The sequence below is a fragment of the Grampus griseus genome, assembly GCF_964374135.1.
Source record: "Grampus griseus genome assembly, chromosome: 20".
In the NCBI taxonomy this organism is placed as follows: Eukaryota; Metazoa; Chordata; class Mammalia; order Artiodactyla; family Delphinidae; genus Grampus; species Grampus griseus.
In genome coordinates, this window is record NC_139014.1 from 49,450,499 (window position 1) to 49,582,402 (window position 131,904).

General features: G+C 45.5%; 4 protein-coding genes across 5 annotated transcripts; 3 read left to right on the top strand and 1 right to left on the bottom strand.

The window, feature by feature from the left end:
* Positions 1 to 4,315: 4,315 nt before the first annotated feature.
* TRPV1 (transient receptor potential cation channel subfamily V member 1) lies at positions 4,316 to 27,948 on the top strand (the record flags this gene model as incomplete). The annotated part of the gene is made up of 15 exons (XM_082678922.1): positions 4,316 to 4,683; positions 5,441 to 5,595; positions 5,670 to 5,822; positions 6,200 to 6,340; positions 6,486 to 6,784; positions 7,650 to 7,829; positions 10,389 to 10,547; positions 11,814 to 11,909; positions 13,303 to 13,373; positions 15,920 to 16,085; positions 16,505 to 16,571; positions 19,566 to 19,888; positions 20,794 to 20,921; positions 21,532 to 21,647; positions 27,776 to 27,948. 15 exons carry the CDS (start codon positions 4,316 to 4,318, stop codon positions 27,946 to 27,948), a joined length of 2,595 nt encoding a protein of 864 aa, XP_082535048.1.
* A 6,198-nt stretch (positions 27,949 to 34,146) lies between these two features.
* TRPV3 (transient receptor potential cation channel subfamily V member 3) lies at positions 34,147 to 60,515 on the top strand (the record flags this gene model as incomplete). 2 transcript variants are annotated; one of them, XM_082678858.1, is made up of 17 exons in its annotated part: positions 34,147 to 34,262; positions 38,868 to 38,972; positions 39,173 to 39,259; positions 40,184 to 40,338; positions 41,106 to 41,282; positions 43,802 to 43,942; positions 46,366 to 46,646; positions 48,751 to 48,927; positions 49,865 to 50,023; positions 50,739 to 50,834; positions 51,877 to 51,950; positions 54,118 to 54,283; positions 55,677 to 55,743; positions 57,472 to 57,746; positions 58,796 to 58,908; positions 60,095 to 60,174; positions 60,418 to 60,515. In XM_082678858.1, 17 exons carry the CDS (start codon positions 34,147 to 34,149, stop codon positions 60,513 to 60,515), a joined length of 2,367 nt encoding a protein of 788 aa, XP_082534984.1. The 2 variants fall into 2 exon arrangements, with proteins under 2 accessions (XP_082534984.1, XP_082534985.1); XM_082678859.1 differs by having other exon boundaries at positions 60,421 to 60,515.
* Positions 60,516 to 67,889: 7,374 nt separating this feature from the next.
* Positions 67,890 to 87,057, bottom strand: ASPA (aspartoacylase). The gene is made up of 6 exons (XM_082679333.1): positions 86,677 to 87,057; positions 83,358 to 83,553; positions 81,799 to 81,892; positions 79,170 to 79,277; positions 72,428 to 72,537; positions 67,890 to 68,634 (listed from the first exon to the last, which is right to left on the bottom strand). Exons 1-6 carry the CDS (start codon positions 86,910 to 86,912, stop codon positions 68,437 to 68,439), a joined length of 942 nt encoding a protein of 313 aa, XP_082535459.1. The 5' UTR covers positions 86,913 to 87,057; the 3' UTR covers positions 67,890 to 68,436.
* A 4,211-nt stretch (positions 87,058 to 91,268) lies between these two features.
* Positions 91,269 to 109,405, top strand: SPATA22 (spermatogenesis associated 22; the record flags this gene model as incomplete). The annotated part of the gene is made up of 8 exons (XM_082679410.1): positions 91,269 to 91,384; positions 92,748 to 92,863; positions 96,583 to 96,643; positions 96,783 to 96,878; positions 101,210 to 101,546; positions 104,248 to 104,377; positions 106,285 to 106,382; positions 109,214 to 109,405. Exons 2-8 carry the CDS (start codon positions 92,821 to 92,823, stop codon positions 109,403 to 109,405), a joined length of 957 nt encoding a protein of 318 aa, XP_082535536.1. The 5' UTR covers positions 91,269 to 91,384; positions 92,748 to 92,820.
* Positions 109,406 to 131,904: the final 22,499 nt, after the last annotated feature.

Below are 131,904 nucleotides of genomic sequence, written 5' to 3' on the forward strand. Positions count from 1 at the left end.
AAAACCAGGAGGTCCCTAATTGCCAGGCCAGGATTGCATGATGGGTGACACGACCCTTTCCATTCCTTCTGCATTTTGAAAATGGAGCGGTGCTCCATTTACATCTCTGGCTGTGAAAGTGCATTTGCTGAGCTGTTTCCCCAGAGCACCCTGTCTGCAAGAGTGGTGGGTTTGGGAGGCCTGAGCAGCGCCCTTCTTCCTTGAGAGCTGAGGTCACCAGCTCTGGCTGGTTCTGGGCTGCGTGTGGCTAATTGCATTGTGGCCCCAGCACTAAGTGGTTTCTGAAAAAAAGGGCAAAAATGATGGGAAAGACTTTGGGGTCCTCTGGGAATCGGAGCCTCAGCAACAGCGGCTGCTACCATTGCTGGAAACGTTTTCCTTGAGTGCCAGAGGGCGCCCACAGCCCATCCCTGTCAGTGCGGAGCAGCTGCAGCCCGGGGAGGGGCCGTGGACCCTCACGGAGGGAGGCAGGGGAGGCACCTCTTCTCCCCACAGCAGCTCAACCCTCCCTTCGAGTGGAACGGCCTTCGGGCTCTCCGCGCCTGCTGGGTCTGGGGTGTGCCTGCGTCTAGCTGGTGAGTCCCTTTTGTAGTTGGATGTTCGCTTTCAGAAACATCTAAAAGCGTTGGACAGCATAGTGAGCTGTCCAAAGCTGGGGTATGCCTCTTCCCAGCTGTGTGACTACGGGCTGTTCAACTAGCCTCTCGGCGCCTCACTCACCGCATCGGAAACCTGGGGATAATGACAGTGGCTTCCTCAAAGCCACTGTCTTAAGTGGTACCGGAGTCGCAGGGCACTTATCCTAGCTAATCGCGAGCACTGGGTAAGGGATCGTGAAGGTTGCTATTATCACTGTGTCTCATCTGCACCAGAGGCATCCTGGGGTGAAGAAGCTCTGGCTGCTGCAGAGGCCAGCGGTTCGTGGCTGGAGGATTCAGTGCGTAGTCCCCTCTGGAGTGAAGGAGCGCTGGGCCGGCAGGCGGGAGCCCTGGGTCCTCGTCTAGCCTCCACTCTCTGTTTGGGGTAGTGTTCCTCTGGCTCTTCATCCACGGGCTGCAAACCCAGCTCTCCATCCCTCTTTAGGAGATGCTCAGTAGGAGACGAGAATGATCAAGGCTGGGTGCTAGACCAGCTCCCAAAAGCCCGAACGGAAGCCAGACGCAGATGGATGCTTTGGGCAGAGAGGGGAGGAGGAGAGCTGTACCCCAGGATGTCTCACCTGGACTGGGGAGAGGGGAAGGGAGGCCTCTCCCAGGTGATGGGCAGTGTCCTTCCTGGCTCTAGAGTTGAGAAAGACCCAGAGGCCAAACCAGGCCTTTGCTGGGCAGAGTCTTTTCTCGAGACCATCCTTTAGTCCAGATGGGTGAATTTGTGAATCTTATGTAAAACAGAAGCACCATCTCCATCAGACACCCCAAATCGCGGTTGGAAATTCCCCCAACTCTGTAGAATGTTTGGCTCTGACAGGTGCATTGCCATGGGGCGCACGTGCTGGGCACACCTCAGGCCTGGCAGTGCAGACTATCTTGTCCCTGTTCATCCCCTGCAGCCTAGAGCAAATGGCCTCTTAGTCCTTGTCCCTCCCTCTGTCCTGGGAGAAGCTTGGTTTCCAGTAGGGAATCAGGTGCAGGGCCTGCAGGGCAGATCCAGGGTTTGTTGACTGACTGACTGATAGCACTGTGTGGGCTGCTTCATGTTTACTGAGTTTGGTTAGATTTGGACCAGTCAGAGAATGAGGCAAAGCTGCAAGAAAGAACAGCACTGAAAGGTTTGTTGAGGCTCCTGGCTAATAGGTGCTCTCTTGTTGGACTGTTAAGAGCTGCTAGTTGGGAAGCAGGTTTATTTTTGGTTTTGCAGCCAGCCTTATCCAGAGGGAGACATTCCTGGGAGAGCCAGGCCTGGCGTATGGCCTGGACCTGATTTGTGTCTGTTGTGGGGTTCTGAGCTTCCTGGGATGCTTGTTTTGAGCAGGAGGGTGCTACAGGTTTGGGGCTTCTGAATGAAAGGGCATTGTCCCCACCTGCCTGGCCCCACGGCTGGGAGGGCCTGGTCTGATTGGCCCCCAGCTCTTGGTGTGAGGTCTGGGGCTGATTTTCATGACTGAGAAAGAGCCCTGAGCCTTCCGGTGGGGGTGGTAGAGTGCTAGAGAGGCTCAGGGGCCAGGCTGCCTGGGATCAAATCCAGGTTCCACCTTTTACTAACTGTGTGACCTCGGGTAAGTAATATAATTGCTCTGTGCCTCAGTTTCCTCATCCGTAAAATATTTCCCTCTTAGAGATGTGAGAATAAAGCGAGTGAATGCCTGTAAAGTGTTAGAACAGTGTTTTCCTTTGCACAGCATGGGCTCAAACACATCAATTCCTCTCATTCTCATTAGCCTCCCATGCCTTTTAATCGCCAATACGATCCCCATCCTACGAACAGGCCTCGATGGGAAGCTTCTCATGGCTTCCTACCATCTGAGCAGTAATGTCCACATCTTGTTCCTTGGCGTTCAGGGCTGACAGCCATCTGGTTCTGACCCCACTGACTTCCTCTTCATCAGCTGCTCTGGGGGTCTCCATCCTCTTCCCTAGTCCCAGCCCAGCCTTGTTCCATTTCCAGGCCCAGCTCATCTGTCACCTCCTCCACGAAGACTTCTTCAGCACTCTGGGCCCTGTTGTGGTTCCCCTGCCCCAGCCAGCACCTGGTTTCTGTCTCCGATGGGGTCTCAGTCCTCTCCGTGCCCCCAGCACAGGGCTGGGCACCCAGTAGTGTCAGTGGATGGGTGTTGAATGATGGGATGCACACATGGGTGTTGGTTGGAAGTGGGGCTTTCTGTGGCCGGGCATACTTCCTGCAGCAGGGTTTCCACCTAGTGGATGAATCAGAGAAAGACTCAGGCCCTCCTGAATGCAGAACAACAGGCAGGAGTGGAAACGAGCCTGTAGTCATCGTCTGTCCTATTCACAGGATGCGAAATGGTAAGGCTGCCTCTTTTTCCGTGTGGATCTGGGCATCAGATCATAGCCAAGTTATTGTCACAGCCCAGCCACATGCTCTGAGTTTTCACTGCCTGAACTTTCACTTGAACATGTAGGCTTGAGAAGCCTGGAATCCGGCCACTGCCGGAACATGAATCTCTCTAACTTCCTATGGAAATGGGAGCCAGAAGGGTCTGTATCTGATCTCACTCCTTTCCCAGCACAGCTTTTTTTTTCGTAAAGACATGGATCTGGTAAGTGCCCTGCCCAGGTGGAGTTCACGGGGCAGGGTGCGGAGATATCGGTGAAGCATAGAAATTGCTAGACTGCATGGTGGACGGTGCTAAGAGGGCTGTGAGGAGGGATGAAATGAGCTGGGCCCCTCTGGAGGGGGAGGGGAGCAGCACGATGAGTGCAGGGATTAGGGGACGTGGAGGAAGTGGCATCAGTGGGGAGGTGGCATCTGAGCGGTGGTGCGGTTTGGACAAGAGGAGAAGGAGGAAAAAGCACCCCCTGTGGAGGCACTGTGGAGGCCAAGGTCCCTGAGATGTGGGACAGCGCTGGGTATCAGGGAGTGATGGTGCCCAGTCGGGAGGGGAAGAGTAGGAAAGGAGGTTAAGAAAGAGTGGAAGACAGTATCAACAGCAGTTTACAGCCATAGGTGCTGGCACCAGCTGCCAGTGTAAGTCCAGGTGTTCAGGCCTAGAAGACCCACCGGCGCTGAATCACTTAAAGTCTAAAAGTTCAGGGCCAGGATGCTTGAAATATACTAATTTCACAAAGATGACAAAACGTGCAAAAAATCCCCTGCAAACTCAACAGCTGCAGCAGCCAGGTCGAAGAGCAAAGGTAGGAGAGTGCGTGGCTGATGGGGGTGGGGGGGGCGACACACAGCACCCAAGGGCCCACGCAGTGTGGAGTGTGAGTGCTGGTCTCTGCCAGCAGCCACCTTGCTCCTGGGGACGCACACTGCTCGGCTCTTTGGGGCTGAGCCGTCCTGAGCTCCTCCCCAGATGCACAGCCAGAGATTAGCCTCTCCTCCTGTTTCCCGTATTCTGATCTTGGAGGGAGGCAGAGCAGTGGTTATCATTCCTACTCTGCAGACAAGGCAACTGAGGCCCAGAGAAGAGGAGGAACCATCCATCCTGATGGTTCCAAGCTGGGGGCTCATTCATCCCTGGAGGCTGCTGGCCATGGGGCTGCTAGGCCTGCTCCCCCTGAGGCCTCTGGGGTGGGAGGTACAACACCCCTGAAAGCTTCCTTTCTGGAAGGCTGGGGGCAGGAGCTGTCGGACTTCTGGGCTGTCCTGCTTCACAGGGGCCTTTGCAACAAGGGCAGTGGGGGCTAGGGTCATGCAGCCCTCCAGCTGGGAGCAAACTCGATCTTGGTGGCTGCCCGCAGGCCGCCTCTCGGGCCACAGAGGATCTGGCAGGATGAAGAAATGGGGGAGCTCAGACTTACGGGAATCTCAGGACCTGCGTCAAGAGGACTCCTGCCCAGAACCCCTAGATGGAGACCCTAACTCCAGGCCAGCTCCAGCCAAGCCCCACAGCTTCCCTGTGGCCAAGAACCGCAGCCGGCTCTTTGGAAAGGGTGATTCGGAGGACACATCCCTCATGGACTGCTCATATGAGGAAGGTCAGCTGGCATCCTGCCCGGCCATCACAGTCAGCCCTGTTGTCACCGTCCAGAGGCCTGGGGATGGTCCCACCTGTGCCAGGTAAGCTGCATCTGGAGCTCAGCCTCCCGCTCCACCAGGAGCCTAACTGGCCCAGCTGGCTGAGGCCCCAGCCGTGGAGACACCATGTGATACTCGAGTTTATGGGCTGAAGGTCATAGAGCCAGGGAGCTGGGGGTCTCCAGAGGTCGCCTGGTCCAGCGTCTGTACTCATAGGACCTTCGGGACATGTGGCCACACATGTTGGCATATATGCTGATCCTAGCTGCTGGCTGATCTCTGGGTCCAGGCTTAGAATGCTCACCAGCCCTAATCATGAGGACTCTAAGTTGGAAGGCTCAGGCGCAGGATGCTTTTAGACAGAGTACAAAACAGTTCCAGAGAGAGCGCACCAGGCCTCCCACCTCCTCCGAAGCAGGACAGGGACTGCACAGGGCTGGATGACTTCTGTGGCCCTGTGAGCATGCTTTTTCACTTAGCAGAGGCCAGCCAAACCCCTGCCCTCCATCCCCTCCAGGCTCCCCCAGCCTCTGAGCAGGCAGAGAAGTGAGTGGCCTGGGTATTGGAGGAAGTGGAGGCTGCAAAGACTTTCTAGATGATGCCTACACACAGGGTGGGGACACAACAGGGGTACACGCGCCCCACTGTTCCCTGTTACAGCCTGGACTGAGCGGTGGGTTTTGTATCGTGTTTTTTCCCCTTTTGGTTTGCCTCGGGGTTTAGTTGTGCCCCCTGACAGGCTCTGAAGGCCTCAGGGCTGAGACCAGAGTATGAGACGAAGGTGTTTTCTGGCCCTCAGGCAGCCATCCCAGGACTCTGCTGCCGAGAACCTCAAGCTCTATGATCGCAGGAAGATCTTCGAAGCAGTGGCTCAGAATAACTGTGAAGAGCTGGAGAGCCTGCTGCTCTTTCTGAAGAATAGCAAGAAACATCTCACGGACAGCGAATTCAAAGGTGGCCTGGAAGCCGCCGGGTCCCGGGAGCGGCCCCGCCGTGCTGCCTGCTCTGACCCCCATTTTGTCTTGCAGACCCGGACACAGGGAAGACCTGCCTGCTGAAAGCCATGCTCAACCTGCACGACGGGCAGAACGACACCATCCCCCTTCTCCTGGAGATCGCCCGGCAGACGGACAGCCTGAAGGAGCTGGTCAATGCCAGCTACACGGACGGCTACTACAAGGGTGAGGGAGGCCCGGGCCAGCATGGCTTTGCCCACAAGTTTGCCTGGATCCAGGAGGGCACCGTCATGCCCGGGAAAGGCTCTGAGCTCCTTACTCCCTGTCCAGCCACTGAGTTGGGATCTCCTGGTCCTGGGGGTCCCTGCACCCCCCACCCCCCCAATGGCTCGGTGCTCCTTACACTTGGGCCATTTTGATTCCTTCAGATCCCAGTCTGGTGTTCCCTGTTCTGGGGGTCTCTACTCCTGCCTCAGGGCCTCCTTGGGCCTCCTTTGGTGGGGGGTCATGCTGCATGTTCTGCCCACGCCCACCGCCGGCACCTGTCTGGGCAGCCCCCGCAGGACGACGAGCACAAAGCCAACAGCACGCGTCCTCCACAGGCCAGACGGCACTGCACATTGCCATCGAGAGACGGAACATGGCACTGGTGACCCTCCTGGTGGAGAACGGGGCCGACGTCCAGGCCGCGGCCAATGGGGACTTCTTTAAGAAAACCAAAGGGCGGCCTGGCTTCTATTTTGGTGGGGAGACCACGTGGTAGACACTTGGCTTTTTGATGATTGCTAAGGGGAGGTTTGAGGTGGAGACGGGGGGAGTTGGAGGCTGGGTGGTGCAAGGGCCAGTCTCTTCCTGGGGAAGCCCATCGCTTGCCTGTGTTGGCTGCAGGTGAGCTGCCCCTCTCCCTGGCTGCGTGCACCAACCAGCTGGGCACCGTGAAGTTCCTGCTGCAGAACTCCTGGCAGTCGGCCGACATCAGCGCCAGGGACTCGGTGGGCAACACTGTGCTGCATGCGCTGGTGGAGGTGGCTGACAACACAGCCGACAACACCAAGTTTGTGACGAGCATGTACAATGAGATTCTGATCCTGGGGGCCAGACTGCACCCTGCGCTGAAGCTGGAAGAGCTCACCAACAAGAAGGGGCTGACGCCGTTGGCTCTGGCTGCCAGCAGTGGGAAGATCGGGGTAGGGAGGGGGCATCATGCCTGAGCAGGGGGTGCTGTGGGAGGGGCCTGCCTACCTTCCTAAGCTTCTGACATCGCCACCGCGCAGAGCCCTGGTGCTGCCCCACCAGCCTGTAGAGGGAGGGCAGGGGGCATTAGAGTCAGCCAGGGGAATTGTGAGATGCCGAGCAGAATTCATCAGCTCACACGTGGCCGTTTCTGATTTCCAACTCTGAGCATCACCGACAAGACACAGAATGGGGGTGGGGCGTTGGGGTCTGGGGATGGGGGTGGGTTGAGCTGAGGGTGAAATGGAAAGAGAAACTGTTGGTGTTTTTTCATGGAAGATAGGACTTTTGGGTGATATGGGGTCCTAATGGGGTGGGGCAGGCCCAAGCCTGTGGACGATGTCAGGCCATGGAAGGCTGAAGGTGGGGCTGGGCAATTGGGAACTGGAGGGGAAGGGGCTTCTCAGTACCAGAGGATTCTGGGAGCTTGACTCTGTTCATACTGAGTCTCTTAGGATGAGAACATTGGTTTTATAACCTTTATAACCTTGGTTTTATTTCTTGGATTTTATTTCCTTCTGGCTTGAGGTTTTCTAGAGTGGACCACTGCAGTCCTTCACTGCGAGATGGGAGAAATGGGGGGCCAGGTGTGATCAGGTGATGGGTCCGATGTGGCTGCAGTTGGGGTCTGAGGCAGTGGGAAGTTGATCTTGATGGTGGTCAGGAGGCTGCTAGATGGGGGTGGGGCTCTCCTGGGGCTTGGGTGGGGTCTCCAATGGGCTGGGAAGCAGAATTAATCTTGGAGCAGAGCTGGTAGGGAATGCAGCCTGTGCAGGGCCCCAGGCTGGCCTCTAACAGGCTCTTGTATCCCTGCGGCAGGTCCTGGCCTATATTCTCCAGAGGGAGATCCAGGAGCCCGAGTGCAGGCACCTGTCCAGGAAGTTCACCGAGTGGGCCTACGGGCCTGTGCACTCCTCACTGTACGACCTGTCCTGCATCGACACCTGTGAGAAGAACTCAGTGCTGGAGGTGATTGCCTACAGCAGCAGTGAGACACCTGTGAGTGGGCTGAGGCTGGGACCCAGCCAGGAAGGGCTTCGGGTCTCACTGCACCCCAGCCCCTACTCCCACTCCCTAATCTGGCTCTGGCCCCTCCCATCAATGGAAACCTGCTACCCGGGGCCTACACCCTGCGGTCTCATCTCCCCATTCATTCCCACCGAATGTCTTCCTGCATCATACAGTCAATATATGATAATATTCCCATAAAACTTAAATATTTCAAAAATACATAGACAAGAAAAGAATCCTCCTTTTCTACCATATAAAAACATGTAGCTTCATTTTGTTTATATAAATGGGATTATACTATATATAGTACAGAACAACCATGTTTTTCACTTAGTGGCATGTTTTCTTTCTTAAATTTTAAATTTTTTTATTTTGGCTGCGCTGCTCGGCTTGTGAGATCTTCCCCGACCGGGGATCGGACCCGGGCCCCCTTCAGTGGAAGCACAGAGTTCTAACCACTGGACCGCCAGAGAAGTCCCTGTAGATAGTTTTATAACAGCACATAAGAGTCTGCTTCATTAAAAAAAAATTACTGCAAGTATTCCATAGAAGGAATGGGGTGTAAATATCCAAAGAATGACATTTGAGTTATTTCGTTGTGTTTTTTTTTTTCTACTACAATGCTACCGGCCACTTGGCATGGGTTTGAGAATTTTTCTGTGAAGGACACCTGGAACTGGAATTGCTAAGTCAGAAAGTATGGCCTCCAAAAAGATTTCATGAATGTACTTGCCCACCACCCCTGGGTACACATCTACTTATGTCCTTGCCAACCTGGGTATTACCAATCTTTCTTTTTTAACCTAGTTTAAGCCCATGGAGCCCAAAATGCTATCTCACTGATGTCTTAATTCTTGTTTTCTTGCTTACCGTGAGGCTGAGGATTTTTTCATGTGTTTTCAACCATTCATATTTCTTTGGTAGATTTCCTGTTCCTTGTGCTTTGCCATCTCTTCTACTGGACTGTTTGCCTTACTCTTTTAGTGTGTAGATGCTCTTGTTATGAAATGAATTGATCCTTTCTCTATTGCACATGTTTCAGATATTTTATTTTCTCCTAGTCTCCTAGTCTCTTGCAAACTTCATTTGCATCATTTGCTTATACAGAGTTTTCATTTTGAGAGTCGAATTGGTTAGACTTTTTCTTTCATAGCTTTTGTGACTTGTGTCTTGCTTTGGAAAGCCTTTTCCACTTCAAGATTGCACGTACATCTTCCAATACTTATATTTAGTTCCTTTGTAGGTATTTTATGTTTGGCTTTTAAATTTATCAAGAATTGATTTTTGTGTATGTGTGAGGTAGGTGTCTTACTTATTTTGTTTACAAATGAGGGTCCCAATGCCACTTAATGAAAAGTTTATCCTGCCACCACTGCTGTCCCATCTTTCTAAGGTGACAGGTGCTCCAGGCCCTGAGGCTGACTTTGGGGGCTGTAGTCTGTGCTGTTGGTGATGATGGGCTGCCATGATGTCTCACAGGGCAGAGGCTGCACTTACAGGGGCAGAATCCAGAGGAGGGAGAGGCCTGGCTTGCTTTGTTCTGTCCTGTCAGCTCCCACCTGGGCTGCCATGCTGAATCTGGGCCTCTGACTCAGAATCCCTGATGTAAGTGTTCCCAGAGGGCTGGCCCAGGTAGGAAACAACCTCAAGAAGGACTGGGGTGTTTGGGCTAGAGAGAAGGCTCTGGGGCCACGGCTGCCATCTGCACATCTCTGGAGGCTTTCAAGGGCTGGAATGCAGTACTGGGGTCCCGAGTGCAGAGCGGGGACCACTGGTGGGAAGCAGAGAAGACCAACTTTACTCCAGAGAGCAGAATTTCCCGACAAGCTTCTTGGGGCAGCAGAGAGCTTCCCATTCCCAAAGGTATTCAAGAAGACACTGAACATGGTCCTTATTTGGGGAGCTCCAGCTTGGGTCAGCGTTGCACTCAATAGCCCAAAAAGGCTAGGATGACCTGATTTTGGCTCATCCACATCCTAGGAATACTTGAACTTTACAGAGAGCTCGTTGATGTGAGACTTTTGCCCCAAAGCAATACTTGTAATGGTGGTATCCCAGGCACTGGGCCCACTCACGGCAGGAAAGACTTCCCCGTTCCCTTCAGTCTCATGCATAGGTGATTGCCACTCCCACCTGGATAGCCTGTCTGACTCAGGGCCGGAAATGGGAGAATTAAGGAATTCAAAGGCCTCTCCCTCAGCAGCCTCATGCTAAGCTCTGCCTGTGCCAGCCTCTTCCCGATACTGTGGGAACAGCAAGGATGTAGGCTCTTGGGAGAGCGTTATTACAGAAAGTGGGCGTAGAATGTCGGGTGACACTGGTACGGTCTTGAGTGTCAGGGGCTCTTAGGGTCACGTGTCCAATGTCACCCCTTGTTCACTGCACAACAGAGACACTGAGGCCCACGGGGGGGCCACGTGGGGAGCCGGCTGTGACCCTCCGCTGCCGCCCAAGCTGAGGGCGTGGTCCTGCAGAGACGTGGGTGTGATGCGGTCCTGTGAGACGGGTCCGGGACGGGTGAGCCTCACTCCTCTTTGCTCCCCTTAGAATCGCCATGACATGCTCTTAGTGGAGCCGCTCAACCGCCTTCTGCAGGACAAGTGGGACAGATTCGTCAAGCGCATCTTCTACTTCAACTTCTTCATCTACTGTCTGTATATGATCATCTTCACCACGGCCGCCTACTACAGGCCTGTGGAAGGCCGGGTGCGCCTGAGGCTCGGGCCTCTGCGGGGGACGAGGGGAGGGGGCGGGCGTTCCTATAAGACCCCAAGACCACGGGCCCAGGCCAGACCCTGGAGACATGGAAGAGTCACCTGGAGATCTTATGTCCCTGGGCTCCGTCCTCCCTCTCCTGGTCGTCTCACCTCCCTCTCCTGTTCTCAGCCCCTCCTTTAGCCTCCGGGTTCTGAGAGGCCGAGCCTGTGGTCGCTGAGGTCCCTGATCGCAGGGGGGCAGTACTAGGTTAGAAAGGATGCAGGAACTGGGGCTCCAGAAGCACCTCTCCGCTCGTCTGGGTGTCTTCAGGGTCCCAGGTGGCGTCAGCCCTGAGCACATTGCCAGCCCTCTCACCTGCCTGCTTTTGTTCACTCACTTGCACATTATTCATTCCCTGGACATATACTTCGAGGGCTTCCTCTAAGCCAGGCCCTGGGTTATGCATCAGATTAACTTAAGACCAGACTTTTTCCGCTACCAGGAGCCATAGACTCCCTCAAGTTTCTGAACTGAGTCCTTTCCATTCAGTATCCAAGCACTTAACTTGCTGCCTTTATCTCCAGGTTGCCTTGCTTGTAAATTTGGTTGAAAAACTCAACTTCCTAGTTAGGTGAAACCCAATTTCTATACAACTGTTAAGGCCATCTAATGACTTTAAGAGAAACGAAATGTGTGCTAATGAGACAAGCTAGTGAACTAGTGCTTATGAAACATGGATGATAGGCTGGAAGGAAACCCACTCTGGAAAACTGTGGCTGAAACACAAGGACGACACACACACGTGCGTGGGCGCACACGCGCGTGCGTGTGTGTGTGTGACGGTGACGTCTCTCCCTCCACCATCCGTGGGGAACCTTGACAGTTCTGGGAGACCAGGCGTTCGCCATAGGCTGTGGGAACAGCAGGAAGCACATGACATTGGATCTGTAAGGGTGCCTCCACCTAATGCCACCACCGTCCTCCCAGCCAAGCAGAGCTCCAGGTTAGGACATCATCCAGGAGACAGCACAGTACAGTAAGGACACTCCTCTTAGCAGCTGGAAGCTGCCACTTTGGAAATCAGGTCCCACAGAGGGGCCTCCTTGCAGGTGTCCCCATAATTATGCATTGTCTTTATTTGTGTCTCTCTCTCCTGATGGAGGCTGAGCCTTTCCAGAAGGGGCTGGGTCTTAATCGCAGGGCTCTGTACCAGGTAAATGTTTGTGGAATGAATGAATGAGTGAATGGAATCACTAATTTCTCTGCCCTTTGCAGCCTCCCTTTAAGCTGAAACACACCGTTGGGGGCTATTTCCGAGTCACTGGAGAGATTCTTTCTGTAGCAGGGGGAGTCTACTTTTTTTTCCGAGGGGTAAGCATTCCTTCCAACTCCGTGAGTTTCCACTATCACCAAAACAAAAAGTCAAGAGACTCACTCAGTGCTCACCCACTTTTTAATTCATCAGCCACATAATGGCCCTGATAGAGGAGCTTAGAGACGCACAGGTGAAGATGAGATCCCTCAGGCATTCACAGCTGTGGGAGGGTGCAGGTTTGCCCAGTGGGTCCCTGCAGACCCAGGGCAGTCATGCTTGAAGACAGGCAGTCAGGGCTCCCCACTGAATGTAATATTTAATTACAGAGATAGAGTGGAAGCCTATTAAGAGACAGGATCATGACTAGTAGTTGTTTAATTAATTGAAACAGCCCATTATAGCTCTGAATAATGAAAGAAGTCTATATGTAAACTGGAACCATTTTAACTAAAAACTCAAACATGCATATTCCTTGGCCATTCTTCTAATATATGTGGAACCACTGTTGCATGTACAAAGGGACCTGAATGCAGAATTTGAGATTATTGTGATTTTTTCCTTTAATCTTTTTTTTTTTTTTTTTTGCGGTACGCGGGCCTCTCACCGCTGTGGCCTCTCCCGCTGCGGAGCACAGGCTCCGGATGCACAGGCTCAGCGGCCACGGCTCACGGGCCCAGCCGCTCCGCGGCATGTGGGATCCTCCCGGACCGGGGCACGAACCCGCGGCAGGTGGACTCTCAACCACTGCGCCACCAGGGAAGCCGCCCCTTAATCTTTTTGATCTAAGCTACACCTCTTTTTTTTTTTTTTTTCAGTAACTCACCTTTAAGGAGTCTTTCCAAATCACTGGACTCTGTCTTCACAGAAACAACAGTTTCTGTTTATTTTCACCCTCCTAGTTTATATTTTAGTAAAGTACAAAGCTGCAGTAGCAAGTGCAGTGGGCAAAAAGCATTATTGGCAAACAGGATTAACCAGTGGGAGGGCAAGGCGGGTGTGGGTGTCCTGGAGGGGAGCATGCACCGTGGGCATCAGTCAGAATGTTTTCAGGGGGTGGAGAGCACTGGTTTATCCTGGAGAGTTAGTTTGGTGGAGGATGGTTAAAGAATTGTTACTGTAATTCAAACTTCTTTAAGAAAATTAGGAAGAAAAAGTACAAATTAAAAAGAAGGAAAAAGAATCACGCAATTCAAGCACAGCAATTAATAACATTTTGGTGGTTTTCCTTCCCATCTTTGCTTCTAGGTATAGCTGTAATTCCACTCTATTTAAAAAAAATCTTCCTGACCGAGTACATAACATTACCCCATTAGCCTGACCCATCCTGTTTCACTGTCTTCGTTATCTTTGCTTTGATGCACTCCCATGGTCCATCGTGGCTCCATTTAGGAAGCATTCTGGGCGCTCACCATTTAACCTTTCCTGGGATCTTACTCTGTTTACCTGCAGATTCAATATTTCCTGCAGAGACGGCCATCACTGAAGACCTTATTTGTGGACAGCTACAGTGAGATGCTTTTGTAAGTGATACTGACTCTTATGCCTCTGTAGCAGATAGCATCTTTTGGGCATGAGACCTGGGGTTACAGCAATCAGCTCATTCTCACTCATTCTCTCACATCTGCTGGGCCTGGCACATAGTAGGGCTTCATAAACATGTTGAATGAATGATGGAAGGCACCCAATAAACGTTTGTCGGGTGAGGAATACTGAGGGTCCACTCTGTGCCAGGTATGTTCCAGGTGCTAGGGAATTTCTTTTAAATCTGGCACATCTGAAAATATTTCTACTATACCTTCACGTTTGATTGATAGCGAGGTTGGTTATAAAATTCTTCTAAAATTGTGAAGATATTTCTCCATTTTTTCTTTGCTTTCAATATGAAAGGCGACAAGTCCAAAGCCATTCTGATTCTGAATCCTCTTTTAAGACCTCTTTTGGTTTTTCTCTTCGTAAACCTATAGTATCTTCTGTTTATTCCTAGTGTTTGGAAACTTGATGTTTCTTGATGCAGATTTGTTTTTATCCAATATTCTGGGTACTTAGTGGGCTCTTTCAATCTCTAAATTTATGTCCTTTATTTTTTTGTATATTTTCTTGAATTATTTCTTGATCTCTCTTCTGGAACTCCTGTGATTTGTATATTGAACCTCCTGACTTCGTCCTGAACTAGTTCTTACATTTTTTCACTTGTGTTCTCTTTATTTTTGGCTCTTCTTTCTGGGAGGTTCAAATCAATTTTAATTTCCGTTCTTTCTAGTGAGTTTATTATTTTTGATATCATGTTTTTAATTCCTAAGTGCTCTTTTAAAAAAATTCTATTTGTTCCCCCCCCCTTTTTTTTTATAAGTTTATTTATTTATTTATTTTTGGCTGCGTTGGGTCTTTGTTGCTGCACACGAGCTTTCTCTAGTTGTGGCGAGCCGGGGCTTCTCTTTGTTGCAGTGCACGGGCTTCTCATTGTGGTTGCTTCTCTTGTTGCGGAGCACAGGCTCTAGGCATGCAGGCTTCAACAGTTGTGACTCGCAGGCTCAGTAGTTGTGGTGCACAGGCCTAGTTGCTCTGTGGCATGTGGGATCCTCCTGGACCAGGGCTTGAACCTGTGTCCCCTGCACTGGCAGGTGGATTCTTAACCACTGCGCCACCAGGGAAGCCCGGTGCTTATCAATTTTTAGCTGCATTATAGTCTGGTCTAGATAAACAATTTGTTGGAGAATGTCCAAAGTCAATCTGTTGCATCTTTTCAATCTCCTATCCGGAGGGAAGAAGTCTAGCTGCCAGCTTCCTGAGAGCTGAGTGGAGAAGAGGGCTTTACGTAATGTCTTGTATAGAAATCACACAATCTCCTGTTTTGGGTAAAATACCAATGCTTTCTTGGGTGTCTGATGAAACCGGGTCCAAAGACCCTCTGCTTTATCTTCTTCAGAGACAACACCTCCACTCTTACTCACGTCAGGTCTCTTCACCTCCCCTCGAAAGCCTTTTGAGTTTCCTTGATGAAACGAGTTGGTTCTCAGGTTTCCGCACTATGGATTTGAATTTGGCTTTCTTGGGTCTGCTAGGTCAGTTTCCATTTGTTCACTACGTCCCAGCTTCCAGAATTCCTAGGTGGGGACTCCATTTGCCTATGTCAGCTGGCGTCAGTTCTTATTTTGGCCAAGGGTCTGCAGATGCCGAGGAATAGTTTTTCTTTGCAGCAGAACTCCAAATGACGAGCCAGTTTAAGGACACTAGTTTTCAGTACACTCACATCAGCACAGCGGTGACTTTTTGCTGGGTTCTCACACACAAATGGGAGGTTGGGTGGTCAGTGCAGGCTTCTGTGTTAATGCAGCTGTTGGGCGGGCACTTCCGGGAGGAGGCCATGATGAACAAGGAGACCTGGGACGAATAAGTAAAGAAGGGACAACTGAGCAGACCCTGTCATAGGATCGTCGTAGGATAATGATCATAGGATCGTCCAGATGTCCTCCAGCCTCTCCAAGGCTCCGACTAGGGCAGCCCTCACCAGACTAAAGAGTGAGAGGACATCTTCCCTGGCTCCTCACCTGAGTTTGAGGGTGTGACCAGCAGACTCTACCTGTGGTTCTTTCAAGAGAGCACAGCCTAGACCTCCTCAGAGGCCTAGGCCTCCTAGGTTCTCTGTTGTCCGTGAGGTTATTGTTCCCAGGGACTGGGCAGGGAGGCTATTGGAGCTACAGCCCTTTTTCTCAGCCTTTTTAGAAAATTTTTTTCCTAATTGCCCCTCCCATGAAATCTCCTACTGCAAATGTACTATATATGCATTTATGTACTGTATTTGTATCTGTGTTTTGTGTGTAAAAAGGATAAGATTTTGCACATGCAACACCCCCTCCCCCTGCCCCCCGAACCGATTTTTGCCTCTTGGGAGCGATACTCCTCCCACTGAGACTCATGGGCTGAAGGAGGGAGGACAGCCATCCCCAGCTCACCCGTGGCCTGGGGCTGTGCCTCTGAGGAGAGGTCCAGGCATCTGGGGTCTTGTCTGTGAGGGTGCAGGCCCCCCGGTGCCCATGGACAGGGCTTGCTGTCCCTCCCCCGTCAGCTTCGTGCAGTCGCTGTTCATGCTGGGGACCGTCGTGCTATACTTCTGCCACTGCAAGGAGTACGTGGCCTCCATGGTTTTCTCCCTGGCCATGGGCTGGACCAACATGCTCTACTACACCCGCGGCTTCCAGCAGATGGGCATCTATGCTGTCATGATTGAGAAGGTGGGTGCCGGTGCCGGAGCGGTTCTCTGCAGAGCCCGTTTACCTCCTGAGTGTGTGGGACCCGGTCTGGGGAGTTGTTGTCTGGGGAGGTGCTGCTTTAAGACCCAGTTTTGCAGAGAATTCCCCAACAATGAGGCAATCTGGCCTTGACCCAGGTTTGGGGGGCTCCCCTGAAACTTGACCTGCCACATGCCAGGCCCCCCTCTCCCACCAGAAAAAGGCCCATGGGCGGGGGGCGGGGGGAGCTGTGGTGACTCCCTCATGACACCTGAGCTGAAAACCACCAAACCAAACCTACCTGTCTGTCCTCTGATTCCACTTGCGCTCAAGATGAGCCCCCAGGCCGACACAGTCCTGGCCCTTCCCTTGGCCCCTCCCAGGCCTTGATTTGCTTCTGACAAGCCTGCTTTCTCCCGCAGATGATCCTGAGAGACCTGTGTCGCTTCATGTTTGTTTATCTCGTTTTCTTATTTGGGTTTTCCACAGGTAACGGGCTTGGTCAGGGCTGGTGGGGCGCAGGGGGTCCCGCTGACCTCAGCTTCCTGAGGACCCTGCCAGGCTGGGTGGGGAGAGGCCCACCGGGGTGTGTGTCTGCAGGTGACAGAGCAGATGGACAGTGAATACACTGAAATAGTAGGAGAACTTAGAAATTGATTCATAAAAGATTTTAAGTCATTTTAGAGGTATGAAATGCTGCTTACCTATAGTATAGCTGCATTTTGGCTCAATTAAACTTTTAAAAAATTTTGATGTTATTTCAGAAAAGCCACAAGAATAGTACAAATAACTTCTCTATAGTCTTTACTCAGATTCCCCAAATTTTACCACATTTAAAAAATCACTTTCTCTCCCAGCTACACACACACACACACACACGCACGCACACACACGCACGCACACACACACACACGCACGCACACACACACACGCACACACACACGCGCACGCACACACACGCACGCACACACACACGCGCACACACACGCGCGCACGCACACACACGCACGCACACACACGCACACACACACACACGCGCGCACACACACGCACGCACACACACGCACACACACACACTACACCATACTTAAAAGAACAGAGTGAGTTGCAGACATGATCCGTCCTTTACCGCTGAATACTTCAGTGTGTATTTCCTAAAAACAAGAACATTCTCTTCCATAAACACAGCATAATGATCAAAAGCAGGAAATCAATATCAATACAGGACTATTAGCTCATTTCCAGCCTTATTCAAATTTCACCAATTGTCCTAAAAATATCTTTTACAGAAATGAAAATCCCAGATCACACATTACATTCACTTGTCAAGTCTGTTTGGTCTCCTTCAGTTCCTCAATCTTTCCTTCTCTTTTGTGATCTTAGCATTTTTATTGAGTAAAGACCAGGTTTTACAATGTCTGTCAGTTTGTGTCTATCTGATGTTTCCTCACAATTAGATTTCGGTATACATGTTTGGTCAGAATATCAGTGAAGTAATGTGTGTCTTCCTTATATCAGGAGTCCCGTGATGTCTGTCTGTCCCATTTCTGATGATAACTTTGTGGTTCTTTTTTTAGAATTGAAGTATAATTGATTTACAATATTGCATTAGTTTCAGGTGTATAGCAAAGTGATTCAGTTACACACATATATGTATGTTTTTTCAGGTTATTTTCCATTATAGTTTATTACAAAATATTGAATATAGTTCCTTATGCTATACAGTATATCCTCATTGCTTATCTATTTTATGTATAGCAGTTTGTATTTATTAATCCCATACTCCTAATTTATCCCTCCCCTCTTCCCTTTCCCCTTTGATAATGGTAAGTTTTGTTTTCTATGTCTGTGAGTCTGTTTCTGTTTTGCTTATAGATTCATTAATATTATTTTTTAGATTACACATATTAGTGGTACCATATAGTATTTGTCTTTCTCTGTCTGACTTACTTCACTTAGTATGATATTCTCTAGGTATATCCATGTTGCTGAAAATGGCAATATTTCATTCTTTTTTATGGCTGAGTAATATTCCATTGTATATATATATACCACATCTTCTTCATCCATTCATCTGTCAATGGGCACTTAGGTTGCTTCCATGTCTTGGTTATTGTAAATAGTGATGCTATGAACATTGGAGTACATGTATCTTTTTGAGTTAGAACTTTTGTTTTTTCCAGATATATGCGCAGGAGTAGGATTCCTGGATCATATGGTAGCTCTATTTTTAGTTTTTTAAGGAAACTCAATACTGTTTTCCATAGTAGCTGCACCAATTTACATTCCCTCTGGTGATGTTAACTTTGGTTACCTGGTTTTGGTAGGTCTACCAGATTTATCCACTGTCAAGTTATTATCTTTCCCTTTGTAATTGATAAGTAATTTGTGAGGTGATGCTTTGAGACTGTAAATATCCTGTTTCTCATCAAACTTTCACCCAGTGGTTTTAGCATCCACTGATGGTTCCCACCTGAATCACCTGATCCTGTGATGGTTGCCAAATGATAATTTTCTAATTTATTCTTTCTACGTTTGTTAGCTGGCATGCTATTGTCTGGAAGAGCTTTCCCTACAGTAACGTAATGGAAGGGGTTTCCATTCTCCTACATTGATTTATTTATTTACATCAGTAGGGCCTCTTTGATTCTTTTGTGTGTGTGGATTCTCACTTTGTTAAGTGGGTTATAACTCCTTACTATTATCATTTCTTTTCATGCTCAAATTCTCTGAGAAATAGTCATTAGGAGTCCCTTGCAGCTGGCTCCTGTGCCCTTTTGACACACCACATCCTTTTCTTAGCAACTGAGTCCTGCTTTGATCCCCATCTGAGTCCTACTGTTACGTGGTTCACGTGGTATCCTGTCTGGGAGTGATGGGCAGCTTTGACTGGAAGGGATCTCATAGGGATTAGTGTGGGCTCTGGCGCTTGATCTGAGCCACAGGAGGGGATAAGGCCAAGGGGGTTATGCAGTAACCATGGGGCACAACTGCTACAGAAGCTCTCAGGCTCTGGAGTATCTCTCCCAAAGAAGAGTACAGAATGCAGCAAGAAGCCATTCTGATCTGAGCTGCTTAGCCCCCATGGTTCTGGAATGGGCTGGCTCTGGGCTACCCTCTAAGGGGCACAGGCAGACAAAGGTGTGACTGAGAAAGTAGATGCGGACCCAGGGCTGACATGTAAGGCTAGGCAGCTTGTGTACTGCACACATGTGACTGTATCACATTGTGCATATATATTTATTTTAGCATTTTTTTCCCCTAGCAGATGATGATAAAACTTTTCTATTAATAAAACAGTATATTATGACAAACTGATAGTTTTGAAGAAGGGAGTGCTTTTAAAAACAAAAATCACACAAAGGTTTCTCACAGCCAGGCCAGAGTTCCTGCCGCAGACCCATCCTGGGGGTAGTGGGTGTGCATATTGGGGAACCTGGGGTCTTGGCTTCCATCCAGCCACATGTTCCCCATGCCCTACAGCGGTGGTGACACTGATTGAGGATGGGAAGAATGGCTCCGTGTCGGCTGAGTTGACGTCGCACAGGTGGCGAGGTCCTGGCTGCCGGCCGTCCGACAGCTCCTACAACAGCCTGTACTCCACGTGTCTGGAGCTGTTCAAGTTCACCATCGGCATGGGTGACCTGGAGTTCACGGAGAACTATGACTTCAAGGCTGTCTTTGTCATCCTGTTACTGGCCTATGTGATTCTCACGTACATCCTCCTGCTCAACATGCTCATTGCCCTCATGGGCGAGACGGTCAACAAGATCGCACAGGAGAGCAAGAACATCTGGAAGCTGCAGGTGGGTGCTTGGCGGGGTGTGTGCAGCACGAGGGGATCCCCTGCACGCTTTGGGGAGGGTGCAGAGAGCCTAGCCAGGCCACGGGCTCAGGCAGCAGCCTCTCCCTCAGTTGGCTCCCCTTGGCTCCTCCCACAGGGGTCCCTGCCCAGGGTCACCAGCAGGTGTTTGCAGACTCTGTGTCTACTGTGGGCTGGGCAGTCCCTGCGGGGAGGAGATGGAGGGTTCAGCCCCACGGGGGTGCCTGTCGCAGAGGAACTCCATCTAGAGTGGGCACCAGAGACCAGACTCGGGAAGCAGCTAATATGGGATGGGCCCTGAGAGCTGCATCTTTGAGACACCTGGTCTACATCTGCCTTTCCAACTAATGATAAAAGCATCATTGTTATTAAGTAGCACTGGCTCTACACCAGGTACTGTTCTAAGTGTCTTACGTACATGCTCTCTTTAATCCTACAGTAATGCTACCAAGAGGGCACTCTCACTCTCCCCGTTTTTGGGTGAAGGCACGAGGCATAGAGAAGTTAGGTATCTGTGTCCAAGGTAGCCAGGACTCGGCACAGGCAGTCTCACCCCCGAGCCTCTGCTCTTAGCCACTATACCACGTTGCCCCTTTGTGAGCTCCTCAGGGGAGGAACTGGGGCTGGCACACTCCATCTAACTCATGGTTGCCCTGCCCAGACCTGGAAGGCACCAGCAGTGCCTGTGCAGGTCTGAGCTCCATCCATGGAATGTGCACCCGCCTGGCTGTGGGAACCAGCCTGGTGCAGAGGGTTCTGGAGGTCCGGCTCGGAGGCGCAGGGACGGGGAGAGACCCTGCAGACGCTGATCTTGGCAGGTGACACTGGCAGCCAGGGGCGGCTCCTGGATGAACCCTCTGCCCCTCTGCCCTTTGTGTCGTCCTGCAGAGAGCCATCACCATCCTGGACACGGAGAAGAGCTTCCTTAAGTGTATGAGGAAGGCCTTTCGCTCAGGCAAGCTGCTGCAGGTGGGGTACACAGCTGACGGCAAGGACGACTACAGGTGGTGTTTCAGGTAATTCCCAGGCAAGAATCAAAGCTTGGGGAACTTGGGGGCTAAGCTATGGATATTGGGACCCAACAGAATCAGCTGTGGGTACAGAGGCCTAACTCAGGGCTCACCTGTGGGCCTGGGGATTCACCCAGAGCCAGCTGTGGGTACAGGGGCCATTCCAGGGCTTAGCATGGGTATGCAGGACCCACCTGGAACCAACTGTGGGAACATAAGCCTTTCTCAGGGTCTCTTGGGCCCAGTCATGAACATAAAGGACTCTCCCAAGGCAACTGTAGGTTCAGGGGCTGCCCTAGGGGTTGACTGTGAGCATAGGGGCCCCACCATAGATCCCAGATGGTGGGATCCAGACATGAAATACTGGTAAATGAGGTGTCCAGAAGGGGTCACCTAGCGATCAGGGTCGGAACCAGGAATCCAATCTTTAAAGTTCCTGGGTCCCACAGTGTGGTCAGAGAACTCATCTTCAGGGGTGGTGTCCAAAAGGCAGGCCCCTCTGCGCCTCCTCTCGCCAGCTGTGTCTCCCCATCCTGGTCTACGGGCGTGGCCTGCGGGGTGGGGAAGCTGGCCGTGGACCACCAGCTCCCTGCTCCCTCACCTCCTCCCCTTGCAGGGTGGACGAGGTGAACTGGACCACCTGGAACACCAACGTGGGCATCATCAATGAAGACCCGGGCAACTGTGAGGGCATCAAACGCACACTGAGCTTCTCCCTGCGGTCGGGCCGAGGTGAGGGGAAGGTGGGCAGTTGAAGCCTTGGGGTCCCCCACTCCTGGAGCAGCCCCAGGTGTCAGCCACCCACATAGTCATGGGCGCTCCCGTGCTCTCTCGCACACCTGCGCGGCCCGCTGCTCCGTGTGCCCGTGCCCGCTAGCTCTGCACGCCCCCCTGGTTGTCAGTGCCCCAGAGGAAGCCGTCAGCCCACGTCCAGCCTCTCCGTGGGTGCCCTGTCTCCTCCTGCCCAGTCCTCACACCCAGCATCTGCCTTCAGCTCCGTGAGGCTTACGGACACCAACAGGGACTCTCACCCGACCCAACACATCCAGGCAGGCAGAGGAGGGAAGAGTGGGAGGAGACAATGTACACCTTGAACAGAGAAGCCCCGTGGAAAATCACTACCAGAAAAAGTCCTTTCATCATTAATAGTAAACATTTTAACAGTGGGCATGAAATGAAAGGTCCAATGGAAGATATTTACCTAAAAATGAGGCAAGCCTAGTCTTATATTGAAGTCTTATTTTGAGTTATAATTACAACCCTGCACTAAGTCTGTTTTTCTTTTTCTTTTAAGTTGTGGTAAAATATATATAACATGAAATTTGCCTTTTCCATCATTTTTTTCAAAGTGTTCAATTTGGTGGCATTAATTATATCCACAGTGTTGTGTAAGCATCACCCTTATCTATTTCCAAAATGTTTTCATTCTTCCAAACAGAAACTCTGTACCCATTCAGCAGTTATCTCCATTTCGCCCTCCTCCCAGCCCCTCTATTCTACTTTCTGTCTCTATGAATTTCCCTATTCTAGGTACTTCGTATAAGAGGAATCACACAATATTTGTCCTTTTGTGTCTGACTCGATACTGCTCCATTGAATGTATATACCATATTTTATTTATCCATTCATCTGTTCCCTGACATTAGTATTGTTTTCACCTTTTAGTCTAGTGTGAATAATCCTGTGAACACTAGTGTACAAGATTCTTTTTGATTTCCAAATATCCAGTCTTCTGGGTGGTAGTAGAACTGCTGGATCATGTGGTAATTCTAGGTTTAACTTTTTTGAGGAGCTGCCAAATTGTTTTCCAAAGCAGCTGAGTCATTTTACATTCCCACGAGCAACGTACCAGGGTTTCATTTCCTCACCTACACTTGTTATTTCCTGTTTTCGTTTTGATTATAGCCATCCTAATAGATGTGAAGTAGTATCTCATTGATTTACATTTCCATAATGACTAATGATTTTGAACATCTTTTCATGTGCTTATTTGCCATCTATAGATATTCTTTGGAGAAATGCCTATTCAAGCCCTTTGCCCATTAAAAAAAATTTTTTTTATAGGCGTTCTTTGTAACTTTCGGATATTAATTCTTTATCAGATATATGATTTGTCAATATTTTCTCCTATTCTGTGAGTTGCCCTTTGATGTACAAAACGTTTATTCTGATGAAGCCCAATTTATCCATTATTTTCCATTGTTGCCTATTCTTTTGGGGTAATATCCAATAAATCATTGTCAAATCCAATGTCAGGAAGATTGTCCCCTGTGTTGTTTTTGTTAGTTTTTTTTTTTAAGAGTTTTGTAGTTTTAGCTCCCTAACATTTTTAAGTTGCTATAAACCTTGGACTGTTTCACAGAGTTCTGACTGCATTGGTTCTAAAGTTTCTGCCTTTTTAAAAAATGTTTTTGTGGAGGCATGGGTGTTTAGAGCTGCCTACTTTGCCAATTTGCTGATGTTGCTAGTTCTTTTCTTTAATTTTTAAAAACAAATTTATTTATTTTATTCATTTATTTTTGGCTGCGTTGGGTCTCGGTTGCTGTGTACAGGCTTTCTCTGGTTGCGGCGAGCGGGGCCTACTCTTCGTTGCGGCGCACAGGCTTCCCATTGTGGTGGCTTCTCTTGTTGCAGAGCACGGGCTCTAGGCACGCAGGCTCAGTAGTTGTGGCTCACAGGCTCTAGAGCACAGGCTCAGTAGTTGTGACGCACGGGCTTAGTTGCTCCTCGGCATGTGGGATCTTCCCGGGCCAGGGCTCGAAACTGTGTTCCCTGCATTGGCAGGCGGATTCTTAATCACTGTGCCACCAGGGAGCCCAGTGTTGCTAATTCTTAGATGAACAAATGAATCAAGTGCTGATAGTTTTTTTTTTTTTTTTTTTGGCTTGCTCAGGGAAAGGGCATGATTTTTCAGGCAAACTTGCCTGTTAGCATGACACTGCGTGTTTGATATTGCTTCATAGAGAAGCTCGTTTTTTTATATTTCACAAACTTTAAAAAGTATACTTTATTGAGATGTAATTTACATACAATAAAATGCACACATTTTAAATGCACAGTTTGATAAGTTTTGACAAATGTACACACTCAGGCAACCACTACCCCACTCAAGATACAGAACATTTCCATCATCCCAGAAAGACCCTCATGCCCCTTTGTAGTCAATTCCACCCTCCCCATCCCAGGTAACTATCTAATTTCGATCAGTATAGATTAGTTTTATATCAGCTTTTGTTTACCTGAAAATGTTGATTTCATCTTCATGTTTGAAGGATATTTTCATTGGATATAGAATTCTAGGTTAACAGGGGTTTTTTTTTGTTGTTGTTGTTGTTGTTTTTTTTTTTTTAAAGAAGATGTTGGGTGTAGGAGTTTATTAATTAATTAAATAATTTTTGTTGTGTTGGGTCTTCGTTTCTGTGCGAGGGCTTTCTCTAGTTGTGGCGAGCAGGGGCGACTCTTCATCGCGGTGTGCGGGCCTCTCACTGTCGTGGCCTCTCTTGTTGCGGAGCACAGGCTCCAGACGCGCAGGCTCAGTAGTTGTGGCTCACGGGCCTAGTTGCTCCGCGGCATGTGGGATCCTCCCAGACCAGGGCTCGAACCCGTGTCCCCTGCATTAGCAGGCAGATTCTCAACCACTGCGCCACCAGGGAAGCCCTGTTGTCATTGTTTTTAATTTTAACACTTAAACTGTGATTCTCTGCTGTCCTCTGGCCTCCATTGTTTCTGATGAAAATTTACCCATAATTTGCACTGCTGTTCTCCTGTCTGTAGTGTGTCTCCCCACCCTCCCCCCGCCCCCGCCCCCAACCCCAGCCCCGGCTGCTTTCAAAACATTCTCTTCATCTTTGCTTTTCAGCAGTTTGACTAAGATATGCTTAGGTTTGATTTTCTTTGGTTTTATTCTGCTTGGGGTTTGCTGAGCTTCTTGGATCTGTACATCAATATGTTTGGAAACTATATACACTTTGTTTTAGTCTCCCTATCTGCTCCTTTTACATGCATGTTAGACCATTTGATATTGTCCTGTGGGTTTCATTTGTTCATTCCTCCTCAATTTTTTTCTATTTCTCAAATTTGATAATTTCTATTGATCTGTCTCCAAATTCATTGACACTTTCCTCAGTCATCTCTAAACTGCTATTAAGCCCATCCAGTGAATATTACACTTCAAGTGTTAGGCTCTTGGTTATGGAATTTCTATTGGGGTCAGTTTCTACTGACTGTTTTTTTCCTGGCTGTGAGTTACATTTCTTTGTTTCTTGTGTGTCTAGTAACTTTAAATTGTATACTGGGCATCGTAATAATATGTTGTAGAGACAGTTGATTGAATTTTTATCCTAGTTGGCAGTTCAGTTACTGATGAATCACCTTGAACTTGTGTAGGCTTAGTTTTAAGCTTTATTGCGGGAGGCCTGTGGAAATTCCAAGGTATTTGCCAATCCCATCAAACTTGTAGGACTCAACCTCCAAACTGTTTCCACTGTGGATCTTGTCGGGGCTTGGTTAGAGGCTGTTTAGGGTGGGTCTCGAGTAGATCTTACTTTAGTGTGTGTACAGTAAGTAGGGTATTTCTGGTATTTTAGCTTGATCCTCAGAGTAGAAAAAGGGTGGTGAGGAAGTCTCTCCACTGGCGGGGCTGGATCTCCAATATCCCTCAGTACGGCTCAACTTCTGGTGTCTCTGTCCCACTTTCAACCCCATAGCATCCGCTGTCTGAGAAGCCTGTGCAAGTACAGCCCAACTGTGAGCCAAGGACTTGGGGGGACCCCACCCCAAAGACTTCTGGACCTCTACCCCTACAGCTCCCTTCTTCCTCGTCTCCTGCACCCTGTCCCACAGATTCTAGCTGCTTCGGCTGCTCAGAGGCACGGCCACTTTGGCTACTCCCTTCTTCCTTAGCTCAGAGGCACTGCTACACTCTGCTTAGACTCCAGCTTGCTGCACTGTAGTCTGAGAACTTGTCCCTAAGCAATACGTTAGGGCGATCACAGGGCTCACCCTGTGAATCTCACTTCTCTCAGCAATTGCAGCTTCTCAGTCTGTTGTCTTATGCCTGAAGACATTTGCTGCATGTATTTTGTCCAGTTTTATGATTGCTTATAGCAGGATGGCTAGCCCAGTACTAGATACTCCATCAGAGCTGGAAGTGGAAATCTATTTTATTAAGAGGCTTACTTTTGGAAGACTACTCAAGGGCTTCATCAGTGTTCCCAAGGGCCTTCTGCAGTCCTATACTTTCCCCACAAGTTTCATTAGAAGCACTCCCCGTGTCATGTCATAACACTTATTATCTCTTTTTCGGTTGTTAACTGGTCCAGCTTCACCACAGAGCCGTTCAAAGATGGCTTTGCAAGTGATTTGAGTAGTTTTCCAACGTTGCCCTCATTGATTTCATGAAACCACACACCTTTTTACAAGATTTGCTGTTTCACTTTGCAGTTGATTTGCACTGTGTTTGCATGACATTGTTGGCTGTTTGAGGCATCGCACATTCACTGTGCTATTAATAAAGACATTGATCCAGTGACAGGGATACACACACACTCATGTTACTTGGGGAGGGGCTAGGAGATGGTTAGAGGATCCCTGGTTTCACACCTATGCTTAAGTAGGGAGTATTTCCTGAGGATTTTGCTTTCCTATACAACCTCGTAACAGTGGAAACTCCCATAATGAATAATCAGATTATTCAGGTAACAGGGAACTCTCCCCACCCACATAGCACTAGTGATTGGGAAGGCATGAGGGAGCGCAAGAGAGAAAGGGCAGGGAGGAAAGTGGTCAGTAGCTGAGCTAGGAAGAGCACGTGAGGGGGTCTTCGTATCAGGACTGTGGGAAGCAGGCACTGGGAGCCCCATGCCTGCTTTGAGGGCCCAGGGACTGGAGCTGGGCCAAGCGGTCTCTGAGGAGGGGTATCCCCACCATCCATCCAGCCAGAAGATGGTATCTTCAGTGAGCACCTGGCCTGTCTCCCCGTGGAGGCTTCCTGCTTCTATGCCTTCCCTGAAACATCCTCCTGGTGCTTGTATCAGGCTGTGGTGAACGGGGGCAGGCCAGTGTCAGCCTACGGGCCCAGGGGAAACCAGAGGCCTGGAGAATTCAGCTGGGAGGTCACAATGGGCCCAGCCTCCCACATTCCTGATGCCTTTGGGATGTGACCAGTGCAGGACACCAACAGAGGAGCCTGAATTGTGGCCTGAGGGCGAAAGGTGTGAATTTAGGCTGGTTTTCTAGAAAGATCAGACCCAAGATGGCCAGCCAGAGGCAAGCAGAAGGAGAGCACGTACAGCTGTTCCTCTTGGCTGTCACTTCTCTGAGGTTGCTGGGGGGAGGGAGGGGCTGGAGATCGCTCTGGGGGGTGACAGTGGGTCCTCCTCAGGGGCTTCCTTGGATTTCAGGCCACACATGAGAGCCCACTTCAAGGCCCAGTGTCACCATGGTTCCCTTGGCATTGTTCCCAATCTGCTATTCCCTGGTGGGGCCTGAACCCCAAATCCTCATTCTTTGGCTGGGGTTCATCACCCTGCAGCTGACCTGGTGTGGAGCTGCTCCCAGGGCAGCCCCAGCATTGCTCTCCCTCCCACATGGGCAGGGAGGAAACTGAGGCTGAAAGCAGCACCGGAAAATCCTGAGGCCACAAGCAAGTCAGGGTGGGGTCGAGGAGGAGAATTTAGGAGCTGCCAGAGCAGATGAGCCTCCTCGATCAGGTGAGGAAAGAGGAAATGGCACTGATCCCTGTGTTCCGGAAGCACTGATGTGCTTGTGCCCCCTTTTATCTGGAGGGTGGTAAGGCCAGCAAACGACTGTTTGGTATCGTTTTGCTGCTTCCAAAGCAGTAATAGTGTTTCATCTTTCAGCTGCAGGGAGGAACTGGAAGAACTTTGCCCTGGTTCCCCTCTTAAGAGATGCAAGTACTCGAGAAAGACACCCTGCCCAGCCTGAGGAAGTTCATCTGAAGCACTTTGCAGGGTCCCTCAAGCCAGAAGATGCCGATATCATCAAGGATTCTGCTGCTTTAGGGGAGAAGTGAGGGACCACACAGGGTGCTCTCAACCCTGTGGGCCTTAGGAAAGCCCACTGTCTCCGGTAAGAGGGTGTGTAGGGGCCACCAGTGATGCCTCAGCAGCCTGGCCCTACCAGCACCCTCCTCGCAGGCCCTTTCCTAGACCGCACGGAACAAGCTGCACGAGGCATTGCTGGATGCCTGGGTAGAGCTAGTCACGCCACCCTCACTGTTCCCAGCTGACTCTCCTAACACAAAAGGATATCGCTTTCCAGTTTTTACTGACTTTATCAAACATGGCGAATGAGAAATCGCCACGTGCATGTACGCGATGCCCAGGGAAACACCTTTTAGAACAAAACACTTCTTTGAGATAGAATGCCGAAGCCCTTGTCTATTTTGTCCTTAATATCTCCCCTGTCCAGAGTGGTCTGGGGGTGACGATGTTTGCTCCTCCGAGAAGGTGGGGGAACCTGGCCCCATTCCCAGCTCTGTCAGAATCAGGTGTTTCCGGAGTGACTCCCTCCTTCTGTGTGATCCATCCCAGTTCCAAAAATATTAGCTCTATCGCTGTTCAAATGAAAGTACAGAACCATGTCCCAAAGCCACGTGGCAAGAATTTTTTTAATGATCTTCCCTCTGTAGTGGCCATAATCCTGCTCGCCTACAGGGATACCTACTTCCACCTCTACCCATCCTGCCGTCCATCAGATAAGTACAGAAATAAATACATCTGTCATATCAAGTGTGAACTCCATGTCAGTCATTGAGCCTGCGTAGCTCATTGGCTCCGTGTGTTCTGTGTGTGCACATGCGTGTGTGTGTGCGTGTGTGTACTACCTTGTATGGCTAGGAGCCTCTGGTCATGCTTTAGTTGTTACCCGTGTGTGAGGGCACTCCTGCATGCATACACCTACAATAGTTAGCAAACTGTGGGCCAGGGACCAAGTCTGGCCCGCCACCTGTTTTGGTTAACAAACTTTTATTAGAACACAAGGCAACCTTTCATTTCTGTACCGTCTCTGGCAGCTTTCATGCTACAACACAGAGCTGAGCAGTTGCAAGAGACTGAATAGCTTGCAAAGCCTAAAATATTTCCTTTCTGGCCCTTTATGGAAAAGTTTGAGGATCCCTGCTTTACGGACTAGAATGTAAGAAAGAATGATTTAGAAAAGCCCTCTGTCCCAAACACTGGCGGGTTTTGTTATGTCTGTGGCGTGTGGAATGAGCTGCCTAGTCGTGAAATTGTTGGATGTTGATTCCCAAGATGAAGGATGACATTAGCTGCGGCCGGGCTTCAGCCCTTTTGTGAGAAGTCTATCCGGAGGGAACACTGGGACCCCCTCCTCCAAGTTCTCCAGCAGCACGTCTACCTCCACACACAAGCCCAGCAGAGGATCCTGAGTCTGGTTGATGAAGCGGCCAGGCGTGTAGTGAGCCATGGCCAGACCATGGCAAATGAGCATAGCAGAAGAACACCGACGGCTAGAACGAAGGGAGTGTTTATGTGATGTGCTCCATGTTCATTATCCTGTAAGCCTCCTAATCGCCCATGAAGAGCTATTATTAGCTCCATTTTATAGATGAGAAAACTGAGACTGGAACAGTTAGTAAGTTTACACAGCGAGGAAACAGCAATGCCTGGGTCCGACCCCAGGCAAATGTGACTCCAAAGCCAGAACTTGACTGTGGTGCCAGGTTGCATGGCAGAGAACGGGCTGGGGCATGACAGCCTAGCCCAGGGTTGGAAGGGAGATGTGCGGGCTTCTGCTTCCTGTTTGGGTTTGGGACTCCTTACTTTACCCGTAGGCCTTCCTCAGAAAATGTGCAGACATTAGATATTTTCAAATGACTGCAAATTGGATCAAACCTCCAAACTCAGCGCTGGAAGGAATCCTGTGGGTGTTCTTTTGTAAAATGAATGATTACAACCTTTGTGTAAACCCGGGTTGTTTAAAGGAGGACACACCTGCAACAGCTTGGTCTTTTTTATCTGTCGCTGTCTCTTGATCTCTCTCAGTTCCCATGTCCTCCACTCTCCATCACTCGGAGGCAGCATGAGTCACCATCCAGAATCCCTGATGGGCGGGCTGCTCAGCTCTGCTAAACCAGGGACAGCTGTGGCCACTGGGATGCAGACGGACCCACTGCTGACCATTGGGTGGGTCTGCTCAGGCCTGAGGCTGCTGATGGAGCTCTGCCTGGCTCCTGGTCCCCCCTCCTTGCTCACTGCACCAAGTGGGGCATTTTCTAGAGCAGGTCAAGAGATCGGCCCCTCCCTGGCTGCACCCCCTCCCCCGAGACCCCTCCTCTCCCTTCTCCCTTCTCCTTCCTGGAGGAGGGGGTACCTGTGGGCCTGCATCTCGGGCCTGATGTCTGCAGGGCTTGGGAGGTGTGTGTGTTGGGGGGGGTCTTCTCAACACTTGCCTGGTGTGTCCCCCCTAAGGGGTCAGGGCTGACTCAGTGGCCTGGGGCCACTCAGTTGGCTGCAGCCGGACTTGAGTTTAGATGTTGCCCAAGATCGTCACCACAGCTTGAACGTGCCTGTGTCTCTTGCCTCTGAGTGCCTGCTCCGTGGCTCTCCCCGTGTAGACTGTCCTCCCTCCTCCCAAGTCCAACCCAAATGCCCTTCTCTGAACCCCTCCCCCACCTCCCATTAGAAGCACTTCCTCCTCCTGGGCGGCTTGAGTCCTCTCTGTCCTTGTAACCTGTCCCGTGGGGTTACAGTTCCTGCCCGAGCCTGGCTGCCGCGTGGCTCACAGCTCCTTGAGGGTAGAGACCACTTTCCCCAGTTCGGAACCTCACGCTGGCCCCTGGCTTCCCTGCCTGGCCTCCCACTGTAGGCTCTCATGATGTGTTGGATTCAATAGGACTGAATGCAGACCAGCCCCTGCTCCACACACAGCAGAGGGGGCTCCCTTTTCTCCTTGCTGGGCACACTGTGTACCTTTGGGTGGGAAACAGAGGCCTTCTTAGCCAGCCTGGCTATTGAGAAAATGTGCTAACACAACGCAAAATACAGATGCCAAGATTGGGCAAGAGCCTCACCCTTAGGGCTCAGAGGCAGTCAGCCCAAAGCAAGCAGGGAGGGGTGAGGGGCTGAGTCAGGAGGGGCAATTAATGGAGCAATAGAGGGCGGACTGTGTTTGGTCCAACACCTGGCTTTAATGGAGTTTCAGGCAGTGATGGGATTGCGATGTGCGCTTAGGAACTTTGAGGCTCCTTTGACTTAAACTGCAAAAGCAGCCCCCTACTTCACCCACATCTGAAGCCTGTTGGCCCCAGAGCCTGGTTTTCTGCCCCTTACTGGCCACAGGTGGGAAGCCTTGAATGGGGACTTCTGTCTCTGAGCGGACTTGATCCCAGACTTTGAAGGACGGAAAACAAGTCTTGGGGATGGCCATTGTGAGGTCAACCAGGCCAGCCCTGGGCTGTGGCGTTGCCTCCCAGGGGTCGGGGCTGAGCACTCGACCGTTCATTTGTCCCGCCTACCAGCAGGATCTCTGACTTCTCACAGCATCCTTGGGAAGCAGTTATTATGAGGCCCATGATGGGAAGCATCAAATACAGGAAAGGGAAGCGTTGGGACCAAAACTTCAGGCTCAGCACCTGCTGCCTCCCCTGCCTTCTCCTGGGCCGGGGTGAGGCTGCCCTGGGGGTGTGGGGCTGACTCAGGCAGGGCAGGTGGGCGGTGGGCGGGCGTGGCAGCTGTGGCTGGTGGGCGTGGCCTGCCTGACATCAAGGGCAGGTGACCCAGCAAGTTCTGCCTCTGACGCCTCATTCCAGCCATCCCTCTGTCTCTGATGAGAGCCTCTCACCACCTCAGCTACAATCCTACTGGGGGGCCTTGGGCCCCTACACATGCGGTGATCTGAGAACAACCACTGCCACCTGGACCTCACCAGGTGAGTCTTGCCGAAGAGGTAGCCAGTGCCCTCCAAGGCCACAGGGTGCCCAGAGCGAGGACCTCAGGTGTCCCTCTGCCAATTGGCCTCAGGGGAGGGCTGGGGGGGAGCTTGGGTCTCTAGCAGGGAAAACAAAGCTGAACGTGAGCTCTTGGCCACAGGGAGTGTGTGAGAGCACAGGATATGATGGATGTGGGAAGCTTTCCCCTCCCCGAGGTTTGGGGATATTGGGGTGCGAGGACAGTCGTAGCTGCCCAGGGCAGAGGTGAGGCTCCTGTCACCCCCACAGGCCCCAGGGACGTGACTCTCCAGGGCAGCAGTGTGATGGGAGCTCAGGATGGGATGAGATGGCCCCAGAGCTGGAGACGGACAGGGCCCAGGCGGCTCATAGGAGCTGAGTCAGCAAGCCCTGGACGGAGCGTGGGCCCTGTGGCCCCCCGGCCTGGTCAGTCTCCCAGGAAAGGCCACTCCAGTCAGTACCAGGTCTTGGGAGGCACTTCCCAGGTGAGGACGCCCAATCCCAGATAGAGTGAGGGCCAGGCCTGCAAGAGAGTCCAGCAGGTGGGAACGCAGGTTTATGGGGTGACTCAGGGAGCTAATTAGAGCTGCTGCAGTCCCCGACCAGAGTTCTCTGACCCCCTCCTGCTCCAGCAGCCCAGGACTGTCCCGTACTCACCAGGCAGGGCAGAGAAAATGGAGCAGCCAGTGGTCATGGATGAGAGATGTAGGGGACCATTCAGCCCATTTTTCAGAAGGGAAAACAGAGGCCCAGGGAGCGGTAAGGGACAGGCCCTCCATCCCTCTCTTCCAGTGTTGGCCCAGCCCAGCCTCTAGCCCCACGGGTCATTTTGGGCTGAGGCAGGTGGTAAAGGCAGCCCACCCTTATCAGGCTGTGACTGTGGATACGGCCTGGGGCCTGTGTGCTGAGGATCCTCTCCCAATAGGATGCTTAAGGCCTCCTCAGAGCTCCCTAACTCTAGGTGCCTAACGCCGGGGCACCCCCGGGATGACTCTCCTCTCCCAAGATTGCTCACGTTTAGTGGGGTGGGGCACGCGGGCAGAGGGAGGAGGCTCTCCCATTTCCAAGTCTCACTGCAGTCTGCAGACAGCCAGGTCCAGACACTGCCTCCGGGGGGCTCTCCTATTTGGGTCAGGATCACCAATGGCCCAAGCTCCACCCAGAAGAAGAGGTGGGCTCTTCTTATGGAAATCACCGCCCCGCACCCCTGCCCCGGCTCCCTGTGACTCTGAGGGAGTTCTCTGAGGGTGGCTTAAGCTGAGAATGGCCCCCGCTCACTGCAGAGTCACCTCCTGTCCCCACAGCCCTTTCCCCTGCCCACCTCTTCCTCTATGGCCAGCCCACCTCCCCGCTGGCCCCCACGGCAGCCTCGTCCTGGCCTCTGGTCTCCTCCATCCCCCTTGTGCCGTCTCCGGTAGGACCTGGGTCCCTCTCACGCCCCCGCTGTCCCCAGGTTCAGCCACAGCTCCTACTACAGGCCCAACCTCTTCCCAAGCCTCTTACCACCCACGGGTCCAGCCACACCAGCTCCTTGCCACTCGCCAAACTTTCTTGAGCCCTGGTCTTTGCTCAGGCTGTCGCCTCTGCCTGGACAGCCCTGCCTCCAACAGAAAGCTCGAAGTTCCCCTCAGTCTCCTTGGAAGACATATCAGTTCCTCTCCCCAGTACCTCCCTCCAAGCCCCGCGTGGGGTCCAGCCCTTACCGAGCATCAGTAAAGCAGGTCTGGACAGAGGGGGCTGGGGCTCAGCTGCTCCCTCCAGGTGGACAGATAGCCACATAGCTTGTTACACTCAGCTTTGCGGGGGAGAAAGATGATCAGCGTGTTAGTGGCAGAGAGCACCAGGGGGTGAGAAATTAAAAAGCCGGAGCGGCCTGAGGCTGTGTTACTAGGAGCATAGTGTCTAGAGGAAAGGAGGTGACAGTCCTGCTCTATCGAGGAGAATTCTAAGCACAAAACCTGAGAGGGATGTTGAAAAAGCAGAGCTGATTCTCAGGAATCCACCTGGAGATTGGTGGGGCTGGAGAGGATGTCTGGAGAGAGGTCAAGGGCATGGTGACCTCTACCTGGAAGGTCTGCTGGGCTCTCCTAGGACCCAGAGGAGCAGGGGTGCTGAAGCGGGGAGCAGGGGAAGCTGCGGGGACAGTCTCCCTGTCCCTGAGAAGGGGTGGTGGCCTGGGAAGGCAGAGTGAGCTCCCCGTCCCGGGGGGTATGAGCAGGGGCCATATGGTGCTCCAGGGGGGTCTGAAGCTCCTTTCTGTCCCTTCAGCCTGAGCATCTGTGCTGTGGTTGTGTTCCAGCCATGGATGCCCATCCGAAAGAGATGGTGCCTCTCATGGGCAGAATAGCCACTATGCCCAGTGGGAACGCTGCCATCCTGCAGGAGAAGAGGCTGGCAGAGATCACCCCCACCAAGAGGTAGGACCAGCAGGTTCAGGACTGGGTGCTCTGCTGTGAGGGGCACAGGAGGAGCCTGGCACCCACCTTCAGGGACTCCTCGCCTGGGGTGGACCTGAGAATCTCAGTCTCATCTGGGGTGGCCTGGTGCCCAGCCAGGTATAATGGGGGGTGTAGGGGGGACAGCACTGCATTCTCTGGGGTTGAGCTCGGGAGGTTAGTATGACTGGAATAATCAAGGGAGGCCTCCCTGGGGGCCCAGGGGCACCAAGGCAGAAACATTCAGAAAGGCTCCTGGGGGAGGTGGGGAGTTGCTGGAGCCCGAGATAAGGAGCAGAAAGATGGGTGGAAATTCCAGGTAGCAGGGACCCCCTACAGCATACATTTTTCAAGTCCACTGGGGGCTTTCATATCCACTGGGTGCGTAGCCAGGTAATTCAGGCTCTCCAACCCCGCCTGTGTAAGAGGGACACCAGCCACGGCACCAGCCCACAGAGTAACAGTTAATTGCAATTGTGCCGACAACGTGCTCGGCACGGCGCATGTTGGCGCTGATAATGTTTTGTTACCTTGAACTTTGTCTCCATTGTTGTCGTTGTCACTGTCATGCCCCAGGGCCCCTGGAAACTGCACAGGGCTGGGACAGTTATGACCACTTCCCAGTTGAGGACACGGAGGTGGCGGGAGCAGAGAAAGTCCTTCTCCGGGGTCACAGCTGGCCCCTGAGCTGTCTCCACCGCAGTCCCCGCCTGAGCCGGTTCGGTGTCCCTCAAGCCTGAATGCCCCTACTCCAACCCCGCGGCACTTCCCTTGGACCCGGGTGGGCCCCCGGGGTCTAGGTTGGCCCATTTGCCCTGCCTCTTCGGCCCCTGTCCCAGGCCCCTTCTTGGGCCGAGGTGAGCCGGGTGCTTTCCCTTCTCTTGATTTGAGTAGAAATTGCTGAGGCCTTCTGTGCATGAGGCGGGGGCTGGGCCCAGGCTGGGCAAGAACACCTGCCCCTGTTCACAGTCTGGATGGTGAGGGGCCCCCAGGGAGAAAGTGGGGCGTGGTCTGGAGAGAGGGTGAACTAGGCGGGGTCGGGCCTGAGGAGGGGCAGGTCGTTCTGATCCTGTGGGCATGTCGTTGAGGAGCTGCTGTTACAGTGGATGGTGGCAGGTGGACAGGAAGGGAGAAGGCAGAGTCTTGGGGCAGGAACCAGTGAGGAATCCCATGGGACTAAAGTGCCGGGTGGGTGAGGGTGTCTTTGGGGGGATAAGTCCCACCGGGGCTGGGTCTTGGCAGTCAGTTAAGGACATTGGACAATTGGGGGTAGTGGGGAGCCATGGAGGGATTTTGTATGAGAGGGAGGGCATGGCAAGATTGCATTTTAGAAAGGATACTCTGGGTGATCTGTGTGGGTGATGGATTAGAGGGGAGTCTGTTGTGACTATTGCCCAGGTGATAGGTGGTGAGCCTGGCGGTGAGAAGCAGGCACAGATCAGAGAAGTAGTAGGATAGTGGAGTCTGCCGGATCAACTCTGGGAGGGGAGGGAGGAGGACTGAGAGACATCCCCTCCTCCGGTGGGGGGACCTGGAGGGGTGATGGGGCCACCTCTGACATGAGTACTTCAGAGGAGCAGGAACAAGGGCAGGAGGAAGGAGCCAAGTTCAGGTGTGAAATGTTGGCTGAGAGGTTCCAGAGGCTCATTCAGGTGGAGGCTCCATCCTGGAGCGCAGGAGAGAAAACTGGGTGGATGTGGAGACCAGACAGGTGTCGGGGGCCCATGTGGGAAGCCCGGGTCTGGGAGGGCTTGTCTGGGCAGCAGCAGAGATATCTTGGATCTAAGCCACCAGCACTGCCCTCCTGCCTCCTTTCCCCCTTCCCTCCCCTCTCACTTTCCCAGGGGAGGTTTGGACCTCAGAGAAGGACTGAGGACAGAGTTTCAGGAAAATCCCAGATTCTTCCTGCAGTCGGGCTGCCCTTCTGAGCCCATCCTGGCTCATGAACTTAGTTCCAGGGTCAGCTCTGCCAACGGCCCCCGCCCAGCTAAGGGCCTGGTGTGAGGTGTGACCTTTGTCTCATGAATTGGTGGTCCCTTCTCCTTCCCAAGGCTCTTTGAGAGACCTCATGTGCCTACTTCTCCCCAGACCCCAAAGGTTTGGGCAACTCCCTCAGAACGGAGTATAGGACTCAGGTTTAGAAAGAAAAAGAAAAGAAAATATTATATGTCAGAAGGCAGTTCTGACCACTGAGGAAATATGTACTAATGGGGGAATTGAAGGCACCAAGAAATCTAGATTGGGGAGAAATTTCTGGACCTGGAGCTTTTTCTGAAGCATCATGCCCCTCCCTGTGAGTGGCTGCTATGGTTACCTCCCCCTGGGCGTCACCTTGCCCAGGGACACAGACACAGGCCATGAAGGCTGCAGAGGCACTGGCCTTGAAGCTCAGAGCACTCGGGCTTTTCTTTGGACAAAGTAGGAGAGATAAGCTCCTCCCCAGGACTGAGTCCGCCTGGGGATTGTTCTCTGCCTTCAAAGGAACAGAAATGCAGGAGGAATTGTACAGAGCTGTCTGTCTGCGCATCTGAGTTAACAACACCTAGGTGGTGGTGCCTTTCTGGCTGGGTCAAAGTAGGAATAAACAAACAGCACCTGCTGCAAGTTAGGAGCCGGGATGTCACCTGGCCAAGACCTTGCTGTCTGCTCATGCTGGTGGATGAGATGTGGCACATGCAGTGGCAAGTAGGGCAGGCAGGGGACAGGCCCTCGTGGTCTAGCAGCTCCCTGTCCCAGGAGTTAGGTCCTTACATACAGCTGGGTCCTTTCCAGCTCAGCTCTCACCATCCACCTTCCCAGCCACTGAAGTCCTCCTTCCTCAGTCACAGCCCTCAACTTCCTGTTGAGGGATGCAACCTCACAACTTTTACAGTTTAAGGGTGTGTTGGTCTGTCTGATTATTGGTCTCTCCATCTATCACCTATCTACCCACCCAAGTATTCATTCCTCAGACAGTCATCCATCCATCCATTCATCCTTCCAACCATCCATCATCTACCCATCTATTCATCCGTCCACTCATGTGTCCAACCAGCCATTCTTTTTTCCACTCATTTGTCTTTCACCTATCCATCCTTACACTCAGCCATTGTTAGGTCTTCTGAGCGTCACGACAAATGTTGGGTTCTAGAGAATTAGGACGATGCAATTGTAGTTTCTGCTGTTGAAGAACTTACAGCCAAGGGACAGTGTGTTATTGCCTAGAGCAGCAATCCCCAACATTTTTGGCAGCAGGGGCTGTTTTTGTGGAAGACGGTTTTTCCAAGGACCTGGGGGAGGATGGTTTCGGGATGATTCAAGTGCATTACATTTATTGTGCACTTTATTTCTATTATTATTTCATCAGCTCCACCTCAGATCATCAGGCATTAGAGCCCAGGGGTTTGGGACCCCTGGTCTAGAGCAAGAAAAGCAATGGCCTTACTGTGCTATAATCTGGTCTGATCCTTGGGGCCAGTTCTTACCAACCCACTGAAACAAGAGCTTTGTGAGGGGAGGAATTTTGTCTACTTGTTTACCACTGTATCCGCAGCTTCTAGAATAGTACTTGGCACATTGTACATGCTCAGTAAATATTTGTTGAGTAAATGCACTACTGAACCCAGATAAGTAGGGTGGGATGGAGGTCAGGGCAGGAGCTGGACCTATTGTCCTGGGGAAACACCTGCAGGTGTGGGAGTTGGGCTCTGCCTGGAGATAGTCAGCAAATCTCAACCAGGATGTTTTGCTAGTAGATGTGTTTGTTAGTCGCTGGGTCAGAGCTGCCATAGTGGTGTGGTGATGACTTTGGGGTGGCAGTTCTGGGGTACTGCCGGGGTGCAGGGAAAGGTGATCTCACAGGATGACCTCTGATGCCCATTTCAGCTGGACGGTCCCTAAGTAGACAGTCCTAGAGCAGCACTGGCTCCAGAGTCCAGGTCTTTTTTATTTGTTTTGTTTTTTGTTTTTTGCGGTACGCGGGCCTCTCACTGTTGTGACCTCTCCCATTGCGGAGCACAGGCTCCGGACGCGCAGGCTCAGCGGCCATGGCTCACAGGCCCAGCCGCTCCGCGGCATGTGGGATCTTCCCGGACCGGGGCACGAACCCGTGTCCCCTGCATCGGCAGGCGGACTCTCAACCACTGCGCCACCAGGGAAGCCCCAGAGTCCAGGTCTTAAGGATCATGTAGCCCAACCATTTTCATATCCGGTGAGGACACTTGGTCCAGAGAAGGCCAGTGACCTCCTGGGGTCACACAAGAGGAGAGGCAGAGGCAGAGCCAGACCAGAACCCAGGCCTCGGGTTACCAGCTAGGGGTTTGTTCCTCCCTTTGTCTTCTCTTTTGGAAGAATGATTTGATTTTAGGTCAAATCAGAAGGTTCCTCTTGGTAGGCAGGAGACAGGCAGGTGGGGGGGGGGGGCCAATGTATCAGGGAGCCCTGCCCTCACGCCATTTATGCCGCATTTCTGGACTAGCTCTGAGCCTTCCAGGCTTCCCTGGGAGTGAGCACTCCGTGAGATGGGCACCCTCGACAGTGGGGTTGCAGGACACACAGGTGGACAGGCCCTGTCCCAGCTCTAATGGCCTTGCTTGGGTGTCCCCCCAGTGCACACTTTTTCCTGGAGATAGAAGGGTTCGAGCCCAGCACCACTGTCACCAAGACCTCTCCCCTCATCTTCTCCAAGCCCATGGACTCCAACATCCGGCAATGGTGAGTACTGCGACCCCAGCATCCGGCAGTGGTGAGTACTGCGGCCCGCCAGCCCGCCACCCCTGCCCTGGCCCAGCCCTCAGCTCTCGCGGGCGGGCAGTGACTCGCCCTGGGCCACACAGCCAGGCCTGCTTGGGGCATACTACCATTGTCCATTTAAAAACTTGTCCCTCTCTCTGTCCTCCCCATTCCCCCAGCAGCCTCCCCGACAGCTGTGATGACATGGACTCCCCACATTCTCCTCAGGATGACGTGACAGAGACCCCATTTAATCCCAACAGTCCCAGGTGAGCCTGGCCCTTCCCCTCCTCCCACCGTGCCCACCAGGCAGGCGCCAGAGGGACAGGAACCAGGACCCTGCAGGAAAGAGAAAGAGGCCAATCCTGGGGTGCAAATGTCTGGGCCCATAGCTATGGCATGTAGGTCATTTTTGGGGGGAAGGGAGTATTACATTTTATGAAAGTAATACCCGTTCATTATAAAACATCCGGACAACAGTATGCAGCAGAATGAGAACTTAACGCAATGCCATATACGTAAATTAAAAATATATGCATGTAGGGGACTTCCCTGGCGGTCCAGTGGTTAAGACTTCGCCTCCCAATGCAGGGGTGCCAGTTCCATCCCTGGTAGGGAGCTAAGATCCCACAGCCTCGCAGCCAAAAACCCAAAACATAAAGCAGAAGGAATGTTGTAACAAATTCAACCAAGACTTAAAGAAAAACATACATGCATGTAGCCATCAAACATCAATGTGCCTTTTGCAAGAACACACACAAACAAAAGGAAACACATCACGCATTCCCGTGGCTGCCTATTTGGAGTGTAGAGGTGGGGAGAGAGATATGAAAAGTATTCAAACAACACAAAATATGAAAGCGAAATTCCCCTTCCTCTGACCTCATTCTTTCGAGGTAATCAGGATGAACAGTTCGGCACGTATCTTTCCTGATCATTACTATGTGGATCCAAAGATACAGTTTGATAAAATGTGCTTGCATTTGGGTTAGAAGCGGAGCAGCACAGGGCAACATGAATCCCAGCACCTCCGCCCACCCCCCAGCACTAAAGGAGGGGATTTCAAGCACTGTGACAGGCACGTACAGATGGTGGGGGCTGGCGCCGAGCCCCCTGTAGGCACAGCGGCTTTGGAGGGGTAACGGGAGACAGTGGTGCACGTGTGGTGAGTTGGAAACATTTTCTGGCCTCAGTGCAAACCTGGCCAAGCAAGAGCAGAGGCACAAACAGAAGCGGCTGAAGAAGCACATCTTTGCGGCTGTGTCGGAGGGCTGCGTGCAGCAGCTGCTGGAGCTGCTGATGGAGCTACAAGAGCTTTGCGAGCAGCGCCACAGCCTGGAGGTGCCTGGTCAGTGGCTGGCCCTGGCAGAGGGTGCAGGGCTGGGGGTCCTGCTCGGCTCCTGCTGTCCACCTACCCACTGCCCTCCCACCCCGCCCTCCAGCCTTAACTGCTGGGCTGGCAACTTCGAACCTGATTCTGAGGGCAAGGGGGAGCCATGGAAGGGCTTAGACAGGTGACGGTGGAGGATGGGGGTAAAACTGGAGAAGGCCGCCGTTCAGGCGGAGTTGGGACTCCAGTGGCAGGGCTGGGGAGGGGGGAACAGCCCTTCCGGGAGTGGCACTGGTAGGACTCCAGGACGTGAGGAGTGAGTCCATGGCGGTGCCATTTGGACTTGGGAGACTTGGTGGCTTGTGGGGCCCGAGCTGTCTTGGGGACCAGGAGAGTAGAAAGTTAAATGGAAGGGGGTGAAGTCTATTTGCAGGAAACCGGGGTGTGGGGTGGTGGCCTGGAGATTTCTGAGCTGGACAGTGGGAAGCCAGGCCATGGGTGGGATTGGAGACGGTGGGAAGGCAAAGAGCAAAAGGTCTCTGATAAGGCTCTGGGCAGCTCACCGAGGGGGAGGAGCCAGCAAGGAGGCGGGAGGAGGAAGAGATGGACAGGGCAGAGGGGAGCGCGGAGTTCAGGGCAGGGAGCTCCGTGGAGAGCCCGCGGCAGGTTCTTGAGGTCTGTGGCTGCAGCCGCCACAGCCCGGCCTCCCTTTCTCCGGGCCGGGAGGACCAAGTGCAGCCGGGGTCCCCCTGTGCAGTGGCTCCATCCTGCGACCCTGCCTGCAGACTTCCTCATGCGCAACCTGACGGCCTTGGACACGGGGAAGACCTGCCTGATGAAGGCCTTGTTGAACATCAACCCCAGCACCAAGGAGATCGTGCGGATCCTGCTCGCCTTCGCTGAGGAAAACGACATCCTAGACAGGTTCATCAACGCCAAGTACACGGAGGAGGCCTTCGAAGGTACCCGCCTGCGGGAGGGGCTGTGCAGACGGCGATTTCTGGCGGTGGTGGGGCACAGGCACTGCTGTTGCGGAAGCCCAAAGCACTTAGTGTGGTGCCCGGCACCTTCCTTCATTCTGCAAACAATCTTGACCTCTGGCCGCGTGCCAGGCAGTGTTTTTGGTCCCAGAACACAGGAGTGAACAAGACAGATGAAGGCTGATCTTCTAAATAAGGCAATTTAAAAATTGATGAAAAGAAAATTACAAAAAAACCAAAAGATAATGTCATCAGAAGTAATTGGGGATGGGCAACTTTAGTGTGGATGGTCAGAGAGGTGAGCTTTGACCCGAAGTCAGCACGATGAGAAGGATCCAGAACAAAGCAAGGGCGAAAGCCTGAGATGGGACTGAGCTTGACAGGGCTGAGTGATGGCAAGAAGGCTGGAGAGCTGGGCAGGGCCAACACATAAGTAACTATTAGTATCGCCATTATCCTCATCACTATTAACAGCCCCATTTGGGACTCAGTTTTGTGGCTTCTCTCTTAGGTGGTCTGGAGAGGGGGCAGGGAGACCAAACTCAGGAAGTCTGTTGTGAATAACCAGTAAGGTGTGTCTTTGAGTTTTTGGAGTCAGTAAACGTCCCACTAGGATCTTATGACACGCTTGTGTCAAAAATGATTGGCCCGAGAATAACTGGATGCCATCTTACTGACATGCCGAGGGTGCTAAACATCTCAGCTTTTCGCAGGTGGGAGTCTGGCTTGGGCCCTTAACTTTTCTTGTGGGAGAAAGTTATTTTATTTGTACTTACTTATTACCATTATTATTTGTTTTTGCCAGTCTGGTGGGTGAAAAGTATGAACTCATTAGGTTCAAATTTTCATCTTCCCGATTACCAGTAATTCCAAACATCGTTCATTTCCTGTATTGTCTGTGTGTATTTTCTTCTCTGTGAGGTGCTTGTTAATAATAGTTTCTCAGTTTTCTTTTAGGTTGTTTGTCTTTTTATTGATTTGTAGGAGCTCTTAATCCTTTATGGACTTTTTTTTTTTTTTAATTTATTTATTTATTTTTGGCTGTGTTGGGTCTTCGTTTCTGTGTGAGGGCTTTCTCTAGTTGCGGAGAGCGGGGGCCATTCTTCATCGTCATGCACAGGCCTCTTACTGTCGTGGCCTCTCTTGTTGCAGACCACAGGCTCCAGACGCGCAGGCTCAGTAGTTGTGGCTCACGGGCCTAGTTGCTCCGCGGCATGTGGAATCTTCCCAGACCAGGGCTCGAACCCGTGTCCCCTGCATTAGCAGGCGGATTCTCAACCACTGCGCCACCAGGGAAGCCCGCATTATGGACTTTTAAATGCACATTGCCTCTTTTATACATCTCAAATATTTCCCCCAGCCTATCGCTCGTCTTTTAACTTTCTTTAAGATGTCTTTTGAAATACAGAAATTTTCAATTTTTATGGAAGCAAATATGTGAGTGTTTTCTTTATGGCTTCAGAATTTTGGATTTTGCTTAAGAAGTCTTAAGAGGGTTTTCCCTCCAAAAAGGTTAGTTATTCACAATTTTCCAGTTTTTAAAAATGCTTAGTTCTTTGATCCAGCAGGACTTTGTTTTTATGTATGGCATGTTAGCATCTCTTTGGAAAATGCTGTTTCTGGTGTAATGTTCTGAGACACCGGCCCCCGCACCCCCAGCCCTCTGGTCTCTTCTGTCTGGAGGTTCTGTAGGCTCCACCAACTGTGTCTATGTCCCTCCCCCACCCCCTCCCTGCTGCTTCTCCCCTGTTCTGTTTCTCCGTCACCAGAGTATCACCCACCCAGCACCCAGGCCAGATGCCTGGACCTTACCTGAGACAGCCCTTGTCCCCCATCCCCAACAGACCATCCTGAGGACTCTTTCTTCCCAAGGATCTTTGGGTCCATTGGATGGACAGCTCCTCACAAGTCTGAGCTCCTTCTAACACATCCCCCAATTTTGCAGCCAGAGTGCTTTGAAAATACACATGTACAAAACCCCAAACTCTGATCATGTCACTGCCCTGCTTCAATGCCTTCTGTGCCTTCCCATATCCTTTGGGATAAAGTTCTAACCTCTTAACCTGGCTTACGAGGCCTCGAGTCAGCCCCATCCAGCCTGGCTAAACTTACCCCTTAGTTTCGAGGCCACTCTGGGAAGCCCCCCAACCCCTTAGGCTGTGTTAAGAGCTCCTCTGGATACCACAGACCCTGCACCTCCCCATATCATAACGCTCAATTCGCAGGGAGACTGTGAGCTTCCTGAGGACAAGAATCAAAACTGCATCCCGTGTCCTGCTGTGTCCCCATTGCCTGGCTGTGGGGCACAGAGCAGACGCTCCACGAATAATCCTTGCTTCCACGCAAAAATGAATGAAGCGAAGAATGAAGCTGGGCGACGCAGACCAGGCAGGCAGCTAGCATTTCTCCACGGTTCGGTGGAGGATACAGAGGACAGAGAGGGTGTGTCACCCCTGGTCCCAGCCGCTGAGCGCAACCGCCCACCCCTGTCCTGTCCGCAGGGCAGACGGCGCTGAACATCGCCATCGAGCGGCGGCAGGGAGACATCGCCGCGGTGCTCATCGAGGCCGGCGCCGACGTCAATGCCCACGCCAAGGGCGTCTTCTTCAACCCCAAGTACCAGCACGAAGGCTTCTACTTCGGTGGGTGCCGCCGCCCCGGGTTGGGGTCTGGGGGCGAGAGGGGCGGAGGGCGAGGCGGGGCTTCTGCCCATAGAAGCGCTAGCAGGCAGGGGAGACCCCACTGCCAATCTCTGCTGGCTCAGTTGTGTCCGAGGCCCTGGAGGACGGAGCCGGGACCAGGGTGGCGGCAGGGGCAGATCCACCTGAACAGGACCGCCAGGCTGGAGACCGGCACTTGGGAGGATGGGGAGCCTGCATTCGGGGAGTGTCACCTGGTGGTGTTAGAGGACACACAGACATTCACCTGAGCAGCCCCCGGTTGGGAACATAGACCTGGGAGGGAGAGCAAGGAGAGCGCCCTAGTTTACAAAGAGCAGACAGGTTCTGAGAAGGGAAATGACTTGCGCCAGTGTAGTAAGGAACGGATGTAGGCATCCTGCCTGCCAGCTCTGGCCTCTGTCCCCTGTGTACAGTGCCTCTCAGGGCTGCAAACAGGAGTCAAAAGTAAGGGGACAAAAACTCCCTGACTGACACTTTAGGGGGTCCAAAAGCAACTGGTGTTAGGCCATCCCGGGTGAAAAAAAATTTTTTTATTGTATAATTTAGATACAGTGAAGTTCACCCTTTTTTTAAAAAAATTTTTATTTATTTATTTTTTTGCTGTACGCGGGCCTCTCAGTGTTGTGGCCTCTCCCGTTGTGGAGCACAGGCTCCGGACGCACAGGCTCCGGACGCACAGGCTCAGCGGCCATGGCTCACGGGCCCAGCCGCTCCGCGGCATGTGGGATCTTCCCGGACCGGGGCACGAACCCGTGTCCCCTGCATCGGCAGGCGGACTCTCAACCACTGTGCCACCAGGGAAGCCCCAAGTTCACCCATTTTAATGTACACTTCTGTTCATTTCCACAAATGCGTACAGTTGTATAACCATCGCTGTGATCAGGACAGGGGACAAACAGCTCCATCACACCAAAAAATTGCCTGGTACAACTTTGTAGTTAACTCCTCCTCCTTGCCCAGGCCCTGACTGATGGCCACTGACCTGTTTTCTCTTCTGGATGTTTTTTTAGTCAGCAGGACTAAATGGGTCTGGGTGGCCTTGAGGACAGGGTCTTGTCCAGTCAGACCTGGCTGGGAAACATCTGTTGGGTGGGATGAAGAGAGGTAACAGGATGGAGATTGGGGGGGGGGAAGCAGCAGGAGACCTGATGTCCAGCCCTGGTTCTGTCCCCGGTTTGCTGTGTGACCCAGTGTGAGTCACTTGCCTTCTCTTTTCTCAACTAACATTGATTGTTTACTATATGTACCAGGCATTGTTCTAGGTATTTGAAATATATCTGTGAACAAAACCAAGATCTCTACCTCATGGAACTTGCATTCTAGATGGGAGACAGACCATCAATAATGGATATAACAAATAAGAATGTTATGTAATATGTTAGAAAATAACAAGTGCTATTGAAAAAAATAAAAAGTAAAGCAGGGGGGACTTCCCTGGTGGTGCAGTGGTTAAGAATCCGCCTGCCAATGCAGGGACAAGGGTTCGATCCCTGGTCCGGGAAGATCCCATATGCCGCGGAGCAGCTAAGTCTGTGTGCCACGACTACTGAGCCTGCGCTCTAGAGCCCGCGAGCCACGACTGCTGAACCCGTGTGCCACAACTACCGAAGCCCACGTGCCTAGAGCCCATGCTCCACAACAAGAGAAGCCACGACAATGAGAAGCTCGCACACCACAATGAAGAGTAGACCTGGTTCACGGCAACTAGAGAAAGCCCGTGTGCAGCAACGAAGACCCAAAGCAGCCAAAAATAAAATAAGTAAAATAAAAAAATAAATAAGTTAAAAAAAAAAACAGCTCAAAAAAAAAAAAAAGTAGTAAAGCGGGGGAAGGAGATCAGGAATTCTGGGCCAGGAAGGAGCTGGGTTTCCATTTTAAAAGGGTAGTTAAGGTGAATGATTCATTGAGAAGGGACATTAGAGCAAAGACTCACAGGTGGTAAGGTAGGGAGTGATGCAGGTATCTAAGGAACAGCACTACTGGAAGAGGGAACAGCCTGTGCAAAGCCCCTGAGGCAGAAAAGTGCCTGTGTGTGCTCGAGGAAAAGGAAGAAGGCCATTGTGGCTGGAGGGGAGTGAGTGAGGGGGAGAGGAGGAGGTGACGTCAGAAGATGTAGGGCCTTGTAGGCTGTCATTGGAATTTGAGCTTTTGTTCTGGGTGAGGTGAGCCTTATGTATTAATAGGATCAGTCTGGCTTCTGTGTTGAGGATAGTGTTGGAGGGCTAGGGTAATAGCAGGGAGACCGGTTAGGAGTTTGTTGCAATGATCCAGCTTCAGTCTCCCACTCCTGCTGAGATGGGCAGGATAAGCCCCATTCCTAGAACTTGGGGAATCACCACTCTGGTCCAGGAGAGAACCGAGCCCCTGTGCTCCCCCTCCCCCAGGCGAGACACCCCTGGCCCTGGCAGCCTGCACCAACCAACCCGAGATCGTGGAGCTGCTGATGGGCAACGAGCAGACGGACATCACCTCGCAGGACTCACGGGGAAACAACATCCTCCATGCTCTGGTGACGGTGGCTGAGGACTTCAAGACGCAGAATGACTTCGTCAAGCACATGTACGACATGATCCTGCTGAGGAGCGGCAACTGGGAGCTGGAGACCATGCGCAACAATAACGGCCTCACGCCGCTGCAGCTGGCCGCCAAGATGGGCAAGGCCGAGGTGGGTGAGGCCCGGGGCCGGCGGGAGGGCGTGAGGCCTGCTCCCCAGGGGCCCTTCTGAGTGGCCGACTGCACGGACCACGGACAGGCAGCACGTGGGCACACCCTCTGGACTTCAGGCCCTAACATTCTGGGTTTCTGTCTCCTGCCCTGGGACCCCCTTGCCGGGGCCAGAGTGGAGGAGTCTTAAGGCTGCGGTGACTCAGGCTTTGCGGCCGAGGATTCCTGCGCAGTGAGGCACCCAAGCGGAGGCTGACTGTCTGACCCTGGGGGCCTTCAGCCTCTTATGAGGACGGGAGTCCCCGAATGTCTGCTCTGGATCCAGAGCCAGTTGGCTGCTGGTCCCTGACGCTGGACAGACCCCAGCCTGTTTGTCAGGTTGAAACATTGAGCCAAGTCCCCAGCAGAGTATGTGGCTGCTCGTGGCTCTCTGTGCCCTTGTGATGTGGCCGAGGAACTCAAGTTAACTGGGAGCTTGGTGAAGACTCAGCTGGGGTGGGCTCCCATCTCTATCTGTGGTGGGAGCCACGGCTTGGTCTGGTTTCAAGGTCAGGACTCATCATGGCAAAGCTGCCCTGAGCGTCCACATCTTGAGCCCTGGGAGGGGACCGTGGCTCCTAGGAGGCTGCAGGAGGGCACTGGGTAGGGTGGGGACTGTGGAGCCATCACAGCTGTGCCAACCTCAGGGCAACTGATGAGGGAGGTGGTGCCCCGAGGGCCTTGGGTCCCGTCCCAGTGCTCAGGGCTGGTGCCCACAAGGGACCTTTTCATTCTCTTGTGGGAGGAGGAAGGGGTGCAGAACAGCTTTGACAGAGGAGGAATTGTGTGCCGGCCTCGCCCATCTCCTGCCCACCCCAAGGACACAGCTTCCTGGGGGCTTTGAGGAGAGTCAGACTGTGGTCACAAGTCAGAACTTTCTCCAAGGACCGCTGCGCCATGTGTTTGTCCCTGGGGAGGGCCCAGGGATGAAGCTTCCTGCATGGAGCATGGCCCCCTGACCCCTGGTTCCCCAGAGGATAATGTGTCCCTCCACCCACACCCACCACTTCTTGCCAGTCTTGGGAAGCCGCCTGCACCCTTCCTGGCCCCTCCTCTCCTTCATTCAGTGTTCTTTGGAAACTTTTCCAGATGCTGCCCAAGTTGGCCACTATGCTGGGAGCAGAGGGTGCGGTCATACTTGAGACACAGACCATGTCCTCGGGCTCTTGTAGCCTGGGGCACAGGAAGGGGAGACGTGCCTTATCCCTAGGAGCTCCCTGCCTGGACTGTAGAGACTAGGCTCCCGTGCGAGATGAGATGGGAACCCCACTGGGTCACATGAGATCAGGGCTCTGACACTGTCCTGCCCATTAGGACCCTCCTCCTGGGCCTTGGGTTGGTGCCCCAGGAAGTTCTGCCCCCATCTTATCGTACCCAGGGCTCGCTTTCGGGAACTAGTGAGCTCTCCATCTTGCCTGCACTTTGGAACCACCCAGGAAGCTTTACAAGATGCAGATTCCTGAGTCCCACCTCCAGAGATTTGGATTGAGTTAGTCAGTGGTGTGGGAATTCTAAATGTTCCCCAGTGACCCTAACATGTAGCAGAGAGCAAGCTCGCTGACCTAGAGGGTGGGTCCCACGGGCCTCTCTGAAAGGCTGGTGTCATGCATCACCCCCTGACTGGCCAGAGCAGTGAGCCTCAGCTGGCAGGGTCTGACAGAGGGTGGGATGGGGAAGCTGGAGAAACTTCCAGCTGCTTCTCAAGTCCAGGCCAAACAGAAATTATTTCTCAAAATTGTCAGTTCCTGGATTCTTCCCGGAACAGACTCCCCAGCTGGTGCAAGGATTTGTGAGCTGATCATGCAGCCCTCTTAAGCGTGCAAAAGGCCTTCACGCCTCTTGTCTCTGTTATTCACAATGCCTGGTGTGACGGGCAGGTCAGCGAGCTCTGTGCCCATCCCACAGATAAAGCGGGGGCCGGGGGTCACAGTGACAGGCACTCGGCCTGACTCAATCCATCCCTGGTGGGAGCCTCTTCCCAGGCCCTGTCTGCCTGGGGCAGGCCCAGCGGTCTTCGCCCCAAACCCTGTCCAGCGGCTGATGGTTGTGACTCTTCCTGTCCCCAGATCCTGAAGTACATCCTCAGCCGTGAGATCAAGGAGAAGCGGCTCCGGAGCCTGTCCAGGAAGTTCACCGACTGGGCCTACGGGCCAGTGTCGTCCTCGCTCTACGACCTCACCAACGTGGACACCATGACCGACAACTCGGTGCTGAAAATCATCGTCTACAACACCAACATCGATGTGGGTCTCCCGGGTGGGCTGGGGAAGGTCAGAGGGTAGCAGGCTGGGCCCCAGGCCAGGGAGGCCCTGGGAAGACCCCTTGCTACTAGCCAGACGTGTCTGCAGCCCCCATTCCTTAGCCTTAGTGGGCGGGGCCTGGGGTGGGTGCTGGGGCCACCTGTTCCCAGCTGACCTTGTGGTGGGGGTCTCCTGGCCCCATAATCCTGGGCAGGGTTGGGGGGGTGTAGACCTTCTCCATCTTGTTTCCCCCCAACTCCTTCTATTGGTTCCATATGGTCAGGCTTAGAATCCCCTCTTCCCCCAAACCTGGCCCTAAATAAGGGTCAGGGAGTACACAGCTTGAGCAATCAGGGAGGCCTTTCTGGAGGAGGCATAGCTGGGAAGTCAGTGAGGCTGAAGGAGGAAAGAGAAGATCAGCAGCGGGAAGTTTCTGGCTCTTGGAGGAAAGTGAGGCAACACATCTTTCACACTTTACCAAGAGTTGTGCTTCCCAGAGCCTGCCTTGCCCGGGATCTCCCTGGCCCTCACAGCAGCCTGACTGGTAGGTCAGGGATTGAGATCAGTTTTACTGATGAGGCGGCTGAGGCCCAGAGAGGGTCAGGGGTTTTCCTAGGGTCACACAGTGAAGGAGGGCCCAGGAGGGGCCAGACACCAGTCGTGGCCCTGGCCTCCCTTCTAGCCCTCCCTCCCCACCGTGCCTCAGATCCCCTTGGCAAAAGCACCAAGCTCTGTGTCTTTTGGTTGCTGTCTGGGTGCGCTGGAATGGAACCTCAGGAGCTAGAAATTACCTCTCCCAACATTTCCAGCCAAACCAGTTCATTGCCTCCTTCTGCCAGGGGCAGTGCTGACTCAGAGCTTCCTTTGAAATGAGGGCCTTCCGAAAATGGTCCCTTCCTCTGTCTCATCTCCATGGTGACTTGTGCCGTTCTGCCCCCAGAACCGGCATGAGATGCTGACCCTGGAGCCCCTGCACACGCTGCTGCATATGAAGTGGAAGACGTTTGCCAAGTACATGTTCTTCCTGTCCTTCTGCTCCTACTTCTTCTATAACATCACCCTGACCATCATCTCTTACTACCACACCCGGGGGGAGGAGGTGAGTGGGCCCCTTGAAGTGGGGGATGCGCTGGTCAGCACTGCTGGACCCTGGAGCCGCCCCGTGTGCCTATGGGGAAACTGAGGCCCAGAGAGGTCAAGAGCTGTGCGTGGGGTCCCCCAGTTTGCATGCTTCAACAGTGTCTTGGACACTGAATACGTCGCCAGCGCCTGGTTGAGCTCAACCCCAGCTGCTCAGCCCCAGGCTGACCCCTGCTGCAGAATTAGGAGCCCCAGGCCCTGCCCAGGCTCCACGTCTAAATCTGGAGCTGGTTGGGTGTTTCTGCTGGGAGGGCCATGGGAGAAAATGGGAGGAGGTGGAAGTCACTTGGAGAAGCATTGCCAGCACTCTGGGTCTCGGTTCCCCATCCATTACACGAGGCACGGAGCCTTGGCTTTAACTCTGTTATGAGGCCCTGTGCGTGTCTGGATACAGATGGAACAGATAAATGCCAAGAGGTGTGAGAGGGTTGTTAGCGTGGATTGGATCGTGCTTCTCACCGCACAGTTCTGGGTTTCCACTCTGGGCGGGGGAGGCAGGGGCTGGGGGCTGCAGTTCCTTTTTGGCCCTGTACAGAGATGCGGCTTTGTGCTGGCCTCTGGCCCAGCTTGAGGGTTGGGCACGTGTATGTGCGTGGTCGCCCCGGAGGTGGCGCTACCCCTACCTTCCTCACTCCCCATCCTGCACCCATCCATTCCTCTCCCTTCCTCCCCAGGCCCTGAAACACCCCTTAGCAAACAAGATGGGGTGGCTGCAGCTCTTAGGAAGGATGTTTGTGCTCATCTGGGCCATGTGCATTTCTGTGAAAGAGGTGAGTAGGTCACCAAGCCCTCCTGGACTGCCCTGTGAGGCAGGCAGGGTGACAGCAAGCTCTGCTACTACTGCTGGGAGACTTTGGGGAGGCATTTCCTTTTTAACCTTTAGATTTACATAAACAAGCAAGCTTATCCTACCTACTTTATCTATCCATTCCTCCATCCATCTGCCCATCTATCTGCCAGTTATCTACACTCCCAGCCACTCAGTGTCCCATCTTCCCTGCCCCTCCATCCACCCATCCAATCACCTGCCCTCTCTCATCAACCCAGCCACTCATTCATCCATTTAAACACCCACTCATCCTTACCCACTGTCCTTCCATCCTTCATCCAACCATCTTTCCATCTGTTTGTCAGTCGATCTACCCATTCATCCATCCAACCAATGAATCAGCAGGTATATTCTGAACACCTTCAATGTGGGGCTCTGGAGGAGATGATAGGGATGGAGGGAATCTGCCCTCTTTGAGTTCATAGTCTGGTAGGGATTTCAGATGGACACAAATAGCTAGACTTTAACATAGACTGTGAAAAGACCTGATGTTGGGCTCAGACCCGTGCTCAGAAGAAGAGAGATGACTTTTATTGGCGGGGGGCGGGGGGGGGCAGGAAGGCTTGAAGGCAGAGATGGCACTTACTCTGGTAGGGGAGGGTTGGCATGAGGACACTGGGGAGAAGGTATTACAGGACAGGTGTGGGGAACAGCATGAACAAAGGCTCAGAGGCTGGAAAGCTAGGCCATATTTGGGGAATGGCAGGTAACTGTATGGTTCTGCTGCTTTGTAGGTTCTGGGGTGATTATGGGGGTGAGAGTAAGAGATGTGAGAAGATCAGGGGGAGCATGCCCTCTTACCCTGGGGTTGCCTCTGTCTCCCAGGCACAAGTCCCCTTCCATATCCCTCACCTGGGTTCTGGCTGGGCCTTCACGTACTTCCCTGTTCCTGAGTCTCAGTCCTGGGGAAACGCCCCCCTTCCCCAAATCCTCCAGCGAGGGGCATGAAGAGGGGGCAGCTTTTCTTTCCTTTCTGGCCTCAGGGCATCGCGATCTTCCTGCTGAGACCCTCAGATATGCAGTCCATCCTCTCGGATGCCTGGTTTCACTTTGTCTTGTAAGTAGGTCTGTCCCCTGGTCACCACCTCACAGGCAAGGCTGCAGTCCTGTATGATGGCTGCTGTGTCCCTCTGCAATAGCCACCCTACCGTGTCACCTGTCCCTGTCATTTCGCCAAGTCACATGGCCAGGGACCTCCTCTCTCCTTTCTGGTAAGAGAGGCCCATAGATGCCCATGGAGAGGACCAGAAAACACTAGGACAGTGCCCACCATCCGGTTGCAGGGATAGCTGCCTGCACCCTGCCAGAGCCCTGGGCGGCAGCCAGCACAGAGAAGGCATGTTTATTTTTTATGAAGGGACACTCCCGGCCAGTTCCTCCTGGCTGTCATTTTGGACCCTGGCAGGTCAGGGCTGGAAGGTACTTGAGAAATCATTGAGTCTCATCTTTAGGCATGAAAACCGAGGCTCAGGGCTTCCCTGGTGGCGCAGTGGTTGAGAGTCCGCCTGCCGATGCAGGGGACACGGGTTCATGCCCCGGTCCGGGAAGATCCCACATGCCGCAGAGCGGCTGGGCCCGTGAGCCATGGCCGCTGAGCCTGCGCGTCCGGAGCCTGTGCTCCACAAGGAGAGAGGCCACAACAGTGAGAGGCCTGCGTACCGCGCAAAAAAAACAAAACAAAACCGAGGCTCAGAGCAGGGAAGTGAGTCACGTCGAGTCAGGCGGAGCTTCAGTCGTGAAGCTCAAGCCAGCCCAGTTTCCCAGTCAGCCTCATCCCCAGCTTGTGCAGGGTTGACTACTGTAGGCTCTAGCCAGAAAGCCCAGCTCAGCAGCCTCTCTGAATGAGGTCTTGTGCCGAGGATTACGTAATCCCTGTCTCTAAATGAAAGGAGGATTATGTAACCCCTGTCATGTGCAGAGGATTACGTAACCCCTGTCTCTAAATAAATAATGGAAAAGGATCTGCAGCTTGAGATGAAGAATGTTAGGCTCCATGGCTCTGTAGACCCCACCAAAGGCCCTATTCTGAGCATTTGGGAGGCTGGGTCTGTAAGACCTTGAATCTTGGTCTGATGTTTCCAAATACCTATTAAGTATGTACCTGCCTTCCAGAAGCATGAGCTAAGTTCTTCATCTCTTTGGGCACGTGGGGCCCCCTGATACTGCAGTGAATGAATAAGCCAGGTGCAGCACTGCCCAGGGCGCAAGTCACATATGAGTCTGTCACCTTGGAGAAATTGTGACGATTCCAGAGAAAAATCCATTTGTACAGCCACTGGCTTTGGCACAGACGGAAGGCACCAGTGCCATGTCCTGTTCTTCTGCTTCTTTGTTGTTTTCTTAGTGTAGAGGGACGTGTAAACATGCTTCCTCACTTCAGTCCCAAATGCCCTGCTCACCCAAACGTTTGCTTTTCACCGCACGAGGAAATCAAAGTTGCCTGTGTCCTAACTTTAACTAGTTAGATATTTTGTAATCGTGGAGACTACCTGATGTTATAAGCAAGAGAGGGTTTCTATCCAGATGTCTGCATAACTGATGGTGTTACACACTGTTTAGGAGTAGATTTTGATCTTGTATGTTTGGTACTTATTGTACTTTAAACATTTCAAATTGTGGTATAATACACGTAACACAAAAGTTAAAACATCTTAACCATTTTAAGTGTACAGTTCAGTACTCTTAAGTACATTCACATTGTTGCACAATCTCCTTTTAGCAAACCTATTATATAGCATGTATTGTAGTTTTTTCAAGGATTTCTCAAAATAGGTTATGGGGGACTTTTGTTATGATTGACTTTTGAGTATAGATATCAGCTTTTGTCATTTTGGTTAAAAATGCAATCATTCACCACATCCTCAGGCTACCCCAGTGTACCCCAACCCATGTGGGGGTCAGAAATCACATGGGTGATTTAAAAAACATACAGCCTCCTGGGCAGCACCCTGGGCCTTCTGAACCAGAATCTCCTGGGCCCTGGGGATCTGTATCTTTAAAAAGTCCTTGTCAACTGCAACCAGCACTGACTTGCATCTAGCAATGCAGTCTGCAAGGCTGGATTTTAGACGTGGTCCAGCAGATCTGGGGCAGCCTTATCTGTCTCTTCAGCGCCAGCCACCAGGGTAATTATTCAGGATTTAAGGGAGGTTGGAGGATTTGGACATCTCTGCCCTGATGCCAAGAAGTAAGTAAGGCCCTTGTCTCCTGTGTCTCCTGAACAGTTTTGTCCAAGCTCTGCTTGTGATACTGTCTGTCCTCTTGTACTTGTTTGCCTGCAAAGAGTACCTCACCTGCCTCGTGCTGGCCATGGCCCTGGGCTGGGCGAACATGCTCTACTACACGCGGGGATTCCAGTCCATGGGCATGTACAGCGTCATGATCCAGAAGGTGTGTTGGGGCTGCCGAGCGTCAGAGATGGGCAGGGAGGGCCTTCCGAGAAGGCCCATTTTTCAGATGGGGAAATTGAGGTGTGGAGAGGAAAAGAGACTTGCCCAAGAGACAGGCCACTGCTCTTTCTCCCAAATACTGTGGTCTCCCTTTGCCTTTGGTCAGGCTCTCTAGGAGGGAAAATATGTATATATAATATGTTATATATATACACGTAGATATGTTTATTATGTATGTTTACCATATAAAGGATGTGCAGCACACAAGTTACAAACAATAATAAAATATACAGTGCCTTTTGTTGTAAATTCCACATGGCTAGTTGAGTCTCACCGAATAGTTTGTTGATTTTGGTTGAACTCATATCTGTTTGCCAACCTATGGTTGCAATTGACAAGTGAGTGTTTTGCCAGCATAAATGCTGGTATTTTCCTCTGCTTTAAGGAGTAAGATGAAAGGGAAACAATGAAGACTTGTGTTGAAACTGCATTTGTTTGTCAGTGATGCTGAGCCATTTATCTGCTGAATTGGATAATAGTTTTCAAATACTAGAAGAATATTTCATCAACGTTTTTGTGCTATTCCCACTATTAACAGCTACAGATAGGACACATTTTTAAAGTTTAATCTGCCTTAACATTTTGTCCATCGTTGTCTTAAGTCTAGATCTAGATGATCAACAATCTCTGATTTGTAGCTTTTACCAATTTCCATGGTGTAAATATTCCCACCATGGCTGACTTCCAGCTACCAATGCGATGTCACTGAATACAGAATTGGGAAGGGATGCACAGTAATGCACCATTATATAGTGTTTCCACCATATGGTTATGAGAAATAAATAGGCTTAAAAGCCTAGATAATTATAAAATGTAGTAAAGTCACTCGGAAGTGATGCGTTTTGAACATTTATTATCTTTGTTTCTAACGCAATTTATTTAGTTATAAGTTTACACAATTTAATTCTTAGTCATGGCTGTGTTTAACGAGCTCAGAAAATTCATGAAAGTGAGACCATCAGCTCTTGTGAGCTGGTGCGAGCTCGGCCCAGCACACTGCATCCCCCAGGAAGTGTGAGGATTCCAGATGTGAGTTTCTATGAGGAAAGGTGCTCATGTGCAGCCTGAATCAGCAGGGACAGAAACAGACTGTGTTCTAGGAGGGAGGAGGGTGGAGAGCAGGAACAGAAGAGAAGTCTTTCTGGAGGAGGTGGGCCCAGCGCTGAGCTGTGCAGACAGCATCAGGAGGACCTGGTGAGGGTCGCAGAAGAGTGGCCGGAGTGAGGGCATGGTTAGAGTGCGAACCCAGGAGAGGGTGGGAAGCAGTCAGGAAATCAATGTATAATGAATCTGTGCTCAAACCTTACCCTTGAATTGCGTTTCTTTCTTTGTAGGTCATTTTACATGATGTTCTGAAGTTCTTGTTTGTATATATCGTGTTCTTATTTGGATTTGGAGTAGGTAATTGATTTATAAATAATAGTAACTCCCTCATTTGTAAAACACTTTACACAGATGTCAGCATGACAAAGCACACAGGAGCCTTAGCAACTATTATATCGGCCACCGGTGGAACACTTTCCGTGGTTAGCATTTCCCAACGATTATCTCTTTACTTCTCGTGACATCTTGACCAAGGGGGAGTCATCATCATCCCCGGCCATAAGGGCACTGAGGCTTAGAGACTCCAGGGTTTGAACTGGTGGCTTTTATCCAACCACCCTGTGTGGTATGCTTCCCACCTTTACGTCCATCATCCCATGAGGCTCTCACAGCCTCAGATAGGCTTGGCAGGTTTTCGGCCCCATTTTACAGATGGAGAAGCTAAAGTCTGCAGAAATTTGATTGATGGTCTTTGAAAAATAGGAGTAGAGTAATGCATTGAGATAACCTCCTTTGGCCCTCCACATCACATTACTGTCATAGTTTGCTGCAGATATATCTGTGAGAGCCTCTGGTCTGCTGGGACCAGGGATGGGAAACCCCTCTTGAAAACCTCTCCATGTACACCTAGAGACTCTCATACAGAGTGGAGTAAGTCAGAAAGAGAAAAACAAATATCGTTTATTAACGCATATATGTGGAATCTGAAGAAATTGGTATAGATGATCTTATTTACAAAGCAGAAATAGAGACACAGATGTAGAGAACAAATGTATGTATACCAAGGGGGAAAGGGGGGGTGGGATGAATTGGGAGATTGGGATTGACATACATACATTATTGATACTATGTATAAAATAAATAACTAATGAGAACCTACTGTATAGCACAGGGAACTCTACTCAGTGCTCTGTGGTGACTTAAATGACAAGGAAATCCAGAAAAGAGGGGATGTGTGTATACACATAGCTGATTCACTTTGCTGTACAGTATAAACTAACACAATATTGTAAAGCAACTGTACTCCGATAAAAAAAAAAAAAACACCTCTCCATTTACAACAGAGGGAACAGCATAACCTGATTTTATTTCTAACCTCTGCATAAAGCGATATCATTTTATTTTCCCAAGCCAGTTTTTCTTCCCCTAGTTATCACTGGCATTTGAAGTTAGGCAGCTGTTCCCATCTGTCTGGTACCTTTTCTGGGTCAGTTTGCTTATTTATTTGCTCCTTCACTTGTTTGTTTATTCATCCATCCATTTCCTCCCTGATTAATTTGATCATTCATTCATTCATCCATCCGTCCATTCATTCAGTAAAGAGCCACTGCTGTAGTGCGTTGGGGAGAAGAGAAGAAAGAGTCCCAGGCCTTGACCAGAGGTCTTGCCACAGAGCATTAGGAAGAGACTCAGGACTTCCCAGTCTTGGGGGATACAACCCAAGCTGCAGGAAGTTGGGAGCTCAAAGCCTGGTTGAGGAGCCAGAGACAGACAGATTATAGATTGTAATCATCGACTGTGCAAGCCCGTGATAGATCAAGGGCTGAATGGTGGGGTAGAGAGAAGAGTTTGGGCCTTGTTAGGCAGAAAGGGCTTTCTGCCCTTTCTGTCAAGGCAGAGCACCAGCCTGATGAAGCTTCCGGAGGAGCTGAGGCTGGAGATGTAATTTAAATAGCTGGAGAGAAGGAGGCAGCAGGCCTGCAGTCTGTGTGTGTGGGCATCGGTGTACATGCAGGCATGCACGGGTTTATTGGGTAATTAACCAGACAGAGAGGCTGCAGAGAACACCCTGTTGTGTCTTCCCAGCCCTGGCCTCGCTGATCGAGAAGTGTTCCAAAGACAATGAGGACTGCACCTCCTATGGCAGCTTCAGCGACACGGTGCTGGAACTCTTCAAGCTCACCATAGGCCTGGGTGACCTGAAGATCCAGCAGAACTCCAAGTACCCCATCCTCTCCCTGATCCTGCTCATCACCTATGTCACCCTCACCTTCGTCCTCCTCCTCAACATGCTCATTGCCCTGATGGGGGAGACTGTGGAGAACATCTCCAAGGAGAGTGAGCGCATCTGGCGCCTACAGGTGACCTTGGCAGAGTCTTTCTATGGGAGCCCTCATGGGGACTCAGTTCAGCACATGGCACCAGTGGATCTGGGGTGGGGCCTGGAAATCTGCATAAGCTCCCTGTGCTTGGCCAGGTTTGAGGAAGCTAGGTTTCTGGGGTGTAAGGTCTAGGGAGTGTGGCTGGACAACAGCACGTGTGAGAGGAGCTCAGGCTTATGGGTGTGCTGTGCTCAGAGTCAATGGTGTGATATGTGGATGTTGAAGCGTGGCCTTAGGTTGCATTAAGAGGAGTAGGTATAGGACAACGTCCTTAGGTATAAGACAATGGAGGTGACAGTTCTGCTCTCCTCCAGTACTCCTCACATGCTATGGGCCTTACACACGGAGGATACTAACCCACAGGATGATCCAGAGGTAGTGACCAGGCATGTTACACTTCCTACATAAATGGTGTAAGAAGAGCGTGACAGTTCCTTCAGATATGTGCAGAGCTACTTGTGAAAGGGAGAGCAGCTTCCTTCTCCAAGAGGCAGAAATGAGGTATATGGGGCAACAACAGGGAAAAAAGCTTTGATTTGACACAAGGAAGTTACTAATGATTAGGGCCTTCTTAATTGCATTGTTGCTAGTATAGCTAGTATTGCTAGTATTCAGGAGAGATGGGACAAATTATTGCCGGGAAAATTGCTGAGGGGACTCTAAGCCTGACATGGGGCTAGGACCACATGGTGTCCTCCTGGAAACGCCCTTCCTGGTGGGATCCCAGGATCCTAACATTTTCAGTTAGGCAGCTCTGGACTTCCAGAAACATTGTTTATGTGATGTTTAAAACAATTTGAACACCTTCTCCAAACTTACTGGGTGTTCGTTTTTGAATTCTGTAGGTTAGCCAGGTCCTCAGGATCTATGCATGAAGCCTTCCATGCAGGTGGAGTGGGCTGTTCGGTGTGTGTGCACGTGTGTATGTGTGTGTGTGTGCAGGCGTGTGGGCGCATCCAACGCTCACACGGAGCCGTGCTCCTGGGCTGGCTCCTGAGAGATGCACTTAGGCTCGTTTATGTCCCCAGAGAGCCAGGACGATCTTGGAGTTCGAGAAAATGTTACCAGAATGGCTGAAGAGCAGATTCCAGATGGGAGAGCTGTGTAAAGTGGCAGAGCAAGATTTCCGACTGTGTTTGCGGTAACAAACGGAGAAGGGCCCTTTGGTGATGCTTTCTGGGTGGGTGAAGAGAGATGAGTTGGGGAATGTTAGTGAAATGATGCTGCCATTTGCTTGCCAGACCACGGTCTGTTCTGCCTCCTCAGAAGATGGAATTTGCTCTCTTGGGGTCGCTGGCCCAGGGATAGACTTTCTAAGTCTCAGAAGGGAGAAGGAGACTCTGCCCTTTTGGAGGTGCCTCCCCCTGCCCAGTGTCTGCCTTAGAAGAGATTTGCCAGCCTGGCACTATTTGTCCTTCTGAGAGGCACATTCTGTCACAGGCAAACGGAAAGTGAGACAGCTACTTTTGACAGATGTCAAGCTTTTTGATTTTTAAAAAAGTACTTGCACGTGCCCTGACCCTCTTTTCTAATGGGTCTACCTCTTCCGACCCCCTGTCTGACTGCCTGACCCTGCAGACTACCTTCTTGGAGTATAATTGAACCTTGACCTAGTTCTATGACTGAAACCCCTCTCCGCCCCGCTCTGCCCCAGGAGCCATCATTTCAACTATAATAGTTACCCTAACAAATATGTCTAATTTTGACACCCTCACTCTAGAGATGTTCTGTGAATGTGAACTTCAGCCAAACTATCTTCTCCAGTTACAATCCAGTACCTTAGACACTGCCCACTCTTTTGGGTTCTGAACCCTGACCTTCTTCTCTTTTTATAACAAAATTTTGGGCCACACCCCGCTGCATGTGGGACCTTAGTTCTCCAACCAGGGATCAAACCCCTGCATTGGGAGGAGGAGTCTTCACCATTGGACTGCCGGGCAAGTCCCCTAACCATCTTCTCTTAGTGCAACCTTAACCCTAGCTGGACTTCACGCCCTCACATCTTCTCAGCCCGAGCCTGCCCACTCTCCTTCCTTCCCTCCTTCTCTGTGGGCTGCCTCCCCGAGTCAGGCACAGCCCCTGCTGGCTGAAGATGTCCCCTTTACACCTCTCTGAGCTTCTGGGTCCCACACGCTGGGAGGAGACTGATCCTGGAGGCCTGGGAAAATGGAGATTCGGGCAGGTTTCAAGCCTTAACAACACTGATGTGACCACATGGGGCAGGAACGCCCTTGATCCCCGTGGAGGACTCCCCAAACGCTGTGCTACTTGTTTGCATTTGATGAGGTGCGCTTGGGGAGTAGTGAGAATGATTATCACACCCGCAGGATCAACGAGGTGAAGTGGACTGAATGGAAAACTCACGTCTCTTTCCTCAACGAAGATCCGGGGCCCGGGAGACGGTCAGGTACCGCTGCTGTCAGGAAGCGTGACACCCACTCCGTTCTGACCACGTGACCCCAGGCACACCAAGTCGGAGGGCCGTGATTTTCCCCATCTGTAAAATGGGAGGGTTGAATTAATTCCTTCCAGCTCGACCGTTTTCTAACCTGAGTTGGAATAACTTCTAAGGCAGGTGGTGGACTGAGACCTGGAGGTACAACTTGCAGAATGCTGTTTCTGTAAAATAGTGTTTTTTGGTTTTTTTAAGCAGATTTCAACAAAATCCAAGATTCTTCCAGGAACAACAGCAAAACTACCCTCAATGCATTTGACGACATAGATGAAGTTCCGGAAACCTCCGTGTAGAAGCAGAACCCAGAGCTCGTGTGTATGTGGGCCGTCTGAGGCTGGAGGCTGGGTCCTGGACTTGGTGCTGCGGGCTTTGCAGAGTAATGGAGCCTGGCTCCACCTGCAGAGACGAGGAAAGCACCCTCATGCTGGACGGGTGTCTGAACCGAGGGGCAGTTGTCAGTTTGAGTGGGAAACACCCTGGACTTTGTTATTCGGCAGAGAGTTTGTATAAACCCACGGCCAGCAGTCCTGAGCCTGGGAGTCCCAGGAGTCCCTGAATCCCGGGTGAAGTCTCTGCGTTCACCAACGGCAGGTCGATTTGGCTGGGAGAGAGGGTGGCAGGGCAGGGGCGGGGCCCAAGGAGCAGGGAGAGGAGTCTTCTGCCAAGGTCCCCAGCCCCAGCCTGCGCATTCTACCATTTCCCTTATTGTAACTGGGTCTCCTGAACTTAAGGGACGCTCGATGCGTCCCAGAATGTGCAGGGGACTGAGCTAAGCCGGGTGTCCTGGGACTGGAGGAGAATGAGCTTCTGGAGCCTTCGGGGAGAAGGAAAACACCCTTGGAATGAGTGGCCTTTGTACTCAAGGCTCAAACTGTCTCCAACTGAGACGTTTCTAGTAGCATAATTAACACAGGGTTTTTCTTTTCCATAGAGAAAGGCTTTTTCCGTTTTAAATGAAAATTACTTCACATGAAGCATGTGATTTTAAAGCTGAGAAATAGATTTTAGGATTTGGGGCTGGAGGTAAGTATTATATACTTGGCCTCGGGGTGGCCAGAGCAAGGACAAAAAGCTTTTCTTTATGCACATAAAATTCCACAAGAGACACGCCAGGCAGGGACTACCATCTGGGTGAAAGATCTTGGCTGTTTTCCTTGTCCCAGCCCTGCAACAGTGCATGCCTCTAAGTTGGGATCATGGCTGAAACGGAAATAGCAGCTGCTCTATTTACATGGTCTTGAATCTCAGAGGTTACTCTTATACATCAGTATTTCTCACTGGAGGAATTTAACAAAATACCTGAAATGCTCTGGTATTAAATATTTTTGTTAACTGTGAAGTCTGAAGTGGAGGAGAAGGCATTTGAGAAAGGAGTGCTTGCCAAGATGTGCGGCTTATTTTTAGATTCTCATCCTCTGATTTTTCTCCCCCCTGAAATCACACAGAGTCACTTTGGGGACAGAGGTGAAGTGGAGATAGTAGAAATGTTCCAGGTTACTGGAGCCTAAAGAACCATAAAATCCACTCTGCCTCAGTTATCTGGTAATAGATTCATGTGGGAATTTTTGAGGTGGAATTATAACGCTATTAACCATGAATTTTAATTTTAAGTGGCACAAAAACCATTCGGCTTTTAGATAACTTGGCTATTGGCTAGTTAATCTGACTTGAGGCAAACTAAGGAGTACAGGCCGAGCAGTCCACTCTCGGCCTTCTTCTCCGCTCTGGGCTGCTCTGTGCCCCAGCTTACCTGGGTGGGTAGAAACTTGGCCCTGATGGGCTGGGTCAGGGAGAGATGCCATGAGTGGAGGATGTAGCCTTAGAGCCGTAAGATCTGCAGCAGCCCCTGTGCTCTCGGATGACCCAGGGAGCCAACCAGTGCTCTAAGCTGTAGTGGTCAGGCCAAGCTCAAGTGTGAGCAGGGGAGGAAGGGGCTAGGCATGTTCCCCAGAGAAGGGAAGATGTGGGGAGATTGTCCCAGAGGCAGGGGGAGCAGATGTGTTCCAGATGGGCAGAGCTAATGCCAAAAGTTGGAAATTTCAGGGAAAAAAATTTTAGTTCAATTCAGTCCAGCAACTGCTCCAGATATTGGGGATATTTAAGCAGAAGCTGGTTGAGCATTTATTAAGGATATTGTTAAAGATCACAATCAAATGAACTTGAAGGTCCTTTTAGCCTGGAGATTAGCATCCTGTGTCTGGAATTACCTGCTTGCGTTCATCCTGAACAGATGTCCTGGTTTGAAGGGCAGCCGTTTGGATCGATGGCACCATGCTCTACACCATGCAGCTGGGAATTCAGATATGTTTTGATCTGGATATGAATGGATAAAGCCGTATGGTTCTCCATTTCCCACTTGAACGAAAGCTGGGACGTTAGACAGACAGAAATCAATAACTGGATCTTTGCCTTCTTACATGTATGGAGACCTGTCTGTGGATCTGGATGGAATTTGCTGGCAGGACCATTTTCTATACTGAATCTTCTTCCTGACAGTGGCATCCCCCAAAGGTTTTCAGCCTAGATGGTCTCAGCCTAGGTAGGTTTACCAAGGAAAGCAATGAGTCAAAGAGCATTGGCTTAAAAGGACCAGTTCTCTTATTTCACACCTGGAGACTAAAGCTCCAAAAGGAAAGTGGACTTGTTCAAAGTCATGCAGGAGGTCGTATCAGAGCTGTCGAAGCTGGAGTGTTCTGATTCTGGACCACAGATATCCCCCTGCACGATTTTTTTTTTAGCACAGTTATTCGGTAAATTTGAGTCTGCCTTTGTGGTTGACGTATGTGAGGGGACGAGAGCTTTTTGCTCAGAGGATTCATGCTGGCAGTCTGCACTGTCCCTGTGATCCCCACGATGGGTTTAAAATTGAAGTGTGTGCATACAGGTGTGTACAAAACCACACACCACGCCACACTGAATCCACAGGTGTATCAGGACATCTTAAATGATTCACATTTCAGTAATTTAAGGGGAAGGCATTTTCCAGGGGTGGAATCTCCCACACTCAGATAACAGTTTTGGCTGGAAGTTTTCCTTTAACTAAACTCTGCCTCAGGAAGAATCCATTATTTTAGAAATTATGTGATATATCTGTTTGGAATAAAAATGGTGCTTACTTTCCTCCTTGCCGGGGTGGGAGAAGGAGTTCAAGGCCGTACTGTGAAGTCATTACGCTTGTAGAGGGCTCCTGCCTGCCCTGGAGCCCAGGGTTATTGACCTTCTTTTCCTTCCACAAGGCCTGGTGAGCTAAGTCCTTTTGCTCTGGGTAGGGCCCCAGTAGATGGGCCGTCATCTGGGCCTGTAAGTCATACTTGATCTCTGCATTGATTTATATGTTTTTACTGTGCTCTTGGTCCCAAACACAGAATTTTCACCTTGTTCTCATTGAATGTGCCTGATCCTTGCAAATTCCTTTTACATCTTGTTTTTAGTGTTGTGTGTGTATGAAACTCTGTGTTCAAGAAAGAAGTCATAAATGCAGTGAGAACATCTTAGTGCCATTGAAGAAATGCTTTTATGATTTCTAATAAATATTTATTTTGCCTTGTTATGATCATGTTTTATCCTTGTCTTAGGTGTGCCACTGTGAAGACTGACTAGAAATCGTAGGGTGTTGCTTAACATGAGTGGATAAAGGGAAGGCCACTTTTCGGACCTAAAATATTATTATTGGTCCCAGCTCAGCACACTAAGACATGCCACCTTTGTGCAGCGTTTTACATCTCAAAGCATATCACGTCCAGTACCCCATTTTAACCACTCAATAACTCTGGAAGTAATTTGAGTAAAAGGAGACCTAGAGATTTTAAGTGACATGCCCAAGGAATCACAGCCTGAAAACCTCATAGGTTCAGGTAATATGACCCCAAGCAGGGGGTCCATCCATAGAAATCCCTCCTGTCTACCTCACAGGACCTTTATTGATAAGGAGGCAATAAGGGAATGGACAGGAAAGAGCTGATATTATTACCATCATTATGGCCCAACATATATGCATGTGCGTTTTTTCATTCTTTTGAGGTATTTTGAAAGAATGGCAGTTCTCAACTTGAATGCCAAGATGCTGCTGTGTCTTGAGGGGTTGCAGAACTTGCAAACAATGTATTAATAAGTGATGTGCTGCATTTGGTCAATTACTTAATCCAAACGATTCCCAGAGTAACACCCTTCACTGGGATATGTCTTCTCGAGTGGCAAGGAAATGGGAATTGTACACAATCCAGATCCTAGCTCAAACAGGTTTCAGTCTATAATCTAGGATTGTGCCATCCACGGAAACATTCCGGGTAGACTGATAGAAAAAGGGTGGAAGCCCCTGTTGTAGTGTATATTCTGGGAGTGGGATGCCTAGGTCAATGAGGATAAACAGTTTTATGACTTTTGATACTGTGAAAAATTATCTTCCAAAAGATATTTTGCAATTTTTTCAGCCTTTGAGATTGTATGATTCCCTATTTATAAAGTGCTTTCATTCATATTGGTTTTCTTCATCCACTGTTTTTTAGATGGCTTGTTTAATTTTTATTTTTGTATTTATTATTTTTGGCTGCATTGGGTCTTCGTTGCTGCGCGCAGGCTTTCACTAGTTGCGGCGAGCGGGGCTACTCTTCGTTGTGGTGTGTGGGCTTCTCACTGTGGTGGCTTCTCTTGTTGCAGAGCATGGGCTCTAGGCACGCGGGCTTCAGTAGTTGTGGCACACAGGCTCAGTAGTTGTGGCTCACGGGTTCTAGAGCGCAGGCTCAGTAGTTGTGGCACACAGGGGATCTTCCCAGACCAGGGCTTGAACCCGTGTCCCCTGCATTGGCAGGCGGATTCTTAACGACTGTGCCACCAGGGAAGTCCCTGTAGACGGTTTGATGAGTATTCTGTCTCCATTCAATAGGTGGGGAAATTGAGACTTGGAGAAAGATGGAATGACAGGTAAAGGTCACAGTGCTTTTTCCTGGGCCAAGGATCCAGGTTCTCTGAGGTGTTCTGGTACGCACTAGTCCAGTAGTGTCAATGAGCTCACATAACAAAGTGGTTTACCCTAGCCTGAGTCACATTTAAGAATAAGTGGAATCCAGGTAAAGGGAGTGTGGTGGTGGGATAGGGTTTCAATAAGAGGGAACAACATGGGCAAAGACCATGTTGTAGTAAGGAGCTTGGTGCATTTGAGGATGGAGAAGTTTTTGTGGCCAAATTGCTGGGGAAAAGGGCTGCAGAGGTAGGCAGAGGCTAGAGCACATAGGACACGTCCAGCTGTGGGGAGGCTTTGAGATTTCCTATCAAGGGTGAGGGGAAACCACCCAAAGCTTTCACACAACGGGATTATTGAATTTCCTTTTTTTTTTCCCCCCGCGGTACGCGGGCCTCTCCCTGCTGTGGCCTCTCCCGTTGCGGAGCACAGGCTCCGGACGCGCAGGCTCAGCAGCCATGGCTCACGGGCCCAGCCGCTCCGCGGCATGTGGGATCTTCCCGGACCGGGGCACGAACCCGTGTCCCCTGCATCGGCAGGCGGACTCTCAACCACTGCGCCACCAGGGAAGCCCAAATTTCCCTTTTTTCCCCAAAGGGCTGCTGGCTTAAAAGGGTGTAATTTTCCCTCCGCCATCATTTGGCATATAGTGACAGCCTGAAGAGTGTGGCATGGAGTAAATTCTACCTGGGAGTGATGGGGACGCTCAGGAAGTGACTGGGAAAGAAGGCAAGAAGGCAAAGAGAAGGCAGAGACATTGATGGAATATGAAGACATTTCAGCAGAGAAGGAATGGTTGAGCACACTCATTTACTCACCTGAACTTTATCAGGCAGTTAGTAGGTTACAAGTGCTGAAAAAGACACTGGTAATGTCCCCAAGTTTGGATGGAAGCAGAGAGGGTCAAAGGGGCAAGCCAAGAAAGGCTTTATAGAGGAAATGAGAGTCGAGTTGCATTTGGAAGAAAAAAATAGGAATTTGCTAACACGAGGTCTTGTGGGGGAGGGGCAGGGATGGAGGAAGGGAAGGGAAGGGAGAAAATTCTAGGTGGAAAGGCCAGTCTGTGTGAAGACATGCAGGAATAAAACAACACAAAGCCCACCGGAACAGAGAGGACCTGAAAGCAGATGAGTCTAGAGAGGTTGTGGGGAGGGAAGGGCAGATCAGAAAGGGCCTTTTATGTTAGGAATTTCACTAGGCACCCTGCTAAGTACTTATCTGCATTAGCCCACTTAATCCTCACCATAATCCCATGAGAGGGACACTATTATTATGATTATCCCCATTTTATAAATGGGAAAAATGAGTCTGCAGACTGTTAGAAATCATCAAAATAAAACTGAAAGTGGCTAAAGCCACACAGCAATATGTTATAGTTATAGATTAAAAAAAGTCACACCTGGGCTTCCCTGGTGGCGCAGTGGTTGAGAGTCCGCCTGCCGATGCAGGGAACACGGGTTCGTGCCCCGGTCCGGGAAGATCCCACATGCCGCGGAGCGGCTGGGCCCGTGAGCCATGGCCGCTGAGCCTGCGCGTCCGGAGCCTGTGCTCCGCAACGGGAGAGGCCACGACAGTGAGAGGCCCGCGCACCGCAAAAAAAAAAAAAAAAAAAAAAAAAAAATCACACCTAACTAACTCTAAAGATATAAATATTGAGTCAGAGAGAATAAGACTTGATAGAAATAATCAATACAAAACCGGAAATCGCAGTGGCCTCAGTTGCACATTGTAAATTTTGTAACTAACTAAAATTTGATGGGAGAGTAAAGTATTTTTGCCAAAATATACGTATGGAAAAAAACTGACCTAGAAAAATTGAACTTAGACATAGAGCACAAAGGAACATTCTATGTTCTATGGGAGAAGGAAGCTTGGTAAAACTTGTTATATACAAAAGGTGATTGATAAATCGAATCTTTAGTAAAGAATTCAGAAGGAAGAGAGTTTATTCCAATGAAAATAGTTTTGGTAAAGTGCAAAAATAAGTGCTGAAAATTTAGAAACAGTTTAATTGTGTGCTATAGAGCAGTGAATATGGAATGAAATGGGCTTAATGGAATTTGCTTTGCAAGAATGGAACTGTCTATATATAGACATATATACGTTACAGATAATGTTAGTGTGATTTTGTAAATATATTTGAAACCATAAACATGGGTTCCATGGGGTCCAAATCAGGGGATAAAGTGTTCTTTACTTGGCTGCCATGAGGAGGGAGGGGAGGCTCCTGCAGGGATTGGAGCGGGAGAGAGGCAGAGTTTTAGCCTGAGGACCTTTGAGGAGAAGAATCCTGGGAGTGAGGGACTTGGGCATTTAGGCCAGGGGGGAATGTCTTAAAGGAATGCATTTGTGAACCAGAGATGGCTTTGGGTGACATTTCCACTAGTGTCCACTGCCCTCTGCTCTTTCTCCCTTTACTACCTATGCTACTGGAGCCCAAAGACTTCCTTACACGTTGGCTGGGAAGAAGGGCAAGCGTGTTCTTTCAAAGTAAGAAGGGAGGGCTGGGAGCAACATGCCTCCCAAGTTGGGAAGGAACGTGAGCTTCTAGCGGGGCGTGTGAGAGGTCTGAAGGAGGTTCTTCGCTCCCTGAGGTCAACCCAGAACAAGTGGGCATGCCAGAGAAGTGATATTTTGTGATGCTTTGTGTGGGTGGCTGTCAGTGGACAAAGGACCATTCAGAGTTTCTTGATTTATTCATAATGTCACCTTTACAATCAGCCCTCATTTCTTGTTCACATTTCATCTTCAAAAGAGCATTGAAAAACCTACAGATAACACAACTACTGCTGAAGTCGATAGACTGGATCCTTAATACTTTCTCATTAATTCAAATGTGAAAAAATTTAAAATACCATTAGTTTCTAGCAGCATTTTTATATTACTTGAAAACATACAACATTTAATTATATGCTCAAGTTATTTTTTTGTGTATATAGTATCTATTTCAATGTTAAAATTTAAATTCAAAGGCTGTTTACTAAGAATGTTAAACTATCAAAGTAGAAGGTATAAAAAGCTATACAGAAATAAGAAATGTGCTTCTTTGAATAAGTTACATACATAAAGTACGATATCTATAAAAGGTATTCATTAATGTATTCACTCATTCAAGAAATTTACCTGAATGTCCATTGTGTGCAAGGCACTGGGCTAGGTGCTGTGGAAATGAATAAGGCACAATTCTGCTCTTCAGGAGCTTACGAACTAGTAGAACTTTTCAACGTACCCTATAACAAGTGAGCTAGAAGTGATTTCTAATGTAAAGAGGAACGAATACTTTTCGCATTGAGTGTTAGTTTAGCTGTCTTTGCGAAAGCTTCTTTCTTTTCATAATATGCAGCCTCGTTTACAAACGCTGGGTACACGGTATGGTCTCCGCCCAATGGAATAGTCTTTCCATCAAGAGTTAAAAACACAGGATCCCCAGGGTGCAATGGTTTCCAGTCTTGATCCTCTCAGGAAACAATTAGAATACATAAATTACATTAGATTTTTCGCCTACTTTACACATTGTATAATGGAAAAGAATATGAAAAAGAACACATATATGTATAACTGAATCACTTTGCTGTACACCAGAAAGTAACACAACATTGTAAGTCAAGTATACTTGAAGAAAAAATAAATTAAAAAAATGTTTATGTCAGGCTCTAGACAACTAAAATGACAGCATTGTCTTATTTTAAAAGAGATAGTGTAGAGGCATGTGAGTTATCTGACTAAACAGATTGAACAGTTAATTTGGGCAGTGGTTTTAATAGTTCCCCTTTTTATTCTTATAACTGACACATGTGATTATAGTTTGCTTCAATATCAGGTTTGCCTTGAATATTGCCAAAGAGATTTATAATATCAAAGGCAAAACTAAATGAGTGTCTCCTCAGGTGCATATCCTAACTCTTGCTACCTGAAGTTAAATTCTGCTCAGCAAAATTTAGGAAATATCCATTAAGAGCCTTCTGTGTATAAGACATTCTACTGTTGGGGATAAAAAATGAGTGACGTTGTGCCTGCATGCTAGGAGGTTCTATACTGGTGGGAACTGGTGGGAGAAGGTGGGGTGTGGGCTGGGAAAACTCTAAGACGACGTGGATATTTCCCATACGTGTCCCCACATTAGGATAACAACTGAATCGTTTGAGAGGTCCCCACCAGGGTTTGGACCTGTGAGCCCTCAAACACCAATGCTGGCACCCCAAAGGAACCCTAGAGCAGTTCTCCTCAAACTCTGCTGTGTTTGCAAATCACATAGGGATCTTGTTGAAGTGCAGATTCTGATTCTATAGGTCTGGGGTGGGGGTCTGAGATTCTGTGTTTCTAACAGTTCCCAGCAGCAGAGCAGCATCACCTGAGAGTTTGTTAGAAAAGCAGAATTTGATTCCCCACCGCAGACCTACTAAGTCAAAATCTTCATGTTAACACATCCCCAGAGGTTCACAGGTGCAACATTTAAGTTTGAGAAGCGTTGCACCACAGCGATTTTCTGAACCCTGGCTGCACGTTACAATTACTTGGGATGTTTGAAAAATATAGATGAATAAAGGCTGGCCCCATCTCAGATACATCAAATGGGAATCTCAAGAGTGGGGCTCAGGCATCACTATTTTCTAAATTTACATACAGTAAAATCCAACCATTTTGGGGTGTGATTCTATGAGTTTTGACAAATGTATAGCACAGGGTCATATAAGCATGTAATCAAGAAGAATAATTCCATCACGCACCTCCTCCAATTCCCTCATGCTACTCGCTGTTATAATCCGCTGTTTGTATCTTTTTTAAAGCCCCAGGTGATGCTACAGGACAGGGTGGCTGAGCACTACTGCTCCAGACCAGTGGTTTTCAGTCAGAGATGTGCCCCAGAACGACGGACAGGGTTTCTTCAACACCTCCCCACTGTCTGCGAGCCCCACCTGCAGAGATTCCGATGGGCAGTGCTACCCAAGCCTGAGCCACATGAAAATCACCTGGTGAACCTAATTGACTTCTTGTCTCCACCCTGATAAATTAAATCAGAATCCCTGGGCCGGAGAATGAGGATTTTACAAAGTTCCTCAGGTGATTCTCATGTGGCTGGAGCTTGAGAAGCACTGTATTAGTGCTTTTGTGATAGGCTCCAAGCATTGGGGGGTGGGAAGAGGGAACCTGGAGAATTCTAGTGAGCACCCCTGATTAAGAACCATCATTTTTAGAATAAAATCTGGACTCATAACCAGGTGCCTGCCTGAGTCTCTGGCTCCAGGATCTCTGTTCACTTCCTACTCTCCGTTGACACTGGTCTTCTTGCTGTTCCTCAAACACTCCAAGTTTGCTCCAGCCTCAGAGCCTTTGCACTTGTTTTCCACACGGCTGACTTCTCACCTTCCAGGTTCCAGCTTCCATGCCCTCATCTCAGAGATGGCTCTTTCTGACCACTCCATCTAGTAGGAACCCTTTGTTAACTGCGCCTATATTATTCTGTTTATTTCTTTTATAGCACTTATTACAATTTGAAATCATGTGGTTGATGTATTGTTTACTTATTCACGGTCTGTTCTCCCCTTATTAGTATGGAAGCTCTATGAGAGACCCTGTCTTGAATCTCAGGGCCCAGAACAAGCTGAGAAGTCCTTCAAATATATTTATTGAAATAGTCAATCAGTCAATCCCTCCTGTAGAATACTGAGCCATTCCTTACTGTCTACCAAATCAAAATGATCCTTCCTGACTTTCAAGACCTACAACTAGCCCTGTTGATTAGTGATCCCATCAATCTTACCTCTCTGCCTCCCCAGGATGATTTTTGTATTTTTCATGGATATCCTTGAGGAATGTAAAACTTACATTTGTAACTATTGATACTATGTATAAAATAGATGACTAATGAGATAACTATGTATAAAATAGATAACTAATGAGAACCTACTGTATAGCACAGGGAACTCTACTCAGTGCTCTGCGGTGACGTAAATGGGAAGGAAATCCAAAAAAAGAGGGAACATGTGTATACGTATAGCTGATTCACTTTGCTATACAGTAGAAACTAACACAACATTGTAAAGCAACTATACTCCGATAAAATTTTTTTTTTAAATCCTGTGTTGTAGCCGGTTGTGACATCATCACTTTGGCCTCTGTTTCTTGTATGTGCAATTTTTGTTACCTGTAGTGCTTTCCTCTTTTCTCTCCCCCAATCTTTATCTTTCTGTCCTTTAAAACACTGCCCAAGGCTCCTCCTTCAAGTTTCCACCCGGATCGCACTAAGGCACAAAGCTGGGTTTGCTCCACGAGTCTATTTTTGGGCAGGCTACTTTATTAAGTTGTAAGTCTGAATAACTATCATTAGGGTCATTAAACGGGAGTCTGAACTGGATCAGTGGTTTTCCACCCTAATTACCCACGCCAATACGATCAGATTATCCCAGAGTGGGGGATCGTTATTTTTCAAAAGGCTCTCTAGGCAATGTGCATCCAGGGATGAATGTACCAGACTAGACAACCCACTGGATCACTTCCACATTTCTGAGGTCTGAGATTGTGCATGGAGATGGATGTTTTAGCTTTTTGGAATCTTTGCTCCTCTCTGCTTTTATCTCTGCCTTTTCCAGTTTTAAACCTCCTATACATTCCTAGGAGGCTTTTCTTCCCCTTCACTATGCCATTATTGATCAAACCACACAAGGAGCAGATATTGAGGTTTTGAGGAGTCAGGAAAAGGCGGCAGAAAACATTCCAGAGAAAGAGGTTCTGATTGTTTTGCTCTAACTTATACAGTAGTGATCACAGGGAGGTGGTAGCAATGTGGTCAACTGCAAAGAACATTCGTTCTGGATCTGTCATCAATAACTATAGGACTATGGGAAGGATATAATTTTTGAGCCTCTGTTTTCTTATATTAAAATAGATATAATAATTCTTACCCATTGCACCTGAACAGGAATTTCACATTCTCTGACCCCCATCCCCACCTCATTATTCTGTTATAGCATCTGGTTATCTTCATTTCAAGATCACAGTTTAGACTTTAGTATATCTAGACTATAAATTCCACAAGAATATAAACCATGTTCACTGATGTACCCCCAGAGCCAGCAAAGGATTTACTCAGTAAATATTCACTGAGTGACGGTCTGAATACCTTAGACTGCAGTGTTTTTGAGAACATCAAATGAGCTCATGCATGTAAAGTGCTTTATGGACTGTAAAGTTCTACTCAAAGGTAGGGCATCATTATTTTCAACATTTAAAAGAAATAGTGAATGTTACCTGCAGTTTAGGGTGGATAATAGCAGCAATTTCTCCACTTTCATTCCTGGGATAATCAACTTTCTCCATTATTTTATAGACTTCAATAGCACAGGGAGGAAATTCTTTTCCTATGGCAAAAACAATACGTATAAATAGCAACTAACAAAATCTCCTGAAAAAAGGGAAGTTGATACTTTAAAGAAGGAAGAAGAACAAAAACTGAAGACAGACAGTTACAGGGAGAACACACTATTTTCTTGCTTTTGAACCATTTTATTGTGAAGTATAACACTAAGAAAGTACATGAAACATAAGTATATAGTTTAATGAACTGTAAAGTGATTAGCCATGGAACCACCACCCAGGACAAGAACATTGCCTGCATACCAGCATCCCTGCATGTCTCTTTCCCATCATGATCCCATCGCCTTCCCATCTGAGCAGTAATCACTAATTTTGGTAATGACTCACTTGCTTTACTTTATAGTTTCACCACCCGTGCATGAATCCCACACAATATAGTTCAGGTTTGCCTACTTCTGAATATTTTACAAATATAATCAATCAATATATGCATCTTGTGTCTGTCTTAAGATCAACTTTTGGGGAAGATTCATCCCTATTGTGGTATGTAGCTATTGTTCATTTTATTTGCAGTATAGTATTCCATTGTGAGAAAATGCCATAATTTATTTATTCTTTCTATGGTTTATAGACATCTTGCACATTTCCAACTTGGGGCTATTAAGAAAAATGCCACAGGCTTGTACAGCTTCAGGCAGAGAGCTGCTCTGCCACCACTAACACTGAGACACTGTACAGGACCTTCTTTCTGGTGCTTGAATGTCCTAACCTAAAGCTGAAAAAGCCACCCTTAGAGGCACATGTCATTGGCCATAAGAGCTCTTGCTCTAGTGTTATCTTATTTCATCATTGCCAGCATTACCAAAATGCTGAGTGTTGGCTCTATGACTAAAGATCTCAGGTCCCAGAGGCCTTTAACTTCCTTGGCCTATGGAGTAAGTGGACAATATATTATAAAGGACTTGTACCCTTTCTATTAACAATAAGAAGTTTAGGTTTCATAATCCTGAACCAATCCAATACACCAAATAGTCCAACACTCGATTTCTTATTTTCTTTGATTTCTTTGTTTCTTCTATTTATTGGATTTTTCTGTGTCTTACTGAGTTTTTCATGGTTATGCTGTTCTTGAAAAATGAAACTTCCAGGCTGTCTAATAGGTTAGAGTGGCTTTAAAAAAATTCAATTTATTTAAATTAAAAAACCCCTCAGACAGTTCATCCATTTCTCCCATCCCTACCTGTTTCTGCTTTAAGGCAACCCCCAATTTGTTTTCTGTATCTACGAGCTTGGTTTTAAATTTTTATTTATTCATTTTTAGATTTGACATATAAGAGAGATCATATGGTAATTGTCTTTCTCTGCTTGACTTATTCATTCAGCATAATGTCCTCGAGGTCCATCCATGCTGTTGCAAATAGCGAGACTTCATTCTTTTTTATGGCTAAATAATATTCCATTGTATATGGATAGCACAATTTCTTCATCCATTCTCCCATTGATGGACACAGGTTGTTTCCATACCTTGGCTATTGTAAATGGTGCTGCAATGAACACAGAGGTGCCTATAGCTTTTTGAATTAGTGTTTTCATTTTCTTTGGATAAATACCCCAAAGTGGAATTGCTAGATCATATGGTAGTCCAATTTTTAATTTTTTGCAGAACCTCTATGCTGTTTTCCATAGTGGCTGAACCAACTTAGACTCCCACCAACAGTGCACAAGTGTTCCCTTTTCTCTACATCTTCAACCAAACTTGTTATTTCTTATTTTTTTGATAACAGCCATTCTAAAAGGTGTGAGGGGATACCTCATTATAGTTTTGACTTCAATTTCCCTGAAGATTAATGATGTAAAGCATTTTTTCACGTATCTGTCAGCCATCTGTATGTCTTCTTTGGAAAAATGTCTATTCAGATCTTCTGCCCATTTTTAAATCACACTTTTTTTTTTTTTTTTGCTGTGAGTTGTATGAGTTCTTCACATATTTTGGATAGTACTTCCTTATCAGATATATGATTTGCAAATATTTTCTCCCATTCAGTAGATTGTATTTTCATTTTGTTGATGGGTTCCTTTGCTGTGCAGAAGCTTTTTAATTTGACAGAGTCCCACTTGTTTATTTTTGCCTTTGTTGCTTCTGCTTTTGGTGTCAGATTCAAAAAATCACCAAGACCTATTTCAAGGAGCTCACTGCCTATGTTTTCTTCTATAAGTTTTATAGTTTCAATTCTTATGTTCAAGTCTTTAATCCATTTTAAGTTAATTTTTGTGTATGGTGGTTAAGATGGTGGTTGAGTTTCATTCTTTTGCATGTGGCTGTCCAATTTTCCTAACATCATTTATTGAAGAGACTGTCCTTTCCCCATTGTATATTCTTTGCTCCTTTCTTGTAAATTAAATGACCATATATACATGGGTTTATTTCTGGGCCCTCTATTCCGTTTCATTGATCTGTGTGTCTGCTTTTATGCCAGTATTATATGGTTTAATTACTACAGCTTTGTAATATGGTGTGAAGTTAGGGAATGTGATGCCTCCAGCTTTGTTCCTCTTTCTAAAGATTGCTTTGGCTATTCGGGGTCTTATATGGTTCCATAAAATTTTAGTTAAGGATGTTCACAAACAACACTAAACCAAAAGATGTTCTCAAATTATGCCTACCGACACACTGTCCACAAGTACACCGAGGTAGGACAGAGGTAGAAAACGGAACTTAAAAAGCCAGTGTGGGAGAGAAAGAGGCTAGGACTGGGAGTCATGATACCTAGGCTCTAGTCTCCTAGCTGTGTAAACTTGAGCAAGACACTGAACTTCTCGAAGCTCACTTTCTTTAGCTCTCAAATGGAGGTTTCACATTAGTTTACCTTGGAGGACTCTTCCAGCTCTGACACTCTGTGATTGCATAACTTCAGGAGGACGTTCAACTGGTTAGATGACTTCCCCACTGTGCTCCTTCTCTTAACTAAGTATGTTAAACATTTGGGTAGCTCCTGAGCAGTGAGATATTGCGATGCAGGCAGTCTGCCAACAGTGGAGTCCAACTAACAAAGACGCAGCATTAAACAACCCAATGCCCAGAAACTTGGAAAAGCAGTAGTTTACATTTATACCAGGCAAACTCTTAATAAACAGGATGAACTTTCATCCAGCGTAGAGCCCCTAGTGTGCTATGGTTGCAATCCAAAGAAAAATCTTCCTTTCCCCTTGGCGTGGAAGTGCAGCCAGGGTTGGAATGCAGATACCCCGTGATTACTTCTGTATCAGTTAGCTTTTGCTGCGTAACGCACTATGCCAGAGCTTAGTGGCATAAAACAACAACCACCTAATTTAGCTCATGACTCTGTGCGTTGGTTGGCCCGTTCCTCTGGTCTAGGCTGGACTGGCTGATTTCTAATTGGCTTGCTCATGCATTTGTGGTGAGATGGCAGGTCAGCAGGAGGCTGGATGATCTAAGACAGCTTTACTCTCATATCTGGCATTTGACAGGCTGTCAGCCGGAGCTGCAGGACTATTGGCTGGGGTGTCTCAGTTCTCAGCCTCACAGTCTCTCATTATCCAGCAGGCTAGGGTGGACTGATTCACATAATGACAGTGCAAGGTTCCCAAGGTCAGCAAGAGAGCAAGCCCTGATGTTCAAGTTCTTTTCAAACCTCTTCTGTGGCACAAAACACGTCACATGGCCAAGCCAGATTCAGGTGGTAGGAAAACAGACTCCATCTCTTGATAGGACATGGAAGCAGGGAAGGGAAGAATTTGTGGCCATTTTTAGAATTTACCACACCTTCCAAGATGAAGATGGAAACAGCAGATGTCATACCTTTAAACCAGAAGGTCCATTGGGAGGAAAGGAGAAAGTGGTAGAACACAAAGGAGCATGTTTTTGCTACTTAGAATCTCAGAGCGAGAAGGAGTCTCAAATGCCTAAGTTTCATCGATGCTTGAATATTCTCCGTATCTTTCTGACCAAGTGGTCATCTTGCTCCTGCTTTTAAACAACCTCACAAAATGTGGTCTGTTCCATTGTTGGTCAGCTTCGTTAATTAGAAATCTCTTCCTTTCTTTCTTTTTTATTTTTAATATTTATTTATTTGGCTGCACCAGGTCTTAGCTGCAGCATGCGGGATTTTTTTTTTTTTAGTTGAGGCATGCAGGACCTAGTTCCCTGACCAGGGATTGAACCTGGGCCCCCTGCATTGGGAGCGTGAGTCTTAACCGCAGGACCTCCAGGTAAGTCCCAGAAATATCTGTCTTTAGGTAACACTATCCCACCGATTCTATTCTGGCCTCTGAGTCACAGAAAACATGTCTAATTCCTTTCCAATATAACACTTCTGAAACTCTGAAATAAAATTGGCCTTAAGACTTCTTGTTGCCAGTCTAAGTATCTTTGATTCTATCAGGCTCCACTCATATTGTCACATACACGAGGATACATGTGAATGTACTTTGTAAACTGAAGTTCTATGTGTAAACTGAAGTTCTATCTTTGGGATCATTCCTATTATGGTTTTCAAACTCTTCAACGTGCTCAACTAACTCCTTGGCTAACCTTTACTTTGTAGATGTTTCTCCTGAAATATGGACTTGGAATTTATTCAGCGGTCTCCAAATGTTGTTTAGCCAAGCAGAAAAGAGACTATCACTTCCTTCATTCTGGGATTTTTTAACATGAAAGTAAAATTTTGTTCCTGATGTATTTAACCTTAAACATTTGGTCTAGATTATTGTTAAATATTGTCAGAACTTTTTGGATACACCTTTTGAACCCAGATACTTTCCTGATAGCTTCCTGTCACTTACCACTTATATAAGCATGTCACTTATGTCCTTATCCAAGTCACTAATAATAACTTTGAGTAGCACAGAGCCAAAAATGGAGCTCTTCTATACATTTCTAGAGACTTTTCTTCAGACGGTTATGATCCTTTTGCCCGCATTGTTTGGATAATGGTGCTCTTTCCATGTTAGTTAAAAATCCATCAAAGTGGAGAGTCTAAATTAATAATGGTTTTAAAATGTTGAATTGCAGAATCCTTTGGTTAAATGAAATGTTACAAGGATAAAACAGATAGAATTGCTCTGATTGAAGCAGAGGTGGGCTGGCTGTCCCGGAGCTACTAGGACAGCTACTAAATCCCTACCCAGTAGCAGGAATCTATGGATTGTGATTTGAAAACCATGTGTTTTTTCAGTCAGGTCTGTGGCCTTCTACCTGGGTGCATTGTTTCTTAACATCATAGTCTCACACTCACTATTTGAATGGTTTCTTGTGAATAACTGATGACCTTCCCAACACCAGGTCCACTAGACCGTATAGAACCTGTCCTCAGACAAAGGTGGTAGAATGCTGATTTTCAGTCTTTGTGACTTTGGAGTCAAAGGATTCCCAAGCACGGAAGAAATTCCTGTGATCACAGTAGGATGCACAAACAGGTTAAGGGATTATACTCCCCACAGGCACTGAACTATTCACCAGCCCTCTCACTGTAATGGCCCATTCCTCAACAAATAATTTCAGTTCTGCCTGTATGAATAATTATTTACATAAGATGCCTCCTTGATTTTACTTTTATTATAATTCTTAAAAAATTTAAGTTATTTTTAAAATAATTAATAGATTTCATTATTTTTTCTGCTGCAGTTTTAGGTTTACCAAATGAATGAGCAGATAGTACATAGAGATCCATGTACCCATCTCACCACCAGCCCCATCTAACTGTTTTGTAATTGCACGAATAATACATGAATACATCATTCTTCCTGAACACAATTAAAACAAAATTAACCTGGTTTTCCCCTCCTCTCCCCAGTAATTGCTGTTATCGGTTTGATATGTTTTCTTCTAGAACTGTTCCTATGTACTAACATATATATTTATGTATATTCCAGCAAGTGTTTATTATTATTATTTTGAAGCAAATTGGTATATTGTATGTTTTGGTCTGCAACTTGCTTTCTTTCAATTAACAATGTAGTTTGAAGATCTTTCCACGCTATTTTATTTAACTAACCAACTGATGGATATTCAGGTCATTTCCATTGTTTTGCTTTACATACAATGCTGCAGTGGCCACCCTTGTATGTGGCATGTAGGTGTGCATGTGTTTGTGTTTCTTTGAGATGTGGAACTGCTGGGTCATAGGATCTGTGCATATTAGAAAGTGGTTACTGTAAAATTATCCTCTAAGTGTCTTTACCAATTTATACCAGCAGGGAAGGAGAATGTCTCCTTTTCCTACACCCTTACCAACACTTAATATTATCAGATTTTAATATTTTCCCAATCTAATGGGAGAAAATGGTTTTGCATTTTAATTTGCACTTTTTGATCACTAGTGATACTGGACGTCTTTTCATCTGTTTATTGGACATTTGTATTTCTTTGCTTTTAAAAATGGAGCTTAATAGGAAAATGAGGATTTCATTAGGGGAGCTTTATTTGGTAGCTGCTTTTCTTGAATGTGTCTACACTGGTCATTGACGAATGGCTGAAGTGATTAAATTCTTTAAAAAGGAACTAATGTCACAAACATGGCAAATTTAACCTAGGTTCCATTGCTATTTCAATGTTTAGTGGTTAAGTCATTATGTGTACTCCATCTCATCTTCCTTTTCTGATTTATTTACACACACCAGCTAACAATTAAAGAAACAATTTCTGCCTACTACTTACCTTCATTGAAATTATGTATAAAATCAAGAGCATGTTTAATCATTTTTCTCATTTGATCCAGAATATCAGCTCTCAGAACCCCTTGAGGCTGGGGACCAACTTCTATACCTAGGTACAGAAGGAGAGACAGTCACACTCATCTAAGTATTAGAATATAAGATCGAGCATTCTCATATATCAAGATCTAGAATCCCATCATTAAAAATGATTAAAGAGGTAGACCATGCAGCACCATGGAAAATATTTGAGACCTAATGTTAGGCAAAAAATAAAGCAGAACATTTACATGTACAAGTTATATGCATAGTAAATAAAGACTGGGAGAGAACATGGAAAAAAATCAAAGAGTTGTGTTATAGCAGCAAGGTTTTGGGGTCTTTTTTCTTTAAATTTCCTTCAATATTATCAAAATGTTAAAAAGTAATAATAGAGTAAAAGGAGTAGACAAATTTATACTGACAAAATAATAAGTGGCCACAAAGAGAAACTGTCACGGACCTAACATTTAGCTTGTAGGAGAAAACACATCTATAATATTTAGTAATAGAAATCTAGACTAAATGAGCCATGGATTGAAGTCAAATGACAATCTATGTGACCCTAGAGCAACATTCTTGCCTTTAATATAACAACCCATCCCAACATGATAGTGCAATGGTTTTAATTTTCTGTAGAAACAATTTGTATTCATTTCTTCTCACCCCAATAAAATTCTGCCTGTACTATCAGGTCTATTTCCTGTGGCTGTCAAGCATCCATCCATAAACCTACAAAATACTCTTTCTCTAAACCACTTATCTAGTCCCTTCCCTCCTGCCCAAGTCTCCCACACTGTTATCACTCCAATCATCATCTTAACCATTTATAAAACCATTTACCAAGTATAGCATCATCCACTCTCTTCCACCAATTCATATGCAGTCTTTTCCACCTATTCTATTTTCATCCACTTCTGTTATTTCTCAATTCACAAAATCTTACTGTATTCTCTTTTATCCTCATTTTCATTTTTGTGCTTAGCTTTCCTGGATATACTTAAGTATATGATATAAGTGCGGTTAAGGTATGTATCAGTACATAAATGATTTGTACAAATGTGTGAAAATGTGTTCATGGATATGTCTTGTATGCATACTGTAGGTTGCCTACCCAAAATTCATTCTGTCTTACTCCTTGCTGACAGAGTCCTGATTTTGGTTGGGGTATCCAACTCAGGAGCAAATGTAGAATAGTTTTAGTCAATCATAGTAATCTCGTTAATCCTAGTAATTAATTTAAGAATGGATATGTGACCTAGTTCTGAACTGGCCATAATGGAAGGTCTGCAGGGGAGTTCCTGGGAGTCTCCCTTCTTCCACTAGATATTGTCATGTTGGCATATGATGCTTGAAATTACAATGAACATCTTGTGGCACCTAAAGTCATAGGAGTATTATAAAGCATTGAGTTGGAGAGAGTGTCTCTCTGATCTTAAGTGTTTTTCCCCCCAATGGCTGGATGATATAAAAAATATTCCAAATAAAATAGTAAAGTTGAAAGGAGAACATACAATATTTCTATTACTTATGATGATCTTAATACTCCCCCATATTGAAACCTTTGAAAGATTTGGCTCTCTTTTTACGAGCCAAACATATCAGTAGATATTTGTTCTACCTAAGAGCAGCATTGCCCCCTAAATGTAATAGGCCAAGATTGCTCTCTCAAGACTTGGAAATCCTATGCTTTATATGGTGTTACAGAGAAAAAGGAACTTTATCCGTTATTGTCAAGCATTTGGTTTGTTTCAAATAATTACCTATACTTGGCTATTTAGCTTGCCTCAACTGATCCCTTGATTATGCACCAAAATTATCAATAATTGAATAACCAAGATAACCTTAAATTTGCTTCTATTGTTTGACAACTTGTTTTTAAATTAAATTTCTCTTATTTAAACCACCTGAGATCTGACAAAAAAGATTTTAAGTCGTGACAGCAACTTTAATGATTATAGTGTGGTCTGCAAACAATTACGCTAATAGGTCACTCAGGAAAGAGAATGGAATATAGAAAAAGAGACTGTCTGTCTGGGAGGGTGTATGAGAGTGCAAACCTGCATGTTGGAAGTTACCAGAAGGTAAAGATGAATTCACAGCCCAGTGACTGACAGGGCAAACAAGTGAATGGATAACAAACACAGGTTACCAGAGACCCTACTGCAAAGCAGGTGCTAAGAGGGATGTTGGGAGAGAATTTTCCATGGGTCTTTTGTACTTCTGCACATCTTGCCAGCAAGATAGTGACTGCCCTGGCTCCAGATTATATTTTTAAAGAATGTTTGTATAGTAAATAGTCTTGGAAGATAGGGATGGTGTCTTCCTTAAGCAAAAGGCAGGCTGCTTACTGTCCATTATAAAAGATTCAAATTTCCTCAGCTCAGTGTTTTTTCCTGGAATGTAGAAGCTGCTCAATGAAATTGAGGAAATCTGCTATAGTTAGAAACTGCCTGCGATATTTTGCTTATTACTTGACAGTTATAAGCCATACTGATAAGCCAAGTAGCTATAAATAGTCTTTAAATTAATTTTCTCAGAGTTTCATCTCAGACATATTTTGTTTAGTTGTGACAGTGGGAAATATGACTTACCAACAGGATACTTGGCTATAGAACGAGTGGTTGCATATCTGAGGGAAGGATGCTCAATAAGGTAAACATAGCAGGGTAATGGAGCCAAAGAAGTCTGAAAAGAATTTAAAACATTTTTCTTATTATGTAAAGACCATATGCCTTGTTCTCTTTGCTATTAGAGAGTCAATAATGTCTTCAATATGTTTCACTTCATCAACTAAGATTAGTAAGACAGCTTTATGAAACACACTCTAAAATCCGATGGTATTATTAAAGCTTTGAAAGCACATAAATGAATTACATATAAAATTGGATAATACATAGCTTTCTGGATAAAATGTACATTAAACAATTCCCCAGAACCATAAACAAAGAATATGAATAAATTCTTTTTCTGAATGGATTTGGTTATTTTTGTTTTCACCACTGGTTACACTTACTATGTAGCTTAGTATTGGTCTCTTAAAGAATTCTTTTTCTACCCCTATGGGCCAGGTCCCTACAGATGTCGGCTAACTCCCCCTACCTCCACTTATCTGAATGAGAATTCAAGATGGCCCTCTCAGTTTTGATAACATGCTGCTTCTGTGCCTGGCAAGCAAAGTATTCAGCTCTCCCTTCAATCAGCAGCAAAGAATAGCTGCATTATGATCTCTTACCAGAACTACTATTTAGTCAACGCCAAAAAATTCAAGGAAACAAAACTAATAATCTTTACTATCTGCCAGGCATTCAGCTAAGTGCAGTAAATATTTTATCTCATTTAAGGCTTATAACAGCCATATGGGGTAAGTATTGTTATGATGTCAATTTTATAAAATGAAGAAAGCAAGGTTTGGGGAGTTGAATATCTTGTTCAAAGTTAGTGAGAGAAAGCCAGGATTTGAACCCAGGCACTGGCTATATGGGTCACACTCTTTCCATTAAATCATACTAGATCTTACCAGCTCTCCGGAAGGAAGGCTATCCTTTATATAAAAATAATCATACAGTTTATTATGTGTGTTTTTGTTGGCTTGTTATTCTCTAGCAGTTTTTCTCTAGGTATAGCAATGGATTGCTGATATTTTTCATCTTGTAGATTTTTGAGCCTTAAAATGATTAGCTATATGAAGTACTGAAAGATCAGATGTATGTTAGGGTATCTGAATCAAATGGAGACAAGCGCAGGACTAAAGAGAGCCAATCTTTTTACCATTGGTCTTTAGTCAACATTAAATGACTATATTTTGAGCTTCCTAAAATGGTAATTGAGCCACTTCAACCATACCATTTAAAATTTTGGTGTTAATTTTACCACATAGCCAATGATTTGGTGGCTGTCTTGATAAAAGATTTAAAATTTTATAGACACAATGGTCCATATGTTTTATCATTTTATTCATTGCATTTATTGTTTTACTCATTTCTTCTCCTTTTCTCCCGCCTGTCACTACTACCTCTATTCTGGCGCTCCTCGCAGCCCCCCATTTCCCTTGGACCCTCCCTCCTGACCCTTTTCTGCTTGTTTCACATCTATAAGTGACTTAAAATTATGGATCCTATGCTAACTTGTAAATTAATAACATTGACATTACCTTAATATAATGAAACATCTGAATTAAAAAGTCATTCCTGGAATCTTCAAGAATAAGAGTGCACCCCATATTAGAAGTAGTGTTGTGAAGGTCAAAAATAATGTCATACGAATCTTCACTATCTTTTGGACCAAATAAATGATTTATTTCTTGAGCCCTTCTCACTTCATATGGCAAATCCTCTGACATTTTTTTGCTGTTATTAGCAGAGAGAAAAAGATTAACAACATCTGCAGCTAAGGTAACATAAATATACAATAAGAACACAGTATATAAGAAACCAGTTGCTAAACCTTTAATATGAAAAATCTGTAAAGGAATTGGAAATTTATTTGAAAACTTTATAATCGAAAATTTACATTTTTTCCTTCTATTTGATTCCATGTAATGTTGCACTGACATGCTTGCAAATAATAGTTCATTTATGTGGTTGGTCACAAGAAGGACATTTCCGTTTATCATTTGACTTCAACCCTGAACAAAATTCTTCCATTAATTTAATCAACAGTCTCTTAGTAGTTAAGTGCACTAGGCTATAATGGAACTAGACCATCAAATGCACCGATTTTTCTTTTTTTTTTGCACTACAGCTAGTTCTAGTGCACAAAAATAGTCAAAGTTAGGTGCTCACATCATCTAATTAGGGATTCTTAAGTGATGTCCAGGAGCCACTAGTGGTTCAGGGTCAAGCTTTACAGAGAAGAGTCTGTAGACCCTGCAAAAATACAAAAATTTGCAGGTATATGCATACATGCATTTTCTGGGATGACGGTTGATAGTTTTTATTGAATTCTCAAATGAGTCTCTACCTGCCCCACCCCCAGTGGTTAGGATACATTTTTTTCTTAACGTACATGATAATTTAAATTTATTTTTCCTCATTAAAGCATTCAACCACATTTCTCTCTAATTCCATTTATTTCCATTCTCTGACTGTTTTTGTTAGTATCTTCAAAGGACCTACAGTTTGCGCCTGGGTAATTCTTGCCTGGAAATCAGTCAAGAAAGTGGAGCAGCCATTTTTCAACTATGGGACAAAAGCTGCACATCAAGGCTGGTGCAGTGGGAAGATAGGAGGAGTCTGCGGCACTGATGATATCATTGAGCCACTGTACCAGCCCTGGACTGCCTACCTCTGGACTTATTACTTGTGAAAAAGAAACCCTTATTTGTTTAAGCTACTGTTTTCAGATTTCTATTACATGCAACCAGACATAGTTCCTAAAGGATACATATGCACTTTAAAAGTTAATTCATGCAACAACTTCATGAATTCTCCCCCTCCCTCAACTGATTTGCTTCTCATTCTCTCCCATGTGAGTAAATCACACCACAGCCACCCAGTTGCCCATGGTCAAGGCTTGAAGTCTTGAAAGATAATAGACACTTTGAGCTCTTGTGCCTGGAATCCAGGTCCCACGGGAAGAGTCCCAAAGGATAAAGCTGAAAGAATAGGCAGGAACGATATCCTAAAGGGAATGACATCTATATGCTAAATTACTTAACTCTATTCTGGATAGGAGATTTTTGAAGAATTTTTAGCAGGGGAAAGACATGACAAGATTTGCATGTTAGAATGATCCCTATGGCTAGTGCCATACAGACAATACATGGTAGGGAGGATTGGAGTAAGGCTGGATGCAGGAAGATTCTTTAGGACGCTATTCTAACTACCTATAGAACAAGTAAACTAAGGCAGTAAAAATGGTGAGGAAGACTGGATTTGCAAAATACCTACAACTATTCAATATTTGAATAATTGGGAGACTCCGTAACCCACTAGACGTAGGGGATGAAGAATGGGGAAGGTTCTAAGATGATTTCCGTAGGTGATTTGGTGGGTAATCATGACATCACTGAGATGACGAATAGAGGAAAAGCAGCAAAATTTGGGAGAGGGAAGATGAGAGAAGGTAATTAACTTATCTATTTCATAAGTTTCCATAACTACCCTGAGAGAGAACTGTCTAGCCTCTGATAAGTGTTAAATGCAAGAAGTAGAAAGTGAATTTAATTAAAGAGACTACTCTCATTGAAATGCATGTTATTGAGTGGTCATAATAAGAAAACTCACTCTAGTTCATCTCAGAGTTATTTGGGAAGTTAACATGCCAACTAAAAGTTATTCTTCAAGAAATCCTTACTTGTAATATGAGTTAGTTAACAGCTGTTTTAGGTGAATAGATAAACCTTAATTGTGTTGACATAACCTCAGTCATGAAGATAAAGCATTTTTGAAATTAAAATTTATGTTAGTGAGAACATGGCCTGATACGCAAGCTATGGCTAATGTATAATTGCCCCAGAAGAATTTATTCCATAAAGTGAGGCAAATTTGTATAAATGTAGTAACCATCTTTTGATCTGTGATGAGATTAAGTAACTCTTTAAACTCAAATTAGGATTTAATAGAAAATGAGTACATAAAGTGGTGCTCCATTAGTTGTTCCTGTGCATGACTTATATCTTAGCTTGTAGTCTGCCAACCCATTGAAAGTAGAAACCACTTTGTCCATAGCTTTGTACTCCCACAGTACCTGGCACAGTGCCCCATGAAGAGTAGGTATTTAATAATAGTTTTATGTAAATGAAAGAAAGAAGTGGTAAAAAGCTTAGAAGCCTATATATCTACAGTGGTAGCTCTAATGATGTAAAAAAAAGGCAAATTTATGATTGCATACACTGTATGCAATGTATCATCAGCAGTAATTTAAATTCAGAAAATTCAGGTCTTAGTAATCCATTACTGAAGGTAGTACATCTACTCCTCAGATCACAGAGCAGTCTAATGTTTTCTGATGATAGACATTTATTCACTCTTTCATTAAACAAATATTCACTGAAACATTACACTTTTCTTAACTAGAACTTTCTGCACTACCATAAACATAGTTGCAAAACACATAGTAGTAAATCACCTAGAAGCTAACAAATATGTAACCAAGCATAGTGGCCAAACATTCATTTAATGCAAAAGACTATTAAATCTGCTTCTTTAAAGATACGACTTAAAAATAAAAACCTTTGTTATTTGTTGTCTCAGTCTGTGTAGAATACATTTAAAAACAACATCAGTTAAGAACAGTCTGATGGTTATAAAAGTTTATAAAAGAGCCCATGAATGCCCAGTTTAGAGAACTGAGTAATTCATAATGGCGTATAACAAAAGTGAAAGTGATCTTATTCACAAGAGCGACTATATGTACAAACATGAATATCAAACGTATATACATATGCTCTCACACACACTACTTTTCAGACACATCCACATCCACACACGTGTGCATGCATACACACACAACACAACATATAGTCTTACCCAAGATTTTCAGGTCCAAAAACTCGATTCAGGTCACAGTCAATATATCTGGTGCACTCCTTCACTGCTCTTGGGTTGGTAATAAATGGTTTTACTTCCAGCCCTGTTCTCTGAATCTCAGTGCCGTTCTCCAGCCAGTGCTTGACTAGGAATACTCCTGTTAGTTCATTCCCATGAGTTCCTCCAAAGATAGCAACCTTTTTAATAGGATCTTCAGCAGCGTGACAGGAAATCATTTTATCAAGTAGTTTTATCTGATTTCTGCAATTCAGAAGAGAGGAGATCAAAGAAAACTTAATTTTGTAAGCAAAGTTTAGAAATTTAAATCTAAATGAAACTTTAACCAAAGTGCAAAGTTAACCACGCGAGAACTTGAGTGGAGTGTATTTTAATTTTCTGTTACAAGTTCTGAGCCCTGTTTATTATAAGAACACTCCCTTATTTAGCCCTGCCCTTTACCATATTTGGATTAAAATATGCAGAGATCAACTAGAGATACAGCTGTTTAACTTCTAACTCCCTCAAATGGTCGGCAGACCTAAATGCAATAATAAATTAACATCTCACACTAATGCAAAACTTCTGTTTTCTCTTCAGCTAGAATGTCATCTAATGGTGCTTTCATGACTATTTGTAGTAGTAAAAATAGATTACACTTTTCTTATCCTCAAAACTATAAAAAATAAAGAACAGGTCTATAGTATGCCTGTTATTATTCAATATTTATGTTTCCACTTTAAACCATTTCTTCTCTGAAACGAGTTCAGGCCCTTTTTTATCATCTGAGGGCATTTGAATTTCATCTCTATAAACAGCCAATGGCAGATCTTCAGAGACCTCCTCTGGAACCACTATCCTTTCTTTCAGAATGCTTTTTCATGGTCAGAGATGCAAGAACCAAATCAATGGTCACTGGGTCTTAAAAAGCTACTTTGAAACATGCTTTCATTTCTTTCTCATGAAGTTATTAGTAATTCTAAGTCGACTTGCTTAGGGATCTTCCTCACTTTTTGCCCAAATACTAAAGGAAAAACAACTGTTAGTAATTTTCAAGACTTTGTAATGCCTGAAAATGTCTTGGGGCATGCTATATATACGAACCAGATTATATGAGTTTATATGGACAAAGCTTAATTTACTGGCAACAGAGACTCTCCACTGGAATGTGTTACTCAAGAGGGGGTCTTATTAGGGGAAACTATCCAGAATACTGTACTAAGATGATTACATCCCTTTGCAGAAATGACTCTGAGCCAAATCCGATTTGATTTCATGCTCAATCATCCAGAAAGTCAAACATGTTCAAGTACTGAAAACACTATGTGCTAGTAATGGGAGATTGTTTGAAAGGGGTACGACAAGAGTAATTCATTACAACTGCAGAGTAGTTCAATTTATAATGTTTTTCCGCATACGTTATCTCAGTTTATTCACATATCCACTTTATGAGATAGGATGGGTTAGGTATTGACATCCCTATTGCAGAGGTAGAGAAAAAAGAGGTTAAATAACTTGTTAAATTTCCCAAGCTTCCAGGAGAAAACTAGGCCTGAGATCTAGGTTTGCTGAATCTAAGTCCAGTGTTTTTCACAGAACAAAAGGGTGTTCCCTGTTATTTTTGGCTTTCCCCAAAGTTCTAATTTTGCTCTTTCCGAATTCACATGAACAGTCACTACAATGTGCTCAGGAAACAAACAAGCTTACAAACAAACACATGATGGAAATATAAAATGTGAATGCTTCAAAATATTTAATAAACCAATACCTGTGTTCTTCCTTTAAGAGATTATAATGCAGAGATAGAGAAAGCATAATAATAAAATCAAAACGTACACATTAAAATTACTGTTCTAATTTCAGATAAAGCCCTGCACCCTTTGATTTTCTGCCCACATCCGTGTACACTGAACACTTCATTGTAGAGATGCAGAAAACAAGCATAAATGTAAACAGATGACAGTCGTATTGTTTAGTTACTTTGGTTTTAAGAGCAGTAACTATGGTGAATTATTAACACTCGATTATGTTTGTTTCTTTTCTGCCAATTTGTGGTTAGCTCTGTCCTTTGCCCTAGTCTCTCTGGAAATGCTGCTTCAGCTATGTACTTGGAGCTGGCACAAATGACTTGCATTTCGAGGCTTGTTTTATGGAATTTTAACAGAACAGCACTCTGAAGCACATCTAACATTCATAAATAAAGTCTCCCTTACATGTCAAAATGAATAACTTTTTTGAGAGTTAATGAATTGTAGTAATTCTGTCCTATACTTACCCTGTTTATTGTGTACAGAGTTTGTCTTCTGCGGAAAGCTTTATTAGAAAAAAAGGAGAGCATTTCCTTAGAACTAGAGCAACAGAGGCTTTTCATACTCTTATACCAAGTTAACTTCCGAAAGATTTTTAACTCCCTGTTTCCCAAAGCACACCCTACAAAAAATACAAATTCTTATTAGTCTAGTTCTTTCCGAGAATTCAGAGAACTCATAGTATACAAAGTGAGACCCTTTCTAGTTGTCACTATCTCACAATTAGGTTGAATATTTAATGTTTTGAAGGACTTAAAAAAAATAAGCCTGACTTCCAGTACTGCAAATGTTTTGTAGGGATGTTGGTGCCTGATTTATTAGTAAAATAATATACTTTAAAACAAAGGGAGAATAAATTTTTCATAGTCATGGCTGTCCAATTGATCAATGTCAGAAAATTTGTAGGAAACAAATTCAAGGCAGAGTTGTTTCCAAAATAGTATGATTGGGGGATGAGAGGGTTTTCTCTCCAATACGACACATAAAGCATCTCATACACAGTGTGGTTGTCCAGCAGTCATGTAATCAAACTACTATTACTATTTTAATTTTTTCTTCCCCTGTGGTCCTATAGCTGTCATCCATCCAGAATAACTTTCTAGGTGGAAATAAATAAATGATAATCAGAACAAGATAGTGATAGAACAGCTAGGTTTATAAACTGCTAGCAAAGATTCCACTTCTGCAGTCCTTACAGATGTAGCTCAGGATGTTTCTCATAGTGGGTTTAAAGTCTTTTTCTTTCAATGAGAAATCTATTTTGGGGGGTAGATGGTGTTACATATGTGTGTGTGTACATATGTATATATCAGGTCAAAATCTGCTTCCTTGAAGTTTTTACTCATTTTTTAAAAAATCTCCTCTCTGGAACCATGAAGACAAGTTTTTTCAGACATTTTATTGTGTGAAGTCTTCTCTTTTCCAAATTAAACGAAGACCTTATTCCTTCAGACTTATCCCTTAGTTTGGCATTCAAGATCTTTTATTATCTGGTCTCAATTTACCTCTAATCCTATCTTCCAACATTCTCTTTTATTTGGCCTAATCTTCAAAGAAACTACTACTAAGTCTCATGATCTCATAGTCTTAGGACTTCACTAACAACATTCCCTTTATCTCTGGGTCCCTTCGTAACTCTTCCCTTCACCTACCCCAGTCTTCAAATGGTCAGAAGGTAGGGTAACAACAAAAAATGGGCTTTGAACCCAGACAGAAGTAGAATTATTATTCCTGGCCTCCAGTAAGTACTCAATAAATGGCAGCTACTGTTATTAAATAAGGGCTAACATTTATTGAGCATTTACTGTGTGTCAGAACTGTTCATTTTCTCTTTTAGCATCTTCAGGGCAATTAAGTATTATTATTGCTATTTTACTGAGGAAGGAAATGTAGGTTTAGCGGGGGTAACGTGCCGGAGATCAAAGGGCCAGAGAGGGGCAGTCCAATGGCCGAGGGCCAGAGCCCAGGTCACTGCACCTTCCCTTTCCTCTCCAGGGTCCTAGGTCTCTAAGGTATGTACTCCTTCTCTTCCCGAGCTTGTGCAGCACTGGCCCTGCCTTCCTGACCACGCTTGGCCTTGCGGGACTGTCATCTAAACCCAGGCTAGCTCTCCCAGCCTCCTGGCGACTCCAATGCCCCGTCTGCTTGACCTCACTCAGACTCTCAGCCAGACCAAGAAAGACCCCTCTGGCCTGGCTTTGAGGCCTGTGGCCTTTTTTTTTTTTTTTTTTTTTGCGGTACGCGGGCCTCTCACTGTTGTGGCCTCTCCCGTTGCGGAGCACAGGCTCCGGATGCACAGGCTCAGCGGCCACGGCTCACGGGCCCAGCCGCTCCGCGGCATGTGGGACCTTCCCGGACCGGGGCACAAACCTGTGTCCCCTGCATCGGCAGGCGGACTCCCAACCACTGCACCACCAGGGAAGCCCGAGGCCTGTGGCCTTTGAGTTACCCTATTCTAGGCACACTCTGAGGTGCCACCAGCATCTCGCAAACTGACGTCTAGACCTAAGAAATGACTTTTGAGTGTGGGAACGGGGTTGGGCGACCAGCTCTGGCCTAACTTCCTGATGAAGCTGGGGCGAAGGTTGGCTGAGCAGGCTTGTCCCTCTCTGGGCAAAACTCCAAAGGGAGTGTACCCAACAGTATGAGAACGCAAGGTGAGGCGCGTTCATGCTTCCATGCCAGGGAAAAGGGGTGCGTGTCTTTCCCTCTTTGTCCACAGAAGTGACGACGACACGGCGCCGAGCCCCCAGGTGGTGGCCTCTGCGCCTGCGCCGACGGTCGCGCGCGGCGGGGCCGTGCATGCGCAGAGCACGACTTCCGCGTCTTTTCGGCGGCGGGAAGGCGGCTGGTGGTGGCTGACGCGGTGGCGGTTGACGGAGGCGAGGAACCTGAAGGTTAAAGTTGCGTGTCGTATGACAGGAGGGCCAAGGAGGGAAAGAGTCTGTGTGGGCCCTAGTTACCAAACTGCCGCGATCCCTGGGTCAGGAGAGCTCATTGGGAGAGAACGTGAGCCCTGACTGGAGCTTGATGTTTTTTCCCCAAGAGGCGCCCAAGTAGGCCCGACGGCCTCTTTCTGAGGCAACGGTCTTAGGGGCGGGGTGTGTGCGTGTGTGCGCATTGAGCAAACTTTCTGCACATCGATGTCACCACCCGCCTTAATGTAATTAGGGTCCATTGGGAAGCCGGAGTGGGGGGCACCTCAGGGCCCCTGCCCCCAGGGTCAGTGTTCCCGGGAGGATGTGGCGCTTTTGTTTGCCTGAGTCTCTTGTCGTCCCCCTCTAAGCTCAGGATGTGTGTTGCGTTGGTATTTCTGGGCTGAGAAAAGGTCACATAACCTGTTTTGGTTCCTAGAACGGCATCAAGAATATTTTCTAAAGGGCATACTATATCCAGGTTCAAGACCAATCTGTGGAAACAAAGCAGGGGCAGCCCCTGACCTCACGTTTCCCAAGTTTTATTTCTAGAAACGATATTTGGAAATTAATATGTACCTCAGTATGATTTGCATTGTTACTCAGTGGTGTTCGTGTCTGTTTGTCTCATGGGGCAGAGAACTTGGGAGCAGAAATGATCTTATTTAGATTTGAATCTTACCTTTTCATGAAATAGGCAAGTATTCATTGAATTAAATTGGGATCAAAATATAAGAGGCTAAACATGGAAAAAACTACAACAGAAATTCTGTGGTAAATGAAAAAACAAAAAAATCTTATTTCACTTGTTTAAGTTATAGAAACGGAGGGGAAACTTATCAGTACAATTATTCTGGATATTAAGTGAGGCCTTAGTCTTTGGCTTTATGTAATCCAGGGATCTCAAACTAATGGCCAAAGCAGATGATCTGCACAGTGTTTTAAAAGTGAGACACAGAATACGTTCTCACATGGCTAGTTCAATTGTGTATGTTTCCTCCCTGGCCTTGTAAGTGTGTTTGCCAGTGTTGTAGTCCCTCTCCCTCTTTGTAGATCTGGTTCAGAATTATTCTCACTGTGGGTCCTTGATTCTGAAATAAATTATGTAGACTCTGTGAAAATCCACATATGTTTAGGAAGCAAGATTATAGCCACACTAGTCTTATTTCAAACAGATTTGGAAAAATGGGTTATGCTGTAAATTCTTACTCAGAAAGCAAAAGAGTCTGGCAGAGAGTTTACATTATCAGGTTTAAAACCATAGGTTTAAACCAAAATTTCAGTAATTACTAGGCTGAGAACTTGATTTTGTTGTTGACACAATACAAGGTATAAATTTCTTTCTTTGAAGGTTTAGTCGAACAACTTCATGTTGTAAAGTTGGAGCGCTAAAGAAAAAATTATAGACTTTGATATCGAAGGAAATGAAGAGAAACATAAATGAAAATTCAACTCGAAATACAGCAGGTATTGACTGACTTTTATTTTTAAAATTTCTATAGTTTGTATATACTATGTAAACCTTGTATAGTATATAGATGCAACATTTTGGAAGGAACTTTTAAAAACAATGAACATATAGTCTAGCCTCTTTACTTTTTAGGTCGAAGGAAGTAAAATAACTTACGAAACACTTAGTGGCTTAGGTGGAAGTAAAATCAGACTTTCCTGGATTTACTCTTGTATTCTTTCTACAAATCCCATGTGCTTGAGTTGTTTTGTGCTTTGTAAGCTGAAAATAATGAAATTAATAATATTTTAATTTTTATTTGTGACTATTTAAAATATTTTCAGAAGTGCTTCTGTTTCCCTAATAGCTTCCCTTGCCATTTCTGCTTTCCAATTTGTTAGTATAAGGACAGAGGACAAGAATGAAGAGAACCAAAGGAATGATGATAATGCACAATGAAGATAACAATAGCTATTATTTATGGGGGGTGTACTGTATTCTGGGCATTTAATTTTATGTTAATTTATTTACTCTGAGAGAGTTATTATTGTCATCCCTGTTTTCTAGATGAGAAACAAAGGCACAAAGAGGTTAAATAAGTAATTTATGAAGTGGAAGAGCCAGGATTTGAACCTAGACTCCATTCTTTTAATCACTATATTATTCTGCCTCTCACTATATGCCATATTGGCACAATGAGTTTAAGGAAACAGCCGTAGTTTATACTTTAAATTTTAATTGAAACATGCTTTGAAGTTGTAATTCAAATTCAGACAGTCTGAGCCCACATCATTTTCCCAGCCGTTCATCAGACAGTTACCAGAATCTATATGCTCATGTAAGTGTAAGTGTTGATGGACCAACTAGAGCATGGTATAGTGGCAAGATATCTGAACTGAGAGTTAGGAAGTGTGGGCCCCATCTAGGTTCTTTCACTGTGGCAATGTGTAAGCTTTTTCTTTTTCCTCTGAGATCCCTTCTAGTTTTAGTGTTCTGACTTTTGACCTGACTTGAGATCCCAGGTCCCTTAACTGGAGGGTTTGGAGTAGTATTTATTCTCATTTGGATTTATTACTATCACTCTAAGGCATTCTCAAAATGATCCACAGAAAATATGCATTACAGACACCTGGAGTTCTTGTTGAAATTGCAGAGTTTTGGTTTCCAAAGCAAGTCGATTGAAATAAAATCTATGAGGGTGGGGTCTAAAAACTGGCATGTTAAGCATAACCACAGATAAATCTTAGTCAAAGTAGAGTTTGAGAACCATGGCCTTAAAGGGTATGCTACCATAGTCAGAGAGTGGTTAGGGTTTTGGAAAGCAAAATGGGTCAAATTTTGGTTCTCCCTTACCTCTATTGTACTTGAAGTGTCCCCTCCAGTTGATATGGTGATAAGCAAGCACAGGAGGGAAGTAAGGAAAACAAAAAGTGGATTTGGAAAGGGTAGGGGGATGAGGGAGGAGATGGGAATTACTGCCAAATAAGAGGAATTAAGGCAGTGTCAACATAGAACAAGAAAGGAGTTTTTAGAGAGACAAACAAGGCTATTCAGGATCTTAAAAAGAGTGTAAAAAAATTCCAAATCTATAGAAATATATCTGTAATAAATATAAAATTAATGTATAGAAGCAGACAAATTCAAATCGTGAATTATTATATACTAGTAATTAGTCTATAACTAGATCTGACTATTTGCCTATTATGTACTTATTTATCGGTACATTCAATTTAGGCTGTTTGCCTGTACCACTGTTCAATCAGAAAAAGAGGAATAGACAGCCATTAACATCCAATCCACTTAAAAATGATCCAGGTATCAGTACTGCTTCTGACAGTTATGATTTCCCTCCTCTACCAACAGGTAAGAAAATAAGGTGAAAATTTTCAGAAAATAAGAAATAGGATTATAGAAAATTACCATTTCTGTTTTATTATAATGGAAATAGAAAGTTTATTTTTTTCTTCTTTCCAGTATCCAATTATAGGGATTACTTGGTTCTTTCTGAACATTCCAGTATAGTAGTTTGAGTTTCCTTGTCTACAAGAGTGTCTTAGCATTTAAATGGAGTATCTTAAATCTGGAGCCTTTGTTCTAATGAAGTAGTAACCTATATTGTAAAGGTTTTTTTTCTCTTTCAAAACACGTATAGATATTGTGACTTAAACATTTGGTGATAAAGAATGGAGAAACTCAAGTTCCTTGAGTTATAAAAATTTGGTGATAGTTGGTGATAAAGAATGGAGAAACTCAAGGATAAGTGTGAATGGGAACACGGGAAAAATGGAAGAAAGTAGACCTTAGGAAGGGTAGAAGCCCAGGAATTTCTAGTGCTTGCCCCTAGTCTTTTTTCTCTTCTTACATAATTTTTGCCATTTTTCATTTATTGGCTTTTCACTCTTTCATCCCATTGGCTTCCTTATAGCTTTGACTGGCATGTGAACTAAATTGCTTTTGCTTGGTGTTAACATAACCTTTTAGTTCTAGTTCTCAGGGTCCATCATTGGCTGCCCTCTGTTTCTCTTGATTCAAAATCTAGAGACAGAGAGCCTCTGCTTCAGCTCATATTAAATGCGGTCACTGAAATCCTAACTTATCTTTATGGTTAGCCTCTCATATCTGAAACAATTAGCTGTGGTGGTTTGTGCTGAAAGGTCTTAATGTTTGCTTACTTTTTACTTCTCTATGGAAGAAGGCATGGACAGTCAGACAGTCTGAAATATACTTGGTACATGCTGGTTACATACATTTACATTTTTGGGGGGGCACACTTAAAAATCTTTAATAGGATTTTATGCAACTAGAATTTAAAAATCCTTGTGCAACCATAGACCTTAATCTACTTTTACATCTATAGTTATTTTGTTTTCTTCCACATTTGAGGAATTGGAAGTATGAATTTCATATTATTCTCATTTTTATGGATAAAAAATTAAAAATTCACATGGATATGCTGCATAAGTGGTCATCTTCTGTCATTTAAAAAGTTCTCTACTATTTAAAATATTTTTATAAGTAGTATGAATGATAGATGATCTTGAAAAATCACAATTTGAGTTGTTCCATAGGGAAGTGTGCATTCTCCTAAGTACTGAACTTTTCAAACTCTGACCAGGATTACTATCTGTCAGAGATATAACAAGATTCTTATATTGGGCAAGAGATAGGACTAGATCAGTGTTTTTCAAATTTTTTTTATTGATCCATTAGTAGGTTAGGAAATAACCTTTTAAAAAATAAATAGAAGAGAATAAAATAGAAAAGAATAGAATAGAAAGTGTCAGTATATCATATAGTAAGAATAAGAATTGATAGTAAAATTGTTATATTCTCCCTCAGACACACACGTGCGCGCATACACTTGCACACCATGCCTGTATATATTCCGGGTTTCGATGTATTTCTTGCTGTGGGTTGGGATTAAGAAACATTGATTACACTGAATTTATGTTACAAAATACAAGGTGCTATACTAGGATTGACTGTGCAAGAGATACAGATTAAACTATTACCTTGCTTAGAATACAGTGGGAAAGAAAGACATCTAAAAAATTAATAAGGCAGCCTATGACAAATTCCACAACAAAGTACTATTGAAGAACATGTCCATATATTCAAGTCCTTTTCTCCTTCAAACTTTCAACTGCCTCCCCCCATATATTAAATAAATATGAAAGAATTATTTCAAAAAATGCTCCCTATCTTACTCTTACCTATATTACTTGTATCTTTTGAGATTGGGCCTGGGAAGCTATGAATCCAGAGCTGCCTCCTTTAACGAAAACAGTGAACACAGGGTATGTGGAAAAATATATACCAATGAATGTATGTGTCTGTTACAGACTGATGTTATTCTTCTATATATATTTTATATTTTTATATTTCTCAATTGGGGAACAAATTATTAATAGTTAATAAGACGTATTTCCTTGAAAGGCAAATACCACATTCAGTTTCTCATCCCCTGAGAAGTCAAGATTCTGTGTCTAAATCTATTCAATTAAATGCTGAAAGAAGCAAGAGTGGTTGGAGGTGAGTCTACTTATGATTTTTCTTACTCTATTCATACTTCTCCTTCCCATCTCCTCCTTTAGTCCCTTCCCTCCTCCTCTATCTATTCTTCCTTTTTTAAACAGAATTATATTTAGGAAATTTATATACTTAATAACTAACTATAGTGATATTAGCTGTGTTTTATAAAAGAAGAGAACATGCCATATATAACTTTAAAAATAGGTAAATTTGGCAGTGATTATATTTTCAAAGAATACTTCATGTTATAATGAAATTTTTGTAAATATCACCATGAATTTATGATTTTGCTGTGGATTATTAATGATCTAATTGACAATAGTTAAAGAGTCAAGAATAACTGTATCTAAGTGTACTACCAACTGTAAAATAGATAGCTAGTAGGAAGCAGGCGCATAGCACATGGATATCAGTTCGGTGCTTTGTGACCACCTAGAGGGGTGGGATAGGGAGGGTGGGAGGGAGATACAAGAGGGAGGAGATATGGGGATATATGTATATGTATAGCTGATTCACTTTGTTATAAAGCAGAAACTAACACACCATTGTAAAGCAATTATACTCCAATAAAGATGTTAAAAAAAAAATGAAAAAAAAATGTCGGATATATTTAGGTATTGAGAACCAAATAGAATGCTGAGCCTTACCCCAGTAAGATAATCAGCTCCAAGGTAAATAGGATGGAATAAGAAAGAAAGACAGAGAATGAAATCATAAGCATATGTTAAGATGGTGAGGGTAGGGCTTCCCTGGTGGCGCAGTGGTTAAGAGTCCGCCTGTCAATGCTAGGAGATGCGGGTTCAAGCCCTGGCCCGGGAGGATCCCACATGCCGCGGAGCAACTAAGCCCGTGCGCCACAACTACTGAGCCTGCGCTCAGGAGCCCGCGAGCCACAACTACTGAAGCCCTCACGCCCAGAGCCTGTGCTCCGCAACAAGAGAAGCCACGACAATGAGAGGCCCGCACACCGCAACGAAGAGTAGCCCCCGCTCACCACAACTAGAGAAAGCCTGCGCACAGCAACGAAGACCCAACGCAGCCAAAAACAAATAAATTTATTAAAAAGAAAAAAAAAAGATGGTGAGGGTACTTTTGGGTCTTTGCCAGAAATATCATAAGTTTAATGTCTAAATAATACGAAAAAAATGAATAGATAAAGGACATGGATTATTTTTTTTAGGTTGGACTTTTAGTATTTTTGGGTAAGTGGCAAACTACTGAAAGAAATAATTTTGGAAACAAAGTATTGGAAAACAACCCCAACCCCAGATCATATATCACTCATTGGTTAGTGCTTTGTTATGTTATTTTAATGATCCTTAAAACAACCCTGTGAAGTTAACATAACCTTCACTTTTTTTTTTTTTTTTTTTGCGGTAAGCGGTCTTCTCACTGTTGTGGCCTCTCCCGTTGCGGAGCACAGGCTCCGGACGCGCAGGCTCAGCGGCCATGGCTCACGGACCCAGCCGCTCCGCGGCATGTGGGATCTTCCCGAACCGGGGCACGAACCCGTGTCCGCTGCATCGGCAGGCGGACTCGCAACCACTGCGCCACCAGGGAAGCCCTAACCTTCACTTTTAGTAGATGAAGATACCATATTTTTTAAAAAGGGGGAAACTTTTAATAAAGGGGTTCATACAACAAAACAGTATTTTTATTTTTAAAAATTTATTATTGTTTTTATTACTCATGCTAGTTTCCTCAGGACCAGTCAGTTCTTTCTTCAGTACCACTGCTTCAAACTAGGCCTATTCAGTGGTTTGAGATGGTCCTCGGAGGCATAGTTCCAGCTGCAAGTGCTAGGAGAAAATGCATTCTGATAGACATTAGAGAATTAGGTAACAGATTGTAATATGGATAGGCAGCCAGTATTGGATATTCCAATTTAAAATAATAAATGATCTGTCAGACAGTTGGAATATAACAACAAAATCCAGGAGCAGAAGACATTTGAAAACCCAAGTAGGCAGTTAGTAATCTGCTGAAGATCTTTTAACTGGTTCTATGCTTAGGTTTAGAATCTAGGCTAACATTGCAAGATTTAGCAAATAAAAATATAGGATGCCCAGTAAAATTTGAATTTCAGATAACGGACAAATAATTTTTTAGTATATGTCACATGTAATATTTGGGACATAATTATACTAAAATCTTATTTGTTATTTATTTGAAATTCAAATTTAACTGGGCATCCTGCATTTTACCTGATAACCCTTGTCTAGAATCTCTTGAAACATGGAATTTGCAAGAGCAATGTAGACTCCTATTCTTATAGGTATTAAGCTATTAGACAAGTTGTCAAGATAGGTTTAATTTACCAGAATTAGTATACTAGACAATAAGCAAGGTGAACGGATTTAACATCTTCAAGCTTTCATACTAAAGCTCCTATAATTAAATAACTGGTCTTAGAGAAATTGGGATTGCACTTGATGGTTAAGAAATCTCAGTTGAGGAGAGGTGAAGACTTTAGAAACTGGAAATTGGGCACAACCTGGCAAATAGGTTTAGATAGATCAATAAATTGGTTTTTATAAATTTATTTATTTATTTTTGGCTGCATTGGGTCTTTGTTGCTGTGCGTGGGCTTTGTCTAGTTGCGGGGAGCAGGGGCTACTCTTGGTTGCGGTGCGTGGGCTTTTCATTGCAGTGGCTTCTCTTGTTGCGGAGCACGGGCTCTAGGCACGAGGACTTCAGTAGTTGTGATGCGTGGACTCAGTAGTTGTGGCTCACGGGCTCTAGAGCGCAGGCTCAGTAGTTGTGGCGTATGGGCTTAGTTGCTCCATGGTGTGTGGGATCTTCCCAGACCAGGGCTTGAATCTGTGTCCCCTGCATTGGCAGGTGGATTCTTAACCACTGCACCACCAGGAAAGCTCAATAAATTGCTTTTAAGGGAAGATAAAGTATTTTTTTTCTATAATAGCCTACTGTTCTTATTATAAAAATAATATAATCACTCTAGAAAAAAAAGTAAATGGAAGAAAGTTATTCATAGTCACACTGATCCAGAGATAGCCATTAATCAATTAATTAATTTTTAAACAGAAATATCAAGGCATTTCCCCAGGCTAGGAGCACCTCCTGAACGAAAACATTGGAGAAAGTTGCAGATGCATTGTTACCGATAAGGAGTTGTAAAGCTAAAAGAAACTTTCCTAAACTATGAAAATAAAAGTAATTTCCACAGCCATGAGGAAGGAAAAAATTATGTTTCTATTCTGTCTGTTGAATATAAAATTGTTGCCATATGAAGAGGTGATTAATGTAGGAAAAAATTTTATAGAGGTGTTATTAGGCAGTTACTTAATGATAATAAGTTTTTCCTGGATATTGGGCTGTTTGTGGTATTTATCAACTTAAAATAATTTTAAATTATTTGTGGTGATTTCTTTTCTCATTATTTTCATACTGAATTTTGTACCTAATTTACTTACGAAAGCTCCCTAAATTATATAAGCCTCAGGTCCCATATAATCTGGTCTAGGGAACTTAAACGTTTTCTTGGATTATTTTCCCTAACAAGGTATGGGTTGCATTGTTTGCCCGCTTGTGGTACTTGTGGTATTTTTAGGAAAATTATTCAGGAATAAGCATTTGTGACTTAGACTAGTTTTTCCCTGTGGAACTCTTAACTAGCCTGCTCAGAAATTATACTTTTGATTTTGGCCTCATTAACATCATGTTCTGATGAACTGGTACAGCTCACTTAGGTTAATGTAGCTAGTAAAATGCTGAAACATATTCATAAGTAGAGTTTTTAAGCTACACGGTAAAAGTACAAAATTTCTAATCAAACAGCTGTCTACCCTGCCTATATCTATTTTCCTTGTGATTTAAAATCACTGACGAGCAATAGTTTAACTTTTGAAAATTTTACTTTGTAGAAAATTTAAAAATAAATGTATAAAAAAGGAAGCAGGGAGTTCCCTGGTGGTCTGGTGATTAGGACTTGGTGCTTTCACTGCCGTGGCCCCTGAGGGTTCATAACCACTGTCATATAAAGGCTTGTATAATTTAGAAATATACTCTATGGCACTGGACTTTGAGTTGGGAGACTAGGATTCTCTGGGTTTTGGATTGTCAGTAACTTGCTATATGACTTTGGGCAAGTTACTTCCTCCTCAAGACTCAGTTTCCTCACCAACCCTAATATAGGGTTGTTGTGATGATGTATTTGGAATTTCTAACTGTTTAGTAATTACAAAGTAGTTTATAAACCACAAATTACCACGTAAATGCAAATTTTCATTAATAATTTTCTTTCACTTATGAAAAAGTATATAGAAACAAAATTAATACTAATTTAAAAAACAAAACTATTTCTGCTACAGAGACGGCAACAAAAATACCACTTTAAAAACTTGGGATAGAAATGATTTTAAGCCTCAGTGCAAAAGAACAAATCTAATGACAAATAATGGAATAAATTCATGTCCAGTGAATTTGGGAGCTCAACAATGGAAACATTTAAGAGTATCTGAATCTACTAACTTATCTCACCAAAGAGAAAGTGAAGTACTCACACAAACACATCCGTCAAAAATATCTGGCTCCACAATGAGAAGTCTAGACAAAAACAGTTCATTACAGGCATTTAAGCCCAGTTTTCAACAAAATCAATTTAAGAAAAAAATGTTGGATGGTTTTCCAGAAGAAAACACCCTCAAGGTAAACTTTTAAATATTATTTGCATTTTTGTATTTACATTAAAAAAATGAGATAAGTATTTAGAAAATTACAGAGATAAGAGCGTTTGAAATCACTCCCCTGGTATGCATTACTTGATTAGCACAAATACCCAGTTCTGTTGGAGTAGGTATATGTTAGTGTCCAAAATATTTTCTTAGAGGTTGTGAATGGCTGCTGCTTTTCAGAGTTGCTTTAGAATTTCCTACCAGGTTCTGAATTTCACTGTTTGCTAATTATTGAGATGATGATAGTTTATCCATTGCTTGCAGCAATTCTTCAAGTTCTTCATATGTCACTCTTTTTTTTTTTTAATAGGGGTCAGCAAACTTTTTCTGTAAAGGGTTAGATAGTAAATATTTTTGGCTTTATGGGCCATATTGTCTCTCTTGCAAGTATTCAACTATACCACTCAACTCTGCTGTTGTACCTTAAAAGCAGCCATAGATAATTCATAAATTAATTGGTGTGGCTGAGTTCCAATGAAAATTTACCCAAAAAACACAGCAGATTAGATTTGGCCTGCAGGCCGTAGTTTGCTGACTTCTGCTCTGTAATCTGGTCTTATTTACTTTTACAGCTTCGTATTCCATATTTCACTAATTCTTCAATGCTCCAGCCATTTCAGACTCTTCACAGTTCTCTAAACGCACTCTAATATGACTCTGCTTCGGTTTATATTCTTCCCCATACCTGTGCCTCAGCCTTATTTCCTCTCTCCACCTCTCATTCTAGTCATTCTTTGTAAATGTCTTTCATATATGTTCTGGCTGTTTGCGATCTTCCCTTGCTCGCCACCTGGTCTAATAGATTCTTTATCCTCTGCCCTTGTCTGTGTTCTGGAAGGCTGAATGGTCCTACATAGTGCATCATTCTGGGATCCATTAGCTGGCTTCTGTTAGGAGTCAGCCAGTGGGAGTGGAAGTCCCAGGCAGGACATCAAAGGGTAGAGAGAGAGGTTGGGTTGTCCCATTCCCCCCCCCCCGCCACTTAAGTGTTGTGTCTCAGGTGGTAGCTGTGTCCCTGCATGATGTAGCCCCTCCGTAAGTCCAGATTTCACAGGCTTGGTAATTTTATTTCCTCCTCTGTCCTTTCAGCCTAGGAGTGGTAGAAGTTTCTTATTGTTGTTAGTCTTTGAGTGCTTAAGTACCCTATGTTTATTCTGCCCATACACCTGTAAGCAGTTTTTTCAATAAGCCATCTGGGGTAAATTTTTTTTTCTGGAAATCTGACTAATATTGCATGTTCCACAGTGGTTCTCAACCTTGTTTCCTTGTACACAAGAATGATATGATAGTCACCTTAGTAACAGTGGCTCATTATGGCAGTAATCCTCAACAGGAAGCATTCATATCTTCGTTAGGTATGGGAAGAGGAGGGAAGGTAATTGTAGTTGGAAAAAAGTGTTCCATCAAGTGTTCCTGCATATGCCACTGCCCTCATGAAGGAAGGTGCCCCCTCCCCCCAAAATTAGTATCTTAGCACACTGTATTCTTAGTTGATCTTTTAAAATTTTAGTTAATTAGTTCAACTTTTATTTTTGTATGACCTTATGTCATCAGGCTTTCTTTTCCTCCCTCCTTCCCTCCCTTCCTTCCTCTTTCTTGTAGGCCTGCCTACTTTCTTGGCCTGAGGCATGCCAGTACTGGTCCAACAGGCTGGTGGGCAGGCCAGGTCCTGGTGCTCTGTGATTGCAATTAACCTCCCATTTGTGGGTTGCCCACCCTGGGGGTATGGGTCTTGACTATACCTTGTATCTTCCCTCCTACCAGTCTTGTTGTGGTTCTTTCTTTATATCTTCAGTTGTAGAATTTCTTATCTGCTAGTCTTCTGGTTTTTCTCATCAATAATTGCTCTGTAAATAGTTGTAATTTCGGTGTGCCCATGGGAGGAGGTGGGCTCAGGGTCTTCCTACTCTGCCATCTTGGCCATTCCACCCTTTTAGTTGATCTTTAAAAATGCCAAACACATTCCCATCTCAAGGTTTTTACACTTGCTGTTCACTCAGTCCTCACTCAACAACCTATTTAAAATAATAATCCCTGTCTCTTTTTATCCTTTTACCCTGTTTATTTTTTTTAATGCATAGGATATAGCAATTCCTGACATTCTGTATTTATTTTCTGAATCCCCTATTAGACTGTACAGTCTCTGAAGGTAGATAGATTGTCTGTTTTGTTCAGTACTGTTTCCTCATTAGCTATGTTTGGCACATAGTAGGTACCAATAAATACTTTTGGAATGAATGAATGAATGAATGTGTCTGGGTTCCCTCTCAGTGTGAGCACGTTAGGGAAAGGAATTGTGTTTTACTCACCTGTGTTTATCACAGGATTGGCACATGATGCTTTAAAAATATTCAAAGAATCAACAAATGAATGAGTGAATAAATGCCCATATAAAACAGAGATAAAAAGAAAAAAAATAATCCTCTTCTTGATTAATTTTCTCCAAGTGCATTCTAGTTTCTCCTCCTTTATAAAGTACTAATGATGCCTTTAATTTAGGGGAGTAACTGTACTAAAATTGTCAATAGTTCCTTTTACGTATTTTACATAGTCTTTTAACATATTTTACACATTTGCCTATTATAAGGACCTAGAATCTTTACATAGAAAAGTGAATGAGTATGACGAAAAAAATGACAGGTTTTTCTAATGCCATGTTTTCATTTTTTCAGAAGGAAGCATCATTGTATCAGTTAAAGCTTAAGGAGAAAGAGAATTCTTTAAGAATTATATCTGCAGTTATTGAAAGCATGAAGTACTGGTGTGCACATGCACAGAAAACTGTACTTCTTTTTGAAATATTAGGTAGGTATACTACTTCAAAAATACTTCAGTAATACCATTTGGACAATAATTTTGAATGTTAATAGGAATACCTAGGGGATCTTAAAGAAAAATAACATTTTATAAAAGGAGATTACGGTTTATTAGGATTTTCTTCAGTTCCTGTATCTGTCATAGATTTGTGTGACATTAGATGTATTTGATTATTCATGGTAGAAGAATTCTAATTCATAATGTCAAAAATGGAAAGATTCTTAAAAGTAATCTAACCCAACCCTTGAGGTAGGTGAGGAAGTGGGGCAAATAATTAAAATAGACTTGACTAAAAATCATAATGCTAGTTAGCAGCAGAAATGGATCTAGACCCCAAGTCTTCTTATTCTCAACAGAGTGTTCTTTCTACTATATTACACTAAATCCAGTAGTAATTTTGTATATAAGTTAAATTATAAATCAAATATTCTGAAAGAACATTTGTGAAGAATCCTTTACTGATATGAGTAAACACCCTACAATTAGCCTGTTTTCTAAATTAATATTTAAAAGGGAGGAGAGTTTTGTAAAATGTTTCTGGAATTTAATTTTACTTAGACTGAAGAGAGAAACAAGAAGTAGAGATTCAAAACATTTATTTCCATAGGCTAAATAAAATATTTAATTTAAATTATGAAATATTTTAAACATACAGAAAAATACAGAGAATAAATATCCACCTACCTATTGTTATAGATATCTTTGAAAACTGCTATCCATTTTTCTTCTTCTCTAGAGATAATCACTATGGTATCTTTCCTTTCCATGCTTTTATAATTTTACTCTATACATCTGATTTCATAAATTTATATATATTTATTTACTGTTTTATGTGTTTTAAAATATAGAGTTTACATTTTCATCCAGCATTATGTTTTTGAGATTTAGCCATCTTTCTATCCTGTTAGTGTTGGCTTCATCCTGAGGCTCCAATTATGGTCTCTCCAGCAGCTTCTGACTCTTCCCTTATGACATTAAGAAGATTATCAAAATTCTCTATACCACACATTCTTCCTTATACCACAGTCACATTCTTTGATAGTTTCTTCTGGTTGCTCTTTCCCAGAAACTAGCAAATGACCCCTTGCATATCATCATTTCTGTCTGGGCAACAGGCCCATCACTGCAACCCTGAGCTCTGTAGCTGAGGAAGGGGGTACATTGACTGGCTTACATCAGTCTCAGGTTACTCCTGGGTCTAGGGGTGGGGACAAATCCCATCCAAATCATATGGCTAAGAATGGCATAGGAGAGATTTCCTAAAGGAAAATCTGGGTATTATTAGGGGAAATGGAGGCTGACCTCAAAGTAACAAATGTTCACTATCAGTACCTAATAGATGGTTATTAAAGGAATGAATAATGGTCTCATTTGATCGTAATTTCTTGAGATAAACATGAATTATCATTTGAATTTTATAGATGAAACAGATTTGAAAGAGGTTAAACAGTTGTTCGATTTAGTAAGTTGAAGAACTGAGACTCAATTGCATGACTTCTGATTCTAATTCAATGCTTTTTTTTCATTAAACCATGATGTTTATTTGTTATACTTGTGTATTTTGTTTACTATAATGTAGTAGACTGGTCTGAGGATTTAACCACTCCATCAAACACATTCAAAGAAAAAAGCTTCAGATGGCCAGCTATTGTCAGTTGTATAAACTTTGTCATATAACCTGATCCTAGGTTGGAGAGGGCCAGAAATTTTGCTTTCCTTAGAATAAAAGTTTCAGAAATATCTTTCCCTCTTAAGATGTTTTCTTATCAATGTATAAACAAAACTATGAGAGGTTGGTGTGGGAATAGCTATTTAAATATCAACTTCTCTTTGTTAAACTTTATTTGCATTTTACCAACACTGATTTTTTCCCCCTCTATTTCAATGTTGCTTAGCTGTTCTCGATTCAGCTGTTACACCTGGCCCATATTGTTCAAAGACTTTTCTTCTGAGAGATGGGAAAAATACTCTGCCTTGTGTATTTTATGAAATAGTGAGTATCTGTTTAAGTATTCTTTGCAAAGCCTATGCCAACAAAAACATACAAATGCAGGCTATAATTCCACTGTAGTAGAAATTCTGTTAATGATTTAGTGGTACTTTCAACATTTTGTTTGGTTTTAATTATGATTTTAAAATTATTTATTTGTTCAACTAAAATGGAGGGCTGCTATATGCCAGGCGCTGTGCTAGATGCAGGGGATACAAAGTGGAATAAAAGTGGTAAATGGCTCTTTCTCTCAAAGAGTTTATAATCTCAGGTAGAAAGACGGAAACATAAATGTTACACTGTGGTATGATAAATGGTATGACAAGTGGTGTGTGCAGGGTGCTATAGAAGTAGATAGGGAGGATGGGTCAGATCAGGGGAAGATTTTTGAAGAATGTAGTCTTGTCTTAGATATTTAAGGTCTAATGAATTAAGCCAAAGTGTTGGGAGGTGGGGGAAGAGGTTGGAGGAACACAGTCTAAGGTGAGGGAGCAGCACACGTAAAGACATGAAGCTCAGATAGAGCCTGGATTGTTCAGGAAACTGCAAGTAGTTTACAATTACCGGAGTGTAGAGTTAGTAAGTGATGGGGGTAAGGGTAGTGGTTATGAACTTGGGGGAATGCAGAGAGAGTGGGCTGGGACGTAGGGAAGAGCTTGGTAACAAAGGAGGCTGGAAACTTTATAAGACTTACATACTTTGTAAAATAGTTTGGCATTAATTCTGAAATTGGGCTTAATTCTGAAATCACACTTGGATTCCAATTTGTACTCCACCATTTATTAGCTGTATGACCTTGAGTGAGCTCCTTAAACTTCTTGAGCATCAGTTTTTTAATCTGTAAATTGGGGAGACTAATTCCTACTTTGAAAGGTTGTTTTGAAGATTAGATAATAAAATATATGAATGTATAGCATCTGACACATAGCAGATGATCAAGAAATAGTAGCTGTCATGTTATTAATTTTTCTAATATCTTGAAAGCTTATTATTTTTCTTTAGTCTGATAAGTTTTAAAAAAACTTTTATTAAAATATAACACATACAGAAAAATGCACAAATCATAACTGTACAATTCTATGAAGGTATCACAAAGTGAACATTACCAAGGTTAAGAAATAGAACATTGCTATCACCCTAGCATCCTTGTGCCTCTTCCCATTCACTCCCTCTTGTTTTCTGCCTACAAGTAACCACTACTGTGACTTTTAATATCATAAATTAATTCTGCCTGTTTTTGAATTTTATATAAATAGTATCACGTGGTACGTCTTGTTTTATGTCTGGTTTCTTTCATTCAACACAACGTAAGATTCATCTGTGTTGTTGCATGTAGCTAAAGTTCATTTATTTATATTTCTATGTACAATATTCTTTTGTATGAATATATCACAATTTAGTTTTCTGTTCTACTGTTGGTGGGCATCTTGGTTGTTTCTTGGTTTTTTTTTATTATGAATAATACTCTGTGAACATTCTTATATATGTCTCTTGTTGTGCACATGCATGCCTTTCTGTTGGGTATATACCTAGAAGTAAAATTCCTGAATTGTAGTGCATTTGTATGTTCTAATACAGTAGTTATTGCCAAAGAATTTTCCAAAGGGTTGTAACAGTTTACGTACTCAAAATTAGCATAGGAGAGTTGTAGTTTCTCTGCATTCTTATCAACATTTAGTAGTCATTGTTTTTTATTTTAGCCATTCTAGTGGGTACGTTTAGTGCTATCTCATTTCTCTCCAATTCCCTGGTGACTAATGAGGTTCAGCACTTTTGATGTTTACTGGCCAGTTAGATATCTTCTTTTGAAAAATCTGTACAGGCTTCTTCTAATTTTTTTCTGTTGAATTATTTTTTTTCCTTATTGATTTATAGGAGTTTTTGAAAAAACTATTCTGAGTACAAGTTCTTTCTCTATTATGTACATTGCAAATATCTTCTCATACTCTGTGGTTTGCTTTTTCAGGCTTAGGAGTGGCTTCTGAGGAAAAGAAAATCTTCACTTTAATATGGTCCTTTAGCAATTATCAACATTTTCCTTTATAGTTAGTGCTTTTTATGACTGTTTAGCGAAAGAAATCTCAGAATAATTTTATTCATGACTGAGAGGATTTGGAGCTGGCTGGTCTTTTTCTGGCTCACTAGTCCCATTAGGGCACAACCCTTTTGAGTCTCCCAACCCTAAGCCTGGGGTGGGGGCGGGGTGGTTACCAGAATCTCTTTTCTTTGGGGGACCCTGGAGTCCATTTTTTCTCTAGCCCTATGAGCTGTCAGAAGCTCTGCTAAGTCTCTTAAGACTCTCAAATTGCCTTGACTGTAATTAGCAGATACCTCAGGGGGTAAAGCATCCCCAAATATCAGGCCCCATTCTGAACTCCTATCCTCTCTCAGATGGGGTCTCTGTAACTCCTCACTGCCTTTTATCTCTCTGGTGTCTATGAGGATATTTTTAAATAAATATTCTATCCAGGTGTTCTAGTTGTTTTCAGTGGGAAAGTTGGTCTGAACTACCTAGTCTGTCATCTACTGAAAGTAGAACTCTGGAAGTCTAATAGAAGTGAATATTCATGTGCCATTATATTGGGAATTATTCAGTCTTTTAAGAAGCAGCAGCTCACTAGCTTGTAAGAAGCCCTACCCAAGTGAAGGTCTTCTGTGTCAGGGCACCCATTTACGACTAACTATTATGGTCTTGTTGCAGTGGGGCCCTAAATGAGGTAAGGGAATTACAGCATTTTGGAGTGATTCATATTTAGTTGATCATATTATTTAAAAAACTGAAATTCAAATGAAGTAATAAATAACTTTATTGATATTTATTTTTTTAAAAACAGGATCGTGAACTTCCAAGACTGATTAGAGGCCGAGTTCATAGGTGTGTTGGAAACTATGACCAGAAAAAGAATATTTTTAAATGTGTTTCTGTCAGACCAGCATCTGTTTCTGAACAAAAAACTTTCCAAGCATTTGTTAAAATTGTAGATGCTGAAATGAGATATTATACTAAAGTAATGAGTGAAATTTAAGTAGTGATGAAGTTTAAATAGTATAAATTAAGCATTTTTGTTCTTGTTTAAATTACCATCTCCATGGTTTTATGGCTACTGTTCTTCTGTATTTCACTTGTTGAATTAAAATATTTAAATCCTTTTAATGTGGAAAGAATTTTTGAAAAATAATTTTACTGTTATTATAAAAATGGTGCATTTGCTAAAACTAAAAAACCATTTCAGATAAAAATGCTCAATATAATAAGAATAGGCACATACTTATTTAACATGGGATAATAGTACATTTGAGTCAGCCTAAAAGCCAACATCAAGCTTAATGGGGAAATATAGAGACATTCACACTAAAGTCAGGAACAAGGTCAGGGTGCCCTATACTGGAGCTCCTAGTCCATGCAGTTAATTTAATTACTTCAGATATTTAGTGGGCATATGCTCTGTGCCAAGCACTATTTCATGTGCTTGTTTGTTAACAAAGCAGGTTACAAAGTAACAGAAATCTCTGAATTTATGGTATTTGTATTCTGGGACCCATAGAATACATTAGACAAAAGAGAAATATTTGGGGTATAATGATTACTGCTATTGGTAGATGATATAATTGCATATATGGGAAACCTAAGAAAATCAACCAAGAAACTACTGTAAAATGAGATAATTTGGTAAAGGCACTAAAATAGAAAACTATTTTAATATGCAGAAATCATCAGTAGGTGTTATTTATATGACCCAAACCATTAGAGTGTGAAATGGATAAAGATATCATTTAAAAAAATATCTAAGACTAACCAATACTAAGTGATAAATGTGGAAAGTATATGAACGAAACTTTAAAATACATACTAATGAAGGACACAAAAGAAGACTTGGACAGATGGAAAAATAAATCATTTTCTTTGATAGGAAGACAAAGATGTTGATTTTTCTAAAATTAATTTATAACATAATTTCTTTCTCTCTTTATGTATACAAACCACACACACACACATTAACCAAATGAATACTAAAGCTTATAGATATCAAAAAATGAGAATAGTCAGGAAAACTCTGAAAAAGAAGAATAGAGGATAGTTTTATCGAATATTATAAAGCCTTAAACATATATTATTGTTGCATAACCAGTTACCCACCAAATTAGTGGCTTTAAATGACAAACATTTATTATCTCTCACAGTTTCAGTGGGCCAGGATTTCATAAGTGGACTGGCTAGGCAGCTCTGGCTTGGGATCTACTAGGAGGACTCACCTCCAGGGTGGCTGATACACATGATTGCCAAGTGGGTGCTTTCTGCTGGAAGGAGGATTCAGTGTCTTACTATGTGGGCCTTTCCAAAGGGCTGCCTAAGTGTCCTCATGACATGGTAGCTAGCTTCCCCTAGAGCAAGTAATCCAATAGTGAGTTAGCTAGGTAGAGCTATCCTTTATATGACCTAGCCTAGGAAGTCACATAGCATCACCTCCACTACATTCTGTTTGCTGGAAGTGAGTCATTAAGTATGGACCACATTTAGGAGGGAAATTAGGCTCCACCATTTGAAGGAAAGAGTGTCAAAGTAATGGCAGGCATTAAAAAATTAAATACATATTATGAAGGCATATTTATTCATGTAAAATATGGTACTGGTTCATGAATAGACAGGACAATAAAACAGAATTTAAAGTACAAAAATAGGGACTTCCCTGGTGGTCCAGTGGTTAAGACTCCATGCTTCCAATGCAGGGGGCCCGGGTTCTATCCCTGGTCCAGGAACTAGATCTCACGTGCTGCAACTAAGACCCGGTGCAACCAAATAAATAAATAAATAATTAACTTTAAAAAGTACAGGGCTTCCCTGGTGGCGCAGTGGTTGAGAGTCTGCCTGCCGATGCAGGGGACACGGGTTCGTGTCCCGGTCCAGGAAGATCCCACATGCCACGGAGCAGCTGGGCCCGTGAGCCATGGCTGCTGAGCCTGCGCGTCTGGAGCCTGTGCCCCACAACGGGAGAGGCCACAACAGTGAGAGGCCCGCGTACAGCAAAAAAAAAAAAAAAAAATTTATAATAACTTTCTAATATCTATCATTTGCATTTGCCAACATTCACTTAACCACTGGGTATTTAGTTTCCAATTTATCACCATTGTAAATAATAGTGCAACCAAGTCTCTACATCTCTGATTTTTGTCTTATATCCTGAGTAGTTTCTAGCCCCAATTTGTGCAATAATCTTGTCTAATACATTGATATTCTATTACATTCTCAAGACTAGATTCCTTGTTACCTCATGACAAAATTAAAAATTACTTATATTTTTATATATTTTTACTTATATTTTTATATACCTGTCTCCGGACGCGCAGGCTCAGCGGCCATGGCTCACGGGCCTAGCCGCTCCGCGGCATGTGGGGTCTTCCCAGACCGGGGCACGAACCCGTGTCCCCTGCATCGGCAGGCGGACTCTCAACCACTGCGCCACCAGGGAAGCCCCCTTGTATTTGTTTTTAATTGATTGTAGAAGTTTGGGATATATTTTGGATACTCCAGGATAGCTCTGTACGATGCCAATCTCTTAATTTGTAACTGTCTTTTCACTTTAAAAAAGTTACAAATTACTCATCTATGATGAGTAGAGATTTTAAATTTTAATGCAGGCAAATTTAGCAGTCTTAAAAATGATTAATGCTTTTTTGGACTTTAAGAATGATTGAAGGAAACCATAAACAAGACGAAAAGACAACCCTCAGAATGGGAGAAAATATTTGCAAATGAAGCAACTGACAAAGGATTAATCTCCAAAATTTACAAGCAGCTCATGCAGCTCAATATCAAAAAAACACCCCAATCCAAAAATGGGCAGAAGACCTAAATAGACATTTCTCCAAATAAGATATACACATTGCCAGCAAACGCATGAAAGAATGCTCAACATCATTAATCATTAGAGAAATGCAAATCAAAACTACAATGAAATATCAACTCACACCAGTCAGAATGGCCATCATCAAAAAATCTACAAACAATAAATGCTGGAGAGGGTGTGGAGAAAAGGGAACCCTCTTGCACTGTTGGTGGGAATGTAAATTGATACAGCCACTATGGAGAACAGTATGGAGGTTCCTTAAAAAACTAAAAATAGAACTACCATATGACCCAGCAATCCCACTACTGGGCATATACTCTGAGAAAACCATACTTCAAAAAGAGTCTCGTACCTGCCGCGGAGCGACTGGGCCCGTGAGCCACAACTACTGAGCCTGCGCGTCTGGAGCCTGTGCTCCGCAACAGGAGAGGCCGCGATAGTGAGAGGCCCGCGCACTGCGATGAAGAGTGGCCCCCGCTTGCCACAACTAGAGAAAGCCCTCGCACGGAAACGAAGACCCCACACAGCAAAAATAAAAAAATTAAATTAAAAAAAAAAAAAAGAGTCACGTACCACAATGTTCATTGCAGCTCTATTTACAATAGCCAGGACATGGAAGCAACCTAAGTGTCCATCAACAGATGAATGGATAAAGAAGATGTGGCACATATATACAATGGAATATTTTCTTTTACAAATAAAAATCTTTCTTTTTATACTCAGCCATAAAAAGAAACAAAATTGAGTTATTTGTAGTGAAGTGGATGGACCTAGAGTCTGCCATACAGAGTGAAGTAAGTCAGAAAGAGAAAAACAAATACCATATGCTAACGCGTATCTATGGAATCTTAAAAAAAAAAAATGGAACTGATGAACCTAGTGGCAGGGTGGGAATAAAGATGTAGACATAGAGAATGCACTTGAGGACACGGTGGAGCAGGGAGGGGGAAGCTGTGGCGAAGTGAGAATAGCATCGACATATATCACTACTGAATGTAAAATAGCTAGTGGGAAGCAGCAGCATAGCACAGGGAGATCACCTTGCAATGACCTAGAGAGGTGGGATAGGGAGGGTGGGAGGGAGCCTCAAGAGGAAGGGGATATGGAGATATATGTATGCATATGGCTGGTTCACTTTGTTGTACAACAGAAACTAACGCAGTATTGTGAAGCAATTATACTCCAATAAAGATCTATTAAAAAAAATAATAAAATCCTTATGATAACATATAAAAGGCACATTATTGGTTTTTTATTTAATTAATAAATACGTTTACAAATCACAAAAACCAAAGCTCTTGGGGGGGTCTTCAAAATTTTAAGAATGTAAATGTATCCTGAAACCAAAAGTTTGAGATATGTTGTCCTAAAATACAAACATACATGAAAATGATTCACATCAAATGGAAAATGGCTCCTTTGAGAAAGGAACTGGAATGTGCTTTAGTGGTATTTATAACATTTAAAATTTTTTTTGAGAGAGAAGTGACACAATAAGGTAACAAAATAATATAATTTAATTTTTGTAGAGAGTACATATGCATCTAAAATTATTCACCATATTATAGTGTATGCTTGAAATTATTCCTAATTAATTTTTTTAATTTTTAAATGATCTGAAAGTATGATTTGCCATTGGGTTTGATCAAAATGTGGGAAACACATGTATTTTCTCTCTAAACACAAAGAAGATCTGGATGATATATTTTTAATTTAAAAATAGTCTTTTGAAAGACTAGAAGGAAAAATGATCAGATACCAGAGGTGGAAAGTGAACCCTTAGCAGCAAAGAGTTGAACTGGTGGCCTCTGGGACTACTGGGAAGCTTAGGGGTTTGGGACTTTACCTCCCATCAAGCCAGGAGTTGAAGTCAGAGGACTCATCTCAGTGGGATGTAGAACTGGACTTCCTGTGCATGAAAAATAAAAGACCTGAATGGAACCTGGGAAGTTTCCACCCTCTGACCCAAAGTCATAGCTGGAAGTGAACTCCCTGTCCTCGAACCTTTCATATTTCACATCTCCTTATTCCTATGTGCCATGACTTAGGAAAAATCATCAGGCTGACCTTTTACCTCACTTCAGATGTTAGATCTGAACATTCTGCTACTTGGAACATTTATTCAATTTTTTTATTTTAACGATTACATTTTTCATTTGCAAGAACTCCAACTGGTTCTTTTACACAACTGTCCTTGTTTCATGGATTGCTACCCTGCGATATTTCTCTGAAGATACTCTTACAATTATCTGGAGGTCTTGTTCTTCCTCAGTTTGGTCTATTTCCTTGGGTGTAAGTTCTTCCTTTTGTTTAGTTCTCTATTCATCATCACACTTTCATGATTTTATGTTTTTGAAATAGCTGGTGATTCCTGATGTATGCACTTCTGTTTGTAGCTGAGATTCCCTATTTAACTATCCTTTGTCTCTGTATATCACTGGCTTGGGTGAGGGTGAAGTTAAAATGCATTCTGCACTGTTTTCGGTAAGAGTTAGGTCTAAATAAGAATTTTTACCAGGATAAGGGACTGCAGCAGCTGGTTCCTCTGGGTATGAGTGTTCCTTGTTTTCCCCAGATTTCACTAGCAACTCAGGGCACTTCTCTGTCTCCAACCTGACCTTCCATACTTTGTCCCTCCCACCTGCAGGCAAATAACCCCCTCACTGCTACCTGACCCAAAGGAGTTACACTATTGCTGCTCTCACTGCAGAACCACAATCACCCTGTCAGGCAGTCCTGGGTCCCTTCTTGCTCTAGAGTCCATCACTTTTGGGTGCAAGACACACCTCATACTGCACCCACCAGGTAAGTAGTATCCTGTAAACACAGGGAGGTGGGAGAGCATAGATAGGCAAACCAAACCAAGGGACAGAAGCCAAGGAGGAGATATCCCCTGAGCTGGGTCTGGAAGGACAGGAAGAAGGAGTTATGTTGATAAAAAAAAGTAAGAAGGGGCTTCCCTGGTGGCGCAGTGGTTGAGAGTCCGCCTGCCGATGCAGGGGACATGGGTTCGTGCCCCGGTCCGGGAAGATCCCACATGCCGCGGAGCGGCTGGGCCCGTGAGCCATGGCCGCTGAGCTTGAGCATCTGGAGCCTGTGCTCCGCAGCGGGAGAGGCCACAACAGTGAGAGGCCCGCGTACCGGAAAAAAAAAGAAAAAGAAAAAGAAAAAAAAGTAAGAAGGAAAACTGAGGCAAAGGGAATGGTATGAATAAAAGCACAGGAACTTTAAACAGCACGGTATATGCAGAGTTTTAGGCAGTCTGAAATAATTAGAGTGGTGAGCGATGATGCCATCAAGGCAGTGTCACAGGTTGCGTTCTCCAGAAGCAGCTGCTGAGATGGAGTTTGGAGTGTAATGTGTTTATTAGGGATAGACACAAGTGAAGGAACACGCCTTCCCAGCTCTGGCAGGAAAGGGTAGGAGCAGCCCACAATGATCTCCTTCCCCATTCAGGACTCTACCCCATACTCCAGATCTCTAGCCCATAGGAAAGACATCGCTCCCCCCCGCTCCAGCCGTTTTCTACTGAGGGAGGCACTGATGAGCCCCCTAACTCCGCCCCAGTTCCAGCTGTCTCCCGAAGCTCGTCCATCCCTGTGTGCCGGGGGTCTAAGGCAAACAGCACCAAAGAGGAATAAAATCCATCCGAAGTGCATCGGCTCCGCCAAGGAAGCCCGGCTAAAGTGCTAAGGAGAACCTCAGCCACTCCAAAGCCAAAGCGACAGGCGCGGGGCAGAAGCCAATGGGAAGTCTTGCGGGGGAGGGCCTCCTGTTTGATTGACCAACGGGAGGCCCTGGTTGATAGGTCCTTGTAAATCCGGACCTCTCGGTCGGCCCTTCACCCCTTTCAAGACCCCGGGAGGGGCTGACCAAAGACGCACACCCCTCCTGGGCCGACAGCCAATGAGGAGACCGGAAAGGCGGGACTCCTGCAGAACTAGCTAATGAAAAGCTCGGAGGAGCGCTCTAATTATCCTTCCCCAAACGCCGCGGGGCGACGCCCGCTGGTTCCGCTGGTTGCGCGCGCCATCCAGTGGCGGTCTGGCAGAAATCTCAGCGTCATTATTAGAAACTTAAAATCTGCTTCCTACCTTCGTAGTGTTCCCCAAGCTCAGAAGAAAGGACGTCCCTGTTGACCCTCCCGGTCCACTGGAGAGCAAACAGTCCCGGACCCTCTTATTCTTCCTTAAAACTAAGTAATTCTTTCCCACGAGCACCAGGCGCCCGCTCCCACTGCCCGGGCTGTCTCCTTCGTGAAGGCGTTTGATGCAAAATTTCTAAATAAAATACGAGCAGATTAAGTCCAGGATTACATTTTTTTTAAACAATGCGCAATGACAACAGTCAGTTCGTTAAACGAACAAAGGCACTGATAAATTTAACATCGATTACTGAGTTTAAAAACAAAAAAATTCTCAGTAAACTAGGTATTCAAAGAAACCTTAATTCAATAAAGACTCGGAAGACCACAATGAATCTCAAACTGTGTGATACACCAGAAGAATTCCTGTTAAAGTCGAGACGGATATTAATACCCCTACTCTCATCAATTTCATTTAAAGTTTTGGAGAGCCTAACCAAGCTATAAGACTTTAGAGGGGGCAGGTCAGTTAACTGGAAAGAAAAAAGTAAGAAACTATCAGTATGTCAGGTAAAATGATTTATAGCTGAAAAACCTGAAAAATCCACTAAAAACTAAAGAATTCAGTAAGGTATTTGGAAGAAAGATATATTTGTGTGCAGAATGTGTTATGTACGGGTATACAGAAAGAAAGAGGGAAAGAAATGAAAGAAGGCTATGGCTTTCCTATATTCTAGCGTCAAAGACTTAAAAGATGTTGTGGAGGAAAAGAAGATCCCATTCACCAGAAAAGGGGAGACAAAATTTTTGTTATATGGAGATAAATGTATACTCGGAAACATAAAAAGAATCAATTGAAACTATTAATAACAATAAGAGGATAGTGTAGGGGACTTCCCTGCTGGCGCAGTGGATAAGACTCCATGATCCCAATGCAGGGGGCACAGGTTCGATCCCTAGTCGGGGAACTAAGTTCCCATGTGCCACATGGCACAGCCAAAAAAAAAAAAAAGAAATTTCACATCAATTGTATATGAAGATCATAAACTCTTCAAGAAAAGAAATATAACCAACTGTAAAAGCTCAAGAATCAGAATGGTTATTCTGATTGCTAGAAGACAGTGGAGTAATGCCTTCAAATTTCTGTGGAAGTCAATATTTACAATCCAGAATTTCCAGCCGAAATGGTAATCTAGTGTACAGGCAGAATAGAGACATTTTCAGATATGAAAGGACTCAAAAAGGTTGTCTCCATTCTTTCTTAAGAAGCTCCTGGAGGTACCAGCCCCAGCAAAATCAAGGGTTAAATCAAGAACAAGGAGTTCATGGGATCCAGAAAAGCACAGGTTTAGCCCAGGAGAGCAGCAAAACAGAAATCCCTGTATAATGGTTGTACAGGTAAACCTAGAAAGCAACCAGGACAAATTGGAGCAAAAAGACAAAGCTTTTTGCCAGGAAAAAAGTAAACTCAATAGGACTTCAAGAACGCAATGAGACTGTATATGAGAAAGTAGATAAGTTACAACTGAGGTAACTATTCTCTCTGGGGAAAAACATAAAGGTGTATAAGAAAGAAAATGAAATTCTACTTTATAGTGAGCAAAATTTATATCATTATAATGACTAGTACACCTTGATTGCTCACATAACTGAAAATACTGATGAAAGAGGGAAGGAGGGTTAAGAGAACTACTTCCACCTGTCCTTAGAGAAAGACACTAAATATACTAAAATTGATCAATAAATATCAATATAAGGATATCATCAAACAATATGGCAGGAACAACCAGGGGGGGTTAAATGCTTAAGGAGTTAAAAGTGATTGCCGGGACTTCTCTGGTGGCACAGTGGTTAAGAATCTGCCTGCCAATGCAGAGGACACAGGTTCGATCCCTGGTCGGGGAAGATCCCACATGCCGCAGAGCAACTAAGCCCGTGCGTCACAACTACTGAGCCTGTGAGCCACAACTATTGAAGCCCACGCACCTAGAGCCCGTGCTCCACAAGTGAAGCCATCACAATGAGAAGCCCGCGCACCACAACAAAGAGTAGCCCCTGCTCGCTGCAACTAGAGAAAGCCCGCGCCCAGCAACGAAGACCCAACGCAGCCAAAAATAAAATTAATTAATTTTTTAAAAAACGATAGTGAGGCAGAAAAAAATGGCGAAACCCTGGTTCCCTGATGGCATCACTGAGCCCCTAAACTGCCTACCTTCAGACTTCGTATTTGTTAAAAGATAATTTTCAAAATAAGGTAAAATCATGGCTCTCATATATTATAAAAATGAACTTGTGTTAAAGATTTTAACACTGCCAAGGTGTTACAGTCCAAAGAACAGATACATATTTAGATGAGGAATATTGAAATGTACAAACAAACTGGTTTTGCCATTGAGGGGGACAGTAGAGGAGAGTTATCCCTCTACTGGGCATAATTCATTTGTATGTCTATAGACTAGAATTATTTTGTTTTGCTATCAGTTATCTAAAACTTACAAAGTTGTAAAATAAATCCGATAGAATCAGAATAACCCATTGTGTTCTAGACAATGCAGTTTTCCACTGATGCCCTAATTTTTCCCTGCATGTCACATGTAACAAATACTCTCCCATCTTTTCAAGCCATTGTTAGTTGGCTTTTTATTTCCTGTAGCTGAATATATTCCTAGCTGATAGAAACGATAAATTTGACTAAACTTAAAAAACTTTAACTTTGCACAGCATAAAAGGAGCCAAAAGATGAGAACAAACTGAAGGAACACTGCCAACATGAATGCCAAAGGACTAATTTCCTTAATATTAAAAAATCAAACCAGAATGAAAAAGACCAACAACCCAAGAGAAAATGACAAAGGGCATTAACAATTCACAGAAAAAGAAATGCAAATACCTTCTAAACATAGGGAAGATGCTCAATCACACCCATGAGTTTTGAAAAATGTAAATTAAAACTATGATGTAATATTATAGTTCACCTATCAGAAAGGCAAAAGTATAGAAGTTTATTGATAGTGAGGGAAATAAGGTACTTTCACACATTCTTGTAGAGTGGTAAATTAATGTAGGCTGTGTTAAGGGCAGCTTGCAGTTGCAAAAGACTGGTTAAGTAATCATTCAAACATACATAAAATGGAATACTATGCAACCATTTAAATAATGGGGTAGAGTAGCAGTATTAGAAGTCAGTGGGAGGGTTCCCCTTTCTCCACATTCCTGCCAACACTTGTAACCTTTGGCTTTATGATAAGAGCCATCCTAACAGGTGGGAGGTGCCAAGTCACTGTGGTTTTGATTTGCATTTCCCTGATGATTAGTCATGTTGAGCACTTTTTCTTGTACCTATCGGCCATTTGTAACTATTCATCTGAGAAATGTTTATTCAGGTCCCTTTGCCCATTTTGTAACTGGGCTATTTGGGTTTCTGCTATTAAGTTGTATAAGTTCCTTATACATTTTGGACATTACATCATATCAGGTACGTGGCTTACAAAACCCATTCGATAGGTTCCCTGTTTGCTGTGTTGATTGTTTCCTTTGCTGTGCAGCTTTTTAGTTTGATGTAATCCCACTTGTTTGGTTCTGTTGCCTATGCTTTTACTGTCATATCCAAAATAATTGTTGCCTTTTCCCTGTGTTTTCTTAGATTAGTTTTTAAGGTTTCAGGTGTTACATTTAAGTCTAATCCATTTTGAATTTTTTTTTTTTTTTTTTTTTTAGGTACGCGAGCCTCTCACTGTTGCGGCCTCTCCCGTTGTGGAGCACAGGCTCCAGACGCGCAGGCTCAGCGGCCATGGCTCACGGGCCCAGCCGCTCCGCGGCATGTGGGATCTTCCCGGACCGGGGCACGAACCCGCGTCCCCTGCATCGGTAGGCAGACACTCAACCACTGCGCCACCACGGAAGCCCTTGAATTGATTTTTAATGTGGTGTGAAATAAGGGTCCAATTTTATCCACAGTTGTTGGAAATATAAACTGATACAGCCATTATGGAAAATGGTATGAAGTCTCCTTAAAAATTAAAAATAGAACTGCTATATGATCCAGCAATCTCATTTCTGGGTATATCACCAGAGGAACTGAAATCGGAATATTGAAGAGATATCTGCGCTCCCATGTTTACTACAGCATTATTCACAATAAATGGCCATGAATAGATGAATGGATAAAGAGAATGTGGTATATATATAAAATGCAATATTATTAAGGCTTTTGAAAAAAGAAGGAAATCCTGCCATTTGCAACAACATGGATGAACCTGGAAGACATTATACTAACGGAAATAAGCCAGACGCAGAAAAACAAATACTGCATGATCTCACTTGCATGTGGAATCTAAAATAGTCAAATTCATGTAAAAGAATGAAATTAAAACATTTCCTCACAACTAATACAAAAATAAACTCAAAATGGATTAAAGACATAAATGAAAGACCGGAAACCATAAAACTCCTAGAAGAAAACACAGACAGAACCCTCTTTGACATAAATCATAGCAATATTTTTTTTGGATCTGTCTCCTAAGGCAAAGGAAACAAAAGCAAAAATAAACAAATGGGACCTAATTAAACTAAAAGCTTTTGCACAGCAAAGGAAACCAGTGACAAAATGAAAAGACAACCTACTGAATGGGAGAAAATATTTGCAAATCATATGACTGATAAGAGGTTAATATCCAAAATATATACACAGTTCATACAACTCAATTTAAAAAAAAAAACATTTAAAAAATGGGCAAAAGACCTGAATAGACATTTTTCCAAAGAAGATAGCCAACAGGCACATGAAAAGATGCTCAACATCACTAATTATCAGAGAGATGCAACTAAAAACCACAATGAGATATCACCTCACACCTCTCAGAATGGCTATCATCAAAAAGATTACAAGTAACAAATGCTGGTGAGGATGTGGAGAAAAGCAAACCCTAGCACACTGTTGGTCGGAATGTAAATTGGTGCAGCCATTATGGAAAAGACTATGGAGTTTCCTTAAAAAACTAAAAATAGAACTAACATATGATCCAACAATTCCATGCCTGGATGTATATCCAAGGAAAACAAAAACACTAATTCAAAACGATACATGTACCCCAATGTTCATAGCAGCATTATGTGCAATAGCCAAGATATGGAAGCAACTTAAGTGTTTATCAACAGATCAATAGATAAAGAAGATATGAGAAATACATATATATATTCACATATATATGATGGAATATTACTCAGCCAGAAAAAAGAATGAAATTCTGTCATTTGCAACAACATAGATGGACCTGCAAGGTATTACACTTAGTGGAATAAGTCAAAGAAAGTCAAATACTGTATGTTTTCACTTATATGTAGAATCTAAAAAAAATAAAACAAATGAATGAATGAAACAAAAAGAAGCAGACTCACAGATATAGAGAACAAACCAGTGGGGAGAGGGAAGGGGTAGGGGATTAAATGGCGTAAACTACTACGTATAAAATAAATAAGCTACAAGGATATATTGCACAGCACAGGGAATAGAGCCAATATTTTATAATAACTTTATATGGAGTATAATCTACAAAAATATCAAATCACTATGTTGTATACCTGAAACTAATAAAATATTATAAATCAACTATACTTCAATAAAATAAAATATTCAAACTCATAGAAGCAGGGATATAATGGTGGTTGCCAGATGGTAGGGAGAGGGTTAGTGAATGAGGTGATATTTGTCAAATAGTACGAAGCTTGAATAACTTCTGGAGATCTAAGGTACAGTATAGTAATATAGTTAACAGTGCTGTATTGTGTATTTGAAATTTGCTAAGAGTGGATCTTAAGTATTCTCACCAAGAAGAAGGAGAGAAAGAAGAAGGAAGAGAAGGAGGAGGTGGTGGAAGAGCAGGGAGAGAAGGAGGAAGAGGAGGGGGCGGAGGAGGAAATGGTAACTAATGTGAGGCCACAAAAATGTTAATTAGCTTGATCGTGGTGATCATTTCACAATATACACATATATTAAAACATTGAGTTGTATACCTTAAATATATACTACAATTTTTATTTGTCAATTATACCTTAATAAAGCTGTTTTTTAAAGTCAGTAGGAAAAAGGTCAGTAAGAACATGTACAGTATCAATATTTCTCCAGCATCATTATTAATTTTTCCACATTCATTAAATGGCCAGGTATTTTTAGGTTATCAGCATGTCCCAGGTTTCCATACACTCATTTACCTTTAATAAACAGGGTTCTGTAGTAGACACCTGCTGGGAACCTGCCCAGGTCCCAACGACCCTTTAACCGCTCTTTGTGGTGGCCACACGCCCCAATCCCCTGGCTTTAGTTGATTGGACTAGGAGGTTATCACCTGACCTTCTTGGGCCAATCAGATTCTCCCTCATGGGACTCTGAATAGAACTAAATACTGGCCCTGGACTGACTCTTTAATGAGAGTGATGTGGGCCTGTGTGCTATGGAAAGGTTTTTAGCAGAGAAAATAAGAAACCTGGTCTATCCATCTGGGTCCAATCAGGAGAGAGAAACCACACAGTAGCCTGAATAAGGAAAGTTTAACAAAAAGAATTATTAACTATAACGGGGTTGGAGTAATGAGGGATTGACTGCTGGGAAGTGAAGAGAACGCTGAAGAACACAGGAATAGCAGAAGTAAGGAGCAGCCACCACCCCTGGGGCAGAGATCTAGTGCCTGAGGAAGGGGCTCCCCCTAGGCCTGAGCCCCAGAGCCTGTTGGCCTTGGGTCACTCGATGGAAAAAGAAAAGGAGTCACATGGTCCCACACCAGCAGAACTTGCTGGAAACCCTCTGTTCTCAGGGAAGTGTTTCACTGGAGGCACAAGGCTATAAACCACCTGGCACTGGGGGAGGCAGGAGAGGGGAGATGGAGGAGGCCACCGAGGGGACCTAACCACTGGCAGACCCAAGAGCTGGACCCAGGAAATCTGAGGTTCCTCACCCTCCGCTCCTGCTGCCTTCCCTGCTAGAAGCTGCCTCAGGTACACGGCCTTGAGATAGTAATGTGTAGCTGAGAGGTCTGGCTGTACATGACTGAACCGAGTTAGGACCTCTGTATACATTTTTTTTTTTTTTTTTTTGCGGTACGCGGGTCTCTCCCGTTGCGGAGCACAGGCTCCGGACGCGCAGGCTCAGCGGCCATGGCTCACGGGCCCAGCCGCTCCGCGGCATGTGGGATCTTCCCGGACCGAGGCACAAACCCGTGTCCCCTGAATCGGCAGGCGGACTCTCAACCACTGCGCCACCAGGGAAGCCCCCTGTATACACTTTTAAGGTTCTGCCAGGCAGGTGCAGAGATCTACTTCTCTCGCGGCCACCCAAGATAAACCTCGGGAGTAAGTTCCCTTGCTTATTAAACCTGCACCTACCAATCTGGAGTGGTCTGCCTCTTTCTTCGGTCTCTCCTTGCCCTTCACGTAGAGGGTGCCAGTTTCAGACTTCACGGCAAACTCTGGAGGGGACGAACCAGCAAGTGCAAGAAGAGGCTGTCGCTGGGAGAAGCCACTGGCCACTGGGTGCTGCTGGCCGTCGTGCACCGCAGGCCCCGGGCACTGGAGAAGCTGTGCGCGCTGCAAGCATCCGGTGCCGGGAAAACTAGGACGTCGCCCAGGTTGGTGAAGCAGGCCAGGCAGGCCTCGGCGTAGTCGTCGCAGCAGCCCTCGTGGGCCGTCAGCTTGAACTTGGTCTTGGCGCTCATCTTCGGCAGCGTGAACACCTCGGACTGCTCCTCGGACTCGATGAGCACCGCCTGACCGCCCTGCGTGTTCCGCGCCTGCGCCAGATACCGCGGAAGCCGAACCTGGAGCCGACGCATGCGCCTACGCTCCAAGGGTTTGCCGAGTGAGGCCTGAGAGCTTGCCGAGCGCACGCAGAAGAACCAGAAAGACAGCCCTCCAGGAAGAGAAATGCCCCCATGGACAGCCCAGCACCTAGAAATAAACACAGCGCACTATGAGGAGAAATGCCAGGTGGCCGGCACTCCACTTGAAAGAGAGAGAGGGAGAGAGCTTCCTGAGGAGATTATGCCGGATGCCCAGGCCTTCTTGGCCTCCGCAGTGACAGAGCTCCATGAGGAGCAGTGCCGAAGGGTTGACCCACTTTAGTTTTATTTCTTTTTTAATTTTTATTGGAGTATTGTTGCTTTACAGGGCACAATGAGGAGAAATGACAAACGCCAGCCTTCTATTTCAGAAAGAGAAACCGTGCTCTGTGAGGTGATATGCCTGAGTGTCGGCCCTCCTTTTAAGACAGAGGCAGCGCTCTATGAAGAGAAATGCTGGCCGGCCGGCTCCCTCTTTCAGACAGAGAGAAAACCCCCTATGAGGAGAAATGCTGGGTGGCCAGCAGGCACTCTTTTCCAGAGAGACAGCTGGCTAGGAGGAGAAACGGCAAAGCGCTGGCCTCCTCCTCCGACACAGGGACGGTGTCCTATGCAAAGAAATCGCGGGAAGTCGACCCTCCTCTTTTAACAGAGACAGAGCTCTATGAGTAGACAGTCTGAGTGGTGAGAACTCCGCCTCCGACAGAGAGACAGCACTGGAGGGAAAGAAATGCAAGCCACCTGGGCTCTACCTCAGACCAAAAAAGAGTGCGCTGGAAAAAGAACGGCGCGGACTCTGACCTCATTTCAGTCAGACACAGGGCCCTGTGAGGAGACATTCGGGGCAAGCAGTTCACTTTTCCTGACAGAGAAGGAGCTCTGAGATGAGAAGTGCCTGACAGCAGGGTCTCCACCTCAGACAGAAACAACACACTCTGAGGAGAAATGCCCGAAGGCTAGCGCTCGGCTCATACAGAGAAAGAGAGCTCTCTGAGGAGAAAAACAGGAAACTCTGACCTACCATCCAGTCAGAGACGGTCTCCAGGAGGTGAAGTGCTGGAGAGCCAGGCTTCTTCTTCAAACAAACACAGCACACTGGGAGGTGAAATTCCTGATGGCCATCTGCCTTTTTCAGACAGAGAGACAAAACTCTGTGACAAAAAGTACCCGATGGCCGGTTCTCCACCTCAGAAAGAGAGACCACACTCTGAGGAGAAATGCCAGATTGCCAACACTCCACCTTAGAAAGGAGACACCTGTTTACGAGGAGAAATCCCAAATGGCCGGCCATGTTCTTCAGACAGAAGAAAGCTCTGTGAAGAAAAGACAAATGTCCAGCTCTCTTATTCAGACGGGGAGACAGCTCTCTCTGAGGTGAAATGCCGGAGGCTGAGTCCTCCTCCTTCCACAGATAGCGCTAACACGACAGAACTGCTTTGTGATCAGTGTGTTCATCAAACAGAAAGACGGCCCTCCATGAGGACATGCCAATATCCAGCTCGTACAGGGACACAGAGCTCTCTGAGGAGAAAGGCAGTGGCTCGGAACTACCATCCATCTAGTTAAGCTGAACTAGTTTAAGTTCAGCTTAAACTAGTTTGAACTGGCTTCACGCTCCACAGAGTCATCGTAGTCAACACGGGCTAGCATTCATTAGTCACTGAATTAAAATCTTAGATCATAACTTTATCATTGCTGAATCCTTGTAATAGATTCCAGTTCTTAGTATCTGCTGGAAATTCATCCTTTCTAGTTTTTGGAAACTCTCTTCCTTAGTAGAAAATTCTAGTGAATTCCCTAGCCGTCCAGTGGTTATGACTTGGTGCTGTCATCACCATGGGCCTGGGTTAGATCCCTGGTCGGGGAACTAAGATCCCGCAAGCCACGCGGTGCAGCCAAAAAAAAGAAAATTCTATAATTAAACAAGTTAAAATCCTTTTCCGTTACATTCACTGTTATACTAAGTGGCATAGCTGGATTTCATCTTGGCTTTGTTGTCTATTTTCCCTGGATTTTTCCTCAGATTCCTTATTAGTGATAAGTTCTTGTAAAACCTACCGATATTTTAGAGCAAGGCTATGAAGACTTCCCTGTTACTCTTATATTTTTAAAAACTGTTAATATAATGTCTTTTAGGTGATTCGTAAAATTCATCTGATCTAATAATTCAAGCACGTTTTCCACAGTCTATCTCATAAAGTGTCTGCATTTTTCTGTAACACAGTCTCACTTATGTCTGTCTAATCATTCGTATGTCTTCGTGTGGAGCCATTTATGTGGCAGCTTGTTTCTGCTCGTTCTTTCATACGGGCTGTTTCGTGTTATTATCCCCCTTGATGGAGTCCATTCATCAACCACATCCTTTTGTTTACCTACTGAAGTTACTAGATTACTTTGCCTCTAACATCCTTAGTGACCGGGAACACGTCACCCAGGGGTGCTGTCTTCAGCCCTTTCCAGCAGCTGTTTTGTTCCTAGATTGCTAGTGGGTTTCTGAAGTCTCACATCACATCTCTCATCTGATAATGTGTATTGGATTGGAGAAAGAGGCTCTAGCTGTATTTTAATTTTTAATTCTTAGGATCTGATTTTTTTTTTTTTCTTTTCAACAAATTCCTTCTCTCTGCTTCATGCGTGACCTCATCTTTTCTCTCAGTGTTTCTTATTACAAGGTGCCCTGGTCATTCATGCAGCCATGATGCATTTTCATCTTAAGCTATTCCTTACACGTTTCATGTTTTATTTATCTTTCTCTATTCTGTTCTCTCTAGTGATTCCCTTTCATTTTCCTGTAAGAGTTTGTGTCTTGCTGGGACAGACATTTCTCCCACATTTGTGATAATGATAATGACAATCCCCTTAGGTGGGGGACTGGCACCTCTCAAACCCCTCACACCTTCACTGTTCCCTATCCCTTTCTCACTGGGCCTGAGACTATTGTAATAGAAGAGGGACATATATAGAGACTACAGACTGGATCAGTGGTTCCCAAAGTGAAAGACTGCATCAGAATTCTTCATGTGCTCATTAAAAATGCAGATTCCTGGGACCCACCCAGCCCAATCGAATTCTAACCTCTGGAATGGTGCCTGAAATCTGCATCTTAACAATCTCTCCAGATGATTCTTATGAACCCTAAAGCAAAAATGCTTAAGAAGCCATCCCCAGATGAGAGCAATTTTCTGTTCTGAGAGTAGAGGGAGCTGGTCTGAAGTGGGGATGAGCTTCTACAAGGTTTTTCCACACCCTGATCCTCCCAACAGGTATTATCTCTGCCTGAAGAAATGGAGACTGGGGGTACCCTGTGGAGGAGCACTGCCCTTAGGTGTCATAACTACGTCTCAGAGTTTCTCTCTGGAACTTCACTCTGGTTCCCATAAACAGTGTCTGCCACGGCAGCACAAGGGTACCATTAAATGTTTGAGGCCAGATGCTTCAATCAGCCATAGCAGTGACCCACCAAGTCCACACTGCAAATTCAGAGAACCACTGGATTGCTGGAGCCAGCCATGGAGCCCCTCCAGGCTTGCAGAGAGGTACCATTTCATTAGAACCAGCCATAAAACCAACACCCCACTTCATTCCCCAGGCGATATAAGGCGGGGTGGGGGGGGACTGGCTCCATGAAAGAAGGAGAGCATTTGGCTTGTCCCTCTCTATTCCTACAAGATTGAGGGTCCTACAAACATATCCTCCAATGAGTCAAAGCACGGTGATTGTCTTAACATGGCCAAGACCACCTATCACAGCTAGGGTCTGGAGAAAGGAGAAGGTAAATGCTGAATGAAGAGAAAGAGTGCTAGGAGATGGCACAGAGCAGCAGACATTGGTACCTGCGTGGGTGGTGAGGCTAAGGGACCAAGCTGAGAGTTGAGTGGACACGAAGGAGGTAGCAGAGCTTGAAATTCTTACACCATTAAGCAAAGGCTGCATGTAGATTTCTCTCATCCTGCGCTTTATGACGAAACAGCAGCATTTGAATGCCTGCCAAGCACAAGGAACCAACGGAGGATTTATATCAGACACAGAGGCAGAGAGAACCAAGAGAAAGGAGGCTATAACCACCCCCTGTGCTAGGGCGGCCCTATCCACAAATAAGGGGAAATTGTAACCAGCCAAAACTGGGGCGAGTTTATATGGTGACCACAAGAACGTGCCTCTCCAGTCTCCAGCTGCAGGAGGCATCACTGACCAACGGTCCCAGCTGCTGCATTCTGAGAGCCATCGCTGTGTTCCATGGTTGGCACCAAAGCCAGACTTCCCACAGGCTTCCTCCCACCCAGTGCCTGGGTGTGGCAGAGGTAGTGATTTTAGACTCATTCTTGTGATACGCAGGACTCCTCTGGGGAGTGACTTTGGCTAGGGGCCTCCGCAATCATCTTGCTTAGAATTTTCTTAGAAATGAACTGACATCAAAAGATGCCTCCACCCCACCTTGCTTCCTCCCATCTCCCCTTCACTCGGGGTCAGAACTGCATCGCAGTCTGACAGCTCTTCAGCTTTCTTCAGCTCCCTCCCCATTTTTTTCCACAGGCCTTTTGCCTAATAAATGTCTTATTCCTGTCTTCTGCCTCCCTCTTCCCCCATCCAACACTGGTGTGGACGTATAGACAATAAAGAGGGGCTGGGGCAGGGGAGCAGGTTAGCTACCTGTCAAAGAAAAATTGCCCCAGAGTTCAAAAGGCAAGGAAGACTTTATTTGAGGTTACTGTGAGAGAGGAGAGAGATTGAACTCAACTCCAAATACAACAGGGACAAATGGGGATTTCTAGCCCATGGCAGGGTGAGGAATTGGATGGAAAATCATTGACAGGAACTTGGTTAGCTATCAAGGGTGAGGCAAGAGCAACTTCATTGGATATCGAGGATGAAGACTGCGGGGGCAGGGGGGTGGGTGGTCAGAGTGGGAAGGATTCTTGATAAACACATCTACAGGCCAGATGCAGCCCATGGGAAAATGGACTCAACCTCTGGTGACCTGAAAGGCGATGCTCAGGCCTGGGATCCCAAGCAAAGAAGTCTGAACTCTGATGGACACAAAATATCCTATTTATTGTCAATTTCTGCAAAGACACATTTAAGCAACAAAATATACATTTGTCAACCTTTTAGAATTTGTTTTATACATTAACAAATACAATGTGCTACCATAGCAATAAATTAAATGTACACTATTTACATTACATACGCAGTCGGGGGGGTCTATGAATCACCTCCTCTCGAAGAGGAAAGACAGAAAAGTCATCATCACACGGATCATCATTTCCAAGCTACACTTCGCGGGTTCTAGCACACAGAGGAATCTCTTCACACTTAAACGACAGCACTACCCAGGCTGGAGTGTGGAAAGACAATGCCCGGGGCAGGGGGGAGCTGGCACACATGCTAAGGAGCGGGAAGGGGCGATTGACACTTCCAAGCAGAAATGTCGCAAAAGCAGAAACAATGGCATTTAAATTCCAGTCTTCCAGCCAGACAGCCTCCCCCTGGGGCTGATAAGGCACAGGACAGTGCCCCTGCCCCCAAGAGTCTCTCACCAGGCAGGGCTCTTCTGTCCTTGGCCTTAGTGGGGGCTGTCTCCTTTCTCCCAAAGCTGAAAGGAGGGAGCTGTGGGATGGCAGTGGGTAAGGAGCTGGTGGCAAAACAGCCATCAGAGGCTAGCAACATGTCCCAGCTGGGCCCCCAGGCTGCAGGGACAGCCCTGGCAAACTGCTGACTCACCCTGCCTCTGAGAGAGGGGTACCTGGTGTCTGGGGGAGGAACTGTGGAGTCCCTGCTGGCCACGGGTAGCCATAAGATCTACTTGAACCCTGATCATTCCCCCGCAACAGGCCTGTCTCTGTTGACTCAGAATTGAATGAAGGTAGTGTTTGAGTTGGCACCTTAAACAGTTAGGGTACGAACATGAAACCGGCTCTCGGCCCTTGAGCCTAGGTTTTTACTGACCACCTTTGTTTAAGGATCAGGGAGAGTCAAAGAGTTTTTTCTTTTACCACTTTTCTCCTTAACTTAAAAAGGGGAAAGCGAGGTTTGGTTAACTGCATCTCTCCCCTGGTCTCCACTCCCATTACAGACAAGGGTTGAAGAACCGATGTCATCGAGGAACAGTCCCTGGGAATCTCTTTTCCTCTTTGTTTTCTTTGCCCAAGCCACAGCCAAAACCGCATGGCTCTCCCTAAAAAAATCCCAGGGAACATCCCTCCTGATGAAAAGAACAGAGACTGAGGCCCACCAGCACCGTTGGCTGCTGACACCTCGCAGCCAGTGCCAAGGCGCCCGCTCACTGGCTTTCTCCAAATGCAGTCAATGCAGTCACTTGTCCCACCAACCCCATAGGTGGTGCCCAAGAAAGGGCCCTGCTTGTGGGTTCTCGTCCCAGCTTTGTCACCAGCTGGCTACGTGACCTCAAGCAAGTTGTTTTCCCTTCACTGGAGCTGAAGTTTCCCATCTGGAAGGTGACACGGTTGGATTAGAGGCTGAGAAGGGGCCCGGAAGGCTTGGACATGGAGATGAAGCTGACAAGGCTGGACCACAGAATATTTTGCCGCAAACACCATTTCCCTTCATTAGCACAGACAGAAACTCTAGCTGAGACCTCCTCCCTCTAGCTCTTTCTGCATCTGTTTTTAAGCATCGACTCAGCAGAGGCACATGGATGCCCGACAGAGCCTGAAAAGTATAGTTTCTTCCGTGAGTCAGGCAGGTCCCAGAGCCAGAGCTACGTCCGGGAAACACTTCTCCTATGAGGAGACACCTCAAATATCAGCAAGAGCGCCATCCAGATGAGTCTAGTCACAAGGTCTGATGAGGCCTGAGCAACCCTGGAGCCCCAAGACTGGATGGGGCAATAAAAGGAAAGACATTTTGGAGCAAAGCAGATGCAAGAGGGGGATGGAAAAGCAGCCTCCGGGAACCCAAGCTGCCTGTCCCATGGTCCAGAGGGGCAAAGGGAGACCGGCCTGTCCTTGTTCTCCCCCTGCCTCTCAGCCCTGGGACTTCACGGGGGCTGGTCTGGAAGCCAGAATGACCAGAATGAACTTTCTAGATGTGGTGAGGCAGGACCCAGAGGGAGGGACATTTCAGATCCTGCCCAGAGCATCCCCATTAGCAAACAGAGGGTCGAGGCCACTTCTCAGGTCTGTTTCTTAGGGGGCCCAACCTGCGCCTCTCAGTTTCTCTGGACACACCCAGCCATCCTGGCCACTGGCTCAGAGGCAGGGGGCAAAGCCCTCCCAAGAGGTGGGGCCTGCAGGGAGAGCAGCCAGGGCAGTGGGGGAAGGTGGCTGTAAGGTTCTCAAGCCGGACAGAATGGAGACAACCTAAAAACCCCAGAGGACCCCCAGACCACGACAAACACAGCACAGCACAACCACCAGGCAGCTGTAAATACCAGCTACCCAGAGAAGCGAGCCAGAACCTGAACAGTTTTTAAAGAAATGCAGTTTGACCTTTCAAGTTCCTTCAGAAACCCAGCCAACAGAACGCCTCCAGAATCTGCAGGCCTAGCAGTGGTGCCGCTACAGGGATTTTTAATAAAAGCTAAACAGACATTTGTTGACCTTCTAACTAGAATAAATCTTACCGGACTAGTACTTTAAGCAAACACATTTCTAGCATGAGGGAAGAGGTCCACCCAGCCTGTAAATAGGATCCCACAAAGTCCACGTGAGTCGGGGATGAGGATCAAGGTTTTGCTCTAAAAGCAAAAACAACAGGGAAATGGTCACATCAGTCAAAAACAAGCATAACATTTCTATGTCTTGCCT

Coding starts and splice junctions, on each gene's coding strand:
- ASPA (XM_082679333.1), bottom strand. CDS start 86,912: ATGATTTCCTGTCACGCTGCTGAAGATCCTATTAAAAAGGTTGCTATC. Junction 79,278..81,798: donor TATAGCCAAGTATCCTGTTG/GTAAGTCATATT, acceptor TTCTGTACCTAG/GTATAGAAGTTGGTCCCCAG. Junction 68,635..72,427: donor TTATCCACCCTAAACTGCAG/GTAACATTCACT, acceptor GTTTCCTGAGAG/GATCAAGACTGGAAACCATT.